This window comes from Aplidium turbinatum, chromosome 10 (genome assembly GCF_918807975.1).
Source record: "Aplidium turbinatum chromosome 10, kaAplTurb1.1, whole genome shotgun sequence".
Classification (NCBI taxonomy): Eukaryota; Metazoa; Chordata; class Ascidiacea; order Aplousobranchia; family Polyclinidae; genus Aplidium; species Aplidium turbinatum.
This window is the reverse complement of record NC_137481.1, coordinates 16,446,889-16,591,067: the sequence shown is the minus strand read 5'-3', so window position 1 is coordinate 16,591,067 and position 144,179 is coordinate 16,446,889. Positions and strand designations below refer to the sequence as shown.

General features: G+C 38.1%; 5 protein-coding genes across 6 annotated transcripts in view; 2 read left to right on the top strand and 3 right to left on the bottom strand.

Annotated features, from left to right (window-relative positions):
• Nucleotides 1-4,414: 4,414 nt before the first annotated feature.
• On the top strand, nt 4,415-5,769 carry LOC145778622 (cyclin-Q-like). Its single transcript, XM_082590151.1, has one exon. The coding sequence runs from the start codon at nt 4,431-4,433 to the stop codon at nt 5,103-5,105; it is 675 nt and encodes a 224-aa protein (XP_082446277.1). The 5' UTR covers nt 4,415-4,430; the 3' UTR covers nt 5,106-5,769.
• A 7,768-nt stretch (nt 5,770-13,537) lies between these two features.
• Nucleotides 13,538-20,548, bottom strand: LOC145778436 (queuosine-tRNA galactosyltransferase-like). The gene is made up of 5 exons (XM_082589914.1): nt 20,259-20,548; nt 17,043-17,194; nt 14,737-16,532; nt 14,309-14,393; nt 13,538-14,224 (listed from the first exon to the last, which is right to left on the bottom strand). Exons 1-3 carry the CDS (start codon nt 20,503-20,505, stop codon nt 15,870-15,872), a joined length of 1,062 nt encoding a protein of 353 aa, XP_082446040.1. The 5' UTR covers nt 20,506-20,548; the 3' UTR covers nt 13,538-14,224; nt 14,309-14,393; nt 14,737-15,869.
• A 58,474-nt stretch (nt 20,549-79,022) lies between these two features.
• On the top strand, nt 79,023-90,579 carry LOC145778128 (E3 ubiquitin-protein ligase NEURL1-like). Of its 2 annotated transcripts, XM_082589542.1 has the most exons (10): nt 79,023-79,224; nt 81,194-81,274; nt 81,677-81,854; nt 82,481-82,643; nt 86,045-86,228; nt 86,965-87,390; nt 87,748-87,882; nt 88,503-88,658; nt 89,378-89,579; nt 89,895-90,579. In XM_082589542.1, exons 1-10 carry the CDS (start codon nt 79,161-79,163, stop codon nt 89,977-89,979), a joined length of 1,674 nt encoding a protein of 557 aa, XP_082445668.1. In that variant the 5' UTR covers nt 79,023-79,160; the 3' UTR covers nt 89,980-90,579. The 2 variants fall into 2 exon arrangements, with proteins under 2 accessions (XP_082445668.1, XP_082445669.1); XM_082589543.1 differs by lacking the exon at nt 88,503-88,658.
• Nucleotides 90,434-135,102, bottom strand: LOC145778127 (uncharacterized). The gene is made up of 18 exons (XM_082589541.1): nt 134,921-135,102; nt 118,177-118,312; nt 112,407-112,478; nt 107,830-107,972; nt 104,134-104,284; nt 103,771-103,867; nt 103,496-103,636; nt 102,099-102,249; nt 101,632-101,749; nt 100,943-101,110; nt 96,824-96,947; nt 95,492-95,673; nt 95,212-95,330; nt 94,729-95,124; nt 94,007-94,162; nt 93,638-93,754; nt 93,023-93,172; nt 90,434-92,638 (listed from the first exon to the last, which is right to left on the bottom strand). Exons 1-18 carry the CDS (start codon nt 135,039-135,041, stop codon nt 91,743-91,745), a joined length of 3,438 nt encoding a protein of 1,145 aa, XP_082445667.1. The 5' UTR covers nt 135,042-135,102; the 3' UTR covers nt 90,434-91,742.
• An 8,810-nt stretch (nt 135,103-143,912) lies between these two features.
• Nucleotides 143,913-144,179, bottom strand: part of LOC145778297 (uncharacterized) — a 3,670-nt gene continuing 3,403 nt past the window's right edge. The window contains exon 5 of the mRNA XM_082589759.1: nt 143,913-144,100. Coding sequence (XP_082445885.1) covers nt 143,913-144,100 — 188 coding nt within the window. The remainder of the gene's footprint in view (nt 144,101-144,179) is intronic.

Here is a 144,179-nt window from a genome sequence, read left to right as displayed (position 1 = left end):
TTTAACTAGTTACTGCCCACCTCTGCGTGTCGTGTTGATTATGGAGTATTGCGTTTGCTGTTAATATCTACAAACATAAAAGTACAGCACAAGCAATCGATATTATTGTTAGGTAAGCCTAATCTTTTGTAAATAATTTCGGATTTCCACTAAAATCTTCACAAGAATGCAAGAAAGCCTTTCTACGTTGTCTTTCTATTGCGTGTCCGTTTTATGTTGTTTTAGTTTGTGAATAAAAAGTGACTTTGTATCAGTCTTTCTAATTGAAGAAGGAAATTCGTTCCATGTTTTCGCACCTGTGAAATCTATTGAATGTTGAGTAAGCGTTTTTGAGAAGTATGGAATGTTTAGAGAATCATTATCATGGTTTCTTGTAGACAGGCTGTGAACCTCTTTGACATATTTAAAAAGGTTGGTGCAGGGGTTGGAGAAGCAATCTGGTAGTAAATTGTTGTAAAATTTAAACACTTGCTACAACTATCATTATTGGGACGGAAAATACGATGAAATTTGTCACAAATTTTTGTGTGTGTTTAGAAAGTAAGGGATATTTTGTGAACGAAACCGGTTTTTCCAAGTTTTGGTTATTTGAAGTGTGTTTAAAATACATATATGCTTTGGCTCCTTGCAAAAAAAATTGGTTTGTTGTTGGGGTTGGTTTGAAGCGTGTTTTTGGCTGGGTAATTTTGTAGAATCTGGCAACTCTGCAAGTCTTGCTTCTAAAAATTGCCTGATCCTTACCTTACCTCAAAACAGCGATGCCACTCTTGATGTAATTACATCAAATTTGATGTTTTTGGGTAACCTTTTGATGTTTGATGTTTTTGCCCAAAAATCTGATGTTAAGCAATTTGCTGTTAACTAGCTCAGACTAAATAAAATATAACCAATTTCGTGAATTCAATAACTTTAAAAGGACAGCTTCTAGCTCGCCAACTTGTATCCCAAAGTAGTGGAGGCTGCACCACCTGGCAACCATCAAATAGGCTACAGTAGTGGAAAATATGAGCAATGGTGGTCCACGTAAGAGATAGGCTACGTGAGCATGATGAGCGGTTGTGAAGAAAACTGATAGGCTGGTAGTAGTATCTAAAATAAAGACATTAATGGCCATACTGTTAAAACCTTACTTGAGCTCAAGTCGGCCTTGACTAAAAATTCGACCTCATATAGTAGGCTAAAGTGTAATAACAAAATGCCACTAACTAGCCAATTGCTGGACTTGATTCATCATAAAAGATTCATTTTGTAAAATCAGTTTGCATTACATTCGAAGTGAGTCAACTTGAAGTCGAGTAGGGTTTTAAAATACAGGCCTAAGTTGTATTGTAGGTAAGCTTATTTGCAAATGTCAGCCGCCAAAATTAAAAAGGTACCGTATTGAAAACGGTACCCGGTCAGTTGGTCGACAGGACAATTGGTCGACAAGACAGTTGGTCGACAGGACGTTAGGTCGACAGAACGATTCATTTTAGGGTTAGGGTTAGTCAACTAACCTTAACTCTAACCCAGTGGTCTTCAACCTTTTTTACAAAATCGCCCCTTTGTTGAAAGTGCGGGTCCAAATCGCCCCCTCAAACGAGGCCTCGAAATTAAGGGCGGCCGTGGCCGCCGAAGGGTTCAGAAACGGCCACCGAAAGTAAGCTCTGCTCGGCCGCAGGTAACTCGAGAAGGATACAAGTAACTATCGAGGGCTTTGTATGCGTATTGCGAAAGCAAAACTCGTTTTCTTCTTATTACCATCGGAGATTCGGCTCGTTAACGCGAAGCGCTGAAGCAGAAAACTTACGTCAATCATAGACGTTTTTGTTTCTCGGCAGCCGATTTGTAGCAAGAATTGACAGCGATAGACACCGTGTTTCGCCCATGAGGCTGGGCTCGTCAGTATCGCACCACTAATTCTGCCACAATGATATAGAACGCCCCTCTCTTCACATAGACGTTTTTGTTGCTGGCCGCCGGAATCGCTTGCCGTTCGGCCATACTGGTTGCCGGGTGGAAAAGTTAAGTTCGAGGACTGCGAAACGATTGCCGTTGTACAAAAGTTCATGTCGCTAAAAATTTACATACAAAACTTCAAATATCCCAACAATATAAATAAGCAAAAGCAAGCACATTTTATTGAAATACAACAGCTCGTGGAAGCTAATTAATGCGACCCTTGCGCCTGGTGCTTATTTGCAAGACTAGTAATAGCTGGGTGCAAGCCAGTCAGCTTAAGTCGAATTGCATTTCCTCCAGTCTTGTTCATGTCAAGTTGGTTTCGGTATTTATTTCTCATGTGCAATACTTCACTAAAACCTTGTTCAACAATGTATGTCGAAGGAAAAGCCAATAAATCCAACTTCACTTTTGCCCATAGTTCCGGAAATCGATCATTGCACTTGATCCAGAAATCTGCCCATCCATGTGCGAAAAAAATTGCTCGAGCTTCTTCGTTACAGTAAAATCGCCCCCCTAAACAGTAAAATCGCCCCCCAATTTCAAAAATTGTACAAATCGCCCCCGCAATAACCAAAATCGCCCCCGTTGAAGAACACTGCTCTAACCTAACTCTAACCCTACGCACTTAACCCTAACCTGTCGACCTAACGTCCTGTCGACCAACTGTCTTGTCGACCAATTGTCCTGTCGACCAAATGTCTGTCGACCAATCGACCGTGCACCTTGAAAACGTACCTACTCACTGGTCTACACGATTTTTGCTCCACGAACTTTGAAAACTGATTTAGAGTAATTTTGGGTTGCTGAATCCGACTCTTACCTCAGATTTATCCTTAAATTCCTATCACGTCAGGTTTGTGAGAATAATAACAGCTAATTGTTACTTTTGTCAAAAGTGAAAGATTTGATGTTGCGTTTATTGCACATACACATTGTGCTATATCCAGAAATCCAGGCCATGTGGTGCATAAGTATCTGAAGTATACCCACCAACTATAATTTTGATACCAATTTGTTGTCTAAGCAACATTATTAACAAGGCAGTAATAACAAGCTAAAAGGGAGGCTAAAAGTATAACTGGCCCCTCCTCCGTCAATGTATTGCATGAAACCACAAAGATTTAAGCAGGCCTGTGACAATGCTTGTCCACTGTCCAGTAACCTTATTTAAGCTGTTTTGGCCCGTCTAACACTAACCTTTCGTTATAGCACTGCATATGTTGGTGGTAAACGCAACGCCAAATATTTCACTTTTGATAAAAGTAACGATTTGTTATCATATCTCACAAACCTGACTTGATAGGATAAATCTGATGCCAGATTCGGATTCAGCACCCCAAAATTACTCTAAATCAGTCTTCAAATTTTGGAGCAAAATAATTTTTTTTGTAGACCAGTGTTACTTTAGTTGCACATAAAATTCTGCTAGCCAAGTAGTTTTTCTTGAAAACTTGTTTTTTAAATAAACTTTTAAGTAAATTTTACGAAGAAAGTCTAGATTTAATGTCATTATTGTCTTTTTTTGTCATTTTATTGACGAAACACACCCGAGCTTTCAATTTGATGTTTTAATCTTGAATTTGATGTTTTTTATGAAAAAATTTGATGTTTTAAAAATTGATGTGAGTGGCAACACTGCCTCAAAAAGCAAAAACTTGGTTGTATCAGATCATCCATTTTGCAGACATCTTTTAGCAAAAAGTATGAATCTATTATTTGGTGAAATACTTTTACAATAAATTTTTAGGTGTAAAATTAATAATGGATCTGGGATATCCAGAAATTGTTGAATCTGATCTCTGAAAGCAAAGATTGGATCAAATCCTAAAAATCTTGGATCCATATGCCTTTGATGCTGAGATGGTCATCTTTTGTATATATATTTTTTCAACTAGCTTACTTGTGATAAGATAAAATTATAAGTTTTGCTTAGAAAGAAACACAAAAGATGGTTGGCTATACCTAAAGTTTTTTATTACAGCATACAAAAAATAAAAAGTAGACATATGCTGTGTTCACTGAGTAACGCATGATATGTTAATTTTGTTGCTCATGATTTTGAAGGATGAAAATTTGTAAATCTAAAAAATCTTTTGCAACTGTTTCAATAAACATACAAAACAAAGTAACTTCAATGGGTTGAACGTATTTCATTTTTATCACACAAAAGAAAATAGGACATAATAAAAATAAACTTTCAAATGTTTTTGACACCTATCTGTGTCCTAATCCATTTTGTGTCAGTTTATTGTAATTATATTGTACTTTCTTATATGAGAAAAACTCATTGTAAGTTACTTTGTTTTGTATGTCTGTGAAATAACATTAGCAGACTCTCTACCAAAGCTTTATTTCAATAAAGTTAATTATATTTTTATGACAGGAACCTTAATTTGTATTTGACAATGGAAGATAAGTTGCATTTCACAGTGACAAAGTATATTACCTATGTTTTCATATGACAGGAACCTAAGTAGTTTTTGACAATGGAAAAGTTACATTTTACAGTGACAAAATACATTACCAAGTGCTGCCTAAAGTTACAACTTAATGACAGCACTCTTGCAAGTGCATGTATTTTTTATCACAAGTTCTACAAGCAATGCAGCACAGATGATTATGATCCCTACACCATTGCAGCTACTGCTATATATTTAGCAACAAAGGTAGAAGAACAGCATACAAGATTAAGAGACATTGTAAATGTTTGCCACCGTACAAGCCAACCGACTAGCCCCCATCTTGAGCTAAGCTCTGAGTTTTGGAAATTGAGAGACACTATTGCATCTTGTGAACTTCTAATGATGCGAATTTTGCAATTTCAAGTTACATATGTTCATCCTCACAAATATTTGCTTCATTACCTGTTGTCTTTGTCGCAGTTATTGCATAAAAGGGATTGGTCACTTAACCCCATATGTGATACAGCATGGGCGATTTTAAAAGACAGTTATTTACATAACTCTTGCCTTGATCATGTACCTCAACTACATGCTATTGCGGTAGTGGATTTAGCACTGAAGTGTTGTAAGATAGATGTACCATTTTCAAAGCATACTGACAAACAATGGTGGAAGGTGTTGTATGAACAGTGTTCGTATGATGATATTACCGCTCTACAGTGTAAAATAATCGATATATACGATCTTGAGTCTAGTTAAAGATGTTTTTAACTTTTTATGTCAAGTACATGTACACGTTTACATTCAATGTCACAGTATGAAGCCATTTTTGGACATAATATTATTGTCTCCAAAACTAAATTTTTATATTATAATTTTTGGCAACATTTGTTTTGATCACATCTTTTTTGCTTACTGAGTGGTAGATTTCAGAAACTTCAAACACTTCTAACAGTGTGTAAGGTTTCAGCAAAACTGCATAGATTTTGCTATACTGGCACAGTACCAACTTTGCAACAATCAATCCCACGATAGTTACAAGAAAAATTTTATTTTGTCACCTTTTAAGCAGTACCAATACAAAATAAAACTGAGGTCATGATATTGAACCACACAATATTATAAACTACGTTTTTACGATCTTATTTCTATGGAACTCATGGTACAGTCGCTTAACTATGATATTGTTGGAGTTTCAGTAACATTATAGTTTTATGTGCAATTGTTCATTTACTCAGCAAAATCTGTCTTTTATGCTGAAGCAATATCTGCGGACATTGAATCAATGCAAAAAGGACGGCTTAAAAAGCGTGTGAATTTTTTATTTGAGATTTAAATCATGTGGTTCAATTACAATAAAAACAAGAGCCCAAAGTGTAGAAGAGTAAACCTGTTTTTTAGAATATTGCAACCAAATATTTTATTTTTCTTTGAAAAAGTTTAGTTTCTATATTTTGGGCTCTTTAGTTTTTGATCAGATTAACCACACATTGGGCCTGCAGCACAACATTGATCAAAATATCCATATATGGTAGCAATAATTGATTCGCGTCAATGCTTGACCATAATTTTGGTCAGGGATTCATAGAATAAAGAGATGACCAACTCGGCTGCGATATCTGACAAGTGGAGGCAAAAATGCTGCCAGATATTTTTTTATATACATTTTTTGGCCATCTTTAAGGTAGTGGTCGCCCAACGCTTGTTTGTTTAAAACAGCGTTTCTCAAAGTGGGTGAAATCGCCCCCCTGGTGGCGATTTCGAGCGCCAAGGGGGCGATAAAATCAAAGGGGGGCGATCGGGGGGCGAAAACACTCAAAGGGGGCGAATTTATTAAACCACCAATAACAGTCCAACGCGCAAACCATTTACTGCAAAAAGATGAATCCAACTTGACCGACAATGTGTCGCTGCTGCTGCTTGGATATGTGCGTTTTGTTCATAATATAAGAACAAGAAGAAATGATTTTTTCGCTCAGTCTTCCTACAGATATTCAGGCATCAAGCATCTTTAATGCAGTGAAAAACTTCTACGAAGAGAAGGGGATTCCACTGAAGAATATTCTACAATGCGCAACTGATGGTACTCCGGCAATGGTTGGAAAGCATCGAGGGTTCATTGCACTGATAACAAGAGCAATTCCTGGACTTATTGCAATACATACATTTTCAGATCTCGTGGACCTCCTTGTTCCAAACTGGGTGGTACAACCATTTTCTACCGAACCTACAGACATACTGTAGAAGTGGAACTTCAAGAGCAGTTCATTGATATGCAAACAGAAGTCAAGAGTGAACTTCAGAAATGATCGATACGATTTGTTTTGGTGGGTTATAGGCAAATTGTTCGAAAGCAATTGTTCGTAAAGCGATTGTTCGTAAACAGTTTTTCGTAAAACAATTGTTCGTAAACTGTTGTTGGTAAAATGAAATCCGTAAAACAACTCTTCGTAAAGCATTTCTTCGTATACATCAAATTTCAACTGCATGCACGAAAAAATGCTTTAGGAAGAGTTGTTTTACGAAGAATTAATTTTACAAACGATTGTTTTACGAACAATTGCTTTACGAAAAAAACGTCGGACACTGTTTTGGTGCCAGGTTGCTGGCAAATATGAGCTTCTCTGGAAAGAAGCTAGAATGCGAATTTTGTCGTTTCTTACTTCATATAGCCTATGGTTGAAAAGGGGTTTCGGCTGTGACATTGATGCTTTCAAAGCAAAGAACTCACTTGCTAGTTCATAAACGGGATGATCTTCGACTCTATCTTACGAAGATGTCGCCAAACATTTCAAAACTGTGTAAAAGTTGCCAAGCTCATCTATCCCATTGAACATTATCATGTTACTGTCAATTTCGTTGATTAAATTCCCAAAACTAAATTTGTCTACCACTCTATTATCAATGTTTATTTTACATGACAGAATTAGGGCGGCGAAATTTTATTTCAATAACGAAAAGGGGGCGATGGACTAAACAAGTTTGAGAAACACTGGTTTAAAACTAACCTGAAGTTTAAAATTGCTCAAAATTGAGTTAGTTGTGTTACTTTGCAATAAGAATGTATATGAGTCATTCCATTATAATTCAACAAATTTTAAAGAAATTTTACACTACCACCTCTTAGATTTTCTTCATTTTTACATATTTAGTACATATTTTAGAATAATATTCATAACTGTTGGAATTTTTTTGATACCTTGTATCGTTTTCAAGTTATCGCGATTTAAAATTTCACATTTTTGCCACTAGTGGCGCCATTGTGCGTGGGAACATTTTGGGAAAATGCTCTAAAGTCACCATTTCTTGTCCAATTATGATGAACAAAGTGTCTATTCCCATGTTCTCATGGGTGAGGAATTCAATGATGCTATTAAAATATCAAAAAAACAATTGCTTGATATGAAAATCTTCATGTTAATTTTAAAAAGTTCCTCAAACTTTAAGGCCCCCCCACTCCCCCATGATTGCAGAATTTTTTTTCTGATTGGCTCCATTTTGTAAAGTGATTGTTTAGTTACCAAGAAACGGAAAATCTTTCACTGAACTTTTCTCTAAGTGCTTTTACCACATTAACTGTTAGCATACCCATTGCAAGCTAATAATTGTATTTAAGCTATTGTGAAGTTAAGGATAACGATTATGACTTCAGAGCAGAGCCATTATGACTTCACAAAGACATAAAAATGGTGTGGTTAACCTCAATTTAAAATAAACAATATCACCCCACATCATAAAAATCAATTTATTAAAATATAGAGCTTTTGCCACACAAGTTTGGCTTCTTCAGTATAATCTTATTCAAATAGAAACTATTGAAAATATTCAAATATAATTCTATTTGAATAAGATTGAAGCGATTGAAAATATTCAAATATAATTCTATTTGAATAAGATTATACTGAAGAAGCCACACATGTGTGGCAAAAGCTCTATATTTTAATAAATTGATTTTTATGATGTTGTGTGATATTGTTTATTTTAAATTGAGGTTAACCACATCATTTTTATGTCTTTGTGAAGTCATAATGGCTCTGAAGTCATAATTGTTATCCTTAACTTCACAATTAGGCGAGTAAGAAGTGACATTGGACCCGGACATTTTTGATAACAACCATTTTTTGGTTGCAGGAGGCTTGTCTGGTAATCAGACCGATGATTCCAAAATTCGGCAAAAATCGGACGTGGGGAACTGCCCCAAAACCGCATTTTAAATTTTCATAGTGCGCCGTCTAGCGGTTGTAAATATTTGCTCTAAGTAAAATGCAACTTAGTAAGCATATACACGTAATTAACACTTACAAAAAAGATTAGTGTAATATTATTTTTTTTAAAAAGGTTGTGATCATGGGTGTCGGCAGGGAAGGGGCACTTACCCCCATCACCCAAGATTATGATTTACGTGTAATTTGCTCGAGAATGCAATTTTCAAAAATTGTATTAGCCTTCCACGCAAACACTTTCTCATCAGGTTTTCAACCAATTCTACTTCCGTTTTTTGATTTCTCTAAATAGTTTTGCGCCGTAGGCGCAACAACCACTTACATCATACGTTAATAGTAATTTTTTTCACAATTTTTGCACCTCACCACTCAAATGTTACTTTAAATTTAGAACGTTTCTTACCTATGTTGCAGCTTAAAAGTTGTGTGCTTTCTTACAAGTATAATTTGGCTTCAAAAATTGTGACCTCCCAACCCCCGCTTCTCCTCCACCCCTGCATTTTTTCTGCCGACGCCCATATTTGCGACGTATTTGGCCATTTATTACAGTTTAATTATTGTCACGCAATTATTATAATTGCCTACGTTAAAGTGTAATTCAATGTAGGCTATAAGACACTTCAACAACATGAGCAACTGAAACATGTGGTGATACAACGTTAGCAGATGTATAATCAACGTATAATAGAAAGATAAACATCAGCAATTTGAGCAATTAATGCTTATCTGGAGACTATTTAATGTCGTTTATTCAGTACTATTGCTTTGCTTCAACAGAAAATGCAGCGTACATTTAATATATGCGTTCACTTTCATTTACAAATCATTCATTGCAAAAATATATTACTTGCAAAAACCACCACAGTAACAATTTGAGGTCCCGTTCTAGGGATGCAACTATTTTTATTAAAGTAAATATACTTCTACACTCACAGCTCTTGGGTATCTAACACTCTAAAAGTGATGAATTTTCACACTGAGCTTCACAAGCACATTGAATACTACATTTAAAGCCTATCTTGGAGCAACCACAAGATGTGCGTAAACGCTTAGCGCTCCTGCAATTGCACCTAATTTCTTTCAGACAGGATTTCGGTGCACACTGCACGTTCATTATCTGTCATTATTGGGACCAGACCAGAAGCTGTTTCCTTGTATCCATAGAAAGTAGGACGCAGCACAGTTTTCAAATGACGCCATGTTGACACTTGATGATGCACACGAAAGCTGTAAAAGTAGCATGCTCTACTTGTTGGAGGCATTCTTTCAACTGATATATATTTTGGGGATACAGCGTAATGGTAGCGCAATAAATTCAAAGTACGGTATTCATGGAAAACACTCTCTTGTACAGAATTTCCGCGTTAGACGTTTTCATTTAGCCTAAATGCTGTTTCCGCGTGGTGCGTGATAAAGCAAAAGGATGAGTACATCAGTATCGTCAGTCATCACAGTTAGCCTATACTTGACCATAGGTTTCATGTTGTTCCAGAACCTTACGAACGATAGCAACATCAGCGTCTCTTTCTCCTTTGGCCTTGTCCACAGTAATGCCACTACTACTAAGATTATTTTGGAGTAAGTTTATAAATTGTTACGTTTATTTGATAAAAACGCGGGTTTATTTACCGGGATGGGTGTGTCTAAGCGAATTGCTACGTCGGGACAAGAATGATGTGGTCAGCTTTATGCGCTTTTGCTTTGCTCCTTTGGTTGTTTCAATACCACAATTGTCAAAAACAACTCTGATATTGGTATTTTCCCCGCGTAGAAGATATTGAATGAACATTTCAAGCAAATTTTTCATATCTCTAACTTTTGGCCAGGAAAGTCAGTGAATGAAAGCACAGCCATCAAATACAATCGAAATACAAGATAATCGAGAATTAGTGCACAAAATATTCTCATTTTGCAAGATTATGTATTTGAACAATGCAGATGTCTTGAGATTTCCGTATACTTCCGTCATCTGAGAAAAGTGATGGTGGAACATTGGCAAGTTCATATGAAAATTTGTCCGGTTCCAGTGACCCTTGCAAACAGGCTATAGACAGTAATCTGTGACAGATTTCGGTGGATGACATGTGTATTGTGTATCTCTTTATCTCCATATTTTAAGGCTTTTCGCATAACGGCAAAGGTACTTGCTTGGTCAGATCTAAATCTCTTTCAGTTTCTTTCTACATATTTTGCAAATAATATCGTTACCAATAATTAAGACGTTATCCACATTTACACGAGTAGGTCAGCAATAATGCACTGCTGAAACGTTGTAGCCTACAAATCTTCTCCATTATTTTTGGCAAAGATTTCGATGCATACACAGTTTTCCATAAATCATCTAAACCACTTTTTTCCATCAGTTTGCACCCTGCTCCGAGAAAGGACATCAGTTGATGAAAACCACCAAGTCGTAAGTGAACATTTTTGAAAATACCAAAATTGTCCAGTTTAATTTTGAATGCTCTGAAGTAGAGGGGTTGGTCAAACGTGAACGGTGCACAAAGCATGCTTATTGCTCATTTGTCTCGCTTGGTCTTGAACGAATATCATTGTATTGTAAACAGCTTCATCTGTTGCGGGATTAAGCGGTATCATAGGAATAAATGATACTGACAAAACCTGAAACTCACCTTTAACTACATTAGCCATGAACCCTTGTCATTGTACTGGCTTAGAATTGAATATGTTTGAATACAGCCATAGAGTGTCAAGCAATTCATGGTGCGTAAATAACACGGAAGATACGTTCAGCTGCTTGATTCGCACGTCTTTCCAAGTACCTGTCTTTGCAGCAGTATACGACTTGACTAAATCGCCAAAATTGCCTGATTCCAGTAGGCTAGTTCATTTGCGCTGACGTGTTGTTTTTCAATAACTAGTGGTCGAGTTGCAATTCTTGGTGTTTGACAATTTATAATGCCCATCACATGCGTTGTATCACGAGTTCATGACCTGTCAGAGTATCTTCGTTAAAATTGAAGTTATCTGCTACTCACTGACAGAAAGAGCCGGGATGACTTGTAGAGTCCACTACCTCATCCGCATTATCACCATTTGCTTGGCTTACAGTAGCTGATCGTTTAAACGCTATTACTTGAGACCTTAACTTGCACAAAGACCAAAGGATGATAGTACATCCAAGAGAATACTCGAACTTGTGACCTGATGTATAAAAATGCCAATTGACAACAAAAGTCTGGCGACATTGCATCGACGTAAGAATGGCTACCTATGTAACGACCTATTTCTTCAGATAGGCTAAGTATTTTTGTGCAGCTTTGGCGATGATGCAATGGATTTAATGACTTGGCTGGTATGACGTTATAGTTGTTATCCAACTCCTTAATTATGCTTTTTCTGAAATCTTTTCTTTGTGAAAGTTTAAGATATAAATCCTTACCAAATTTTATTAGTCCATAATTTTCATGTTCGTCAGATACGTTGTAACAGACGAAATTAGATTTTCCGAAATCCATCTTAGTTAATTAGCATTTTGTAAAATTTTACAACCACTACACTGTGGGATGGCACAACGGGTAAGGCGTTGGCTTTCCAATTATGCAAACCTAGTTCGACTTCCGGCTTGGTTGTTGATAAACACCGCTCACCTCTACCTCGGGTGTAACAAATTGGGTGGGCATAACTGCTGCAGGAAAGACGGCCGAGAGAAAGGAACTGGCCACCCTACTATCTTTAGTGCCGAAGGCTTAGTACAATGAGGACCTTACCTTCTCATACCCAACACTTGAATCAAGTATGGGACCACCTTTTACACTATCATTGGAGCCTAATTTCTGTTACATGAGGCACTCAGCAAACAAAATATGTTATTTTGCTGAAGGGTAATTCTAGACACTATGTTAATCATCCTGTTTCACTTGAAATTCGGGAATTAGCACGACAGAAAATACATAAATGCTTCTTCCGCTAGATGGCGCGCCGATCAATAATTGCCCCAGTGAAAAAGGCCTTTCCCCACGTCCGAATTTTGCCGAATTTTAGATTTGGGATGTCAAACAGGTAACCCATCTTTTTATGAAGAAAAATGGTTGTTATCAAAAATGTCCGGGTCCGGCTATTTTTATGTCAATTCTTACTCGCCTAAATAGCTTAAATACAATCATTAGCTTTCAATGGGTATGCTAACAGTCAATGTGATAAAAGCACTTAGAGAAAAGTTCAGTGAAAGATTTTCAGTTTCTTGGTAACTAAACAATCACTTTACAAAATGGAGCCAATCAGAAAAAAAATTATGCAATCATGGGGGAGTGGGGGGGGCCTTAAAGTTTGAGGAACTTTTTAAAATTAACATGAAGATTTTCATATCAAGCAATTGTTTTTTTGATATTTTAATAGCATAATTGAATTCCTCACCCATGAGAACATGGGAATAGACACTTTGTTCATCATAATTGGACAAGAAATGGTGACTTTAGAGCATTTTCCCAAAATGTTCCCACGCACAATGGCGCCACTAGTGGCAAAAATGTGAAATTTTAAATCGCGATAACTTAAAAACGATACAAGGTATCAAAAAAATTCCAACAGTTATGAATATTATTCTAAAATATGTATTAAATATGTAAAAATGAAGAAAATCTAAGAGGTGGTAGTGTTCACCATTTGTTGAATTATAATGGAATGACTCATATATAAAGTTTCTTTAAGTGTTGAAGCCTATAATTATTTTTTAGGTACCGTAATGTTTTATGCGCTGGGGAGGTTAAAATTGTATTAGTTCGATAAGTGAGTAATAAAATTGCTTTGGATTAGCTTTAGAACAGTTTTGGTCAACTACTAAAAAGTTGTTGGGAAGGAGTGATCTTCCTGGCGTCAGCACTACCTGACTACTCACCATAGAACAGTGAGCATTGTGTTGCGCTAACCATACCAGCGTAGCCTCCACACTAGCTATCAAAACTTTTCCAAAAACATGTGTTTCTCGGCAATCGAGTGTGGCAAGAACTCAGCGATAGACATGTGTTTCGCCCATGAGGCTGGGCTCATCAGTACCGCATCACTAGTTCTTGCCACATAGTTCTCAACCGCTGCCGAGAAATACTTAAAATATGTCAAAAAAATATTTTTTTAATTTAAAAAATATCTGGCCACACTTTTTCTTCACTTGTCAGATCTGCAGCCGATTCTCTACTTTTGCGAATCTGTAATTTTGGTACTTAGCTCAGGCTGTTGAAATATCACACCATTTCCTTGGAGAAGGGATTATCAAAACCGCCGCATGGGTAAGCGGCAAACATCGTTTTTAGCGTCACTGATCTTTAAACTATCCCAAATATAAGTTCTTCGTTTCCACAGAAAATTGCTTGCCTTGGTTTTGCTACCAAGAAAGTTTGTTACCTTAAAGCGCGCAAGAATCTCTCAAGCGCAATGGTCTTGAGATGATTTTGGAAGAATTCAGCTTCACAAGTAAACAAACTTTTGTTTGGGTTATTTGAAAAACTTATGTCATGTCGGCTTTATTATTTTCAAATCAACAATACAAAAACCACATCTCCATTTAGTTTCTGGCAGTTCTTTTATCAAAGTCAAGGCTGCCCACAGTTTACTAAATCCGCTTGCTGACACCAGCAAAGTTCCAGAGGAATTGCGAGTGCAGTAAGATGTTAGTTCATAGTCCTCTGCGACTCCGCCCTGCAAGTTCATTGTGTATAAATGCTTCATCAGATGACAGAAAACCGAAAAAAAGTACATATATATATTATAAAGTTACCATACCAATCCATGCGTAGTAAGAAGTGCCGAATAAATCGCTTTCTCGACCTCGATTTGTCCTGCTGCCGCTCCTTGACTTACCATTATTCTGCAACAATATATTAACACATGCACTTGAATGCGGCAGTAGTTCTTTACCTTTTTGGCACCACCTTGAAACCACCAACCAGTTCTCGCACCCCCTCTTAGAATGGTTACAACTAAATCGATTTAAGTATAGAACAGCAAGAAATATTTTGTGTCACTTTGTGAGACAACATGGCAGAACAAACATATATATATTTCAACAACTTCAGAAATTCCTTTTCAAGTAAAACGAGGGTGATGGGAAATAACATGCTTTTCTTTAAGACAAGCTAACTGTATTTAAAAGGCAGTGGGCTAGTAGCCTATATCGCAAGACACACAATGCACGACATTAATCTACTTACATTTTAAATGCTACTTCACATTTTAATCCATGCAATTTTTTCTTCTGCCACAATTTTTTCAGAACAAACTGTAATCGATCCGTTTCCATAAAAATGATCTTTTTAAGTCACTATTTGAAAATCTAGTACGCTACAATGAGCGTTTATCCATCGCTATACTATTCATTTAACTAGCTTTATTCCTGAAATAAACATTTGTATTACACATCTTGGATACAGTTAGTAACAGTAAGTTTGTCTACTCTTGATGAACACAAACTGTATCCGTATGACTAGTTTTTCCACCAATCCAAGAAAAACCTAATCAAAGTAAAATACATAATTTTACGACGGAAATAAATTGCACAAAACCCGTAAAATTTAAACCATCATCAGCTTTTCAAACCCTTTTCAATTCTAAGGGGACTACGGTAATGTAACATCTGCAACGTACGTACTCAGCGACATGGTGTAATTTAATCATCATCATCATTTTGTTCCTTCCTCGTATGGAGGGTTGGATACAATGCGGCATTGTTCTCGACCAATGGTGTAATTTAAACCAAGCTATAATACATTATTGACATAACTGGCAACAAAAAACTTTGCATTTTCTGGAGATTAATAATTAAACACACGCTTTAATGTCAGTAAACGTCGGATTATTTAATCACGTTGCTTATCATTATATACACTTTATATACTTACACCTTATATACTTTATCATTATATACATTTTATACTTATCATAGTATACTATATAATGTGTAAAGTAGGCTACACATTATCATCTGGAACTGTTTGCCCCGATACCTCAGTTGGTTAGCGCGTGATTTCGTGAACGAAGAAGCTTTAAGATCAAGCGGCGCTGGTTCGCCTCTTGGGGTGTGCGCTAGAACAACGCATTCTAAGGACTACTCTCCATTCAGTGGCACCTAATGGATGGAATAATTCCCCTGGAACAACACTTCAACAATCGGAAAATTTCACTGTTAATCTCGGTAACCGGTCCTGCGTCAAAAGCCTCTACAGGTATGCGAAACTACCAGAATGCTTCACACTATTTTTAAATATAAAAATCTTTCTATAAAATTGGATTGACTATGTACCACACCTACACGGCAATATGGTACATTTGAATCTACGCATCAAGTTTAGCTGAAGTGAATATAATCAATACCTTCTTTTAAATTCAATGAATCAAGATTTTTTTCAAACATCCCACTCGTCAAATCTAATTTTACGCATATAACGAAGGGCTTAGAAGCGTCACGAAAATGCAATATAGGAACTTGGGTCTTAAGTGTAGTTTTTGATAACTCGTACGTGTATAATCCCTTGCTAATTTTCTTTTTATCAACATCACAAAATGCCAAAACTTTTCTTCGGTTAGTTTCACTGATATCTCTGTAAAATTTTCGTCCTTGTTTCCCAGCGTTCCAGATGGTAAACGATGGCCATTTTGACAGTACATGCTTTTCTACTTCTTTTATTCTTATATCCCAAATAGTATTTTCATTAACAGAAAATGTGGCAGCATCGGGATGGTAGCGGTAAACCAATAACGGCTTATCAATTCGATAAAGATTGCCATTTAATTTCAAGAACTTGAGAAAAAATAAATAATCTTCTGGTACGCCTTTTCCACCCTCATGAAAACCTCCAACAGAATCAAACACTGATCTATGACAAAACCATGTCGGCATAACTATTGTGGGACCGTGCGAAGTGTATACTTGAGTATACAGCTGTGATGGCGTTAAGTGATTGATCCAACGTGTGTATCGGAGTGTTGATCCAGGAGGTTCCCGTTTTACCTTAAAAACAGTTGCGCAATCAAAAAACGCAACTCACGTGTGTGTGTTTGAAAGCAAATGACACAATCTGTTTCAAATAAAACGTAGTCTTATATATGTATTTGTATATATACAAGGACAAGAATAGAGCTCAACATGTCTGCAAGTGTGCAATAATTGGTATCAAATAATATAACATTAAACAGTGGTGAAACTAAGGCAATGATAAAATGATTAGATGGCATTTTAAATATTCTTGTAATCTATAGTACACACACAAACTATGTAAACACCACAACACAATTACTTACAATGTTACAAAGTATTTATGCCAACTGCAGCTCCATCAACAAAACAACAATTTTTCTTTTAATGTTAAGTTTGTCTGCCATAGCAAAATGCACGCTGCTTACAACCAAGAGTTAGGGACAGTGGAATACTACTTCCACCATCCCAACCAAGAGTCTAATCTAAAGTTAAATGGGAAGACATTGATGATGTCCTTGTTTAATACCTTGCATCATTATATACCTGAGAACCAATCAAAGTATTTTTTGGCAATGTCAAAGCTGTTTGAAGTTGCACATCAACTCGATCTGTAGCCATTACATCATCAGCATCTAGAAAACATAGGTATTGCCCACTACTCCTTTTTACTGCTTCGTTCTTTGCATATCCACAACCTATATAAATAAGGTCAATTTATATAGGCTTCTGTTGGACTACATGCAACACTATGTTAAACAATAAGGCCAAAGCCAGTTCTTGTTTTTGGTACTGGTGCCAGGAAAATATTCTCTTCTAAGCAATAGGTATTTGTGCCAGGGTTGAGAAAAACCCGTTTTTCTTAAAAAAGCCCAACCCACATGTTTTTTTTGGGTTTTATTTACAAAAGATGCAAAAAAGGTAGATTCATGCTTATTTCACCTCAAATACTACTTTTTACCAATGAAGTGCCTCTCCCTCACAGTACATGCTGGCATAACTCAATAAAATAATGCACTAGGGCAGTGCTCTTCAACCGGGTATATTATATGCCCAAATGTATACCAGATCAAAACTAAGGTATACAGCTGGAGAAGGGTATACGAAGGGTATCCAGCTTAGATCTGTGATAGTGGAAGTCACAACAGAGACAGCAATTGGCATATTTGTAAACTTTTAACCGAACCTACTGGTGTGCGGTTATTACTCGCCAACCGGCTTTGCGCTTTTGAAACAGATACGCTCATTTTGGATGCGTGTGCCGTGTGGTTCGTATTTGACTTTGGGATTGTTGCGTCATTAATGCGCAAGTACGGGCTTGTGATGAAATGACCTCCTCTTCTAAAAAACTTATTCGGCACTCAAAGGTACGGTGGCTATCGCGAGGGAAAGTTCTTTCCCGTGTGTTTGAACTTCGCGAACAATTAGGGGCATTTTACACTGAACACGGAGACCCAAGGGCTTCCAAGTTTCGTGACATAATCTGGATTGCAAAATTGGCATACTTGGCGTCGATTTTTGATTGTTTGAACCAAGTGAATATCAGTCTTCAAGGGAGAGGGGGTGATATATTTCGGTCAACTAGCAAGATCAATGCGCTGAAGATGAAAATTGCACTCTGGAAAGAAAATGCTTTGTCGAGGAACTTCATTGACTTTCCTGTATTAAGTCAATACATGAAAGAGTCTAGCTGGGAGTTTGAGGACGTTTCTACTGAAGATAACTTGTCTGCCCTTATTGTTGGTCATCTGAAATTACTTGCCGACAATTTGACTACGTATTTTCCTGAAGATAACGACCAATGTCTGGAAGCAAACTCGTGGAATATCCAACCATTTAATGAAGAACCAACTGAGGATGAGGAATTATTGGAACTACGGGCTGATTTAAATCAAAAATACTCATTCCGAGAAGTGGATTACACAGAATGTTGGGTATCTCTTCTTCAATTTCCCAAATACAAAAATCTCGCCCAAAAAGCCATTGATGTCTTGGTGCAGATGCCTACCACTTATTTGTGTGAAGAAGGGTTTTCCAGTCTTGTTGAGATCATGTCAAACAAACGAAACTCGATACTTGACATTGATTCTTTAATGCGGGAGGAATACAGAAAGAGCTAACACCACGTTATGTCCAACTTGCCGAAACAATGCAACAACAAGCTAGCCATTATATCTTCAATTTTGACGTTTTTTGCACTTTTGCATGCGTAGTTTCTTGTGCCCGGTTCAAGACTACTATAATCACTTTAACAAACAATTAATTAATTATTAGTTTTTTTTACTTCTTGTGCACAATTAAACATTGCTATTTGTGAGGTATACGAAGTTATTAAAAATTGAAAAAAGGTGTACCACGGACAAAAAGGTTGAAGAGCACTGCACTAAGGTTGTTTAAGTCGGAATGGCCCGTTTCGGTGAGTCCGATTCGGTGAGTTCCCTATTCGGTGAGAGCCCTATTCAGTGATTTTTTTTTAAATTATTGAGTACCGTAGCCTAATTATCACTGCCGTTATAGGGTTAGGGGTTAGGCTTAGGGGCAAGGGTGACAGGTTAGGGTCTTATTTCAACGTTTAGCGATGTTAAAACGATGTAAACGCGGAAATGATAATTAGGCTAGATGGTAACCGATAATTTTCAAAAAACAATTCAAAAAAGTCACCAAATAGGGCTCTCACCGAATAGTAGCAGACCCGGTTTAAGTATGAGGCCTTCTTGCATAAATGAGTTTTAGTGTAGTACAAAGTGGCATTACTTGATGTTTGTGTACAGAAATATCCACTGTGTTTTCAATTTAACCTTGGAAATTTCCTTTACAATCACATCCTTAAGTCCTAATTTGAAGCTTGTTTTAAGTACATTGTAGTACTTTGGTACATTTTTTCAATTTTCTGATAAAAATGGGACAAATATGAAGGTCTGGGTTTTTTATGGGTTTTTTAAGTGGGTTTTTTGAAAAAAAACACCCGGGGTTTTTTTGGGTCGGGTAAAATACCGACAACCCTAATTTGTGCAGTCTGTTGCTTGCTTGTATGTTCACATTAAAATATCGAATTGCCTAAGCAATATATAAATGTACTTTTAAGCAATATTTTACATGGGTACAATGCAAGCACAATATTTTTCATGAGGGTAATACACTAATACAGTACCACTGTTTGCATAAAGCATTAAAAAACAACTGTTTGTTTGTTTATCTTTATCCTGCATTGCGGGAAAGCGGACTTGAGCGCTATGCATCGGTGTACGCCTTCCGACATACACCTGACCCACGCTGCAGCCGACGGCAATGTCTGTTTCCGGTTGTCTACTCTACTTATGACTTAAATTTGGTACTACCCATTACTCGAAATCGATCACTAGGTAGAGGCAATTATCGTTAAGTTTCTTGCCCAGAGAAACAACAGCAAGTGCGGGTGGCTGGAGTCGAACATGCAGGCTCTTGACTGCGAGCCCAACGCGCTAACCACTCGGCCACGGCTGACTACCGGTACCTGTTGACTAAGTCACAAAGGCAGTTTCATTAACTCAGGCAAACATCATAGTTGCCACAAAATATGCATGACTCTACAATGATTATACATTTACAACCTCACTACAAAACCATGTAATTATACACAAAATTTGGAATAACAATAGCCTAGTCACATGCAATGTAAAACTAGATATGGTAAGCAAGCATTGTTAGCAACTTTTTACTTTACAAATTCATTGATTCGGTGTAAAAGTGATAGGCTAGAATTTGTTTGATTTATGTTCGTACCTTTGGGAAGTTTTAATGTTGAGTTATTGTCAGTGCATACAATAACATTCACATTCCGTTTGCTAAGCTGTGGTTTACACAAATCAATCTTTTTCATTGACTCATCAGTAGAAGCATCATCAAATATGCATAATTCCATATTGCCACAATAGGTTTGCTCCTGAACTGAGTGCAAACATTGCTCAATGTACAATTCTTCGTTATGAACAGGTAGTATAATGGATACTAAAGGAACTTGTTGCTGCATTGTAGACAAAATACTGTTCAAGTAAATAGCCTTACTAGACTAGTTTTATTACACCTACTCCCCTTATGGCTATTGCAATAAACAACAGGTTAGGTGATTTGATGTTTACAGAACACAGTTTAACTAAAAACAGAAACTTCACTTCATGCAGCATGGATAGCAACAAAGGTCACTAAGTCAACATTTGAAACCTACTGTGCTAGTACTGGTATGTAGGGTTTCAATTTGAAACCCTACATACCAGTATTAGCACAGTAGGCAAATAAAAAAAAATAGTGGATTGAGATGTTTAATTTTGCATATACCAGTCCCAGGTATACAAGTCCCACCCCACCTCCCTTGGTAACTCATGACAAAGACAGGACTCAATTCAATTTTCTCTTTTGCCTTAGTTGTGTGATGTTCTAGGCGTTACCATGCAAGACAAGGCAGTGCACCAGAGTTGCCAGACCATGAAAAGGTCTTAAAACAAAAATTCAATAGACCGGGAGCCCGCGACGTCCACCCTAGGTGAAAAAGTTACCAATTTCTAATCATACAGCGATGTCCGGTGGTACGTGGGTACTCATAATCTGGAAGTCTGCCGGGCCGCCGGTGGTGGGTGTGGAAATGGGGGGCATTTTTCATGGCCCAAAAAATGCGCTAGGTCAGCTGAAAAAACTACCGCTTGAAACTTAGTTGGTTGTAAAGTAAATTGTTTCTAGATGATTGTCTGGTATGTGACAGACATTTTCGGTGGTGGGGGGGGGCTCTGACAGACAAGTTTTATACCCCCCAAAATTTGCGCTAGGTCAGCTGAAAAAACTACCGGATAAAACCAATTGATTATTAATCTGTGGGTGTTAAGCTTCACAAAAATATATGTGACAGACAAATTTGATGGTGGGTGTCCCCTGACAGACGACCTAAAGTAGGTGACCCCCCTAACTTGAGCTAGGTCAGCTGAAATAGTTACGGGATAAAACCAATTGAAAATTAATGTGTGAGTGTTAAGCTTCACAAAAATATATGTGACAGACAAATTTGATGGTGGGTGTCCCCTGACAGACGACCTAAAGTAGGTGACCCCCCTAACTTGAGCTAGGTTAGCTGAAATAGTTACCGGATAAAACCAATTGAAAATTAATGTGTGAGTGTTAAGCTTCACAAAATTGTATGTGACAGACAAATTTGATGGTGGGTATCCCCTGACAGACGACCTGAAGTCAGCCTAGGTCACCTCCAGGTTTGCACTAGGCTAAGTCAATTGATAAGAGCTATTTGTTAGCTGTGCTTTTGAAGTATGGTATAAAAAACTAAGTAACACAACCTGTTTATCTACTTCATTTGTCCACACAAATAAAAATAGTTTCAATGCAAGGAACTATATCAAGCTTTGTTCTGCTTGGCTCACTACAATCTTAGCCAGTAAATCAACCGTTTTCTACATTTTTTTTCGTTTGAACCTTCTTCGCCACTCCAGGGGTCGAGGGGCTCTGCCTTTTACCACCCTTGAGCAGTGGCGGCGACGCAGTCTAGATGTTTGGGCAGGTGTCGAGCATAGTTTCTGCATTGACTACAAGCATCTGAAGACGTTGAATCAATTTAAAAAAGGGTTGATTTGCTGTCTGAGATATAGAGAAATCCGGTTGTCTTACTTTTAGCGAGTTTGGTGATTGGAATGTTACAGCCCTACTGCAAGCTGTTAGTTTGAAAGGGATCATTTTCTTTTGTGTCACAGCAGGCAACGACACATTACTAAAACAATTCACTCCTTAAAGCGCTTGATCATCTGACTACCCTAACCATTTAGCTATGTGATAGGCCTACTGATTTTCGAAACTCCCTACAATAGGCTACTATATGCATCACAATGATAAATAATCATGTACTTTACATTTTTTATTCCTTCAAACCGTTATTGCATGAACAAGACTTTTCAAAGAGGCAGTCAGTGACAATTCAGTTTAGGCTACGCAACAAATCAGCGAGCTAACGAGTACGGATAATTAATTATTAGTAGGCTAAGTTGAAGACTATGTTACAAAAAAAGTTAGTGAAAAGTATCATTTCGAAAAAATATTGACAGCAAATCAACGTTCTTTTTACATCAATTCAACGTCTGCAGACGCTTAATCAATGTAAAAAACGGTTGATTTGCTGTCTGGGAGTAATTAGTGTGCGTTATTACTTATTAGCCAAAACTATTATTGCAACTTCATTTGTAGTTTTGATTTACGTACTGGTAATGCTATACGTACGTACCCATAACTTTACAAGAGTTAGCAGGTGGCTACTTTATTATTTTCAAGCCAGTAATGTTTGGCCTATCACATCAAGGTTTTATTTACTCAAGTGATTTCTAGAAGTTACTCAAAAAATTGGCGAGTTTTTTTGTAACAAGCATGTGTGAAAAGCAGCAGTAACTTAACTGGGCAGACTTTAAAAGAGTGTCCGAATTTCGGAGTGATATTTTACAAACAAACAACTACCAAATGAAGGAGGGTGTCATTGATCAGTTGCCGACAATCATCGTAACTCCGCCAACCGATGAGGATGCGGCTAAGGTATAGTAACTAATACTATCACGATAAAGGATGATATTTGCTACGCGACATGGAAGCACTGAATTTTGAGATTAACTCGTATACAATTACATCGCGATTGGCAACGCAAAACTATCGATTAGTCACCAACATGTTGCTAATTTAGCTTAACGTTGACATACTTCAAACTCTTTAGGCTTACACATTTTTTTTTCAGGACAACTATGAAAGACCTGGAGAACATCAACTAAGTTATGTTTTATTTGCTGTAGCACGACTTCAGACGATGCAAAATGTAAAGTTGTGAATGAAACAATCTGGACTTCATGGAAAAACATTGCAAGCATTCGACTACAATTATCATCCGCTTGCTTTTCTGTCATCACACATAAAATCATTCAGACAAGTTCCTCTGCGCTACCCATAGGGGTCTATCATCCGTCATGTCACAAAAAGTTTACAGCAGTTAAAAGAACATTTCAACCTAAGGCAATTGCTTCATCTTCTGCTAAAGTCGCTAAAGTTGAAACAAGATGCAGAAGCTCGCTTCCTAAGTCGGACAAAATAGGTTTATTGAAAGGATCCTATATATTTTGCGGTCGTAAACGAAAGAAATACAAAAACAAAGAAGAAAATACCGTTAAGGTGTCAACAATGGATGGATGCGAATCGCTAAAGTCAAGAGCAATGTTTTCTAAAAACGAAAGGATTAAATCACTAATTCGTAGTGGTGTGGACTTAATTGCCAAAGAAGCAGAGTATCACAAGTCTTGCCGGGTTCATTTTGATGGAGAGACTTAAGTTAAACCAATCCCCAAACCACCACAAACTGGAATATTTCATCTCGCCAAACTCATAACCTTGCTTTCCTAACAATATGCGAATTTGTTGAGGAAGAGGTCGTACAAAAGCAAAGACCAATGCTATTTTCAATATTATATAATAATCTATACAAAGATGAGTATTTGACAAATGGAGGAAGTGATGATGAGCTATCATCTTACACCCCACAGAACCTTATGAGGAAAAATTCTCATAAGTTTGGTAACGCACTAATTCTTGATCATCGAAGAGGCAATTTTATTTACAGCTCACTTCTTTCCGCTGAAGAAGCAAAAGATGCTCTGATAGGTGATTATAGTGCCAAGCAAGATGATCAGATTCGAGCAGTGGCACTTCTCTTACGAGCTGAAATATTGAAGCTACCCAAAACTAAAACCCCAAATCCAACAAACATAGAGAGCTTGAAGAATATGGCCCCAAAACTTCCCGAATCATTGCAACTCTTCTATACCACACTATTATGTGGGTTGAAATCCAAATTCATTGATTCTCACACAGACACAATGGAAAGAAAAGCAGAATCAATGTCGTCAGATGCTGTGTATAACGTCAGTCGAGGTCATGTGAAGCCATGGAAGCACACAATACTTGGTTTAGGTTTAGGATCAATGACAGGTTCCAAGTTAACTTTGCAGATACTCAACAGGGAAGGTCACACAATTAACTACAATGATGTGAAAAGTTTAGAGACAGAATTTGCATACCGTACTCTGCTTTATCACCGGAAGAAAGTACTCCCGACGGTATATTGTAAACAGTCCTAGCCTTGCAACAGCCTGTGTATGAGATAACTATGATGCCAATATCAAAACCCTTGATGGCAAAGGCACACTTCATGTTACGGTTTGGCACACTTCATGGCACACTTCATTTTACGTAAATGATCACATGATCAGCTGAAACCTTCCAGATAGTTCTGAATAAGAGGTTTCTGGAAGATAAATGGAAGATTGAAAACATTTTCGTCCCTGACGCGTTAATAACGAGAAATGAAAATGATTGATTGTACAATAGTAAAGTCTTAAAATTTGATCATTGCTGCAATGCTGCGTCATAATGCCTTGTGTTGCGCTAGCGAATGTGACATAAGTTGTTTAACTCGTATTTTCTAGGTTGCAGAGTTTACGTAGCCTAACAGTTAATCTTTCTTGTATTCTACATTCTGGATAATTCTATTGATAAAATCTTGTGAATACAGTTCTCGTGATAAAAGATAGTTGACGTGAGAACAGGCAACGGAATTGTGGACGCGTATTGGTTTAGTTTTGGTGTGGGATATACTTTAAGCTGAATTACAATGAAATTCGCTGAAGCTTACATGTATTTGTCCCATGGACCATTTTTTTAAGAAAAAAATTCCATAGACCATTGCAATTGATGTCCATTATGTGAACCAATAAAATTTTTTTTGGACCACTAAACATTCCAGGTGGACCACCAGCGGCGCAAATTGTTATATTGCAAATTGGGCAGTAGCTTAGCCTACATGACCTTAAAAAGGCATCTGCCCCCCTCGCTTCGGGCGCCCCTGTCGATTCCACTGTAGATGTGCCATTGTTAATGTGAAAATTGTTTGTAGCCTACCGGTATTTTTTTTTTTTTTATAATTGACAATTTGAAGTTTGTTTTGTTTGTTGGTATATATATTATGTAGTTTTGATTGTTTGCTTGTGGACGCGCCAAGAAGAAAGTGTTTTCAAAAGGTCCATGTTTTTTGGATTTGGGAACCCCCCCTTACCCCCCTTGAAAATGTCTGGCTATACGGGCCTGCAAACTATAGGCTACTGCATTCTTTGGATATGGTGCATTTTTCTTGGAAGTGTCTTTATTTGGGGCTGAAAAATCGTTTTGGTACGGGACCTAAATTCTCCTCTAAACGGCCGTGGCCAAAGACACCATGTATGAGGTGTGCATGTGCATATCATAGCTATAACTTTACTGCAATTCTTTCAAGAGAAAATATTGAGCAAGGATGGTAACTTTGCTGCAAGTAGCCGAGTGATTTTTGTTGATTTTCATAATTATTGAAAGAAGTTTTTTCATATAGATATATACAGTACGTTGTTTAAAATCGAAACTTTAAAGGAATTCAATTTCACGATGAGTAAATAGCCAAATTCGGCTTAAGACACATGATGCAACGCACGATAAGCCTACAAAATCGTTAGGCTACTTGTATTTTGCTGAATGTTCTTTTGGGGCCCACTTTTAGTATTGTTTCCCGACCAGTCATGAATTCTCTCGGAGGCCCTGCGAGATACCATCAGTCTTTGTTGAGACTCCAGGTTTCTGTCCAACAATCGCGTTCGGTATTCGTTTTTCAGGTAGCCTACCGTACCTTTTTCAAATACCTGAAACAACACAATAATGTCAACAACGTTTTCTTCAGATGAAATCAGGATGAAATTTAACAAATCAAATCCAAGTAACGTATCATTATAAACTTTGAGCCTCAAACGCAATTAATGAGATTTAAATGCATCTGTCACTCTTCCACTGACATAAAGCAAAGAAATTAATTTCAATTAAATAACAATTTTGGACTGGCAATTAATTCATTCGGGTAGATGAGGCATCGTGCTTTCCAACTATAGTATACGTTGGACTAGCAATCAATTTATTTGGGTAGATTAAGCATCGTGCTTTTCAACGATAGTAAAAAAAAATGTTAAAATTTAAGCAGAAATAAGAAAGCTACAGTACATTTAGTGGAGGCACTATTCACCGATTACACATATATTGAAAAATCCATTCCACTTTCACTTCTATTCCGTGTTTTTGCACCCTTCCCAAAGTAGTTGCGTTTTTTTGCATGACGTCACTGACAAAGGCGGACGATTCAAAACCAAGGATGCCAGAGCTTGGTTTTTCCACCTAGATCTGGGTTTTTTTGACCACATCTGGGTTTTAAGTGTTTTTTTTTCAAATTTAGGTAAATCTAGGTTTTTTGGTTTTTAACTTTGTACAGAGCTTGCACGGTATTAAGGCACTGGGATCCTCGATAAATGGTCCACACTGCAATACAAAAATGATAAGGTAATGTTTTTTTTGCATCAGCTACAGCCACAGGCGTCATTTCAGGGGTGCGAAGGGTGCTTGAGCACCCCAAAATGAAAATCTGAGGTAACAACATAAATGCGAGAGCACCCCTGGGTCCTGGTTTGCATACAAAATACACCGATTCAAATGGAAATTTGCATTGCTAAATAACGTTTTTTTTTTCTTTCTTGAAAGTCGTTTCACCAAAGCGCAATATTTTCAGTGTTTTACATTTGTGTGTGGCACGCAGCGCCACACATATCAAGGGCAGACATGAATGTACTATTGCGTAACAATTAAGCACAAACACGCGCACTGCGTCAAGAAGTGCCGTTCGAGAGAAAACAATTTGTCTGGCTCGAAGAAAATTACTGTTTTCTACTCAAACGTCTACAAAAACATTCTGCAAACGGCGTCAGGTGCAATCGTTAGCCGTTTTCCTTGTTCATCATACCGAATGGCAGACTTGCTACGAGAGCTGCTAGAGAATCCCACAATGAAAGACGACGAAATTGCTGTTTTCTACTCAAACGTCTACAAAAACATTCTGCAAACGGCGTCAGATGCAATCGTTAGCCGTTTCCTTTCTTCATCATACCGAATGGCAGACTTGCTACGAGAGCTGCTAGAGCAGGGGTTCCCAAACTGGGGTACATGTACCCCCAGGGGTACATTTCGACTTTTCAAGGGGTACATTAGATTAAGTATAAGAATATTCTTTCAATAACTTCTAATCAGCCTTAAAATATTGCGAAGTTGCATATCTTAGGAATCCTTTCACCGCGAACGCTCAGACACTGCAGGCTAGGACAGGGATGCAAGAGGAACTGATTGAACTCCAACATGATGGCTTTGCATGCGATGTGTACTCTGAGAGAAACTTAAGTGATTTTTGGTTTACGATGTGCAAGTCGTACAAAAAGATTGCGGAACCTGCTATTCATGCATTGTTGTTGTTTCCATCAACATGGTTGTGTGAGTCAACATTTTCAGTGCTGCTTGGAATCAAATCAAAAAACAGATCACAGCTCAAAATACCTGAACATGATCTTCGTTGTGCTGTTGCTAATGTTTCCCCTCGTATTAATGAGCTTGTTGCTAAAAAGCAGGCTCATCCATCACATTAGCTAGGATTGCTAGGCTTATTCAGCCGACATATGGTTTGTTTGATTGATTGTAGTGTTTGTTTAACCTTGGATTACATTGTTATGAATAACTTTGTGTGCTTTGATTGGTACAAAATATCATGTATGCAGTCTTCTAATGCAGCTCTACTGTTAATTTGTTGCAATATCTAAACTTTCTAAAGCCAAAAATATAAGAAAATTTTGGGGGTACACGAGCAAATCTATAAATTGACCAAAGGGTACCGATGAACAGAAAGTTTGGGAACCCCTGTGCTAGAGAATCCCACAATGAAAGAAGCCGATGTTACGAAAGTAAGCCAATTTTATGATGGTGATTGGGAACGCAAGGATTTGCTGCGTGAACGCAAACAGTGGTTCGCTTGTTGCAAACGTGACGGTGATGTTGTGTTGTGACAGTGAATACGCTACGTCAGAAATTCATTGCACAGCCGTCAATGGTCGATATAATGCCAAATATATATGCAGCTTTGGTAACTTACATTGTTATGCCGACTTCTTCCTGTGAAGCCGAACGTTCCTTTTCGTTATTACGACGCTTGAAGACCTACCTTCGCAGCACTCAAACGCAACAACGACTGAACAATTTGGCCGTTATAGGTAGTTATCGCGAATTGGCGGAGAAATTAAACATGGAAGAACTTGTCACGGAGTTTGTTTCCAAGACAACGACCCGCAGAAACAAATTTGGATGTGATTAATTTATAGCAAGCCGCATTATAAGGTAGACGTGAACAAATTAAAGTCGAATATATTTCAATATTCAATGTAGGATCCCTTTCGCCTCGCATGTAATACTTGTTTTCATTTCTATCTGATCGTTTGACACACCGCTGCAGTCTATTCGATTACACATACGACAAAATTATCTTTTATGTTGATTCGACGTTTCATGACGTAGGCTAAACATGGTTGAATTTACTATTAGATTGAGTCATTTGTATTTTCCATCGGTCAGGTTTTCAATTGATTAGCCTATATTAACAATTTTCATAAGATAACTTAGAGCACCCCTAATTTCGACAAATTTAAAAAAAAAATTACGCCAATGGCTACAGCAGTCAGTGAGGTACAGGATGCTGAAGAAATGATCCAACTTTATGAAAATGTGGATGATTAAAAACTGGAGTAGTAGGCCTACAGCTATTTGTGTTACTGAACATTTTTTTTATTGTAAATTTGAGGTATTCTTTATAACGTTGTTCAAATGAAAAAGGCTAAGCAGGGTTTATTGCTAAGAACCAAGTTAGTTGTACACCAAACTGTAAGCATGCATGATGATTCTCCTCAGCCGCAGTCTACAACTCACACAGCAAAAAGTTTAGTTCAAAAGTCAAAACTAACCTTAATGGCTAGCCTATAGGCCTACACTCATACATCTAGTCAGTTTTACAAGCCTTAAAGCAGCCGGCGGCCATCGCGGCCATGGCCGCTAAGTAGTGTTTGAATGACCGCCGGTGCTACCTCCTCCGTCGGCCAAGTTTGGCCACCGGTTTCTTCTAGCCAATTATTTAATTTCGCAATAGAATGATCGTGGATTAAATGTCGAAAATATGTAGCATCAAAGAGTGACGCAGAATTAGGTCAGCGCATCATAGTCACTACTGTTGTATTCTGGTTTTTTTTTTTCGGTCATTTATCGGTCATTGACCGATTTTTTAGCAAAATGTCCGAAAAAAATATAGTCAATTCGGTCAAAATGTCCGAAAAATATATAGTCAATTCGGGTGTTGCAAGGTTGAGTTTCGCTGATGAACGTTGAAGAAATTTTTCTCAGATAAAACACGACAACGTTTCTCAGCGAAACTTAATGTTGTAGCTCATAGGTGCCTAACTATTTTTTTGGCCGTGGGGGCGAAAGCGTATTTCATCAGCAGCAACGTAAATTCAGCAAAATGTCACGCAGATGGATGACATAATTATGTCGTCACACTAGGATTGCTTTTATTGCCACACTCGGAGTTATCGCTACGTTCGACCTACCGGTACCGTTAATTATTATAAACAAAACTCGACCACTTCGGTTAAGCAAACACATGCCATGCGTCTGCGTAAACTAGCGGTTGATGGACTGCGACTCTTTAAGCTAAGCACAACATAAAGTTTAGCAACGAATTAGATTTATTACCATGAAATAAGAGACGAAAAGGTTTACTAAAAAGTAAAAGGTATAGCCTACTGTAAATGGAATGACAATGTCTTGAAAATGGAATGCAAGTACTAACTTGATTATACGCTTGAAAATGTACCTGTTGTAAGTAAAATCATTCACGTTTACATCAATTCAACAGCACGTCACCTTGAATAAATTTAGAAGTTGCTGACATCCGTAAACAGCTCTTGAAAAATAGTTACGGAGAGACGTTTGATTATAGCTCCCTTTTCACTACAATATCGCAACTTATGACTGACCTGCTTTCAACTTTATGGTTGGCCTGTTTTCGTGTTGCAGATGAAACAAAAGATGCGCATATTTCCGCCTTTGATCAGGTTTCTATGGCAACGGTCGTGTGTGCGCCATGCAGTTTGCGCGAGTCCGTTGTTGCGTTGATCATTCCGCATGTGCGCAATGCGGTTTTTACCAGCCCTTGTTGCGTTGGTTGGTGTTTACGTTGTGCCGAGACTTCAAGTTCATTTTCACAGCGAGCGGTTCACTGCCGCGACAATTCACTGCAGAGGTTTCGACTTTCGAAAGCAACATCGAGTCTGTTTGCAAGCGCGTAAAGCTAAACGCACGCTACGTAGCAAATTATGTTGTTTTTGGGTGCATTCAACATCTGATGACATTAAATCGACACAAAATGGTAGATTTTTGCTATGTTGCAGGCAGCAAAATCAGCCATTTTTACATTGATTCAACGTCTGCAGACGTTAAATCAATGTAAAAATGACAGATTTTGTCTGGTGTGGAATTGTAGCATCCTACTCGTTCTAGTGATTATTTATCGCAAAGCTGTTGCGGTTTGCATTCAAAAAATGTTGTCCTGCTGCCGATCGCTAGTTCATCTATTGTTTTATGTATCAATACAGCATAAAAAGTTGGCGCCTATCAGTGTTGTACGCGTCATTGAAATAATTTGTCAGCGTCAGCGCGAATTGCCTAAAAACTTTGCGGCGTAAAGGACTGCGTAAGCTCTTAAAGAAATTGACGGCGTCAGCGCTAATTTCTAGCGCTATTTTTTGCCAGCGTCTCATAAAACGAAAATATTTCAACCAAGTTCAGGCTAACAATAGCTATAAATAAAGAGCAGGTATTATGTTTTGAGACTGTATTGTAATTAGCTGCTCAGCCTATTAGTTATTTCCTTGCAGAAAAACAAGCATTTCAAAACGTTTGTCTGACAATCTGCTGCGTTTGAGACACATATTCAGGGGCGCCAGAGCAATTTTTGACTGGATGGGCACTGGGCAGGAGTATAAAAAAAGGGCATTTTTGTTGCTTGAAGGCCAATTTTTTTTGTAAGTTTTAAGATAAGATATAGCGATAATGCTCATCTATCAGCTCATTATCGAGTAATGATACAAGTGTCCGCTATACAAAGAACAATGGCACGGAAGGGCATCATGCTATTTTATAATAATAATAATAATAATGTATTCTGGTCCAGTACACATGGTACTACAGAGAAAAACATTAACATACTCGCAGATAACAATTGATAAGAAAACATAAATAAATAAAAATAAGAAAATTTTGAAGAGAAAACAAAAATCACAAGGAACAAAAAAGATAAGACACAATCATAAATAGTTTTCGACACGTCGCTTAAATGTTGCAATAGACATACTATTGACTACAGCATATGGTAAATTATTCCAAGTATCGACTACTCTATTGGCAAAGGAAAATTTACGGCAGTTCAGTTGAGAAAACTGTTTATGCAATTTAAAATTATGGCCTCTGGTTGAATTAGAGTTAAAAAGAAAATATTTGGAACATGGTGATACCGAAACATTGTGTACTAATTTAAAAACTTCTGTCAAATCAAAAATTAATCTCCGTTTTTCCAACGAGAGAAGGTCTAGTTCAAACAGTCTTTGTTCATAGGTTAGGTTTTTCAGTCCATGAATGCATTTTGTTGCTCGTTGTTGCACCCTCTCTAGCAAATCAATGTCCCGAACAGAATGGGGATTCCAAGCCCCCACTGCAAATTCCAAGTGGGGCCTGATCAACTGTTTATATAATCTTAAAAAGACATGCTTGTCCCTGCTGACCAGTGTTCGTTTTAAAACACCCAGGACCATCTCCGCCTTTTTAACTGCATACGAGACATGGGTGGATGTTTTAAGATCAGTCGTTATCATAACGCCCAAGTCTTTTTCACTCTTTTTAGGGGCAATTGGCATGTCACCTAGAACATACTGATGCTCTAAGTTGCCATGACCAAAGTGCAGAGTGGAGCACTTGTTAACATTAAACTGTAGTTGCCAGGATTCAGACCAGTCCATTAACAATTTCAAGTCCGTTTGTAGCAGGGATGAGGCAAGATCGGGATCATCCCTGCTCAATTCTGTGTAGATTTTCATGTCATCCGCGTATTTCAACAAGGTGCTGTGACTAATGTAGTCATCAGCGTCATTGACATAGGCAATAAACAGCAGAGGCCCAAGGCAACTTCCCTGAGGCACACCGGATATCATGGGTTTCGGATCACTTTTCTCTCCATCCACCACAACGACTTCACTCCTACCAGAAAGGAAGGAACGTATCCACGAATAAACATTGCCTTTTATACCCAAAGCCGACAGTTTCCTCATTAGTCTTTCGTGTGGAACAGAATTGAAGGCTTTGGAAAAGTCCAAATAGACAACATCAACGCATTGACCTTTATCAACAATAGATGTGATGTCTTCCAGAAATTCAAGAAGTTGGGTTGTGCATGAGGATTGTGGGATAAATCCAAATTGGGATGATTTAATAAGGTCACGGGGTCACGCTCATCCCAGAAGTGCCAGATGACTTCTCTTAGGCATGACTCCATTAACTTACAGACACAACTTGTGAGGCTCACTGGACGATAGTTTGCAGGAGTTCTTCGGTTTCCCTTTTTAAAGATTGGGGTTACATGGGCAATCTTCCACTGCCCTGGAGTGTCACCATAATCGAGACACAGCTGGTACATAATGATGTAATATAACTTACTGTGATGGAGAATTCTGTGTCGAGAATATTATTTTGAGGCAAAAATAGAATATTATAATTAGGCTAAAAGCGGATAGCATAAATTTTTATATTGCAAAGTGTGCAGTAGCTTACATGACCTTAAAATGGCACCATTGCCCCCTCTTCCCTCCCCATCCACAGAAATTTGAGGGCAGGGGGGCATCCGCTCCCCCACGCTTCCGGCGCCCCTGCGCATATTGTCATTTCCAAGTGAAAACATGCGTTCCACAGCAGCGCTGGTTGGTATTGGTGTGTTGTATTTCAAAAACAAGTTGAAAACGTTTAGTCGGAAAGGTATCACTGTTCCAAGCGTGCTGTGATAGTTTAGCATGTATGATATACATCTTTTAACGAGGTCCACTGCACCAACATCGCTCTTTTCAGGGGCATAGAGCCGTCACCTCCGAGATAACACGGTGGTAACGATAGAGCTCTTGAAATAAAGTATATTCAACGTCCGCGATGCCATTCATGGATTTTTTGCATTCTGTCTCTGATCTCTCGTTCTCAATACATGGGTGATCACCATTTGGCGAACTTCTTCTGCATGTATTCCAGAGAGCCATTCCAACCAACGCAAAAGCCGTTAATTCAGATGAGTCGCGCTGGCCAGAATACATTGTGAAACTCTTATTGTGAAACGAGATTTTCCATGAAAACAAAAAATGACGCTTAGCGCTTGACGCTTAAAATCGGCAAAATAGTTGACGGTGCTATCACTTCCGTCAAATGAAAAATAAACTGACGGCGCTAGCCTCAGCGTCAACAAAAAGTTGACGCCGTCAAATGACGCCGTCAAATTGACGGCGTCAACGTACAACACTGGCGCCTATGTTGTAGTTAGTCAGGAAGTGCAAATTTTGGTTTGTATCAGCTACTTGAAAGGAAATATTTTCCTCAGAAAAAATGACCGAAATAAATAAAAAATGACCGAATTTTTTCAAGTCATTTCGGACAAATGACCGAAAAGTGTCAGCGAAAAAAAAAACCCAGGTTGTATTGAATATATCCAACTGCGATCACCAGCGCTGTAAGTCTTGTTTGCAATTCCCGATGTTTATTTTAACAAATTGTTAATCCGAAGTGCTAATTTACATCGGCTGGCAATATTGTCATTTTTATATCGATTCAATGTTGTCGGACATTGAATCATTGTTAAAAAGGAGAACTAGGTTAGTTGACATCCGTGGGTAAAACACGTGTCTTAATAGTTGAGAACGCTGCAGGTTAGTGACTTCACACTCTCAAAGGTGACATCATAACGGAATAAATGGTCAAGTTTTATGAAAGGCGGTATGCAGTTGAAACAATTTACTGAGCTGCGAGCAGTTAAAACAATTTAGGGTCGTTAGATGGTCCCGCAATACCGGATTACAATCCCGATAAAGCATTTAATGCGTGGTACAACGGTTCTATTGCAGGACGTCGCCCAGACTTCAACAACGCTAAGTGATCATTTTAACATTGTTGCAAGTTTAATGCTATTTACTTGTGCTATCATTATTGTATTTTGGCCTCCAAGCACGCAGATTTGGCCGCCGAGAAGGAGCTCTCGGTAGGCCACGATGGCTGCCGGAAAAAAACACGAGTTTTAAGGCCTGGTTTTAGAAATTTTGGTTAAACACACACTGAACCTTGCTAGCTAGACGCTTTACCATACAGGCGATTTTGAGCCAAAATCTTTGCTGTGAGCCCATATAGGCCTACCAAGCTCTTGTTTTTGTATATAGGCCTAGTTATATTCCATATTATATATACTAGGAAGTGGCTGTTTTTCCACATTTAATGCCATGGTTACAATCAGGTGTTGCCAGAGTTAGGATTAAAGTTAGGAAGGGTTAAGGTAAACGTTAGAGTTAGGAATAAGATTAGGGTCTTGATCTTTGCCCAGGACTAAAAAGAAATTCCAAAATACAAGTTTTTATTTTCAACAGCTTTAAACTTTTCTCAAATTAGGGCAGAATTTCTTATCTGGCAACACTATTGAGGCTATTATTACACTATATAGTGTAAATATAGCCTCAGCCTATATATTAACTACCATATCAGCATAAGTATGTATATTGTATAATTATATATACGTGTTACTATTTGCAGCTTTCTGAGGCTTTTGTGTAATGATTTAAAATGGTGCTAAAAGCACACGCAGGTTTTTTTAACGGAAGTGGCTACGTTTACGGCGCCGTAAATACAGCCGTTCCATGCTTTTTTTTTAATCTTTACGTCGCTTTTACTGCGCATGCGCGCTGGTGTGTATTTTTTCTTTTTTCACCTCCTTTTAAGCAAAAGACAAAAGAAAAAGTGAATATATAACTTCTAAATTCAACCGCCTTTGCCAAGTAAGTCAGTGGCGCGTGCGGTTTTTGTCTGGCTCTTACTCCCAAGGATATGAGTTCAATACCACCCGGAGGTGATTCTTTTTTAAACTAAATTCTAACCCGAAGTGACTCAATCGTTAGGCTACGCATTTTTGTGGCCGTTTCAGTTTTGTTTGTTTTTAGTTCTGACCATCACAACGAAAAAACAGTATATGACAAACACAGCAGAGGTCTAGAAAAAGGTAGAAGCGACAAAAAGCTAGCGTGCATGATACCGAAACAGGACAATCAGTTTAAAATATGGCACGGCCGTAACACCTTAATAAAAATTTTATAAATTTAAAACGAAGAGGAAAAAAGGCTAGTGACTTTTTCTAAATTGTTACGACCGTGCCATATTTTAAACTGATTGTCCTGCTTTGCTATCATGCACGCTATAACCAGTGGCGTAGCCAGAAAAAAATTTGAGGGGGCCAAATATTTAATGAATTGAAGAGAACGACAAAGTGTTTGATTTAAGACATCGCCACCTGATGTGCAATGGCGTATCCTGGTGGATTAAGCAAGGGAAACAATAAAGCTGTTGGGGGGTTAGAGCGTACCGAAGGCACGCGTATTCTAGGGGGGTCCGGGGCTGGCACGGATCTATGGGGGGCCCGGGCCCCCCCCCCGAAATTTTGTGAGAAATTGTTGAATGGTTTGATATACTTCTAAACAGCTGATATTAGTCCCTTAGCGGACTTAACTTATCCCGGGGGGGGGGGGAATTATCTCTTGTTATTATTAAAGTTGAAATTATTAGTTGAAATTTTTAGTTTTTACGTAATTTAACGTCGAAAGTAACCGCACATCATTAGCCAATCTTTAAAACATTGTGTTCTATTTCTCTTGCCTTCAATCGCACTTTTTCTGTTGCTCGTCACCGCTTTGAATTTTTATGTCTATTGTTGGAAGTTTTTATGTAATTTAGCGTGGAAAGTAACTGCTCACACATCATTGGCCATTTTTTAAAAATATTGCGTGTTTTATTTTTTCTTGCCTTCAATCGCACTGCAGTATATAACCTGGTGAAATTTTATTTTGTATGTTATTCGCTCTGAGGATGCGCATTGTCATGGTGCGCGAAACGTCAGTGAAGCAATAAACCAGCTTGTTTGTTGTTAATTTTACTTTCAATTTCATCAGATGAACGTAGCAACTAGTGCTAGAAACGATAATTGTCCTGATGAACACCCAAACTTTTCAGTATTCATCGACATAAATGTTGGGTAATCAATAAAGAAACCTTTTTGAAGAGTAACTGTAGTGCTTTATCTATATATATATACAGAATGTTAGCTTAACCTCATCTGTTACAACCTCGCCGTCATCGTCAACACAATCATGTCGAGCGTTGTTTTTCGTTGCTAAAAAGAATTCTAGGGAATAGCGAACTTCTTTAAAATCAGCCATGGAGATACCATGGAGATACTCGTGCGAGTGTCGTTAGATGGTCCCGCAGTAATTCGTTGTCGTTCTCTTCAATTCATTAAATATTTGGCCCCCTCAAATTTTTTTTCTGGCTACGCCACTGGTTATAGCGTGCATGATAGCAAAGCAGGACAATCAGTTTAAAATATGGCACGGGACTCGTAACACCTAAAAATTTTATGAATTTAGAAAAAGTCACTAGCTTTTTTTTCCTCTTTGTTCTAAATTTATAAAATTTTTATTAAGGTGTTACGGCCGTGCCATATTTAAACTGATTGTCCTGTTTCGGTATCATGCACGCTAGCCTATATCTTATTATTTTATCAGTATATTATTATATATATTATATACGGTATATAATACTGAATACAGGCCTCGAAATATCCGGCGGTCATGGCGGACATGACCTCCGGAATGACCTCGAATGTCTGCCGAAGCCGACTCATTGGTCGGTCATAAATGACCGCCGCAAAATTCTTGACAAAAATAGAGCTAATGCAGCAAAAATATATTGTAAATTTGAATTGTTACAATTGTTTGTTTAACGCGAACAAATACCGAGCTGAAACAATAATAGTACAAGCAATTGCTTTAAAGATCACATTAGAGTGGCGTGGTGAACGAGCTGATGGCAAAAGTAGCCATTTTTACATCATTTCAACGCCTTGCAATGTTGCCTTGAAATAAAGTTGTCTGAACTTTTCCGCAGGATATGTATTCTAATTTTAACGATGGGGATTATTGCGTTACATTGATCGTTTGTTAAAAAGAAACGTCACAGAGAAGCAAGTCTCAGCTGGGTTTCGCATGTGCTTAGGCGAATGTGGCGATCTTATTCACGCTGATACTGATAGAAATAGAGCTGAAAATTTACGACCCCGCGCCGGCAGTGATCGCTTGGCACAACGATTCTATAACGCGAAAACCACGAAATAAGTGATCGTAGTTGCTTTTGTAATAAGGAAATTTGGATTGTTGTTTTCAATTGTGTTTATTGCGTCCTTACACGACTGTCATTAATGCACTGACTTATTTGCAAGCAATCTGCTCCAGTATACTTCAGGGTCGGTTAATTCAGCCATCAACCATTGCAGAGTTATTCTGTTGTAGAAAGTCTTCTTCTACAAACACCACTACACACAATACTGTTGTCAGTCTTCGAAATTAGCCTCGGCAATTGCCGAGGCAGATGCATGAATGGCGCATTAGCGTCGGCAGTAAAAATGCCGAGGCCACACGAGCGGTTGTAAGGTTAGGGTTGGACATTCCTCCCAGTCATTATGCCACAGCCATAGATTTTTTCCTTAGTCAACACTCTGATGGAGCTCTGCGAAAGAGGCGTGTGAATGGGTATCAAAGCACGAAAGCCGCAAAACGTGGACGCTCCATTGCGAACGGCGAAGACTGTAAATTTACAGCCAAGCGATGAGCCTGTTGATGTGTCTGATGACGCGACAACCTCATCCTCCGATACAGCAGCTGATGATTTCAATTCTGACAGCTAGTTCTTTATCAAACTGACTTTGTGTTGCTCACAGTTGTGCCAAAATTATGTTAGTGTACTGTATACGTAAATCGAGGCAATCTTCTCGCAGGGAGCTGTTATTCAATACAATTCAATTTATTTTTTTTCGTCAGAATGCAAAAGAAATGATATTGTGAAGAAAAAAATACAGCTACAAACCCAACAAAAGGAAAAGGTGGCAAAACCTTAATGGTTTAAAAGACGTGCACGAAAAGATTTAATATTGCGGTATATGCATCGATAAATATAGTTAAGCACGGCCACCAATAATTTGTTACCGGTACCTGGTTGCGCAATTAACGTTATTTTATAATAATTCAACGTCACTAGATGTCGAATTAATGTAAAACAAACGTAAATTTCTTATTGGGCATTGTTGTTGTGGTCATTTCATTATAATTCATCCAGAAAATTGAAATTTTGGAACCATAGAATTTAGAATTGTCCCATTTTTTCACAGTTTAAAATGCTTGAAATTCTGAGTTATTTGGCACAAATTTTGTCAAAATTGGTTGAGCAGTTTTTGTTTTATCGCTATTTTAATGTTTGACCACCAGGTGGCGATTTTTTTAGTGAGCCGCATATAAATGCTCATATCTTGGGACTTAGTTGCCCAATCTTCATAAAATTGGTATCTATCCCCCCATTTTCAGGGGTGGGCTTTCCAAAAATGAAGGTTAAAATGAGTTAAGAGTGATACTTTTTGTGATATAAACATTTGTAGTGCTTCGATTGCCTGGCCGATTTCGCCATGCGGCCACATGTTTTTTTCAAAATTTTTATGATCATTATTATTAGCATAGATGATATATTCCAAAAATATCTTTTTAATCACTTACAATTAACAACCTCATAATAAAAATTGTGCACAAAAATGCAGAATTTTTAAAATAGTCAAAAACATTGGATTTTAATTTTTTTTATCAGCCCATACTGGGCGGTCCGCCCCTCCCCCCCTTACTACGCCACTGTATGTCAAGCAAAGCATAGTAGTATAATACATTATTACACAAAGTGAAGGAGTCAAGACATAAAGATGAAGGAGAATACATCGACAGGATGTAATGAGCTTGTCCGATGTGGGAAATAATTCTATCATTTTCCAAACATGTCTCGCTGCTACCGGTACGACAGTGTGCATAGTACAATTGCGTTACTTTGATTTGTCAGAAGTTACATTAAAGAACAGCGACAGTCTTAATAGTAAAGTGAGTTATATGCAACAATCTGAGCAAGTATGTACATTGTACAACACCCCACCGGTACATAACATTGCAAAATAAAGTCACACTATTCTGACGATATAACTACAAGTCTATACACTTCTGCTATCATTTCTGAATTGGAATACAGTATATAGGCTTTGTCTGCACTGATCATTGTAAAATTACATACATACATCATTGTAAGATTATTAGTGCCAAGAAGTGTACGAAACATTAAAGATACTAGTTTTAAGTGACTTTCTGCAATAAAATACAATTAAAAAGGATTCAATAAACCTATAGTTTTGCATGCATAACTAGTGCATCCCATTTTGCATTTAACATCATGTGACACTGGACAAAATATGCTCACTGCAGAGCCATTACAACATGTGAGGGGCAAGAATCGGAATGAATAAAAACGCAAGAACAAGGGCCGCCATGCATGTAAATAAACCGACAAAATATGCTCACTGCAGAGCCATTACAACATGTGAGGGGCAAGAATCGGAATGAATAAAAACGCAAGAACAAGGGCCGCCATGCATGTAAATAAAAATAAACCGATAACCACGGTTTCTACCATGTAGCTAAACATGTGAAAAGCAGCATAAATTTGAACACGGGTTGTCATGCATGCGAATAAACTGCAAACCACGGTTTCTAGCATGTATTGTACAGTAACTATGCTCTGTGAAAGGAAGCAAAAATATAAATACAACATAAATGAACAAAGGTTGTTGTACACTTGGACACATAGAACAACATGCCATTATTGTAACATTAGTCAAGACCTAGACAGCAATTTCAGGCAATCAAACCCAACCTAATAGAAGCCAATCAATGCTCTTCTTGAATGCAAATGAAGCGACGATTCACAGTTTCCATGTTTGGAGCCGAAAATGTGTATATTCTGCCTGTTATAGTGGAAACTGTCCAAAATCATCTGGATTGAAGAAATTCAAGACCAGGCACAGTGCTTCCACGCTGGAATCTATGTTGAGTATTTCTCACTGGCACCAGTTCCTCAGCTTTTATATAGAAGAAAGTTACACTTGTTACAGCTTCAGAGCAGTATTGATAGGCAGCTGCAGCAGTCAAAATTTGGTTAGCAGTTGGTCTGCCTAGACTTTCGTTACCCAGCTTCCTTTTTACCACTCCATCAATCTCGTCACATGGAGATTTACCATGATTTGTGGCAAAAAATGACCACTTTTGAACAAAGGTTCCAGCGTGGAAGCACTGTGCCTAGTACTCATGGATACCATTACTTTAGTTCAAGTTGTATTGGTTCTTTCAGTTTTAAGCGCGTATCAGAGGATTCACAATTCGCTGGCACACATTGTTTCTTCGAGGCAGCCCCAATGATTCCTTCCTTTCCTTGTCGTATCCAGGCTTACACCCGGTGGTTGAAGATTTAGATTAAGTGGACGGGAAGGCAAGGAAGCCAATCTTCGTGTCCACCTTCAGGCATGCCTTTTAGTGTCCTGACACAGCCGCATGCTCTAGAGCGGTGTCGAACCGGCGCCCTTTCGATTGCCGTTCCAGTGTTCTCACCACTAGGCTATGCAGGCTATGCACCCCCAATGATAAACATCCAAGATGCAAGTGTCATGTCTTATGTAGCATGTGTTTATGACGGTCAGTGGTGGGTTGGGCTTGTTGAATTATTGTGGACAAAGAAAAGAGTGATGTTCTGGTCAATTTTATGCATCCTTGTGGCCCCTCTCCATCTTTCGATTAGCCTGGCCGTGAAGATAAGTGTTACATGCACATTTCTTCAATCATGATGATTTTGAACAGTTTCCACTATAACAGGCAGAATATACATATTTTCGGCTCCAAACATGGAAACTGTGAATCGTCGCTTCATTTGCATTCAAGAAGAGCATTGATTGGCTTCTATTAGGTTGGGTTTGATTGCCTGAAATTGCTGTCTAGGTCTTGACTAATGTTACAATAATGGCATGTTGTTGTATGTGTCCAAGTGTGCAACAACCTTTGATCATTTATGTTGTATTGTATTTATATTTTTGCTTCCTCTCACAGAGCTTAGTTACTGTACAATACATGCTAGAAACTGTGGTTTAAAGTTTATTCGCATGCATGACAACCCGTGTTCAATTGTATAGTAATTCATGCTGCCTTTCAGATGTTTAGCTACAATCATGGTAGAAACCGTGGTTGTCGGTTTATTTACATGCATGGCGGCCCTTGTTCATTGTTCAATTGCGTTTTTATTCATTCCGATTGTTGCCCCTCACATGTTGTAATGGCTCTGCAGTGAGCATATTTTGTCCAGTGTCACATAATGTTCGATGCAAAATGGGATGCACTAGTTATGCATGCAAAACTATAGGTTTATTGAATCCTTTTTAATTGTATTTTATTGCAGAAAGTCACTTAAAACTAGTATCTTTAATGTTTCGTACACTTCTTGGCACTAATAATCTTACAATGATGTATGTATGTAATTTTACAATGATCAGTGCAGACAAAGCCTATATACTGTATTCCAATTCAGAAATGATAGCAGAAGTGTATAGACTTGTAGTTATATCGTCAGAATAGTGTGACTTTACTTTGTAATGTACTTTCTTTCTCAGATTGTTATGTATTTTTTAGATTGTTGCATATAACTCACTTTACTATTAAGACTGTCGCTGTTCTTTAATGTAACTTCTGACAAATTAAAGTAACACAATTGTACTGTGCACACTGTCGTACCAGTAGCAGCGAGACATGTTTGGAAAATGATATAATTATTTTCCACATCGGACAAGCTCATTACATCCTTTCGATGTATTAAACTCCTTCATCTTTATGTCTTGACTCCTTCACTTTGTGTAATAGTGTATTATACTACTATGCTTTGCTTGACATACAGTGGTGTAGTAAGGGGGGAGGGGAGGGGCGGACCACCCAGTATGGGCTGATGAATTGTTAGTGATTAAAGTAGAATTATTGGAATAGGAGTCAGTTATCTACATCAATATTAGCATTGAGAAGAAAGCTTGACTACAGTTCTGCTCATAAAATAGTTGTAATACAAGTAGTGGTAATGAAATCTAAAGTCTTATCCCAAAATTCATAAAAAAATAAAATCTAATGTTTTTGACTATTTTAAAAATTCTGCATTTTTGTGCACAATTTTTATTATGAGGTTGTGAATTGTAAGTAATTTAAAAGATATTTTTGGAATATAACAAATATGCTAATAATAATGATCAAAAAAATTTTGAAAAAAATGTGTGGCCGCATGGCGAAATCGGCCAGGCTATCGAAGCACTACAAATGTTTATATCACAAAAAGTATAACTCCTAGCTCATTTTAACTTTCATTTTTGGAAAGCCCATCCCTGAAAATGGGGGGATAGATACCAATTTTATGAAGATTGGGCAACTAAGTCCCAAGATATGAGCATTTTTATGCGGCTCACTAAAAAAATCGCCACCTGGTGGTTAAACATTAAAATAGCGATAAAACAAAAACCGCTCGACCAATTTTGACAAAATTTGTGCCAAATAACTCAGAATTTCAAGCATTTTAAACTGTGAAAAAATGGGACAATTATAAATTTTATGGTTCCATGGCCTGGATGAATTATAATGAAATGACCCTAAAAAAAACACAATATAACCAGCCTGAAAAATTAAATCGATTTGTGCTGACTTGAACGTTGAATCAACCCAAAATTAACTTTCTTCCCCCCCCCCCCCCCCCGTTAGTTGTTTAACGTGAATTACTGTAACAGCGTGCGTATCGCGTTGCTCGCTTTATCGCTACTTTTGGTATTATTACATCACAACAAATTAAACAGTGCTGTCGTGATAGACAACTCTAGTATATTTTTCGCTTCTCGTTTTACATGTTTTGGTACAATTTTTTTTGTAATAAACGTTCACAGCAATTGCCGAGGCAATTTCAACTTTTGCCGTTTGGCCTCGGCAACGTTTTTGCCGAAGTAAATATATGCTAATTTCGAAGACTGTAGTGTGATTTTGCGCAAAATCTACATGCAAAAAATATGTCCGGTTGAGATATTAAATGTCCGCTAAAAGGGCCAGTCTGGTAGGACATGCTTGACCGCCGGAAAAAAGTACAAATTTCGAGGCCTGTGAATATATATAATATGTCGCATTGGTAACTGACACGTACATATATTTATATTCCAAAAGAGCAAACATGGGCAAGAAAATTGAAAATGCTTTATAATGACTCGCTGTATGCCTAGGCCTATATTACAATTTTTACGACATTACCCAAAACGTCTCTGATTTTAAACGTAATGACGTCATATAATCAATCAATTTTCTACAACTAGACATGCATATTAGGGTGGAGTGAAAAAATTTTTTTCTTTCAAATCAAAAAGTCTAGTTTACCAAAATTCGGAGTTGACCCCAAAAACACCTTCAAACACAATTTTGGGTTGGTGCCCCCCAGGGGGTGCAGGCACACCCCCCCTAAAGTTCGAAAAACCCCAATTTTATAAAAAAAATTAATATCTCATTAACCACAGACGATAGAAAATCGGTTGATGGCTCAAAATCATCAGAAGGTACAAGTTTATATTACCTTTAAGAGAAGTGTTTTTACTAAAAGCACTACAAAGTGGTCATTTTTGCAATAATATAATTTTAGTCGTAAATTTACGTCAAATTTGGTTGATTTTGTAAATTAAGTTAATCTTTGTGCTTAGTATGTGTCATAGAAGTGAAAAATCAAGCAGATTCATTGTCATTTAACAATATGAATATCATAAAATGGTAACTGTAATGCAGTGTTCGCTCTAAGGTGCAAAGTTGAGAAATTATTTGAGCAATTTTTTCCTTGACTTGAAAAATGTGAAGATAGATTTGTGTGAAATTTTGGCATATTACTTAAAAAATTCGTGTGTTGAAGCAAAAGTATGGGCAAAATTTTTCTAAAGCAGAAAAACAGACGTTGGGCAAACTTGTACTTTAATCTACTTTGGGCAAATACTTAATTTACAATTTTCTTAGCGAAGAAAACTGCTGTAAAAAATGCTCTTAACTACAGTGAGCTGATGTAAAAATGTTCAATTACGTGTAAGTTATACGACCAAGTTCAAATTTATCATAAATCAAATTTCAGCAAATTGTTCATCAGACATTAAATTGATTTTTGGTATTGAAGCACGGCATTAGCATACGAGACTTAATTTTTTGTCTGATCATGCCATCTCGTCTGTGAAAACCTTCAACGCTTGCAGCAGCTTCAGTTACCAAGTGCACATGCCTTTCCACTGCCTGGTTATGGCAGGGATGGTTTAGCTCAAGTTTATCTGTGATAATTTGTTGCACAGCTTCATTCGTCATGTTCCTGACTGCAGGCGGCTCGTGAAAATCGGAAAGGGCCAAACTTGACATATCGTAATAGGCTTTGGCTCCCGCATCCAACTTCGGAAGAATGAACATTCGTATCTTAGCAGAACCACTTTCTTGATGGATGCTTTGACTTCTGCTTTGAAGAATTTTGTTTATTGCAGTGATACGAACGCTTCGGTCATCATCTCCCAGCATTGCCAAAATTATGTTTTCATGGTGGGCAAAAAAAGCATTGTTTTGCAAAACTTTCAGTCCAATGTTGTTTACCAGTACATTTGGAAAATGAGAAATGGCATTTAGCATAAATAAAAAAAATTTGGACCCGTCTGTAATTCTATGATGATATTTGATGCGGAACCAACAGGAAAAATAGACTCGAACAAGGTATTCAGTCAAAGTGCGCAAATTCTTTGAAGGCCTCTTTTTTGAAACGTAATAACGTAGGATTCGACATCCTAAGGTCAACCAACGGGAATGGCATTATCCACCAACTTCAAGGTATTTGAAATCCTGTGTAACAACGCCTGTCATAACAGCTTGACACATTTGCATAGCATAATAGCCTACTGATCACTGCTGAGACTTTCAATTACTTCATCAGGAAGAACAGGAAATTCGTCATTTACCGTATTTTACGGACCATAAGGCGCACTTTAAATTCTTTTTTTTCCTCATAAATTGATCGTGCGCCTTATGGTCCAATGCGCCTTATGGTCCAATGCGCCTTATGTATGGATCAAGTGCGGTAGTGCTTTATTGCCTACACTCAAAACCAGTGCCGATATACTACTATATATGGTCCGGTGCGCCTTATGGTCCGGTGCGCCTTATAGTCCGGTGCGCCTTATGGTCCGTAAAATACGGTAAGATAGGCAGAAAATTTGCCACAGCCCAAGCTGACACTTTTCCATTCAATTGTTCCAGAAAACGATTCTGGACCACTTGTTGAACCATCTAATTCTTGAAATATATGCCTTAGAGGGAGCTCATTGAGATGCAGCAAGCACACCACCCATTGCAATGGACGCCCAAGCTTTTTTTAAGGGAAGTAATGAAACCAGATTTTTTCCCTGTCATAGTTGCTGTTCCGTCTGTCCCAATGATGTTTAGCTTGCTTTCCATTGCTGTGCCTTCAATTGCCCCATACATGGCTTGAGCAATTTGTTGACCAGTTCCATTTTTTGGTGTGATATGAGTGATGTAAAATTCAAAGGGTTCACCGACAACTACATAGTGCTCTTCAATGATTCTGGTTCGATGATAGTTGCTCCCTTGTTTCACACTGGTAATGGTGGCATCCTTTCGTCCATCAACATAAAGTCCTTCCACAATATCGAACTGCAATTCTTCTTCCTTCTGAATTTCTTCTCTGTACTTTTGTCGTTCTCTCCTTAATTTACTTCGGTCAATAACTTGTGATTTATCAATGTCAGTTACTATACCAAATGCTTTGAGAGTGGCAGTAGCAATAGCAGCACCTGCTCTATCCGAAATTCCAAATCTTTCACAAGTTATTGCTACTTCTTTTTAGAGATGATCGGTTTTGTGTGGTAGATTTGGTTGGCAATATTGACAAGGCTGAAGAACCTCGAGCACGTAATTAATCTGAACAAGTGAACATACATTGAAATAAACTTACAATTATTGAAGCTACATCCGTGCCTACTGCCTAATCATAACAGATTAGGACTAAGGGAGTCATTAACAATGCGGTTTTGTAGCCAAACGCCACTGTACGCATTTACACCGTACTAAGCATAAAATATCAACTAAATATACAAAAATCGACCAAATTTGACGTAAATTTACGACTAAAATTGCATTATTGCAAAAATGACCACTTTGTAGTGCTTTTAGTAAAAATACTTCTCTTAAAGGTAATATAAACTTGTACCTTCTAATGATTTTGAGCCATCAACCTACTTTCTATCGTCTGTGGTTAATGAGATATTAATATTTTTTATAAAATTGGGGTTTTTCGAACTTTAGGGGGGGTGTGCCTGCACCCCCTGGGGGGAACCGACCCAAAATTGTGTTTGAAGGTGTTTTTGGGGTCAACTCCGAATTTTGGTAAACTAGACTTTTTGATTTGAAAGAAAAAAAATTTTTCACTCCACCCTAATGCATATGATTCATTTGAAAGTACTAATTCGAATCATAACGTTTTAAATAAAAAATTACCCCGGTTTCAAACTTATTAAGGTAAAATTTTGAATTTCATACACTTGCGATAGGCCAAAAAGGCCGTTTTGGGCCAAAATGGGCCTGTCCATACACCTGACACTTCTGAAACTGTTACATTCCTATCTTAACTTTTCAAAATGAAACTTTTGAGACTGGTCCCAGTCTTCTATGACAACCGGTTCAAATTTTAGCTATCAAATCCCATGTATTTTGACAATTGCTCATAAAACCCCCCGGTAGCTGGGAGTTCCCGGAGGAACAATCCAAAATTTTTTTCATAATATGTTTTTTTACTCCCAGTGGCATAATTTTGGGGGGTACTCAGAGTTTGTACTCAAAATGCGTCTTTTAACATACCCCCCTATTACTATATAATATGTTTCTCAGCAGCCGATTGTAGCAAGAATTGACAGCGATATACACTGTGTTTTGCTGTCAATTCACTTTTGTTGTCATGGGCGAAACAGATGCTGTCAATTCTTGCTACATCGCCTGACGAGAAATACATAGTTGATTGGATGGTCTAAATGGCTAGCGTGGAAGCTACGCTGTTATGGTTAGTGAGTCGCAACTGCTTGCTGTACTAGTGGGTGCTCACTGCTCAGCCTTGTGGTAATAGCCGGGAAGAACGCTCCTTTCTTCACAAATATGTTTTACATTAATTTTTTTGCAAACAGGGTGGTATCAGTGCAAAAGTCATTAAAATTAAAATAGTTGTTACAATGTTAGTACAGTATTATTAATGTGGAATGCTGCTTGAACCAACTTTTTAATGGCTAAAAAAAGCACAGTGAATAAAATTGATATCAATGGAAAGCAGCCATATTTAAATGCAAAACAATTTAATAATTACGACACGAAAATAGTCAAGAATGCGTTATCATTGTCTTCAGAACACCGTAATGTATTCTCTGCTATGCATTTGTACATAAATAGTGCAGATGTGAAACAAGATAAATTTGCCAATAATTTGTCTTCAAAACCAACGTCACTTTCTACTTTGTTGTCGTCACTGCCAGGCACATCATCTGTACCGAAGACTGTAGAACAACAAGCTATTTCATACAATGAAACAAAAAAGCAAAAGCTAGTTCTTCCTATGAAACGTAAACATCTGTTCATAGACAGTGGTATCGCTCCAAAAAAGAAAAAGTATTGTGATGTGACGCCTGTGGGAACAACACTGCCATGTGATCAAACTAGTACCACCCCTGATATTCAACATTCCAATTCCAGTGTTTTGGATTCAACTGATAAAAGTTCCTTTTCTTCTATAAGGAATTATGCTGATGAAGAACGTAATATTGAGACAAATAACAGCTTTACAACAAACAAATTTGAAAATTTGAGAAAATTCAGTTCTGACAGTGACAGAAAAACAGAGTATGAGACTGGATATGATTCTATGACCGAATGTAGAGAACCATCTAAGCTTGATGTTTTCAATATGTATGACTTATTCACCACTGACAATTCAGGACAATTACATTCACCAGACAACATATCTCTGTCTTCCAGTGACGATTTTCCTACATTCGCAAACGATTACAACAGTAAGCCTTCAGATAATGCCATATCTTCACCATCAAAACCAACCACTTATTGTGATGAAGAGTTTCAATCTTTTGACAACGGAATTTATGTTACCTCCGATGAAGAAGTCCACAATCCGGAACAATACAGTGAAAGCTTGCATGGTTCAAGCTTTTCTGAAGAAGTTGTTAAAGATAAATTCAATCAAGAGGTGATATTGTAGTTTGTATCAGTCTGTTTTTGTGTTATTTCTATTTGCATCACTGTTATTCATGTTCATAGGCGCCGACTTTTCAAAAAGCCTTGGGGGGCGAGAAAAGCGATGACGTCATAACCATAACGCTATTTTACTCAATTAAAATAGCCTTTGATTAAGCTCACTGTCTTGTGTATACTGTGTTGACACCTAGGTCGCAAACAGAATTTATTAGAACCGCTGCTTGAAACGATTAGTTTTACACATGCAGTAGGGCTAGTCGTAAAAATTTTGATATTATTAGCTCATAATTGGAACAATTGGAAAACAAGCCGATTCATTTCCTTTTCGTGCGAGTGAATAACAACGATCAAGACAGTGAAGTTATCGAAATAAAACGCAAAAAATCATAATCTAATGCAGAGTGGAAACCCGCTATCACTTCACCTCGTTTTGCTAATTAGCCTACTTACCTTCAAAGCGGTAACAACGGGTCAACGGCGAAGTGTTTTCTCTTCTGTTTTTTATCGAAAGTCTTTATAGTCTTCTATCGAATACCCTATATACTCGAGCATAGGTCGAGATGTTCGCATTTCGCAAGTGATTTTCACCTCAAGAAGACAGGTTCGACTTATACACGGGATAAGCTGTTGTCTCCAGCTCGGCAGTTTTCAAAATGAACGCATTTTTGCTGCATCAAAATCATTGCCGACATAGATTACGGATTGTGAAATGACGTCGGCCGAAGTAAAAGTTTTGAATACGTTTATTTGCAAAGATTCAAACTAAATTTTCAAATTTAATGATTCCTTGTCAATTCTAAACTTTATTCACTTGTTGAGCAATATACAAAGCTCACGAGACAAAACAGCAAAAAGAGCTGTTTCAAGAGATCAATTTTTTTATTTTGCGTGTAAGATAATAATCGTTCTTATTACGTAACATTCCATGATCGTTGAAGTCGATGTCAAACCTTAGCGGCGCATAAAACAATGATGTCAGGTTGGCTAGGTGATAATAGCGGTAAGAGACGTCGTTAATGCAGGCAATATCTGCGACCAAGACCATTAAACACCTTTTCTTTTATCAGTTTTCGATTTAATTCTCACACATTGCGAACAAAACAATGCGTTCTGTTGAATCATAATTGATCTCACAGCGGGAAGACCTTGTTGAAAATAGGTCGTCTAATTTAGCTGGTTTACTTAATATTGCCATGAATAGTTACGTGACTATTCCAGCAGCGTAAGTTACTCTACGCTCTACTTTAAAACTCCCGTTCCGTATGATTTCCAAGCTGTATTCACCTAATTGTTTGTTGTGTCATAGTTTCAACTCAATAAAGTTTGCTAAAATCGATTTCATGTTTGAAGTCACAAAAAATCTAACGGACGTTTGGATTACTCGTGAAATGAGAATAAACATTCAACCTCGCATTCGCTACCACGCGTTTTGACTTTGAAGTTGCTCCTCACGCGCGGGAAGATAAGCAGTGTGTGACTGTGAGCGTGCCTGCCGTGCGCATCTCAGAAGTACTTCACGTTCCAGAGAAAGCCATGCGATCAGCTGCTGTTTTTCACTTTCGGCATTCTTTAAGTCCGTTTAAATGATCTAAATCTCTCTGGAAGTATTTTATCTTTGAAACTCCACTTGTAATAGCCATTTTCGTTGCCCCTCAATCATAAATTTATGGGGGGCGCCGCCCCCCGGCCCCCCCCCCCCCCCCCCGGAAGTCGGCGCGTATGTTCATGTTACCAGTGGCTATTTGATTTACAGCAATATGTGTGTAGGTAATCCGCCAAGCGGGTCAGATGAAAATTGCAATGTCCGATGTTTACTCCATCTTTTCTAGGGGCTTCCCCATGCGGAGTAGTGGACTGTGGAAAATACTTGATAGGCCAGCCCACATGGGTCTTGCTACATCCGTCACCGATGTATGAAACTAGGCTGGAGGCTTTTAACTCTACCAAGCCTGTCCCCATTACCCAGATATCATCACCATTGGGCTTTGTTTGGTCCTGGTCCAAATTAAGACAAAGGCCATTCGCTTGTATGGTTGTTTAGGGTGGTCATGGCTATGCGAGGGTTATGTACACACTCTTGGCCAGCTCCATGTCCAACAATTTCAAAACGTGCAGCTTCATGGAACTGGTTGCAACAGGCTGCCAGGTGCTCTGTTCATCAAGGTCCGCTTTACAGGATGTCTTTCCGTCAAGCACTGCCCTCTTCCGCCAAAACAAAATTGCCATTGGGGTCTTTTACGTGTGCCTAACTGCCTATTAGTATTAGCCCTGGGAGTTGCTAGAAATGAGCCTAGCTTTCAGCCTGGGTTCACCTCTACACCACGTTGAGGCATCTCCATGGAGATGAGGCTGAACAAAATTAGCTGCCTAGACACTCCGATTTCGTAGAAAGCATAGCAATATAAATTGATTAATTTTAGGTAATAATTACCTCATTGGGTTAAAAGGGAAAGATTATTTGTATGATAGTTTTAACTTTTTGATTGTGTTTGCAATGAATACTTTACTGCGTTGATGATGATGATGGCGTATGAGCGATCTTTCCAGGCTAGATGGCTAGAACTTTCCAGGCTTTACTGCGTTAAACCCTTGTTTATGTTGCAAACACAGCATGTGAGCAGTGAAGACTTTGAAATAACCAGCACACCAAAATCCCAAAATTTAACAGAGGCATGTTCGACTCCTGAAAGTACTTCATTGTTGCTACAGGTTGGTATTCGAATATTTTCAGCTAGCGGAATATGTACAGAAATCTTACCAATAGGGGGCAGGGGCTCATCTACTGTAGCTGCATATCTCCATTTATAATTATAATGCAGCCTGTTTCACTGCTATCAATTTAAAATATGCAAATTACCCATTTCTGCTTTGTGTGGATGGCATTCTATCACAGAGGTGGGCAACCTACGGCCCGCGACAGCCTGAAGCAAATATATATATAATAAAATAATCCTAAAATTGCTTGAAAATTTTAATTTCTACAATGACTTAATTAAACTTTTTCTTTATATATTTCATCTTGATAAAGATAAATTAGTCTTTTTGTCGCGTTGTAGTAGTTTGTTTCCCCAGCCACATTGTGATCTTGCATGAATGCATGGCTATTCTTAGTGTCAAAGCAGTCATTGCTACACAGCCGATTAGGCTACGTCACAATCGAAATTTCTGACTTCGGTCTTTGGCATCATGAGACTTTCTTTTTCGTTTTAGTCTTGAATCAAGACCAAGACTCTTGGTGTTGTTAGAGAGAAAATCGGCGATTGCGACAGTTTTTCTGATTATGTAAATACGCTCACAGATGTATTCTGTTTAATTCGCTCAAAGTGCGTCTGGCATAGTGTTATCTTGATTGTATTCAAATAAATAATTGCGACAAACATTTTTTATATCTTTTATGTAAGCATGTACTGTATATAAAATCTCCGTTTCTTTCGTCACTTTAAAAATAAATAAAGGCTTGTGTTTTGACTATTTTAGATTTGATGTTTTAGCTTATAATCTTAATTATACTATACTGCGGCCCTCGAACAAATTCAGATTCTGAATGCGGCCCTCGAGATAAAAAGTTTTCCCACCCCTGTTCTATCAGGTATTAGTGTAGATTATTTATAGAAACTTTCTGCATGGTCTTACAAGAGCTTAATATTTTGACAGAGATTGAACGAGGCTTGCCACAAAGTTGTTTTGACTCCACGACATGCTAAACAAAAGGCTATTGACCTGCCGCATGATGAAGTTGCTATTTTATCCGAAGTTTCCACTTATAAGGTATAAAATTTTCTTTCGAGTATAAGTCGACTGTTTATTCCCGGCACTACCATTTGGGTCTGCTACTATTCGGTGAGTCCGATTCGGTGAGTTCCTAACTTCTTACCCCTAACCCTAAAACGGCAATGATAATTAGGCTACGGTACTCGATAATTTAAAAAAAAAAATTGAAAAAAATCACTGAATACAGATCGGACTCATCGAAACGGGCCATTCCGCTACCATTTGGTGGTTCACCCAAGTACTGCTGGCATTGACAAATGGTGAGGGAATTTCAAAGCAGAGCAACTTGGAGTTATCAAACGTCTGTTTGTTTCATTTCTGTAACATACGCAGCTGATGAACAACAAGCACAAAACAGGAGCATGGCAGTGGGCTGGTTCTTCTTCTGTTGTGTAGGCTGCTTGTGAATTAAGAGACTCTGACTTTCTAGTACAAGAGGGTAATTTAGGGTGTTTCTGTTTAGGGTGTGGTTGATGTATCGTTCGTTCTCTCTAGGCAGGGTATGATTGCCTGCAATTGAAACTAGTCCGGTATATTCAAGTTAAATGTATTTTACGATAATCAAGGTTACAAGCTCTTACTCGGAAAATTAACAAATGCTCATCTTGTCTACCCTATTTAGTTCATTGCGACCTGTGCCAGAAAAGCGACATTCCCTGTCGTGAGGTTTATCTTTAATGTGGTCACTGAACTCCCGCTTAGTTCTGCTGACCGCAGGTTCGGTGTTTTTAAGTTGATTACAAGTCGATTCTTGGCTACTGTTTTGTCTGTCCTCGTCTGTTTCTTCGAGAGTCGTTTTTAAAAATGGAAATCCTTTCAGTTTATATATGTTATTAGTACTTTTCAATTCCCCGCCTCATTTACTAAGTAGTACTTTTTTAAAGGTAATATTATGGTAGGATTTATGTTTTGCGGAAACGTTACACAGTCATGTCGCTTTCAAAATCAGGATGTGGTGGGCTAAATTCCGTGAGAGCAGAATTTAGGTTTGAAATTTGCATACTTTGCAATGCATTTCATGTGAGAATAGCATTTGTTAACAGGAAGCGTGACCTAAGTTCCATGAGAGCAGAATTTAGAACTTAGCGCAGTTACAATGCGTTTGCAATTCTCATAGATTTCAGCCAAATGTTCTAATAACTGGAATTTGTCAGAAACATGTTACAGGCTATGTGAACAGGAATAATCGCCAACCACTATTTATCACAATAAAAAGTAAACCAGCTGAATAAGACGCGCTATTCACGAATGAGATTTTCGCGCTGCGGGATCAACTATGATTCAACAGAACAGATTGTTTTGTTATCAGATGCATTGCATAGGCTAAGTAACTTGTTAACAGTAACCTGCCTAACCATTTTTTAAACGGTATGACATGTTTTAGTACGAAAATCCAACAACTGCAAATAAATGTTTGACAACGGCAAGATGCACGACTATTTAAACATCTAAGTTTCTTTATTATCAGTTAGGCGAACGATTGCAATTGGCGAACCAAACAGTCACTGACTTATTGTGGTCAGAAATTTCCTCAATTTGTGAATGCATTTGTGCTCATTCCGACATTGAAAAGATGACAGAATGTTTTTGACATTGTGTCTTCAAAAAAACTTCGACTTTGAAAACTTGAAACAGTTTGATCTGTGTCTGTTATATGTAAGGTTTTGAATTATGAGGTAATAACACTTTCTCAATTTAGGACATTACTTTTCAGCTTCAAAACACATGTCGGCGAGCCGCAGTTTGCCCACCGTTAACTCTATAACTTTTTACCATATAATTATTTGGATCAACGCTATTACTCTACTAATTTTAAAACTGAAAAGGATTCATACTGAAAGATTGTTTTCAGAAAGTTGATACGTTAACCAAATAGCGCGTGTTCTCAGTGTTCTCAACCAGAATGATGGTCGAAGCGTGGATGTCGCTATAATCATCTGGACTGGAATCCAAACGCTAGGCCTTCTCTTGCACGGCAAACAGGATTGCCATATTGGCGGTTTTAACGCCAAGGTTTAGAAGTTGGAGCGTTTTTTAATGCGTTTCGCAAGCTACTTGGACTTTGGCATTTTAATATATTTTTAGCACTTTTTTAATTTTTTTCAGCATTGTAAATACTAAGAAATTTCTCTAAAAAAATTTCTCTATGGTTCAACAAACCAAACTCTCTACCAAAGCTGTAAATACTAAATAGTTTTAAAAAAAATCTGTTTTATCAATGCGCAGTTAGCCTATTTACAAAACATCAGATTTGAAAAGGCAACTCTTTCCTAATCTTGATGATGCTTTTCATACTGTTGCATTTTGGGCTGATTTTGTCAACAGCATGATTACTACCATAGCTTAAGGTGTTGCGACCGTGCCATATTTTAATCTGAAAATGTATTAAAAAAAACGTCAAGTTTCTAAAATTTGGCATTAAAACCGCCAATGTAGCAATCCTGTTTACCTGCCTAACTGCAAGATAAGACCTAGCACTTGGATTCCAGTCCAGATGCTATTATAGCGACTTCGACGGTCAAAGCTTGCTCTCTGTTGCCAAAAAATTACTTTGATGTTGCATTGTTGCAACTACCTTTTCCATTGCTCAGAGCTTTTCGACAAAAATTGATTTGCTGATACCTTTTCTGTCTTGTCTCACATTATTTAAAAATTTCTTGACGTTGAACCCCAAATAGATAGCTAAATTTACGCTGCAGGTGCCGGATAGTACTGGTTCTATCTACTTTATTCATATTGTCAGTATGTTTTTGCGTTGTGCCTTTTTGCTGCTGAAAAGGTTAGTCGATAGTGTTTACTTGTTTCATTGATAAAGTCAGTTGTGCTGACTGACGAAACATCGGAAACAAAAGTTGGGCATCACTATTAACATCAGGTGATAACCTAATATAGTCACCAGAAGAACGCAAATCACTTTATTTTTGAAATGTTTGTTGCACAAGCCTATTTTAAGCACCGACTTCTTTTTCAGGGTGACTCAAATGGTCCCAGAAGAAAAATTACGTTTACTCTTAATAGACTTCTTAAAGATAAAAGAGAAAGGTAATGATCAGTTTTTTAATAAATTGTCTTGGCGGAGTCAAGAAGCCGTTTTTGCTTACTGACACAGCTACCACTAATATCTCACCATCATGTATCTCACCATCACCATACATTAAAAGCGAATAATTCAACATATTATATTTGAAGTAGCATTTTTATATCATATCCGTATATGTATTTTTATTGAAATTTTTATTGTATTTTTATATAAAATTTTTTCCTCGATAAAAAGTTGTCAATTTTATGATTAACATATAATTGAACGCTTTGGTGTATACGGAGGTGTAAAAGTTTAACTTTGCTCTTTCCTTTGTGATTGTGACAGTTCGGGTGTGAAACATGTCTGGGGTTGAGCCTGTAGCCAGCTACCCATCCACAGGCCCATGTCAGCTGGCCTGGTATTAAAAGTCAACCTCTTGATTTCTCGTACTTGGCCGTTTGAGGGAATAAAGTGTCTTAGACGTTGACAGGCGTGGAACGATTGTTTTTTAGTGAAGACCTGAAATCGATGGAGCAAAATTTACTTGCGGATGTGAAAAAGGGAGGTTTTTCTCGCTTTCTCAATAAGAGTGGAGATGACGATTCGGATTATGTTAAAGACAAGACTTACCACAACTTGAAAAGGTCTGTGACTATCACTTAATTTTATCAAATATGACTTTCACTTTGTAAAACGTATTAGTTTGATTGATTGCTGTACTTTCATATCTAGCTACGTTCAAATTGCACGGACCCATGTAAAGTTCTTGTGTCGAAGTTTCACTGTTTTCACCAACTTTCTGTTGTTGTTTTTTTCTTCTGATTTTACCTTTTGGGTTTTATCTCGATTTTTTCACGTTAATTGCACAATTTTTAAAAATCAATGCATTGAGCTACAGTTACAACGAGAATTATCGAAGTTGCAAAATAGTCGTCATTTCCAAGATATTTGTGTGTGTCAGAAAGTCGATTGATTACGCATTGTCGCAACATTTGTTCTCTTCATTGAATATCAGTTTGGTCAGCTGCAATATTGTTGGCCGCACAGCCGAGTGGTGAAAGCCCAGGCCCGACACCGCTCAAAAGCATGCAGCGGAATGGCCCGTTTCGGACAGTGCAGCTGTCTAGAGCTGGGTCTTTGGCAAAACACATACAGATAAGCCTGAAGGTGGACATAATCTGATCATGGACATATTCACTTGATCTAAATTTTGAACTCCTGGCATCGATACGACAAAAAAAAACTACAGTATTATGTGTAATTATAACTTGTGGATTAGGGTGGCCAAAAAAAATTGAAATTTTTTATTTTTGTTTGCACACCCTCTCATTTGAGGAGGATTCATGAAAAAATGACTCTGTGAAAATTTGAAGTGAATCCGACAAGAGGAAGTGCTCTCCCACCGACCTCAAAGTTTGCTTTTATTGGCATAATCTGTCAAAATTCCTTGAATATGTGACGTAATTCTTTTTTGACTTATCTACATTGCAGTTGCAGCATTTTTGTTTTAACCATTGTTTTACTCTGAATTTATGATACAATAAGTGTTTCCACATGCAGAAAAACATAAATAATGCACAAAATAGATCACATTAACAAGCGTTTGGTATGAAATTAAATGCACTAAACTTTAGCGAAAACCGCATAAAAGTACGTTCACCAGTCACGATCGCAACGCTTTAGGTGACAACACGTTGCCCAGAAATTGCAAGAGAAATGTTTGTAAAGAGTCAAGCCATTGGTTGACTTTATTGCACTTGTTGGAAGCAGCTTTCTGTGGTGTTCGACCACTTGATAGAGGAGCTGGCGCTGTTGTTCATTTTTTGTAAGGACTTCATTGAAGTGAGTAGCTAATTTGACTGCCCAGTGCCCGCTCTGCACAATCATTGACGGCTTTGAGATGAAGCCAAACTTTGCAGGCTTCTTTATAATCATCACGATCACGCCATGTGTCGACAGAAGCAGTGACTCGAAAAGGTTAAGTGAATGCTGTGTTACAAACTGTGCCAAAGAGAGACGTTGAAACTTGACAATTTTGTTTGGGGCAACACGACGAACATCTTCGGGAAATGGGTCTTTCTTAAGAGCATTAACGATTGCTTCTTTTCATCATCTGTGTTATTATCATTGAATAAAGGTAGTGCAGCAAGATCCTCACCGATGTACCACAAGCGCAACCTCAACTTTTTTCTGCCACTTGAGAAATTGCATTGTCAACCTCTTTATAATCCTCTGTGAGCTATAACATTGCTAGGTCATTTGTAGGGGCAGATATTGATGAAGGTGCTGCAAACCAAAAAGTGGCATAGATAGTAGTAGTTAATATTACTTCATGTGCAACTGTACTGCACGCAAGTGGCAGTGTAATCTTATTGATCTTCATCTCGTAGTAGAGACGGCGAAGAACCACACCCCATACAGGCAGCTGACATGGCCCCTCAAGACAGTCAACAAATGGACACCCACTCTCTAGTGTTGACTCTCTTGAGGGGCCATGTCAGCTGCCTGTATGGGGTGTGGTTCTTCACCACCTCTACTACGAGATGAAAATCAATAAGATTACACTGCCACTTGCTTGCAGTACAGTTCTTGTGGGTGAAAGCTAATATCGCTACCACTGCAAAGACTCACGTTGTTACCAAACTAAAACGCATCCATCAAGAGCATATAGGAGAATCAAAGCACAAAGGGAGGCGAAATTCAGCTTCCTAGCTGACCTCAGAAGCTGACTTCACCCAGAGCTTAAGTGCATTATTTGATATTACACATGCTAACTGGGAATGCCACACAACAATACCAGAAGACTGCCAGTTTTTGATAGACCAATGTGGTGCATGACAGATACTGATGACAACAGAGGACCCAATCATGGACTTCTAAATAGTATCAGGACTGGAAACTCAGTTTACAACAGTAGGCCAAACAGTTGGTACAACAGTTGGCCAACAGTGGGCCAACAGGGTTAGTTACTTGGCTGTTGGTCCACTGTTGGCCAACTGTTGTACCAACTGTTTGGCCTACTGTTGTAAACTAAGTTTCCAGTCCTGATATATTTAGAAGTCCATGACCCAATGCATCGCAAAGCTGCTGCAAAGTATAGAAAGCGCAAAGATGATGAACAAAGACGCAACAGAAATCGCATTGATCCAGTACCATCAAGTGCTGCTGCTTTCTCATCTGAAAATGATCAGCAGATGATGAAGATTCTTCCAGTGACCCACTATTTGCACCACAAATCCAAATAACAGCAAAACAAAACTCAGTAGGAGCAGCCATTACCAAAACGCTGCATTATCGATAATCCACTGTTTAATCCAGCACTGAACAGAACTATAACATCAAGTCGTCAAGCAATGATGATCATCACTCCTGATCTTGCTGCAGCTGGAATTGATATAAATGAATTGACAATGTCACATTCCTCTGTCATGAATGCTCAAAACACCTCACGTGAAAGCCTTGCAGCTGCAGTGCGGAAAAAATTTAAACCAACTGTTCCACTTGTTGCTCATTTTCATGGTACCATTTGACTAATGCCACTGGCACAAAGTGCGACTCTTTGGCCATTGTAGTTTTTGGTATGCATGTTGAAATAATGCTTGGCATTCCGAAGCTGCCTATTGGAACGGGATCACTAATGGGCCAAAAAGTAGTGGAATTCATACACGAGTTGTAGCAGAGCATTTAGCTGCACTTTGTTTTGACACAACATCAAGCAATATGAGAATCCACACTGGAGCTATCACTGTCGTGCAGCAGGCATTTAATCGAAGGCTGCTATTTCTTGCATGCCGTCGTCTCAAAGCCGTCAATGATTGTGCAGAGCGGGCACTGGGCAGTCAAATTAGCTACTCACTTCAATGAAGTCCTTACGGAAAATAAACAGCAGCGCCAGCTCCTCTATCAGGTGGTCGAGCACCACAGAAAGCTGCTTCCAACAAGTGCAAGTAAAAGCCAACATGCCAACAGCTCCATTAAATAAAATCAATGGCTTGACTCTTTACAAACGTTTCGTTTGCTTTTTCTGGGCAATGTGTTTTCACCTAAAGCGTTGCGATCGTGACTGGTGAACGTACTTTTATGCGGTTTTCGCTAAAGTTTAGTGCATTTAATTTCATACCAAACACTTGTTAATGTGAACTATTTTGTGCATTATTTATGTTTTTCTGCATGTGGAAACACTTATTGTATCATAAATTCAGAGTAAAACAATGGTTAAAACAAAAATGCTGCAACTGCAATGTACATAAGTCAAAAAAGAATTACGTCACATATTCAAGGAATTTTGACGAATTATGCCAATAAAAGCAAACTTTGAGGTCGGTGGGAGAGCACTTCCTCTTGTCGGATTCACTTCAAATTTTTACAGTGTTATTTTTTCATGAATCCTCCTCAAATGAGAGGGTGTGCAAACAAAAATAAAAAATTTCAATTTTTTTTGGCCACCCTATTGTGGATTTGTGAATTCAGCTCAGGAAGCTGTTTTGATCAAAGTTGTTTCGAACGGTTGTAATCCAATGTAACTTGTACACTTATGTTGGAAGCGCATATATTGAGCTACTACAGTTCCCATGCACAAAAAATCGAACCCCCTCTATTAATCACCTGATAAGATCGATTGCTTCAAACTGCCCATTGTGAAAAGTGAACACAATACAAAACTTTCTCACAAAGATGTTGTGCTAACAGTCGTGTTTCATCGAGACCAACAACACGGTAATAAACTCTTCTGTATATCCAGGATCATGAGCTCGACTGAAGATTGTCAAGGACTAGAGGAGCAGCACAGATCTGTGAAGCTTTTTTCCGCCAAACGAATTTTCTATTGTTATTGTCCGCACAAGGTCGTAAGCGGTGAAAGCATTCTTCCATATTTTTTCAATGGGTATGACACATGCTTTAAAGGGCATCCAACTTATGAATTTTTTTCGTTTAGCCGTTGAACTATAACGTCCAATTTGCTTCACTAGCCTTCAACTGCATGTCATATAAACATCAACCTGAAATGGCTGCTATTTTACATTGTTTCAACGAATTGCAACAGTATATTCAGCCCTCGAAATTAGCTTCCATCTACGACGGCAAAAACATTGCCGTCGCCAAATCAACAAACCTTGGGTTGCGGCGGCAATTGCCGTATGCTTTAATCAAAAGAAATTTTATGCGCTTCTTCTTCATCATGTGTCACACGGCGGTCGGCTGTAGCCCAGAGCATCACGCACGCTATTTTATACGCTGACAATGCTCTTGTGAACTGTAAAAAGTTTGCAATCTTATAAATACTGGCTTAATTGTTACGCAAAAGTTATTCTTTCATCGAATGCTTATTTTTGACCGGTGTCGTTGCGAATATAAAAAGTGGTACAAAATTGGATAAATGGTTTTTCGGCAGTAAAGAAAAGTAATGCTTCCGATCATATGGCATCGCGCGTTCATGAACGAGCAGTTTTTGTCTTCAAGTATTCCAGTGACGACGCGACAACCTCATCCTCCGATGATTCCGATTCTGACTAGTTTTTTATCCAACAGACTTTGTGTTGCTCGCAGTATCCTAATTGTGCCGAAATCATGTTAGTGTAATGTATACGTAAATCGAGGCAATTTTCTCGCAGAAAGCTATTGATTTGTTATCGGTACCTGATTGAGCAATTAACGTTATTTCATGATAATTTAACGTCGCTAGATGTCGAATTAATGTGAAACAAACGTAAATATCTTATTGGGCATTGTTGTTACGCGACATAAATCGCCGGGAAATTTAAATCGATTTGTACTGACTCGAACGTTGAATCAACCCAAAATTAACTTACTTCCCCCCCCCCCCCCCCAATGAGTTATAACGTGAATCACCGTAACAGCGTGCGTATCGCGTTGATCGCTACTTTTGGTATTATTACATCACAACAAATGTATGTATTTTTAAACAGTGCGGTCGTGATAGACTATTCGATTATTTTTTTCTCTTCTCGTTTTGCATGTTTTGGTACAATTTTTTTGTAATAAACGTTCACAGCAATTGCCGAGGCAATTTCAACTTTTGCCGTTTGGCCTCGTCAATGTTTTTGCGAAGTAAAAATATGCTAATTTTGAAGACTGTGTGAGTGTTCACAGCAAGTAAAATAGTCCGAGGTGAGGTCTTGGTGCGATGTTTCTGCTGATTAAACTCAAGCTGCGAGTAAATCAAATAGGAAGAAATTTTGAACAATTTTTGTCCGAATTAAATGCTCATTTTGCGACGGCATTTTTATTGCCGTAGCAGAATGGCCATTATGACGTTTGCGGCGGCATTTACCACGGCAATTGCCGAGTGCCGCCGCTAATTTCGAGGACTGTATATTTAGTGAAAATTTATGAAATATTTTTGACATCAACACCATTTTTAACGTAACATATCTTACTGGACATGACTGTATTTTTTATTATTTGGTTTAGGGTTTGCTTGACCTGTATTCACTGTTGTCTCATTGCTTTTTGTCGTTTGCAGGCTGAGCTTGCGCTCCCAGTTGGTTTTTATCAAAGAAAATCCGAACATAATTGGAAAACATTTGTGTTGCTACGACAGAAACTTCGATGGGAAAGCAGCTTCGAGTTTGCTGATCACGTGGTTGTTGCAGGTACAGAACGTTTGTGTTGAATTTCAAGAAACTAAAGCAAATCTTTGTTAACAGCACCATTAAACCATTATCCCAGCCAACCAATCACGTTTTACATTGATTTAATGTCTGAAGACGTTAAATCAATATAAAAGCAATTGACTTGCTGGGTGGGATGCCATATTTTGCTATTCTCAACTCAAGAGGAAACCAGCCCAGCGTGTTGCTTTTTGGTTAACAGCTGACTAAGCAAAACTTAATCAATTCCAAAGATAGTAAAATCATTCTTTGCTTGGCTTTCAAAATCATTGCACCAGGCATTGATATGACCTGCCACACAGTGATGTATTTAAATTTTGTAACCTCCCTCCCTTTTTCTCTCTGACACCCGTGGAGTTCCTTTATGACCTTTGGAATCATTTTTTTGTTTTTCATTTTTTGTACATACCACTATCTAACCTGGAGCTTTGAGTACTTTAAAAAGGACTGACTTGCTGACATGTAAATGACTGTTTATCGCATCACTTTGAATCGATGTGTCACTCTCGACGTCCATCCAAAACTGAATTGTATCTTGTCATTGTATGCGCCATGCCAAACTGGCACGTTGCTTTTCTAAAGTGATCGAGTCACGTTACTCACCAACAACCTTGTCGGTTGACATAAGGAAAAAAAATTGGTTGAATTCAAAACTGTGTTTTTCCCGTGAGGCTGGTCTCGTCCGTCACGCACCACTAGTAGTTCACTTGGCGAATCACAACTGCTCGCTGTACTAGTGAGTGCTTAGCCTTGTGCTGAAAGCCAGCAAGAACGCTCCCTTCTTCACAATGGCTCCCCTGGCGCTTGCAAGTTTTGTTGGCTTTTTACTTTCTGCAAAGATAAGAGTCAAACTGACTGGTGAAAACGGTCGTCGAATACCCTTGTGGCAGGAATTAGTGATGCGATACTGACGAGCCCAGCCTCGTGGGCGAAACACGGTGTCTATCGCTGTCAATTTTTGCTACAATCGGCTGCCGAGAAACATATTTATTCCGATGTTTCATCAATCAAACATAACTGATCTCATCAGGGGCTAAATCAGGTAGTGACTACCTGTCTATGAAATTCAATTTCGAAACAAAAATAACGCTCGCGGATTTTGAAAATGCAAAAAGAGTTTGAAAGTTATTGATCAACAGTTAAAAAAAGAAACTTGTCACGTTTGCCGTGGAGTCAATGTCGTGATGTGAAACAAGTTTAATTTGTTTTATTTTTCTGTTTAGATCTTGACCACAAGTGATGACCTGTGTGAGTTGGCTTCATCGGCTTTGTTGGCACTTCTACAGAACTCCTGTTTTCAAGTTGAACGGACAGATGGTTTTCACGAAGCACTAGCGAATTTAGGAATCAAAGCAAAATACCTCAAGCACTTAACGTGAGAAAAATGTCATCTTTGCTATGCTTGCATTTTTGCTGCTATCGTCTTGTGCCAGCCTACGGAATGATTCTCAAGCCTTACTTTGGCTTGGTAGTAAGCTGGGTGCCACCGTAAGGAAATTTGGAACCAGATTTGTCAAAGTTTTCCATGTTATGAGTATGATCACATGCAGTGTTCCCACTCAGGTGCGCAAATGTGCTGTGAAATTAGGTTTTTGTGCACTTGCTACGCTCCAAATATAGAAGTAAAAACATTATTTTTTTCCCAAAAACTGATTAGGCTATGCCTTTGTCTGGAGTCATAGCATAGTTGAGACTTAATTTGTAAGCATTTGTAATTTGCTAACTTTGCTAACGCAATATACTAAAGTCGTAGTAGTAATTTTACAATTTCTTCTTAAAAGCATAAACAGTTTTCAACTTTCCTTCGCCTAAGTTTTATTTTTTGAATGTTCTCCTTTCCAAATCTGACTGTCAAAAAAGCTTTCACTTCATAAAACATTATCAAGACAAGTCCTGAATATATTATCTAGGCTAGAGTCTTATACTAATACTATCTAGTATCATCATGCATTTTTCTTCAAAGAAGCCTGGTCTTTTTCCGGAAACATCAGGGTCGACCAGTAGCTGATCTAGTATACTATCTAGTAGCTGATCCAAATCCACATGCAATGTTTCTCAGTGTTCACAAAATTTTCTTGCTCTTAGTCTCATTCCATTGACCTAGCTGGCGAATCCCAGCTAGCAAGTCAGCCCTTTATACATTAATTTGACGTCTGCAGACGTTGTTATTGTTAAAACGACTGATTTGCTGACTGGGAAAACATACGTGTTTTAAATCAACAACCGACTTACGAGGTGGGAGTTTGTTCTTGTGCTCCTACACACTGAAAAAAAAATATGCAACTTCGTGAACTAAAACATGATTGAGCCCCAGCGTACGCAAATGGCAACCAAACCAAGGTAAATTCTTTCTAAATTTTCTGGCGGCAAATTCCATTGCGATGCTTTGCTTTTTCGGACCTCGATTTGTACAGTTTCCATTCTCATAAAATTTGCTTCGTTTGACTGCAATGCCCCACTTTTTTGTAGATCCGCTACTGACACCCTCTGTGCCAACTGGTGATGGTCAAGTCTATGACTCACTTGCAACTCTGCAAACGCAGCCTTAAAATAATACTGTGATGCAGAACGTAAAAATTATTTTGCTCAGTGAAAAAGTTTCTCTAGGGGAACTTTGATCTCATGTGACGTTGAAGCGACGCAAAAGGCAACTTTTTGTTATAGCTGAACTACTGACGTTCAATGTGAACATGCTCACTTTGCGACATGGGTTTGTGACACTGTTCCTAAAACCACGATGGTAGATTGAAGACATGACCCATCGCTCCCAAGTGACTTTTCATTCTTTACTTAGCTTTTAAAATAAAAAATTGCTTTGTTTTCTCACAGACGTTTCACAGAAACCACTTCAAGATGCGAAAAATGTAAGAAAAGGAAATATCAGCTATCTGCTACATTTAAGAAACTACCGTTTGTTTTAAAGGTAAGCAGCTAATGTGCCATGTCAATGCAGAAGACCCGATTCCACCAGTTGTGTTCAAATAGCTACAGCAAACTAAGCTTTTTTATTTTCTCTCCGTTGATTAATTGATATGTTGATCACGAAAATTGTGAACGCTTCAAGTAGCACGGTGATATTCAACAGAGCACGTCTTGTAGGTGCAGACACTTAGGTGCCTGCCAATTAGGTGCGCACACTATGGTTTCAGGATATTTAGATGCGGCACACTGTGGCGCCCGATCATTTAGGACAAGGTGCTATTCCCAGTAAAGTCTATTTCATCAGGTGGTTGATGATAATACTGCAGACAGTGGCGTACGCAGGATTTTCTCAAGGTCGGGGGCATTTGAAATTTTTTTCGAATCACAAGGAAAGCAAATTCAAAAACGCCCATTTGCTACTTACCAGCAAGTTACATTGTATAAGATTAGCCTACCATAATCAGCTTGCATTGATGATGGTTTGTTAGTTTGCAACAGCTAGGTTTCATTTGGATAGATTTTGTATTTAAAACAAACAATATGATACAACACTCGTGACGTCTCTCATATATAATGTCATACGTAGACGACGTCATTGGCTTACTCAACCCAGTGAACCACTCGTATTGAGGGTACTTTCAGTGGCGTACGCAGGATTTTGTTACTGGGAAGAGGGGGCATTCGATATAATTTGACATAGCACCTAAACCTAAATGATCGGACGCCACCGTGCACCGCACCTAAATGACCGAGCGCCACAGTGCACCGCACCTAAATGACCGGGCTCCACAGTGCACCGTATCTAAATACCCTGACGCCACAGTGTGCGCACCTATTTGGCAGGCACCTAACTGTGTGCACCTAAAGAAGTGGACTCATATTCAAAGCCTTTATATAATCAACAAGATATTGTAGATTGTAGTTCTAATATTTTAACGTCAAAGAGTTAACATTTTAGAACAAATTTCTTCTCCAAGTTCACAAACAAAAGCTTCTTCACCATCGATTTTTTTGGTGAAATCTGTATTCGTTATCGGCATTCACCTACTTACGTTGTTATTTTCTTGTGGCAGGTATTTGTTCAATTGTTATCCAACCGCCCCTGTGTAATTGCTGACGCTGAGCTATGTCGCCTCGTGCTGATTTTGGTACTATTGTTGTCGAAAAAAGACAGGACGTCTCTGTTGAAGCCTCTTCTCAGCAACTCCATTACACACGCTTTGCGCGCTTTACGCCATTGGCAGGAAATGGTAGGCAGTTGTGCTTGGTCTATTGTTAATCAGGTTATTATGTCACATCCTACGCAGAGATTTTACAATGCTAGATACGGGTTTAGTTTTGTATTTTTTCTGTTTTGTTATGTTTGTAAATTAAAAACTCACTGAATTTTAGTCCACACGTCTGGTTCGCTTATAACTGCGGACATTGATTCAATGTGAAAAGGACTATTTTGGCTGTTGGGTTGTGTTTGACAATCAATCCACTGTTCGATATTTCAGCGGTTTTTGATCGTTCAAGACATAATGAACAACGTCACGGATATCCACACTCTTCAGTACATTGTATCTGCCCTGCCCTTAACTTCGCAGCGTACAACAGAACTGCGCCGTTGCCTCGTCTTGGCTGCACTGAAGAGACACGTGCAAGGCAGCGCAACTGAACAACACTATCTTGATGCAGTTGAAAGTGGCAACATTGAGGTGCGTTGTGGCAATCTTTCAATATATCCCAGTGCAATTTCAATGTACCTACTGTACCTAGAAGTGTAAATTAATCCATACAGTTGCACTGTGGTTTGAAGAAGTGGAGTAATTTACGGTTTGTGACAATAGGGTGCGTTTTCACCGATCGTGTCCGTGTCAACTGACCCCATTTTCAAAGAAAATGTATGAGTAGGGAAGGGAGTTAATCAGCTTTTTTTCAAATCTCACTTTAGCCGTAGTTTTAGAATACAGGACATTCTAAGACCTTTGGAAAAAGAATTTTAAAATTTCCGTCCACAAACCACCTAGCCTGAAAATTAGTTTTTACGTTTAATTGCCTAATATTGTATGGACGTCACTTTTTGTTTACGCCACTAAAAGTTTAAATATTATTTGTTACTATACTGAAACACATTAAATATGTTGCAAGACTGCCCTAAACATTTTTGTTGTTTTAATTTCATCGTAAAACATGGAAAAGTGGAAAACATGGAAAAGTTATTCCTAAAATTTGGAAAAGAAGTGCTCTGTACTTTTTTTTTGTATTGCAAATGGGTTTTGGATCCAATCTAATTTGGTTTTGTCTAATTCTGGAAGAAAATACTTCTAAAACTGTTTCAACATATTTGACAAATGGTCGGTAACCCAGTTAACCACAGGCTTAACATTTGGTTCCACATCATTGTTAGTCAAAAACTTTTCAGTAGATGAAAATACTTCAAACGAATCATTTTCAACCTGTTTTTTCAGATGTTTAATTTTTTAACGAACGCTTCAATTTTTGATTTCAAGGTAAAAACACTACTGTTTCTACCTTAGATGAACAAATTAAGTTCTTTCAGTTTTTCAAGCAAAAGCTAGATGTCATTGCAGCGATGATGGGCTAAGAAATGAACAGACCTGGTCTGACTTTTTTCCGTTACAACAATCACGGCTTTATTTTTTTACGTTAATAGCCTTTTTGAAGGTTTGGTTCTGTGAGCCACCTTACTTCACAATGCAGTAAAAGGGATTTAAACTTTAAACTTTCATTACATTTCACGAAGTAAAGTTGCAAAAATACAGGTATTAAGTGCGCGACTCTTAAATATTTATATATTTCACAGCCTTTTGCACAACAGCATTTCGATAAGAAGATTTTTTTAGCTATGAGGGCCTCCCAATGAATCATAGCTTATAATGTGTAAATGCAATATGTGTACCACTCGAAAATCCCACTTATACATGAAACCCAGCTGTATGCCAGTCCTGTGATTGCAGCAGACGGAAATTAAAAAAAAAAACTTTCAGAGGTCTTAAAATGTCCTGTTGTATCCCAAAATCAAGGCTAAAGTTGAAATTAAAATTAACCCCTCCCTCCTTTATATAAGCAACTTTGGAAATCAACTTCATCGTTTTCTTTTACGGGCGGTTTCTTTGCCCAATGTTCTGCATTCCTCGCTTTACGTGAAACTTTACAAAATTGAATTTCAGGAGATTGCGTCGATGGCTGCTGAATTGAGCGTCGACATTATCCGCGCTGTGCTGGAGAGCAACGACAATGACGTCACGAATCTGAAGGTCTTCAACACTCTGTGGTTCTGCGTGTTGCTCCTGCAGTCATACGTTGGTGTTCAATCTGAGCACAAGCGCTATAAGGTGGGAGTGATAGGGTGTTGGATTAGGAATGGTAAACTTTCTTTTTTTTCCCAAAAACTTGGGCAGAGAAGCCTTGTGACCTAGTGACTGGTTAGACCTTAGCAACTGCTCCCTATAGTTTGTGGCTAGAAGTAGACTTCCGTTTTGCAGCTTGAAAAACACACTCTTTAGTTTCACGAAAAGGATTCCGTAAGGTGGACATAATGACTGGCAAGACAATGCTGCAAGTGCTATGCAATGAGTGAATGGAGGCTACAGACCGCATTCGATTGTTTGTTTGCTTTTCGTGAATCCTGCTGGTCATGGAGTGAAAAAAGTGACATTGCTTAGCATCACTTCCTAACGAGTACAAACGAAATGATGAAAGTTATATTGGTTTGATGTTTAGGCTAAGCATTGTTTTTGCCATTATTCCCAGCTGGCAAAAGCAACTTTCACCCGCTGGGCATTTATCAGTCAATTGTGCATCGATCTCGGTAATAGCGGAATCCAATCACCAAAACAATAAACGTCATCGTGAGCGACGTTCTATCCATCAGCGACACGTCACAAATCATGCAATAAAAAATGTGTTCATAGATGAATGCCTGTCATTATGACGATGATCTCTTCTGCCACGAAGAATCCAAACTTTGACTAATAATCTACGAATTGTGGGTGAAGTAAATCGATTGGCTGCTTCAACTTTTTATATTATAAGGGGCCGCCTTATTCAATTTCGCATCGACAAAATGCGTTCTCGGACAGCAACATTAGTCATTTTTACATTGATTCAGCGAAAAACGTTAGAAAATGCCTGCAGAGTTTTTAGTAGATTACTTTCCTAAAGTTTCCATTATTAAATACTGCTTGAATGCTGCAGCTGCACCGTGGCTGCAGCGCAGTGAGCCGTATAGTGACTCCCCATCAAGCGCCAATCCACGGAAATGATCATATCTTGTTTCATGCTTATTTATTATATTTAAAGATATTGTTCGAAGGTTGTTGCTTTTCGATTTTGCGTTCACTCAACGTCGCCAAACTTTAATTATCATCTTAGCATCGTCATGCACAGCGAAGACGCACAGACAGACATGAGGAAAGGAAGAATTGTTGGAAAGATGTGAACGAGATCCTAATCTGAAATTCAGTCTTTTTTGCATTGATTTTACGTTTGCGGGCGACTAAGTGTGACTAGTTTTGCACAAAAAATTTAAAGCCTCGCTCCATGGCTCGATAGGAAATTGTAAATTGGAAAAACTGTCCATCAACGCCTCACTTGTAACTTTGCCGATTTTGTCAGAAATCTAGTCTTGCCTTTTCTATTTTCGTAGGCAGTGTGGTGAGTTAGGATTTGAGATGCTTGACAGCGGCTACATGTATGGCCGAAAACGTCACCACATTTTGTGTCATATATCGTGATCAATTATAGTTAATAACTCAACAAATCTCAACATCTTTTGTTCATGAAACAAGTCATAGCAAGCAAAATGGTTGGAACGCCTGGTTAATTTAATCAAAATATAAAGAGCCCAAAATGTATATAGGCTACTAGTTTACAGTAGTATTTACATTTTGGGCTCTCTATTTTTTGATCAAGTCATACCGATTGTCGGGTTTTTGCTGTGCGGTTCAGAACTATTGTTTGTAGTTAGTGCATAGATACAGTCAAACTGAACTTCTAATTGCCACTTTATTTTTTCATATGCATGTTGCAGATGTAAATTTGGCTTTTTTTGATGAAAACACAATGATGTGTTGGAAACGTGTGAAAGTTTATTTTGTTTATGTTCGTATAACGTATTTCTTCTAGTAAACAAAAGCAAAAGTTAAACCCAATGACGTTACTCAAGTTAATGGTATTTGTGAATAAAATGAGTAAAGATGGTTAAGAAAGAATTTTTTTGTGTTTAGGAAAGTCTGGAGTCAATCACAAAGTCTCTTTGCTCGTTGAATCTTGCCATCAGAGAGAACGGTTGTCTTTACTGCTCGGCGGTAAAGCATCACATTCGCTTGGTAACCGCGGTGGCCGAAATTCAACTGCAGAAAATGTCAAAATCAAGACTCGTAAGTTTTTGTTTCGGGTTCTGCCGAGAATGCCGTATTGCCGTAACTATAACGTGAACAAGTGTAACTGGTGGTTTGTTTCTTAACGAAGGGATTTGTCTCGAACTATCTTTTTAAATTAAAATTTGACTCCGTTTTTTCAAACCGAGTTTGTTTCAAGGTAATCAAAAAATAAAGCGCCTAAAATGGAGTTGCTAAACTCTCATCTAGCAAACGTTTCGAAAACTAAACTGTTTTTTTTCAGTGTTATTGAATGAAAGCAACCCCTTGTGTCGCCAAGTTTAAAACTACATTGCGTCATACGTCACAAAGGTCTAATCAACAAGCTTATTATAAAAACAAGTTACGAAATATAAGATAAGCTTTGCAGTTTTTCAAACAGCAATTTAGCGTTGTCAGCCTAAATGGCAGTGAACCGAAATAGCATGACACTCCGCTGAGTATTTCCTGGAAACCGGGCAACACTAAAAAGCGGAAATGCGGAAACGCGGAAATAAGCCGGGCGTGAAATGGCGTATTGTCCGCAGAAGTAGCGATTTAATGCCGATGTAGAAAACGCGGAAATACGATCTTGGCGTCCACATTGATTAACATAGCGATAACTCAATGATATTTCAACATAAGAAAATGTTCGGTATTGAGTTTTGGCTAAAAATCGCATTTCCGCCTTTTTCCTATTTCAATAAATTCCATTAAATTTTGAAATTTACTCCAATAACTATGGAATTAAAACAGTCAAAGTATTTAATGACTTCACAATTGCTTCTAAACAATATCTTTCAATGATATTTCAACATAAGAAAATGTTCGGTATTGAGTTGATGGTAAAAATCGATTTCCGCCTTTTTCCTGTTTGGGAATCCAAGATCGTATTTCCGCGTTTTCTACATCGGTGTTAAAGCGCTACTTCTGCGGACAATACGCCATTTCAAGCCCGGCTTATTTCCGCATGTCCGCCTTTTAGTGTTGCCCCTGGAAACCATTCGCGTACCGTTGTCTGTATTTAATCGTGGACGCAGCAAGCTAATGGCTTCTTTGCTTTCTTGGTAGTTTAAAGTTACCTATTGGTCACCATAACGTCGTGCACGGTAACTCAATAAGTAAAACAAGGAAAAGATTTACTTTTTGCTGACTATCGCGTGGAATCATGTTTTCAGTTTGAATACTTTGTTTTAAGTTGTCAGTTTTTTCCAACTCGTCAATAAAAGAAGAAAAAAGCTTAATTCTGATTTTGTTTTCCAGTATCAGCAAGGAATATTCAAGTACCTCCGAGCTTCAAAAGTCGACGAAGTTTATGTGGAATCTCGAAATTCTCCTGAAGATAGAGATTCTGCTTTTGATGATAGTCCAGAAGAAAGCTCTTTGAATGAGATTGGAAATACGTCCAGCAATGATAAATTTCCTGATCATAAACTTCAAAAATCTTCGTCAGTCATTGACGTCGCGCCCTCGTCAGATCAACCTTTTCGTTCATCAGTGGATCCAAATGATGTTGTGCTCCCTCAAATTGTTGCGGCACAACATGTTGACATGTTGCGTCCTTGTTTTGTTGATTTGTCACAAGCGGCGATCAGTAAATCTGTAAAGCATGTAAAAACAACGGAACCTATACCCGATTTGCAATCCAACGCTGAAAGGAACATTACGATTGAACATCCAAATTTGAAAAGTAGCGTCGAGTGTATAGAATCAGCTTGGCCTATGGTGACCACCGAAAACAAAGCTGTTAAGCCTGGGCTTCCCACGAGAGCAGATAAAGTGGAGAAAAGATGTGTTGTCGAGTCCGTAACTCCCTTGTTTAAAATTGATGACACCGTTCCCGCAAACGCTTCAAATATTGTTGGCGCAAAAAAACTTATCACCGATTTTTACACCGTCACGACAAAACGATGCTAGGTGAGGCCGATGTAGCGATTTGTGCTGCTCATCATCAGTATGTACCGTCTCCGAATCCCTGTCTTTTTTTGCTCCGCTTTTCTTTTTGTTCTTACTATTCCTTACTCTTGTTATTATCGATACCTGTTGCAATAATTCCGTGTTTTATAATTTGCGTGGTTTAAGTACAAAATTAACAAACAAAAAGCCAGATATGTATTTGGCATTGAAAAACAACTGTACACTGTTTCCATTCTTCAAACGACATACACCAGAATGAGTTGCTGAATCATTGCCACCCGCCTTTTTCTAAAGTTCTCTTTCAGCAGAAAAATACTGAGGTTTTGTCCGTGCAATTATTCCTTGTGTGATGCTGCTACCTCACCATAGCCATTGGACGTTGACTTTAGACTGTACGAGACAAAAGCCTCTACTGATTCTCACTGTTGTGATAAAGCTAACTTGAGCAAGAAAGTCACGTTGGTACTTACAAATTCAGTTGTTATTTTAGCATACGGTGGCATTTCGAAGACATTTGCAGTGGTCGACAAATATGTTGACAAATAATACCTCCATCTCTAATGCTTTATGGAGTAAAATTTGTTTGTAGAAGCCATGGTCTAATTTTTGTGTTTCAGCGATTTTATTTTTTTGAAGTTATTAGTCCTGACCCCTTTCGTATTCCACTTTTGCAGTGTTTTACTATTTAGTTTCTACATTCCTACTTTCTGTAACGTAAATGTGATGTAGTCTATTTTTTAATTAAAGTGCTGCTTCTCATTTAGCTTTTAAGTTACCTTGCATTCCCTGAATGTTAATGAACAACCTCTATCTCAGGGGTCGGCAACCTACGGCCCGCGGGCCGGATCCGGCCCGCCAAGCAAAATTATCCGGCCCGCAGCATTTTTGCAAATTGTAGTTGGCGGGCCAAAACGAACATCCCATTATTTTATGCTGCCATTTGGTTTTACATAACAGAATTAAGATTACTAAATGTTATGTAAAACTTTCGCAATTTTTACTTTTCCATATTTATCCGTAACGCTCACTTGTAATCACGTAGCCTGTGTACTTATGCCGCAACAATGCTTAGTTAGGGCATTGTCGCCATTTTGAATTTCCTTGATATTCTTTCTCTGCTAACTGCATTTTAGAGAGAGCGACGTTGCAGGCCTGACAGATAGTTTGATAGATTTGAAGTTTTAAGAATTAGTTTGTTTGAAGGTTGATAATTTAGAAATATGTGTAGCTTAGGAAGCAGGAATTGGCCTTTTTACTGACAGCCAGTCCAGACTTTTAAATTACTTTATTTTTTAGAGTTATAATTTACTCCCAGTTCCATTTTTCCGTTTTTTTCAACAAGTGATTCTTGTCTTTGAAGAATTTGCTGCTTGTTAGAATCCACCAAGCATAGGAAATTATCACAAAGCGCCTTTGTACCCGCGACCTATCGATCACGGGTCGCTTTGTTATAGTAAACTAGGTTTGGGGCAAAATTTAGCTTAAGCTTGCAGAAGGTAGCATCAAGGTACTTGGCAGTTTCACCTTGAAGTCCGGTTATATTAGCCTATTTACTGCATGCTAGTTGCAGGCTACATGAGTTGCGTTAGTAATAGTCAATTAACCGTATATTTAACGGCAAGTTGAGAACACAACTTACTGATGACCACTTGCAAGATGTTATGATTCTTGCCTCATCCAACCTATCACCTGACCTTCAGAAACTTTCTAGCAGGAAACAACATCAAATATCACATTAATGTTGTGCTGTCAATAAATAAAGTACTTGGTGTTTTTCGTTACCAATTGTTACTAATTTTCTTTATATTAATCTATATAAGCCTATAGTAGCTAAATATTGAGATACTCTGATAAGAACGCCAATTTTAACAATATTATGAAAAGTAAAGAAAACGGAAGTGCAAATGGAAAACTTGTACGGCCCGTTGACATCTGCGCAGTTTTGTTTTGGCCCGCGACTAAAGAAAGGTTGCCGACCCCTGCTCTATCTGTTTACAACTTGCCTTTGTTGAGGTTTTCGATGTAAAAAAAAGGAAATTTTATCTCGACCTGTCAACGCCACTTTATACTTGGCTAACCAACATGTTATTGGTCAAATTTCTTTGGCCGATGCCTGACTTTGTCTGCAATGATATTGTGCTTTGTGTTTTTTTTAAATGAATACTTTTTAAATGTTACCTTTTACACTTGTCACTGCACCGTAGAAAAGTGTTTAACCTTTCACTTGTTTATCCCGATTAAGTGTGTTTGTGCTCACAGCACATTGTTTATTTTGCTTAGCTTCTTCAATAAAACAAGATTTTACTTTCATCCATTCAACCGAAATCAATATCACGGAAATTTCAACTTATGATGCTTTCTTTGCATAGAATATACTTTTTTAATGGTTTTATGGTTGGTCCGTATAGTGGCAGTAATGACATTTTGCCTTTTCTTCACACCATTCTTGCTTTTTATGTTCTTGTTTTGGTTTTTTCGAAAGCGTGTTGTTTTATTTTACATTTTCGAAGCTTAAACACTTGGTACTTTTGAATTTAGTTTTTCTACTTGAGTTGTAAATTTTGTTATTTCTCTTTCGACGTTTTGCAAATACAAGAACTTCACTTTACAATCGCTCAAGTGTGGCACAAGCAGTGTCAGTGCCGAATTCAGGGGAAGGAAGCTATTATGAGACGTGTAACCTATATTCAGCGCCGTTTAAGGGAAGAAACCACCGCATATTCTTTAGATATAGTGCATTTTGTTATGCCCCGATAGCTCAATTGTTTAGCGCGTCACTTCTGGATCAAAGAAGCTTCAAAATCAGGCGGCGCTGGTTCGACTCTCGGGGTGTGCGCTTGAGCAACGCACGTTAAGGACTGCTCTCCATTCAGCGGCATCTAATGGATGGAATAATTCCCCGGCAACAAGACCTTCAACAATTGGAAACTTCAGTCTGTCAATCTCGGTGACCGGGCGTGCGTCAGTAATTCAAAGCCTCTACAAGTATGCGAAACTGCCAGGATAAAGATTCAATCAATTTTTCCTGGAAGTGTTTTGATTTGGGGCTTGAGAATCGCATTTGTACCGGGCTCTACTGATCCTCTCCACGGCCCGGCTTATGTTGTTTTGTAACTTTGTACTTATGATAAAGCGTATCGGTGGGTCGAAAATTGAAAGCGCAATGAATATTTTTCTAAAAATACAAGCCTTGATGTAACAAGTCTTCTCAAATAACAAAAAATAGACAAGGACTCTGCATAGAAAATGAACCCTGTTTGCCGTGCGGTAGGTCAAATAATGTATGTCAAATATTGGCTGCGTTTTACTTTACACTTTGAAATAGTGTAACACTCATACGAAGGCACGCAGCGATTGCCTTATTCTCACGACACTACCAGGGCGGTAGTTTGTAACGCGTTCTAAATGCAATTCTTTTTTAAATTGCAGAAAGTTTTGTAGTTCAGCTGGTACAGTCAGCTAGAGAAGACAGTTAGCAAATGGTACGTATAGCGTATATAAAGAATACTTGTTTGGAAAGACAGTTGAAAAGTTACCAGTAAGCTGTTTTTCTTAAAGCTTTTGCAGTAGACTAGATGTAAAGCAAGTACGGTATATGGGTAGTTGAATGAACGAGTAACCATAAGCATGCAGTGGATATCCAGGCCTGGTGCTAATAAATAGCGCAATGCAAGTTATCATAACAAGATTTATTAAACTACTATCGGTGCCAATTGTCATTTTACGATAAACAAAAGCCCTTCTATTGTCAGACGTAATAAAAGCGTTCGTATCCTCTTCTTTAAATATCCCTAATTTAATAAATTGTTGAGCAACCAGTTTCAAACCATCCAACAAAATTTTAATGTTGTTACACTTAACATAGGCAATCAACTAGTGAAAGTAAATCTTATTTATAAAAACCTTTAAACTTTTACGTTATTTTGCTTCCATCCGACGTTGTTAATAGCTTAATTGGAAGACATAGTAATCAAAGCCACTTGTTCTACCCACGCTTGATGAAAAACTACTTTTTGATTGTTTTGCACTCATCTAAAACGATAACAATAAACAGCTGGTGATATTCAACACTAATAAAGTGTCATTTAATTGGCCCTTTATTTCTTTACGTTATTCCCTTTTCATACCTGTTCCTTTTTACAAAATTAAGAATTCAAATGTTTACAACAATCTAGAGTAGCTTGGAACGGAATGTTCAACTCACAAAGTAGTAGTACCAAGAATATAGTATATGAAAAGCAATGCAGGTTATGCTTCAAAAGTAGCAGAAATGTATCATTGAAGGCGCATAGGCTAAGTAAAAGCTAATTGTTTTCTGGTAACAGCAATAGGTTTATCGGAGTTAATTAAATCATGACTTTTTGCACGCAATGACAATTTGGTCCACAATCCCAGTCTCACAGCTGCGTAATCAAACTTTAAAGTATAATAGATAAGAAAAAAAGTCAATTGAACAGATAACTTTGCTTGATAATATGGCCGAGGACTTATTTTCACGCACAAACACGAGGAACCTAGTCCTAACCATGTTTGATAAATAAAAAATACCTGATAATATTAGCCTAATCATTGTCAGGTGGGCCTACTAGCAGGGGCACAGTCAGGAGGAGCAATCGACTTCCCCAAAATATTTTGAATAGAAATTTCACCCTTTGTTACGTCATCATTTGACAAAGTTTTAAAATTGATTTAGGCTGAACGTAGGCCTCAGAATGCGCAATTTTAAGGTAGGCTAATTTTGTCAATGTTTTCTGAGAGAGGTCCCCCCAGATTTTCTTGTGTGTGCTCCGTTTTGTCGCCGGGCTCACTAACGTATGTAAAAATACATATTTGCACTCACCCCTGAAATTTTGTGCTGCCTACGCCCCTTCCTGCTAGAATAGCTCAATCATATGGTTATTAATATCACACTAAGTTCGATCCCTTTTCTACCAAACTCCATGAACGTGGTAGGATTAGCTACAAATCATAACAGACAATTGCGAAGTGACTGACTTTCATATGCAAATTTCCCACCATAACAAAATGTAGCCTAACACATGAATTTTCATTCCTTTCTATTAGTGTAATTAATTCAAACTTTAGTTTAGGCCCAGCTTTATGAAACAGGCCTTTTTCGGAACAGAAATGCACATTCTGCAAGTTTTGTGTTTTTTTACTTTAATTTAACATTTTCAGATATCAAGTGAAAACGTAAAAAACTTAACTCACAGCGGTAGGCTACATCACTTCACAGAAAACATTCTTTGTCAAAAAGTAGGCAAAAAAGTTTGTTTGTGAAATCATTTCGATGAAAAACGCAGACAGCGTGTTTTATTTTTTATGAAGTGAAACTATGTCGAGAAGGAGCGATCTTCCTGGCGCCAGCACCACCTGACTACTCACTATAGAACAGCGAGCATTGTGTTTCGCCTAACTATACCGGTGTAGCCTCCACACTAGTCATCAAGACTTTTCCAAAAACATGTGTTTCTCGACAGTTGAGTATAGCAAGAATTGACAGCGATAGACACGTGTTTCGCCCATGCTGGGCTCATCAGTGATGGTGCGACACCGATGAGCCCAGTCTAATAGGCGGTAGTCTATCGCTGTCAATTCTTGCTACACTCGACTGTCGAGAAACACAGTTTTTGGAAAAGTCTTGACGGCTACACCGGTATAGTTAGCGAAACACAATGCTCGCTGTTCTATAGTGAGTAGTCAGGTAGTGCTGACGCCAGGAAGACTGCTCCTTCTCAACAGTGTAGGCCTACTGTACATCGTTGGCGACAGTTAGTTTAGTTGTTTTATTTCTACAAAGGAAAGCATTCAATTGACTGACAAAAGCAGCGGTTGAGAACTATGTGGCATGAATTAGTGGTGCGATATTGATGAGCCCAGTCTCATGGGCGAAACATGTGTCGCCCGTGTCAATTCTTGCTACACTCGACTGCTGAGAAACAAGTGAAACTATCACAGCTAGAAAAATCTAATCTATCTTTTTCACATTGATAGCAAAGTCGAGAGACGTTGAATCAATGCAAAAGATTAAATTTTGTTGACCGATACAACATCTTCCAAACCAAAGTTGATGATGACATAATAAATCTTTCTTCACATGATCGTATTTTGCACACCATCAAAAGTAGGCTACTGGAATTGGAGAAATAATTTTTTCCTCGTGACAGATTTTGTGTCATCACATCTAATGGTCGCTTCCCGATGTTGATTTCGAGCAAACAAACAAAAAATATTTTGCCTGCGCTAGAGTCAGAAAGAGTTGATGCTTGAAAGAGGGAGTTGGGCACAGCGAATGACTGGAACAAACTTCTTGTTAACGTAGTTTTGAAAACATGAAACAACTGGAACTTTTTGTTGCAGAAAAACTCAGTGAAAAGCTATTTTAGATTTTGTTTTTGAACAGATGCTTGAAGTGTTGATAGGCTATCTCTTGATTCATAGCTTTTCAGAATTTTTTGCCAACTCAGCATTGTGAAAACAACCTCCACAGATGAAACAATATCATGCTCACGTCTGAAATGCAGAGCAATCGTTTTCACATTGCAGATGATCAAGAAGATATAATAGGTGAGATGATTGATAGAACTAAAGGTTTGTGTCATGTGATGGGATAAGTAGGCTGTAGCTAAACATGTTTTTACCAACGTTTGCCTTGCCGATGGGACAACCTACTTTCAATTAGTGGAAATATGCAAAAAAAATGAGCGCCCAGCTTCATTTTGGTTGGCAAAGGGAATTCGATTTTTAGCCCAAAAATTGACGCAAAAACTTTGTGTGTTGGTTGTAGCCTATTTATATTGTTTTAAAGTAAGTTTCCTTGTGAAAAAAATCGATTTTTATTTTCATAGAGTTCATTTTTTTTTTTCGATCCAAAAATTCATTTGTACAAAATACCATCAACAAAAAATTGAAATGCACTTCATAACTTGAAAGCTTTGTTCTGCAATGCTGATTCATCGGGTTACCATATTCATAAAAAAATTGAAATAGGCTATTCATTTATGCAGTGATACTTTTCTGTCTTTTGGCAGGCTCGCTGTTTTTCTTTCTTTCCACACACACCTCTCTACTTCCTTCTTCATTCCACTGTAATTAATCAATTTATGAAGTAGGTTATGTCCAGCAATACATAGGGCCCAGTGGTTCTTAACCAGGGTTCGATCGAACCCTTGGGGTTCGACAAAGCTGTTTCAGGGGTTCGGCGCGAACATCTTCTGAAACATTAACACACGGCCTACAAATGGTTTATCAGAGAATATTTTTCGAAATATTTTTGAACCACACTGAAGTACGATGGTTATTGAGGGGAAAAGTGATGAATCGCGTTTTTGTTTTGTGCACAGAATTATTAGAGTTCTTGAAAAGTCACAACCATCGGCATTCAAAATACATTGAGGACAAGTTTTATCCTTACTTTGGCTCAGGGGCGGATCTACCGGGTGGGCATGATTGGTACAGGCCCACCCAGATTGACAGTGTGCCCACCCAAAATCAGATTCAAGAAAAAAAAGCAACATCGTTTAACACTGTGGCATTGAATTGTCTGTGGCATCATTATTTTACAACATGATACCACTTCAACAGCCCATAAAAGGCCCACCAAGATATTTCCTGGGCCCACCCATAAATTACGTTCTGAATCCGCCACTGCCTTGGCTTACATCTTTGGTGCCCTCAAACAGCTGAACTACCAAATGCAAGAAGGTAGTAAAAATGTAATAGAAGCTGAACAGTAAATGAGTGCTTTTCAGAGGAAATTGCAGTTGTGGTGGCGGCGATTGAAAAATGACAACTTTGCTAACTTTCCACGTCTGGACAAGATAGCAAGTAGTTCCGATACAGCAATTAATGGCGAAGTTGCAAAAGTTCAGAGGCTTAAGCCAATATTTACTGAGCATTTGCAGAAGTTGCAAAATTCATTTCAAAACTAGTTTCTTGAACAAACGCACTATCCAGCATGGATACGTCAACCATTTGCTTATGATACTACAACAGCAGATATAAACAGTCCATACGTAACGTGGATGACATTATCGAGCTTCCAGAAAGCGAGATGCAAAAAAGAAACTTCAACACAACAAATCTTCAGTCGTTTTGGTGCCAACAAATGGAAAGTTATTCTCTTATTATAAAAGTTGTCATTGAAGTTCTCATGCCATTTGTAACCACTTATTTATGCGAGCATGCGTTTTCTATTCTGGTGGATGTTTAAAGCAAAAAAACGAAGCCGGCTTGCATGCGAAAATGACATGAGAATTGCTGTTTCCGAGACAAAGCCTCGAATCTTACTATTGAGTATTGGTCTCAGAAAAACAACAACGTTAGCCTACTGTAAAATGTGGTAGATTTTTGTTTTTGTGACTCAGCGAAAATTTGGGGTTCAACAAAAGCTTGCAGATTAGCGTAAGGGTTCGGCAGGTTAGTAAAGGTTAAGAACCGCTGAATAAGCTATACTGTGATGCAAACTATAAGTTTACTTTAATGCTAAACGGTTTATCATATGACCATGTGAAAGGTTTCTTTTAATTTTTTGCAGAAGCAGAACTTCAGCTTCGTAAACCCAAGCATAAACGTTTGCAATATGTTGCCGGTTGGAATATACATCAACTGGTGAAAGGTGCTCGTTGAGTGGTGCAGATCTGTTGAAATATTAAGTCTTACAATTTTTGTGCTTCCCAGACAGCAAATCAGTCGTTTTTTTATATTGATTCATTTGCAGAAGTTGAATTGATTTCAATTTCAACATTGATTCAACTTCTGCAAATGAATCAATATAAAAAAACGACTGATTTGCTGTTTGGGAATTGCATCGTAGCTATTTTTGTGATCTATTTGTTTTTAGTTTGTTACGTCATAAAAACTTATACTCTCAAAACTTGTGTGATGGTGAAGAATATGTCAGTGTTTTACACAAGATTTTTTTGTATAAACTGAATCGTCAAACTGGCAAAGAGTATGATAAGTCTTTCATCGTCGTGGCATAACCAGTTACTTCCATTAGTCACAAACAGCTTTGCAGATGCCAGAAAATGTCGGCCAAAGTTGCACACACGAGAAGGATTTTGTTTGAAATCGTCGGTTTCCGACATTGCTTCCGTCTTTTCTTATGGATCCTCGAGACCAAAATCTTCCACAATGTCATCCAAGCATTCATGTATCACCACTGTATCATCACCGTCATTGAGTACAACTTTCAGGTTAGTTTTTTATTACAATTTGTAAAATGCATAAACAATCGCTTTTAAAATAACTAGGTCTATGGTCTGATAAGCATCGTTGAAGGAGCAATTTTTTTTAATTATTCACAATTGTTCACTTTCTACCGTATATTTCATGATTTAAAAATTGCATTGCTGACATATTTACAGTTTGCAATAAGCTACTATTTGTACCGGTTTATATTTGTAGCCTACCGCATACTATTTTTCGCAGCAGACAAAATAAAAGGTTTCTCTCTCTTATAGAATTTATAAACTGTTCTATTCAAACGCAGTTGTCCTCTTGTCTTCCGCTTAACGTAGCTTGACAAGAAATAGACGGGGCAAACCTTTACCTTTTTACCCTCTGGAAAGTAAAATATTGAACACCGCTCTGTTTTCTTGTATTGTGATTTGTGTCACAACTCACAATGCACGGTATTTCCATAAAAAAAGTGACTCTTGGAAGCTAAAATTTCTCTTTTAGCATAAACCTGAATAATTTGAATATTTGCCGCTAGCTACATCGCATAGCCTTGTTGTTAAACGATGGCTGTTTTCATCACGTTTTAATTTTGAGGTTTACGTTACGTTTAAGATTAGCTCACGATTGCATTTCTATGCAGAGTCTACGATATGCTGAGATTTCATCATGTTCACGGATCAAACGTTGTTTTATCAAGTGACCGACACACAGCCACGAGAAAAAACCAAAGCTTTTGCAACGGAATTGTGTTTGGACACCGACCTGTCAAGTTTGGAGAAACAATTCACTTAAGATTTAATAAAGTATTTATGCTTTCGATCGATCTAGGCAAGGATTGCAAAAATTAATTGCAAAAATTAGGCTTACTCAATTTGAAGAGACCATGTTGTGAGTTAGCCTACAACTGTTGCCTACTTAAGGCCAGTGGGATGTTGATGAAGGAGAACTAGAAATTCAGTCACAACTAGCCTAAGATCACCCTTAACCTTGTTGCAATGCTACAAAAATAGTTTTTTTAGTCTTTTTATTACCGTGTGGTCAAGGAAGTCTATGTAGCGTTGTAGCCTGTGTTTGACTGCGATGGTCAGAGTTAAAAACAAACTGAGCTGAAGCTCAACTCAGCCTATTGCTTTATCAAATAAAGTTAAAAATTGCTCAGCACGGCTAAAGCTAGGCCTTACTACTTTTCTAGTCAGCTTTTGTTGTTTTTAGTTTAGCCTACATCTTCGGCAGGCTGCTATTGTTTAAATTAAAGACAAACTATTTAAGCTAACATTTTTGCAACTTTTTTTCATTTGTGGCCTACTTACCCATACACGTACGCCTATAGCCTAACGTCTTACTAGCCTTACGGGGAAGAGCGGGACCTGTGAACAGGGGTGACCTGCGAACCACCCCCGTAACTTTTTTTATACAACTATTTAGTGCCAAGTGTGGATATTGTTGGCTTTGACACGCTTCGTTAGGTTTTTCTAGAAAGTAACGTCATTTTTTGAGCTGATTTGCGGACAGGAGACCTCATTGCTGATTTTGACATAATTTTGTAAATTTTTGAGGTCGTACAACATGTTTTCTACTTTTTTAACTTGAGTGATGTCTTGGCTTTCAGTGATAAGTGGTCAATGTGCGATAAATTAGCATTGTTTTTAGCTATGTTGAGTGAGACTAAAAGTTCAGGTTTTAAGCTGGGAGCAAAAAATTACCGGTAATGTGGTGCGTGACCTGTGATTTGTGAACCTCCCTGCAGTGCCGGTCTTTGGGGTGTGCGAACCGTGCAATCGCACAGGGCCCGCAAATTAGAGGGCCCGCAACTTACTCAGAAAATGCAGTAATTTTTGTCATTTCCAATGGAAAAATTCAACAAGTGAATTCAACGAAGGACTTAGCAACAAGAAAAGATAGAAAAACAACCTATTTCGTCCCATGAACATTTCGTACCCTAAAAAGATCGAGAAAAAAACAACGTTTAGCCGAAAACGCTGATTGGAGTTGCCGCCAACATTTCAAAATTTCTCTCGATCTTTTCAAAGACGAAATTGGATTTTGTTGATAGCGGACAAACGTGTGCAGTCTGAGCAGCTATCTCGGCGGACAAATTAAGTCTCACGGCGGACACCCGAGATTTAACTTCGATCGTCATGCTTATTTAATCACTTTATGTTGATAGCCTAATTCTTCACTCTGAAAGGCCTTCATCAGACCAGACCATTGAAGAGTCAAAGCGCCCTGTAGCTGCTCAATACACAACATAACTGATTAACTTCCACCGAACGAGGTCGTGTGGCTTCTTGCGTCACAATGCTCTTGGCAGGACTCGGAAAACTTCTGCACTAAAGTTACTGTTTTCTGCTGTGCAAAGTTTCACTAGGCTTTTATCCTTAGGTTTATTTTTGCATGTCATGTGAGCGAAAGTGATGGAGAGCAAGTACTGTAGGTTCATCGTATTCATTCTCACTTATAAAATTTTTCCTGGGCCTTTTCTGTCTTACTGTAATACCAAAACTTAGCCTACTCGTATAATTTAATTTTGTAACCAACCTTGCCTTATCAATATTACTCGGAGATCAAACCAGACATTGTGATGTAGGCTAACATTTGCACTAAATTGCGCTGATTAGTGCAAAAGTAGGCTAGGTAGCCTACTCCCATCCATTCTTAGCGAAGACTTCACCGTTATTATGCTGATGAAATGTCATCAAACGTTGAAGCAACCTAAAAATCCAAAGTTTTTCTGCTTAAATGGAAGCTAAAGGATACAGTATTAACATTTTCTAGATGCGCCCTAGAATGTGCTGGAAATTATATTCTCTCAACAATTGTTCGTGCTATGCAATCACGTCAGGGTTAGAAATGTTTAAGGATTCAACCTATTTCGTACCAGGGTTAGGGTACGAAATCGGGGTGCGAATTGTTCAGGGGACGAAATAGGTTGCATCCAGACTCAACATAGCTTTATTTCCGAAAAATGCCAAAGAAAACATGATTTTATCCTTTTGCTATGCCACCAGACAGCACCATTTTACAGTAATATTCATACCCAAATTTTTGTTGAACATGCTCTCAGAATGCCCCAAATTCAAAGTGATTTTTCAAAACTTTCTGGGGGAGACCCCCCAGACCCTCCGCCGCTAGATGTCGCCTTCCTCAAACACACCGCTAGGCTTCGCCTGCCGACCGTCAAACCACCCCCTTTCAAAATACCTAGCTACGCTACTGAATTGGGTCATTGTCATTGGGGCCCGCAAAATGTATTCTGCACAGGGCCCGAAATACCCTACGACCGGCACTGCTCCCTGTTGGAGCGACCTGCAAACCATTTTGTTTTGGGTCAACAACACGATCCAAAGAAATTAATTGATACCTGTTGACTTCTCTGTGTACAATTTTGAATAAACAAGTTTGTGGTGATGAAGTACAGTCATGTTTGTCCAATTTGCTGATTGCGAATTAAACTTTGTGCACGGACTTTGTGCGGATAGTAAAGTCATCTATGTTCTTAACAGAGAGATTTTCCGATGAGCGCATACATTTAGTGTTTCCCATTTGACATTTCTTGTAGTAGCATGACAACAGAACAATATAAAACTGTTCAATAAATGGAAAATACTGCATGTTTTTTTCAAGCGGCTTAGAGGACCCTCCACATATAGTCGTAGGACCCTCACTTGCGGGTTGTATGAACCACTTTGGAGGACGCTACATTTTTTGCTCTAGGGCCTTCTGCTTCCACCGGAACATGCTTAAAATTCATAAAAATATGGAGACTGTAGGTAGGAAGATATACGTAAACTTTGAGACGAATCTTAGACACTAAACAAAAAATATATGAGATTTTGTAAAAATCGGCTCGTAGGTCCCGCCCTTCCCTACTTTTCTAGTCAGCTTTCGTTGTTCCTACATCTATTCTAAGCCTATCTTACATCTAGTCTAGCCTAACGTCTTACTAGCCTTACTACTTTTCTAGTCAGCTTTCGTTGTTTTTAGTTTAGCCTACATCTACGGCAGGCTGCTATTGTTTAAATTAAAGACAAGCTATTTAAGCTAACACTTTTGCAACTTTTTTTTCATTTGGACCTACATACCCATACACTTACGCCTATAGCCTAACGTCTAAATTGCAATTTACAGATTTTTAAAACGTTTCATTTTCTACCGCTTCATTTAGGTTGCCTACCTCAAAGCCTGTTTTTGTTCATGCTTTTAGGTGAGGCCAGACTGGAGAGGTTGCATAAGGTTAGGATTTACTCCGCATAATCCAGACAGGTGCGATGTACGATCTCTGCCAAGCTACGCTGTACCTGATCTAACGCGCCAATCGCGTTTTTGGGCCATTCCGATACCAGAAAAATACGCCACAAAGTTTAATATCTTTTCGTTCATTTTTAAAGGTAGGCTACCGTAAGAAATATTTTGTTTGGTAAGGAGTAAAACTCCCCACGTGTTTTTAGAATATCGCAGCATTTTCAATATCAATAAAATGAAATATCTTCTATCAGACCACTACCACTGAGATAACTCAAATAGATTTTGAATATAGGCTAATTAACAATTAATCGAAATTGAATTAAGATGAATAATGAGATTATAAGATTTTGAATCTATTTGAATAAACTTAGCTGAGGATGATCGAGCTACTAGCTGATCGAAATAGATTTTTAGCTGTTTATGATCGAGCTGACTCGTGTGAAAATAAATTCATTTGCATCTTCAATTATATATCCCATACTTTCATGTAATAATCAACCAATTTAGCCTTGTTTATTCAAATATTAACTAACCTAATTAATATTGCTTTGTAGCCTATGATATAATATATTTGCACCATCGAAAAGGGATTCGATTTTCTGCTTAGTCCACCTGCTCGTCTAGTGGGAAAGCATACCATAACGGTGATTGGATAGCCTACGTGGCGAGGCTACACACAATTTTTTCAAAACTATGTTTAGTCTATAATAAGCTATATGTTATAAATATATAGTATTTTAGTAGTCTTCTTCTTGGCACGATCACAGAATCGCGTGTCGTTTTTCTTGGTTTAGCAATTGAAAACTGAGTAGCCAGTCGTCTACCTCAAAGCTGGGGTTTAAAAAAAATAACAGATTTATCTGTTATCTTATATTTTAGATGACGGCAGTGTCAGTTATATGATCAACAATGAAGGGAAAGGTCAGTTGTTAACGGGACTAAAAACAAAAATCTCTCTTTGGCCTTTATTGGACCTTTACGGAAAAGTGGAAGAAGTTGCAGTTGTAGATACGGAAACAGCGGAACATGGAGCTGCGTTGCTGGGAAACGTTCAAGACAGTGATAGCGATGATGAAAATATGACAGTTAGAGGAAGACGTAGCGGAAGTAAAAACAGAATGAAGCTGTCTGGATACGTGGTCATGTTTCATAAAACACACGGAAAAAACGTGAAAACGGACATTCGTCAAACTACGGCAAAACGTTTTGATTCCTTCTGGAATGCTTTAACTTTCACGGAAAATCCTTTGCAGACAGCAGATATAGCATTTCTTGAAGTGGTTAAAGTAGAGCCAAACTACGCAGGTAAACTGAGTTGTTGTGTTCATGTAGCCTATACTAAATGTGTTTCATCTAAAAAAAAAATGTTAAAAAGAAGTGATAGGTTAATTGTTTTGAAGTTTAGGCTACAATAGAGGTCTATTCAGCGGGATTTTGTAAATGAAAAGGTTTGCAAACAACATCGATTCTGTTCCCACCAGTTACATAACAAAGTTAACACCAGTTGGTGATTGGATAGATCCATGTTTCAACCATTCAATTGTTGAACTGGCACTTTGGTGCGACACTATCAGAACAAAGTTTTCAAAAGTTTTCTGTACAGTAAAATATACCAAGCTTCTGGTGTGAATGGTGCCTAATGAAAGCTCTGTTTTATTCCAGGAGGACTTGGAATTGGCTTAACAAACATTGATCCGACCAAACTAGAAGTCGAGCATCTGCCCGATAACGCCGACCTCTTATCTGTCAGCGCTGGGCAATATTGGCGTATTTCTCGAGATATTGAAACAGAAGAAGGTAAACAAAAAGTGACTACAAGTACAAAGTTGGCTGCGTACAACATCGAACACCCATGTGAACCAATTAGCGTATCTCAAAGAACGCCTGAAACCTCACTTTTGTCATTTTTAGGCACTGTAATTGCATGTTGTCAACAGTTTATTGCATATTACCATCTGCAGCAAATTACAGTGCAAGATTAATGAAAATGAGCTGCGATGTACTTTGATTACTATTTTTTGTTTTTACGCTAAATCTTTTATTCTGAACCCCTGGTTGACGCGAAAGACTACCTAAACTATTCAACTGTTAAGCAGTTAATTGCTTCTTTTCAAACATTTACTCAGAGTTGTAACTTGTCAGCTTTCGGTTGCAATAGCTTATCCTGTAGGCAGTAGGGTAGGCTAAAGCAGACGAATAAATTTCATTCGCATAGCATTCGGGACGAAACTGTTCCCAAAAACAAAACGCATACTCAAAAAAATAAAATAACTTCTGACAGGTGTCAAACCCACAACAATGCTTGATATGAACGACTCGGTTACATGTCTTGTGATACAAACGAATTTATGAATCGTGTAGCAATGCAGCCAGCCAAACCTATTTAGAATGGGCTACTTATGTTATTATAACTTTAGGAGATCAAGTTGGTTTTACATTGGATGAGCAAGGAAAGTTGCATTACAGCAAGAACGGTTCTCCTTTTCAGCTGCTATTTTCCTCTAACTGCATCAACGATCCGATGTGGCTAATATTTGATATTTATGGACGGACAACGATGATCAAACTGATGGGTAAAAATGCAAAATATCTTGTCTGCAAATTTCGTCATATTGTTCAGTAACTATGCAAACAGTCTCCCTAACAAACAATGTTCGGTTGGTGAAGTGCTTGACTTTAGAAACAAAGAAACTGCAAGATTGGGCGGCGCTGGTTCGACTCTCGGGGTATGCACAATTGCACATGATCAATTGAGCAACACATTTTAATGACAGCTCTTCATTCAGCCGTACCAAGAGTACAAGAGAATGGAATAATTCACAGACAGCAACACTTCAACAAGCGAAAACTTTACTTTGTCAAACTCGATGACCGGGGGCGAGTTAGTGGTTCAAAACAGTGGCGGGTCCAACAGCCCTGCCAAGAGGTGATCTCCCCCTCTACAACACAGAAAAGTAACTGTATGTACGATGGTTTTGCTAGGTCGAATTTATGTAGACCTACACATCACTGTTTGTTGAAATTGCTCACTAAAACGACTTGCTGGATCCACCCTTTGTCCAACTCCTTCACAGGTAAGTGAAACTGCCTGGGTTAAGCTAACAAAGAAGCTTTCTTAGTTCGAAGGTAAAGATTCCCTCAATAAAAGTGGTTTGCGATTTTACTGAGAGTAGAATAGCACTTATGCTCTAAAAAAGTCAGGGATACCTAAACTATTCATAGCACTAAACTGTACTAGTTTAGGTATCCCTGAAAAAAGTCTAACCTATTCTTATTGAAATACCCTTTGCAGGAAAGATCAGAAACTACGATTTATCGGACCCAACAGTCAACGAGAGATTTGCGTATGACGACATCCAACACGATGACGTAGAAAAAGAATGTTTAATGTGTTTCAAAAAAGAAAGATCACGTGACTGCACCATTCAGCCTTGCGGTCACACAACGTTATGTAACTGGTGCGCAATAACGTGCATGGTGAAACAGCAGTTGAGGTACGCCGTTTAATTCAGATCTATATGTTTGGTAGTGCAGAAATGAAGTTTACACCAGACTTACAAAATGCTGTTTTTGGAAAAGAGTTGTGGTGTAACTTTAAGTTTGCGTTAGGAGAAAACACAAATAAAAACTTACGTGCCGCGCTTTTGGAGCAAAATCTGTTTTAACGGGAGCACAGTTTCTATAGCTTGCTTTCTAAGCAGTTTGTTTGCCTTTGAAGTAAATATTGTTGTTTTCTTGCAACTATTTCATGTACAGGTTTTATGACAGTTTTCAATGCCTTGAACATTACAATGCATTGTTACTTTTAGGTTCATAGTCTGTCCAGTGTGCGGTGGTCCAGTTCAAGATGTTGTACGAATCCTGCGAAAAAAGCCAAGTAGAGAAGAAAACTGAAGCTTGTGATGTTGGACAACGTGTCACCTCCGATGGAAACAATTGGTTCTTTCGCTGGTGACGAAAAAGACAAAGAAACTAACTTTCTAAGGATAATGTGTAAGGCGACATGCCAAGCCACCGCTCAAGCTTTTCTTGCTACTTCTTTACTGCTGCACTTTTGTAGTAATGTTGACAGAAGTACTTTTACACCCGAGACCAATTCAGCCGGCTCGAAAACGAAAGAAACACCACTTATTTTTGAGCTTTTCTTGTATTCTCAGAGGTTTATCGTTTCGTGTTCATGGCCTCATGACACCGGGCCCAAATTACCATCTCAATAGCGCCGCATTTCTGCAGACCGTTTCACATTAGGAATTTTAAACTCTATAAATTGACTCTTTTTCTCTGCATATGATGAGCGTAATAGTCTGAGTTGCCGAGTCGCCATCGGTATCCTGTAGTGTATAATAGGCTGCTGTATTTTGTATTTCTTGTATTGCCCGCATGAAAAACCATCTCTGTCGTACAAGTCGACGCAGAATTTTCACACGTTTTAAAACATTGCCATGCTATCATTGGCTTTTTTCAACAATTTATTTACATCAATAAAGCAATGGGTGACGGCTAAACTAAGCAGAGTGTTACATTCTCTCGGTGTACGTAGGCTACCCTCCATTCAGGGCATTCTGGAGTACGCAGGCTATGCAGAAGAAATTTTTACAGATAGGAATGGTTCAGCACTGTATAACGTAGTTATCTTTGAGCTTATGGGTCCGAGGAACTTTGCTATGTTACTTTCAGCGCACAAATACTCCAAACATCAATGCTTGGTGACGAGAATGTTGCCAGTTAATTAAAATAAAAGCTTTAATTGTTATTATACGTGGTTGTGTAGCAGTGGCGTACACCTCTGGTAACAAATATTAAAAGGAGCGTTTCACAACCTTGATCTGATAACGAGAGGGCAGCGATATCGTCAGTTTCAATTAGGAGAATAACAAGCAAATATACGTCAAAGCTAGAGACAGTACCATCCCTAGTCAAAGCAATGTAGACTTTTATCATAGTAATAACTGTGAGCGGACGAACGAATTGTGAATGTGTGTAGCAGTAGCTATGTAGCCTACGGTGCTGAAGACCACAGTTTAATGCAAGGAAGGCAATATAACAGCAAGACATATCACACAAGTTTGAAATTTCACTTCCATCGGCGATTACGACTCGGTAATTGAAAGAATTGGCAAGACCAGGCTACTATTGGTACTGGCGTGTGCATTTGAGAAGGGTGCTGAAAGGGCCTTTCAGAGTAAATCTGGTCAAATCAAAGCACTCCCAGCAACCAACACTTCAGCCTCTGTGAGCAACACAGCGTCAATGATTCAAAGCTTTATCAGGGACTAGTTTTTACAACTATAAAAACAATATTGAAAATGGACTACAGCTACAGGTAGGACGAGGAAGGTAAATAATTCCGCATCAAAATTATTAAAACGTGCTTTTCAACAACCGGTTTTCAACAAACAACAATAAAGCAGAACATCACAAATGCGAAAACGTTTTGGTCGAAAAAAGTTGTCGGCAATGTGAGCACTGAAGGGTTTGATTTCGCTTCAGTTTACAAGTTCAACGACTTTGCTTACAGTGAGCTGAACGGTATGTAATCTGTTGAATTTACTTTTGTGCTGCAGCTGTGTCATAAACACTAAACACAAAGAAAGCCAAGAACAATTGCTGCTGTAGCAAAGAAGGAAAAACTCGGCGCGGGGTAATCACAAAAGATATCAGCCACTGTCTGTCAAGTGTGCTAATATATCATCCAAGCTTTCAACAGTAAATTGTCCTTCGTCTATTTCGTTTAAGGTTGCCTTTCGGTTTGGTTCAAGGTCGTGGGATGGCAGTTTGACAGATGATCCCTTTGTGTCTGAGACTAGGGAAGCATCTTTGATAACGACAGAATCATCTATTTTGGTCAAGCAATTTGGGTCAAGTCTTTTTATAATTACTTTGCAATCGCTTTTGGCAATTTTTGCAGCCTCGTCAGCTTTCAATACATCCTTAACCGAGTCCACTGAAGAGTTTTTCATTGCAAGTTCTTTGCTTTCCTCAAGCACATTCGTGGAAAGGGTAGAAACCACCTTATTTTGTTTCTCAGTATGATAGTTCTCGGTTTTGTCAACTTTTCCTTCAACTTCAAGTGCGTTTTTTGTTGTGATTTCTTGATTGCTTTCAAGTGGTGCTGCAATGGCGGTGCTGTTGGGTTCCGACGACAACGTAGTGAGAGTTTCAGCGGCCGGTGTTGGAAGGTTTTCCATGAATTCAAGCAGGCTGTCGGACTTGTTGTCAGAAGACGTCGAACTCGCGGCATCGTCATCGCTCGCAGAAGCAAGCTGCTCCTCTGCCTCCACGACAGTTTCGGATGACGTCGCGGCAAGAGAACTGTCTTTTAGAGTCACTCGATCCTTCTCTTGTGGGAGCTGTGATCCTTCGGTAACATCTTTCAATGCTAGATCAACGGACGGCGTGCTCGAGACATTTTTATCACTTGTTTGGTCGGTTGGAGTCGAAGTGACTGAATATGTCGGTTGTGAAGCTTCTGGAACATCGTCTTCGTCGTCATCTAGGGTGATGACGTCATTCACTTTCACAGGTGTGATTTCTTTCTTTTCTCTCAAATGCACTGAATACAAAAGATCATGATCCAAATACATTTTTTTTAAATTAAATTAATTTTTTTTTTAAGTTTTGTAAAAATCATGGAAGAGTTTTCAAAGCATCGATTTGCAGCTCGGGAGCTGCAAGGCTGTGAACGATCATATTTGGCGAATAGTTGTTGAGCATAGACAGCACGACCTACCGTAGGTTAGTTCATAAACTTGCAAAAACCTTTAACTATAATTGAATTTAAAATGCTAAAACATTGCTTTGTTATTTAGCACGAAATCGCTTAAATTTAACAACAGCAAAATCTGTCATTTTTACATTAAATCAACGTCTGCAGACGTTGAATCAATGTAAAAATGACAGATTTTGCTGTTTGCAAAGAGCCTCTGCTAAACCTTACATGTCCGTTGGGTAGCTGCAATGTATGGGCTATGAAAACTTTTGTGCACTGCGCATAGTCGGACAAGATAATGAGTATTTGACCGCAAGCCAATGAGTCGGACAAACGTCTGCGCTGATGACAATTCCTGGGTGGTCGGAACTCCAGCGCCTTGTAATAAAAACGGATAAAGATTTTCATGAAACAAAAATATCGAAATGACATGCATCAAGAAAGTATTGGAAAGCCATTAGCACCCAGACAGCAAAAGCCGTAAAAATGATAGATTGGCAATTTAAACCAAGCAACACGGCATTACGCATAGGCCTATACAATACATACAAAAAACAAAATTCCAAACGTTTTCGGCTATATGTTTCTAGACCTTGCCCAGCCTTTTTTAAAACTAATTTACATATTTAAGCAAGAAATGCTAAATAATATACAACAGTACGCAAAAAAACGGTTCAATAAATTGACGAAACTGCTTTTTGGTTGACATTTTTGTTTTCTTTTATCATGCTAAATGCCGTGTTTGCTTATGGTTTAAAAATGTAATCTTTCTAGTCTCTACAAAATTGTAATTGAAAAGGCAAAACAAATTTCATTTCAAGTAATTCTGGTTGTAGCAGTTACCTTGAAAGGATAGTTTGTATCTCGATACACTGCAGTCGAGTGGAGGCTCCCAGGAAACGTAAAAGCTGCTCTTTGTCACGTCGCCGAATTTCAAATTTCTTGGTGGCTTTACTACCTCTGCAATGAAAGTTTGAAATGTGTCTTTAACGGCTACACAAGTGCTATATTGCGAAAAATAGTGTATAAAGACTAATTGCAGTAATGGAGTGCTATGCTTAAAGCTACAATAAGCATGAAAGTAATTCCGGTGTTGATAAGCCAGAATAATGATTACATCTTAGACCTTGGACTTTTCATCCGTTTTGAACAAGTTTGTCGCAGGAAAACTAGTTAGTCGCTAGATTCAGATTCAGTGAACATGCATCTCACCGAAAGAATCAGGTGGTCTTTTGATGGAAACATGGTCTTTTGATGGTGGTCTTTTGATGGCCGCCACCACTGCAGTTGTGGCGGCCTGGGCTTGCGATGGTTGCTGCTGCACAACTGCCTTTGTCGGTTTGGCAGGTTTACTTGATGGAGTAGAAGCTGCACAGAAAGTCTTATTACAGAAAGTCATTCTTATACAATCAAATTTCTCAAGTAAAGATTGAAGGAACTGAAATGAGGGCTCATTGCTTGCAGTCAAATCACATGGTAGAGCTAGGGAGTAGATTTGGAAAGCATAAGTTCGAAATTCACTCTTCTTATTCACAGCCTGGAATATTTGAATCACTCTTGAGAGCGAACAAGATAATACAAGCTGCGTTTTCAAATCACCCAAGAATGCAGACTACAAGTGGAAAGACCCAATCTGACGCATGTTTGAAAACATGGGTCTGCTACTATTCGGTGAGATCCTAACCTCTCACCCCTAACCCGTAACCCCTAACCCTAAAACGGCAATGATAATTAGGCTACGGTATCCGATAATTAAAAAAAAAAATTGAAAAAATCACCAAATAGGGATCGGACTCACCGAATCGGACTCTCCGAAACGGGCCATTCCGTGAAAACATAGTGCATTGAAACTAAACCAAATTGGAATGTTGTTGATTGTATTTAATATTATTCATAGATTAATCGTTAATGCAACTAAGAGCTACAACGCGTACTTTTTATTTGTTTTGGAGCTGTCTTTTTCGCTTGGACAGAGTGGTCCATCTCTTTCGGCAATGCCATCGGCACAAACGACTTCTTCGGGCCTCGACGACGTGACGTCACTTTTGGTGACGGGGTATTTCTCTTCGCGTCAAATCCGGATTGGTTGGCAAAATTTTCTATCAGTCTGTTTCGAACTAAAGACGCGTTGTTCCCAGCGCAGTTGCTCCGCAGCGTCACCTTTTCCGACGTCCAACACGTCTTCGCAGTTTTAAGCGTCTTGTTTGAATCGGCGTCCGTTTTCACGTCCGCACAAAGCGTAGGATTGGCCAGGAGGACGGAATCGTCTGCATGAACTTCTTCATTCACAACTTCAGACAGAGGCTTCAAAAGAGGTGATGTTGGCGTGCCTGGAAAGGAAAAGAGACAAACAGTTGAAAAAGAATCCCTTTCAAAGTAAAATTGCAATGAGTAGAAATAGTTGTACTGTACTGTACCAAAAGGAGTGGTGCTGTCTGATTCCATCTCATTTAAAGGTACTTTCTGAGGCTTGAGTTGCTTTCTGCGTTTTTTCGTTGATTTGAGCATGGCAACATCGCTTTTGCTTTCATCTCTTCTAAACATGAATGAATTAAGATCAACTTGACTTCAAACCACTGCTTTGCGACAAAGAACTGTTGTTAAGAGTGTTATCTAAAGATCACAGAAAGATTACATCAAGATCACAACCCAAAACATTTACAAACAAAATAACAATGTGAAAGAACAAAATCTTACTGCTTGTTTTCTTTTTCTACTTTGGCAAAAAGCAGATCATTGATGCTCATAATTTTTCTTTTGCCAAGAATTGATTTTTTCTCTGATGTTTTCGTTTCTTCTTTTCTATCAATTCCACCAGAGCCTGAAGAAATGATCTGTCCGTCCGAGATCTCCTTCGCTGACTTCACCAATGTGAGTCCCTTGAAACAAAATTGTTTGTAAAACACAAAAACTACGTTTAATTTAATTTTTAAAGACTTAGAAAATCGAAACCCGGTAGTGGATAGCAAACGGTTGTTCAGTCCGCAGAATTCAGCCATTTTATACGAGTCTCCTACAACTCAGCAGTTGTGAACTGAGCATGTGGCAGCTGAGCAAATGACAACTGAGCTAGTAACAACTGAGCGAGCCGAAGCTAGGTGATAGGCATGTCACTCAGCAAGTGCTTTAACTCAGAATGTACATTTCAGTTACTGCCAAGTCAGCAAAATCAGTTTAACAGGCAATGACCAAGCAAGTCAAAACTGAGCAAGTAAATCTCATTTGAATTGAAGCACTTGTTGAGTTGTCTCATACTGAGTGGTATGACGACCTTTTTATATTGATTCAACGTCAAAATGTGTTGAACCCATGCAAAGAAGATTAATTGGTTGGCTAGGTAATAGTCAAGAAACGTACTCATAAAAGTTGTTCTTTTTACATCGTTTCAACATGTGGCAACGACAATCACAAGCGTTGCCTCGGGCTGCAAAAACTGTTCGCTGCAGAGCTTCACGTTACGTTGTTCTTCATTTCTGCGTATGTTGATTCAACGACAACTGACTGGTGATGAATGTTGAGAGTGCACGGAATGACATAGCCATCTCAAAAGCTTAAAACCCAGAACGTAGAAACCATGTAAAAATAACAACCTTCGCTAGCTGGGTAGTCCGTTAAATCAAATCAAATATCTTGCAAAATGGGCCAATGGCATTGAGATATTGCTTTCAGCGTTGCAAATTTAGATTATAGCGCACCACGTTTCACCTACGTCTTATATACATAGCACGGTGGGATGGCGCAACGGATAAGGCGTTTGATTTCCAATCATGCAATCCTGTTTGACTCCCAGCTTCATACACCGCTCATCACCTAGTCCTAGGGTGTAATAAATTGGGTGGTAGTTGCTGAAGGAAAGGCGGCCAAGAGAAGGGAACAGGCTTAGTACAATGAGAACCTTCTTTTCTCATCCCCCGATGCTTGGACCAAATATGGGAGTCACCTTTCCTTTACCTTATATACATCTACATTGAAGTCTGAAGTTAGTAGAACGTGCATGTTATGCAATTGTATCCAAAAACGTTCCATTACCCCAAAGTTTCTACTGCTCTGTGCTTCTTTGCCAGTTTCGTTCGTAAAAGAAGCTTGTGCATTGACAGCCGATGGTGGAGCACCGTTCCAAAGGTTTGCTTGTTGAGGGCGGTTTACATGAGTTCTAGAAACACAGTGATCATTTGCGAGCAAGTGCCGACATAGCAAAACGCATCAATTTTTCATTGATTCAACGTCTGCAGACGTTAAATCAATGTAAAACTGACGGACTTTGAACATGGACACAAGCTACAATTTTCTTGTCGCGGAAGATACTGCAAAGAGAGAAAACCAGAAGCGAAAAAAACAACATTAACTACGTGGGACAAGAACAAATTTGAGGTCAGAACACAACGTCTATTTGAATTACTGTTAGGCGTCATACAAAGTGAGTCTCCTACAAGTCAGCAGTGGTGAACTGAGCAAGAGCAGTTGAGCAAGTGGCAACTAAGCTAGCAACATTTCAGCAAGTGGCTGAAGTTGGCAGATGGCAAGTGATGAAACTGAGAAAGTAACAACTGAGCAAGTCGAAACTAGGCATGTCACTGAGTCAGCAAATGGGATTGGCTTGCTCAGTTCGGACTTGTTTAGTCATCGCTTTTTAAACTGAATTTGCTGACTTGAGCAAGCATATCTCATTTGCTGACAACAGTAGCTGAAACGTACTTCCTGAGTTGTCGCATGCCCGAGTGGTTTGACAACCATACAAAGTACACGGTACACGACAACTGGGCGAGACAAACTGGGCGATACCCACTTGGGCGAGACCAGGTGGGCGACGAGCCAAGTGGGCGACGGACCAAGTGGGCGACGAGTCAAGTGGGCGACGAGTTAAGTGGGCGACGAGCCAAGTGGGCGACGGACGAAGTGGGCGACGAGCCAAGTGGGCGACGGCCAAAGTGGGCGACGGTAGCGAAAGTTTAGCCGTTCGAAACGGTGGTGACATATATAGTTTATCTAGTTGCTTTGCGGCGTCACGGTTTATCGTGAAGCTTAAAAGAAACCCCTCAGCAAAGAGACAAACGAATGACCAAAGAGTGGTTGAAGTCATCGAAGCTTGTCAGTCGTTATAAAGTCATATTTTCTGTTTTAGATCATAAAATATGACTTTTCATTGTTACTTTAAAATACAATGATTGATTTGTGGAAGGGAGGCAATGAGAGTTCTCACGCCGAGTTTCACAAAGCATTGGAAGCAACATTTTCATTATTTTTTGTAGTCTAGAAATAGCGCTTGCTGATTGATGTTAATTTGCATTGTGACGTCATTTTGACACACTATTTCGCAACACACAATCCAGTCTCAGAATATTATAAACACTTGCGCTAGGTCACTAGGTCAGCCAGTGCTGAGATCTTAACTACTAAGTAGCTGGATTGGTAGGTACATGCATTAGACATTTGAATTTTTGTAGTGATTTTCAAACGAAACCGAAGTTTTTTGTTAGTTGTTCGAGTGTGTTATTGTTTAAAATACATAAAAACTTACATACAAATCATTAACTACGGAGATTAGCATGAATTTGATGCTGTAAAATAAAGTCATATATTTCAAAAAATAAAGTCATATTTTTCAATTTTTAGGTCATAAACAAAATGGCCCTAGTAATGATTGTCAGTCACAAGTCACAACTCACAATGTGTTCTGTAAACTGCTGATGCGGCTACGCAGCGAGTATCGTTCGAAAGACGCTTTCGATTGTGATGACGACTTGCCTTGCATGTTTTATACCAAGTATTCAGGTCATTTCAATTTGTGAGCACGCTTCTCCAGAATGTCGTGGCCTACATATACATAGGTCACCAATCGAATGATTGTCCGCAATGGGCGAAATGAAGTAAAGGTGGGACAGACACATGCGATCAAAACAAAGACAAGTGTCTGTAATCCCAGACCATAATCTTATGTGATAAACGTTGTACTGCAAAGACATTGAATCTATGTAAAATATTGCAATGATAAATCTAAACAACTTTACAATGTTGTATGTAAGAGTACCAATTAAACTTTAATGGACAGAAATCAGGATCCACCACAGACTCACGAATCAAAGAATAAAGTTGTTTTCAGCACCTAGGGGACTGTTTCTAAGAAGTTTATAGGTCAAAATAAAGTCAAAATTGACCATAAAGTTAAAATTTGTCAAATTATGGCTATTGAAAAACTTTTTGTGTTTTTTTAGTGTAAGTGTTGTCAAAATCCTCGTGGAAGCATTGTAAATCAGGAACTGCGACACAATTAAACCATATTAACCCATAAAAGCAGGAAAAATGTCACAATGCCCACCGATCAGCAATAACTTTTATCGCAAATTGTCCATTGTTTATTCATTGTTACGTATTTGAATAATTTTTATAAAACACTACATCTTTGCAAACGTGGTCTTTTCGAAGATCAACAGTTTGGATTTAGGAATAGCCTACTGACATTCTATAATACTAAAATGCCTAAGCAAGCTAAATCGTCTTCAGCAGAAGTTAGACAGATTTGTGGAAATTTTCCTATCGCCAAAAAACACGACGCACTTTTTATAACCCATAAAACACCTTGACTTTTCAACAAAATATTACGTTTGGGTCTGAAATCGACAAAATTGTTTGAGTAACTGGTATCAATTTAAGGAAGAACTGTGCCCTCTACAAAGAAGCAATTTCGTTAGGTCAAAATAAAGTCAAAATTTGATAAAAATAAACTCAAAACAAATTTTTTTTAGGTCAAAATAAAAATGGCTTTAGTCATAGTTTTAACTTGGGCACTTAAAGTCAACTGATATTTTTTAATCCGAATGCTCTAGTCAAGACGCTGCGTAGCCGCATCAGCAGTTTACAGAACACATTGTGACTGACAGTTATCACTAGGGCCATTTTGTTTATGACCTAAAAATTGAAAAATATGACTTTATTTTTTGAAATATATATTACTTTATTTTTAGAGCATCAAATTTATGCTAATCTCCGTAGTTAATGATTTGTATGTAAGTTTTTACATGTATTTTGAACAATAACACACTCGAACAACTATCAAAAAACTTCGGTTTCGCTTAAAAATCACTACGAAAATTCAAATGCCTAATGCATGTACCTACCAATCCAGCTACTTAGTAGTTAAGATCTCAGCACTGGCTGACCTAGTGACCTAGCGCAAGTGTTTATAATATTCTGAGACTGGATTGTGTGTTGCGAAATAGTGTGTCAAGAATGGTTTTTTTTTTCGCTGAGACTTTTCGGTCATTTGTCCGAAATGACTTGAAAAAAATTTGGTCATTTTTTATTTATTTCGGTCATTTTTTCTAATGAAAATATTTCCTTTCGAGTAGCTGATACAAAGCAAAATTTGCACTTCCTGACTAGCTGCAACATTAAGTTTCGCTGAGAAACGTTGTTTTTTTCGGACATTTTGACCGAATTGACTATACATATTTTCGGACATTTTGACCGAGTTGAATATATTTTTTTCGGACATTTTTCTAAAAAATTGGTCAATGACCGATAAATGACCGAAAAAAAAAAACCAGGGTCAAGATGTTACTAGATAACAAAAAATAATGAAAATGTTGCTTCTAATGTTTCGTGAAACTCAGCGTGAGAACTCTCATTGCCTCCCTTCCACAAATCAATCATTGTATTTTAAAGTAAAAATGAAAAGTCATATTTTATGATCTAAAACAGAAAATATGACTTTATAACGACTGACAAGCTTCGATGACTTCAACCACTCTTTGGCCATTCGTTTGTCTCTTTTCTGAGGGGTTTCTCTTAAGCTTCACGATAAACCGTGACGCCGCAAAGCAACTAGATAAATTATATATGTCACCATCGTTTCGAACGGCTAAACTTTCGCTACCGTCGCCCACTTTGGCCGTCGCCCACTTGGCTCGTCGCCCACTTGGCTCGTCGCCCACCTGGTCTCGCCGAGTTGTCGTGTACCGCAAAGTACACTACGTCGCGATGTTGACACCAGTTTTAGAAAACAACTGCGTGCCAAAATGCAATATTAAAACCACCTGGAAACACTTCGGAAAAAAAGCTAGTGACAAGCATATAAGTAATTGCGTGCAACAAAGGAAAAAACAGTTAAAAAAAGAAACGGGTATAACCCATAACCATACAAAAACACACCTGAGGATATGGCGCTTGACAGCTTTATAGCAATGGCTGCGATACAAGCATTTGCAACAACGATACTCGTTTCGAAAATGTTTGTTGTAGTCCGCAATGTATATGCCGAACTTCTCGCCGCATTCCAAACACTTTATCGCCTTTTTCTTAATACTGCCGTATTCCAAGCTGAAAAAAAAAACCGTAACTACTTTCTTGGGAAGCACTTGTAAAACGTGACCTTGTAGCCTTGAACATGGACTCTGTCAACCCAATAAATCGCGAGGTGTGGAGGGGAAGACTTCGTTCTCGACAGACAGACAGGCCACACCCTCGACATGAGGATTAATTCATGGCCTGTATAATCAAAATTGGTTGATGATGATGATGACTGGACTGTGCAACAACACTACTGCTGTTTCACAGGAACAACATCAGTTTCTGGCCAGATAGCAGAATCGTTGAATCAATGTAAAAATGACGGATTTTGTTGTCTGGGTAGTGTGTTATAATGAAATACTCAGGAAAATTACTAATATTATCTTGAAGCTTTGGTATTAAGTACAGTATAGATAGACATACCGACGGTGTATGAGTGTAACAAAAACGGATTTCGCTACATGGGTGTCGCTTTGCAATTTATTCATAGTACTCAAAAATCCTAAACGGCTCATATCATAGTTGCAATGATTAGTTTAGTTTCAACTCACACAATAAATATGTTCGTAGTGCGCACAAGTGGTTTGTCTTCCATAGGTATGTCCCCATCACAGACAAAATCATGCACCCAGGATTGATTTGTTTTTGATGTACAAACTGCAGATGAACCTAAAGTAAGAAGTGGTGACAAATACCCAAGCAAACACAAGAAAGATGGATGTTAACCTTCGGTAGGCTACACTCTGCCTGCAGTCTATCGCACTCATTGAGTCTATCACCTAGTTTAAGCCACACTACAGAGCTTTACATACTACAAGAGAACTATTTTGAACGCAAAGGTCTTGCCTTATCTCAGCCAGCAAAACTCAAACGTTGAAACAATGTTAAAACAACCGATTTCGCTTGCTGAAGTAGTCGATTCATACAAAATTAATGTGACGGTCAGTCTATGTTAAAACAGTGGGCCGGTAAACTTTTTAAATTCATTTTGAAAGCGAACACAACTTATAAGCCTTACTTGGAGATGTTGCTGAGGACGGGAGGGGAAATGGTAAGGCGGACCGGCGTGGGGGTAGTGATGTGGGTGGGCTTGAAGATGGTGACGAGAAGCTGGAAGACAGACCATTCTTCGGTGAAGGTAACGAATGAGGACGCATTTCCACGTGTATCTATGCCAAGAAAAAAGTATGATATATTTAATTTTTATGGTACTGACGACTGACGAGGTGACTAAAGACGGAAGCATCGGTGTTTATAGCTGCAATGTCTGAGAAAATCGTATTGCCTCTCTACGAGCAGTAAATGTTTGGAATTGAACCTTAATAATTAGGACAGCCTGGCAAGCTACGGGTACACTCGAAGTTAGAGAAGGTATATTACGGGACGCGCAACTCCGTTGTTCCGTCAACATTAGAAGGGTCAATTGCCAATTTGACATATTTTTACGTTTTGCTGCTGGCTTGCTTTCAACTAAAAACCTTAAATTACTTTAAAACCAACTTCACTCTTATATAACCTAAAAAGTACATGACTCAGTATTTTGTAAATCAGTAAAAAAACGTAACCCTTCTAGTGATGCAGATTAGCCAAAAGTGGATGTAGTTTCGCATCCCTATGATCTACATTACAATACTTAACTTAAAGTGTACTGTCGGTATAGCTTGCCGCAATTAATTCCGTATTAAATTTTGCAATAAATTCCGGCTACTTCATGAATAACACAGGGGGCAGTTACACTCTTGCGATAAGTATATACATACAGAAATGCAGTTTTCTCTAGCCAACTCAACAAAAATGTGTGGGCGAATGCATGCCTTGTGGTTCGATTTCATCAAATCCCATTCTAACGTTTCTAAGAGAAACTTCATACAGTTTTGAAATGGAACCTTGAAAATGGAATTGTGCGTTTCTGTTGTGCTTTTGTTTGTTGTATTTTGTATATTGTTCAAGAAATGGTAGGTTTAACGTTGAAAAGACGTGTGATGTAACCAATTCATCACTTCAGTTTATTTCTGACCATCATACAAATGAATCGCGTCATACTGGTTGAAGTCATAAGGACCGCGTCATAATTAGGCTGTGTGAAGACGCCTCCGCCCAGCGCTGGAAAATGCTGGCTTGATCAATATAGAAAAATTTTCAAATTACAGTTGAATTTATAACAGAATTAATAGGCCTATTTCAAAGGTTTTTACTACAATGGTTTTCCACAAATAGTTCGAGCTTAACAGCTGGTCAAAGAATCACATTGAGTGCCACATTTATACCACAAGAAGTGCACACTAACATCGCGTGTAAGAAACTCGGCTGCAGCTGGAGGCTTCAGTTTGTTCACGTTTTTGGCTTCGATGCAACTACGGCATTTACGAAATCGATCAGTGTACTCCACGTAACGAAATTAAAACCAAACCTTACCGTAAAGTCATAAGGGTTCTTCGGAAAGACTTTCTTGCTGGGTACATTGTCAACAGACTGGTGATCCAGTTTAAGATGCAGCAACTTATCCTTTTCTTTCAAAAACTGAAGCCGACATCTGGGGCACCAAATAGACGATTTCTAGACGAAAGGTATAAAAATATAGCATAGTGATTTCCACATTAATAGAAACGTACCGTACAAGATTTGATGTATCGGTTGTTCACACCAAGCTTAACTTTGCCTGGCAGCAAAACGGTCAGAAAATTGCTTACCAAGTGCTGAATGACGTGGTCTACAAACACCTTGGCAGTATTATGAATTGAGAGACAAAAAGGACACATCAAAGAGATGGAGTTTTCGTGCTTTTGCCTGAAAGTTAGAGCATGAACTAATAAAACGTACCGTATTGTAAAAAAGAGTAAAAATATAATATGTACGCTGCTGAAAACTAAACAAAGAATATGACATGCTGGTTGGAAGAAAATCTCATAGAATCTGATTGATGACGCCATCAAGACCATAGCCATTGATCCTTCAAAGAGAAACTGCTTGAAAAAGTTACTAAATTTGTTTCAAAGTCACCATTTGTAAAATAAGACGAGTTTTGCAAGAACAAACTAAAAAATACCACAAACCTGAAATGGTTTGCTAAATCCGAGAAAAATGATGACCTGTACGAACACACTTTACACACATAAGGCATTTCATTGTAGCTATGTCGCTTTTCCATATGAGCCAAGAATAATTTCCCATGAGCGAAATTGATTTCACAAATCCTACAAGTTGCTGAAACAAATTGAGTAGTTTTACTTTACACTATTGTAAAAAAAAGCGAACTATTACAGTTTAAGCAAATGTACCCATGACATAAATAAAGGGAAGATATGTTACACTGTCAATTAGACTGGTTAAATGAACAGTTGGCAACCCAGTGACCAACGCAGACTCCATAGTCCAACTCAAATTTAGTATGTGAAAAGCTGAAGAAAATTGATTTAATTTTTGTTACCGTACAAAATGTAACCTGCACTGAGATGTTGTTCTCCCTCAGCTAGATTTAGCATCATTAAATACCCTAAAGCCTAAACCCTGACTCAATGAATTCTTATTGCAGTGATTAATATTTTTTAAAGTACCAGTATTCAAAGAAATGGATACAATAATATTGTATGTTCTTTTACACGAAAACATTTAATTGTAAAAGTATCAACTTTCAGACATTTGACAAAAGCTCTAGATGAGCAACCAAAATTAGATTTTTTTATTGTGACAAACGGGGTGTTCTTATTGGATTATAAGCGGGAGCAAGTCTTTTAGGCGCAGACAGTTAGGCGCTGGTCTAATAGGCGCGCACACTGTGGCGTCTGGATATTTAGGTGCGGAGCACTGTGGCGCCCGGTCATTTAGGTGCTATTCCTAGTAAGCTTGCCAGAAAATTATATCATGGCTTCCGTGAGTGAAGCTGCTTAAACCGGCAATGCTTTTCACACAAAATGTTTCTCGATCAAAAAGACTGTAGGCTAAATTACGTAAACTTTTTGCTTAAAATTTTCCAAATTTTCTCCATAATCATTCTGCTGTACCTCCTAAAGCATTGCGCGCAGAAACGAAGTAAAATTTTTCTCATGTGCAGGATTGTTTTGGCATTCGATTAAACTACATATATTTTCAAATTATTTTATCATGCTTGGGTAGTAAAGATTATAATGAAGTACACTTTTCTGCCAACTTTTAATTTTTTTAGAAATTAGAAAAAACACCGTATGGAAAGTTGCTAGTTGTACATTGAATGTTTTAAATTTTATTGCAAAGCTTTGCATCTTCGGATAGCTGAAGATGTATGCTTTCATTTGATGTCAAGATTGTGCGTCTACGTCGATCACATGAGATGTTTTTACGGCGTAAATACAACAGATTTGTGTGAAAAATGTCTGGTTATTTAGATTAAACGTCTTGACCTCGGTGGTGCGAAAGAGTTAAGTCAAATAATAACTACACTAAACATCAGTAAAAAAATCATACCTTAGCCTATATTGAAGCGGGTGGTTAAAGTTTTGGTGTGCAGTGCCTGACTTTGGAAGTAGCCTAGGCTACAGCAAAGAACCCATAGCAAGCTCTTTTGTTTGAGAAGGTAGGCTACACGAGGTGGAAGGATGAAGATTTTTATTAAACAATTAATAAATACGAAAAATGCGCAATCAAACACTGCAACGTATACATGAAGCCATCAGCAGCAATTTTTTCAAGCATAATGGTGGGACTTCGCTCGTTATTAAACCTAGTCGGGGTTTTGACGGAAAACTAAGTTAGTCTTCACTTAAGCCTACCGCCCGGTTGAATACAGGCTACGATACATTTTTTACTGATGTTTAGTGTAATTATTATTTGACTTAACTAAAAGTGAACTCATACATGTTCGGAAACTTGAATAATTTATTGATAAAGCTTTCACCAACGCAAACCTGGACTAACAAGAAATAAATGCTGAACACGCGCATTAAACAAACAACATATTTTTCTGTTCAATATAACATTTTATGTGAAAATCATTGCCGGTTTAAGCAGCTTCACTCACTGAAGCCATGACATATTTTTCTGTTCAATATAACATTTTGTGTGAAAATCATTGCCGGTTTAAGCAGCTTCACTCACTGAAGCCATGACATATTTTTCTCTTCAATGTAACAATTTGTGTGAAAATCATTCCCGGTTTAAGCAGCTTCACCCATATATTTTTTCTGTTGAATATAACATTTTGTGTGAAAAAGCATTGGCGGATTAAGCAACTTCACTCACTGAAGCCATGACCAACAACGCACACGCATTAACAAAACAATATATTTTCCTGTTCAATATAATATTTTGTGTGAAAAGCATTGTCCTACGCCTCTACCTGCTAAGCTGATACAATCTACAGACTTTACTAGGAATAGCACCTAAATGAACGGGCGCCACAGTGCTCCGCACCTAAATATCCAGACGCCACAGTGTGCGCGCCTATTAGACCAGCGCCTAACTGTCAGCGCCTAAAAGACGTGGACCCTTATAAGCAGCCTCTTAATTATCAAAAGAATGCCTCTTAAAACTAGGCGAATAACTATAGCAAAATATTGTCCATCAAAGTGGTTATTCAGCTTTGGCAATGGCAGTAAAACAGGTTGAAACATCATTCACTCAGCAAAGTTCACTATATTTGCATTGATTCAACATCTGCAAAGAGATTTGCTCTCAGGGATTAAATAACACTGAAGTTAAAACTTTTAGTTTATTCATACTAAATTTTAAAGATGAGAAAACTGCTCTATTTTCCTATCTCTTTATTTTTACTTCCTACATAGTTTTGAGGTACAACATGTATTTTCAGAGAAAGGGTAGATATCGTTCAGAACTCAGATGTGTGAAAACGGAGAAATTTTCAAAAATAGTATTCACGTATTTACTTCTTTCCAAACTTCAATATGCGTAGTCTTGCGGCTGGCTACATTTTTGTTTTAGAATGAGGGAACTATTTTTTGTAATTCTGTTGTGGTGTCACATCGAATATTATTATTGATTACTGAACTATAGACTATAGTTATCTTTAGTTACGCAATCTTTTATTGTAAAATCACTTCTAGAAAATTTTGTGTTAACTTGTGAGATTCTGGAGTTTTTATGAGTTTTTAATGAATTTTTATGAGTTTCGAAAAATGAGTTTTTATGATGTAATATTACCCTAGTCTCTGGAAGCTTCTGGTCCAAGAAAACCTTTTATAAATAGCCACGTGATTTGATTACAGTTATTAAATTAGAGTTGTGTTGAAAGTTGTGTATTATGGCCGGGGATTAGAAGTTGTGACAACAAGTATATTGGAGACAATTGTAGAGTTCTAACTGATATTGAATAGATTGTGGAAGTGTAAGTTATTGCCAATTGTAAAGTAGCTGATGCAAGTAGTAGTATAATTTTGAAATCGACGAAGAAGTTTGCTGTTCAAAAATTTGATTTCGTTGCGTGTTGGAAGTGATAAACCATTCGTCAGTTCAAGCATTTCATTAATCATCTCACAAGTAGAACTATTCGACCATTTATTTGACTGTTTAATTTAAAGTTTCAGATATATCCATAAACTATGCCATCAATCTTTCCAAAATCTCTTTATGTGTAAGACATAGAAACAGATTGTGACACCAAGCCAGCAAACGTTGTCGTTTTTACATTGCTTTAACATGTATGGATGCTGCAACTGTAGCTAGTATTTAAAAACTAATCGTACACAGCTCAGAAATACTCAAATACAAGCATCAATTTAGTTTCTTTCCCATGTTTTGTGTTGGTGATGTAAACTTACTTGCAGCTGGGACATCACTGTGGACAGTTTCCATGTGGCTTTCAAGATCAAATGATGTTGCATGATGCCGATAACAAATGTTGCAACTATAGTTGTTTTCTTTCCATTTGTTTTCTATCTTGTGTCGAACATGGCTCATCAGTCTATGCAACACAAATATTAGAAGAGCAATAAGACAATTAAAAGTGATTACAAACAAAACACAATAAAGAAGAAAAAATTGTAGCCAGGCTTATGCACATTGCCTAGAAGTTGAGGATTTAGATTAAGTGGTTTTGAAGGCAAGCAGCCAATCTTCATGCCTACTTTCTGCTTCAAGCATGCCTTTTAAACTGCCCTGCCAATGCCAAAACACAGCCAATTGCTCTTTGAGCGGTGTGGAACAGGCAACCTTTCGAATGCCTAGCCAGGGTTCTTACCACGCAGCTATGCAACACGAAGCTCTGTACATACAGTAGGCTGGCGCAAAATCTCGAAAAAAAATTTTTTTTCTTTTAAACTTTTCGTCAGTTTGGAATATTGTTCCTTTTGGTAAATGTATCTCCTACACCAAATTTCACAAAAAATATTAACGTTTGACCCTGGTTCACCTGGTTTGAATTTTTTCAAAATATCGAATTTTTGCTTATCCCCGCAACTGCTCACCAGCTATCTTCTAATGCACTCTAGCATCTTAATGGACACAATAAGAGGCAGTAACACAAACTTGTAGCAAGCAAAGTGGTTTAATTAGCAACTCCATGAACACTGACACCTGTATTACTCTCAAAATATCGAATTCTACCACATTTCAGACATGATTTTCTTTGTGCACCCTTCACCGTAGTAAATATATACTGCTTTCAGTTTCTTGAATCATTTGACGATGTTTATCGATTTTCACAGGCCAACAAAACTTTTTTTTATATAAAGGCAGTCATTTTAAGGTATTTCGAGGCCCCTTATTCTGAAAATGCACTAAGTTTTCTCGAATTGGCTCTAGTTTTTGAGTTACAACAAAAATATTTTTTTCGTAATTTTGAGGCCCTATAGATTTAACGTCGTGTCGTTTATTACATAGACAAAACTGGAAGTAATCCCAGGCACATTTCTGAGTTGTATAAACGCTATTTGGAACCAATCACGTTGATTACAACTCAAACAAACAGCTATTTAACGTTTACTGGCCTAGTAACAATCAAAATATGATGTGAAGTAAGCCTGAGGATACAAGATGTAGAATATATAACTTTCGTTTTGCATTAATATATTTGTTGACTTCAACAGTATCAGACTTACTAAGTATAAGCTACTAAGTACAAACAAAATGCATACATTGTTTTGCTAACAAACTAGACAAATAAGCAAAACAACGCTATCGATGAACAAACGCAACTCTTTATTATGATTGGCCTACTGAGCAACACCCGTCAAGGTATGAAGGCCATTTATATAATTACAGAATACAAAGTTATGTTATTCAGTAAAGTAGCTGCTTAGAATTTTATCCTTGCTGCGGAAGAACGTAATCTTGGCCTTGGAGTCAAGAATGCCATGTTGATCGAGATGAGGAGCCAAGATTCCAGCTACCACTTTTGATAACTAAATCTTTAACTACTACAGTAGGTGGTAGAAATGGTTTTGAGAAAAAAGCTTGACCTTGCTCCAAAACACTACTGAAGGTATTGAGGTTACTCTCAGTCATGCCCGTTTTCCTATTGTTTCAAGCAAATCACCACTTGAAACTAGAGAGGGCAAACAAAAAACAGAAATAGCAACGTCCATGCAATGACTGCCTTGCACACTCCATGTAAACATAATGTTCCAACTTCTTTCGAACATCCTCACCGTGCAGAAGTATCAATTTTCATGGTGATGCCACGGCTTTCTTCTGAACTTCTTAGCCTTGAGCCCAGAAACGGGTTTGCGTGCAATGTTTGCATACTTTATAGGAGGAACCCAGGACTTATCTTGATCACCCAGCTTCATGTCAAAGTAATAATAATGCTTGTTTTTATATAGCGCTGTATCTATCGCAGAATGCGTTGCTCCTCTGCGTTGCCTCATGCAGCAAAATATATCTGGGTTGTTTGTACAGCATCCTACTTGTCAAAGGCATATTTTATTAGCCTATATGCCATTTATTTAGCCTATAGACCAGAAAAAAACTTCTTGCAGCAAAGACTTGGCCTTAGCAAAGGCTTTAGAATAAAATTTCATTTGTACAGTATCCGTTTCAGTAGGCCTACCTATTCAATATAAAGCTGCATTCATAAACACATGACTTTCGGGATATTTTTCTTGTGATGTAGGCCTACTGATTCACAACTGTTTTCATTGAATATTTATGTCTCCCTTACGTTAAACACAGTTCATTTCAACCTTTGCTTGCGTTTTGAACTTTCCTGCAATATGAACCAATTGAACTAGACAAGTGGAACTATGACATCATAATGGTAAACAGGGCTGAAAATAAGTGATTTGCTAATTGAGCGCTTTTGAGAAACGATTTCAAAAATATTTTCATTGTCGAATATCTCGAAAACTAGAGCCAATTCGAAAAAACTAAGTGCATTTTCGGAATCAGGTGCCCTGAAATACTCTATAATGACTCTCATCTTTTGTGCCACATTTTTTTTGTTGGTCTGTGTTATAAATTCACTGACTGCGAAAAGGCTGTAAAATCAACTAAAATGACACTAAAAGCATGCACTATTAGTAACTCTCAGACTTGGAGCAGGGTGAAGATGTTCCATGTGGAAGTTAACAGAGGAAGTGACGTAAAAATCACGTGGTCAAATTTTGAGAAATCCCCCTCTTCAGATATATGTTGCTAAACCACTTTGAAATTTACTAATTTTTCAGAAAAATTCAAAATTTCTCCTTGGGTGAACCAGGGTCAAAGGTCAAAACCCAACAAAATTTTTTGGTTTACAAATATCAGTGAGCAAAATGGAACATTATTCCAAACTGACAAAAAATTTAAAGAACATCAAGGAAAATGAGCCACCCTAACATACAGTCAGTAAAGTAGCAGAAAAAATGCAGAGTATTGATCAAATGTACAGAGTATGATAAGTTAAAACTCGGATCTCAGATAAGCCTCACTGATCAATGAATGAGTCATGCGCCAACAAGCCATGTACAGTACAGCCCGTTCGACCTGTTGGCTCTTGTCTGCTTGGCACAGTGAGCCCATGAGTAAGTGAACTAAGGGAAAAAATGTGATATGCCTTTCTCCTCTGCTTTGCAGTTTCATTCTTGTGCATTTCTTTTTTCAATTCATTGTGTAGAGCAATTATTTTCAATGTAGATGCAATTGTAAAATCAGCTATTTTCGTTACTTGAGAATGGATAACTTGAGTATGGCCGAAAACGTTTGTAGTTTGTAGTTTTATGTTCACTATAATGTGAATAATGTATGATGTTAAATGCCATGTGGTTGCTTGGTTTTATCTGTCTATGGTTAAAGAAAGTCACCTCTCTACCAAAATTGTAAGGGAAAAAACGTTACCAACAAGTCAATCAAATATAATGGAAGATTTTAAGAGTGCTATTAGGTATAGTCTATAGTGGGCTGATTTGTCAAGCATCGGAGAAACAAAAAGAATAGCGGAAGAACGTGAACAATTAACATGAATAAGAACGTAAATAGCGGAAGAACGTGAAAAGATTCGACCAAAGTGTGTAATTGTACCATGCCTCTAACTAACAAATTTAAATTATGAGAACATTTGGCTGAAACCTATGAGCATTGCAATTTGCAAATGCACTTTAACCATGAAAATTCAAATCCTAAACTTTGCTCTCACGGAAATTAGGCCACGTTTCCTGTTAACAAATGCCATTTAGCTCGCCACACCTGGTTTTTTTTCGCTGAGACTTTTCGGTCACATGTCCAAAATGACTTGAAAAAATTCGGTCATTTTTTCTGATGAAAATATTTCCTTTCAAGTAGCTGATACAAACCAAAATTTGCACTTTCTGACTAGCTACAACATTAAGTTTTGCTGAGAAATGTTGTTTTTTTCGGACATTTTGACCGAATTGACTATATTTTTTTCGGACATTTTACTAAAAAATCAGTCCATGATCGATAAATGACCGAAAAAAAAACCCAGTCACCACATCCGTATGTCTAAAACGACATAACTGTGTAACCGTTCCGCATTCATAACTGTCTTCCACCATAGGCTATTAATGATAAAAAGGCACTACATTATGAAATAAGCAGGGAATTGAAAAGTACTTGTAACATATATATATAAACCAAAAAGATTTCCATTTTGAAAAGGGACTTTCAAAAGAGCACAGATCGAACGACTCTGGAACAAGAAGGAAAAATTCATGACGGGAGAATGTTGCTTTTCTGACACCCGTCGCAACAAACAAAATTTAGACAGATCATATGTTAGACAGGGCGATGTGGACACAGGGTGTGAAGGCGATTGCGACCCGATCCGGCCACCCTCGGTAACAGGGATATCACCAGATTAAAACATGGCTAGCCTACTACTACTACATATACCGCAAATTGCAGAAACTTTAATGTGATACTTTCAAGAATACAAATCAGCAATTATCAAAACCTTACTAACCTTAAATTGTTTCTCAGAAACTTTCCACAAAGATAACAAGACAATTTTTGCTTGAAATATCGTATTTCAACCCTGAAAAGATAATAATACATCATGAGCAGGAGACTAAATAGAGCAAAAAACTAAATAGAATAAAAATAAATAAATAGAGTAGACTTATAATAAACCTGAATATGCAGAAGGAATGGTCTACCTTGCAGAAGGCTGAGTAGTGAGTAGTCACTACAAAGCAGTAAGCATTGTCTTTTTCTAACCATTTTGGTGTAGCCTCCGTCCTCCACACTAGCCATCAAGACTCTCCAAGAATTATATCAACAAAATGTTTCTCGGCAGCTGAATGTTGCAAGAGTTAACAATGATAAACACATGTTTTGCCCTTTATATTCGGCTGCCGAAAAACATGAATATATATAATGGGAATAGTTTTTAATCATGCTTTACAACCAGGGCTGTGGGAGGAGTCAAGCAAAAAATTACAACTCCAACTCCTCTGTTTATAACTGGCCGACTCCGACTTCAATCCTGCCAGATTTTTGTCATTTTTAAAGTTTAATTTCACTCAAGTTGTAATCAAAATTGAAACGACAACTTTAACAAGAACTGACAACAACAAACACTTCTATTTTCGAGTGAAGTTTTTAGCACAAAAAGGAAAACAAGAAACATTTAAAAAAAGGATTGCAAACAAAACTTTTCAGTATTCATCGTTTTGTTTCCAGTCAGAGTAGGCCATTTTTTAACAACCCCTGATTTGCCAAAGTCTTTCAGGCTCCACAGCCCTGGTTACAACAGTTCTTTACAGACTCACTTAGTTAGCTGTGTCAATTTACATCTTGCTGAATGGCTTGGTAATCAGGGAAGCAGCACACTTACAAGCAGGGCTGCGATTTTTTCTTTCTTGTCGAACGACCAAAAATTCTACGCTGGTTTGTCGAATAGTAATATGACGTCACAACAGTCAGATTATAAGCGTTTGGCCGCGAGTTACCGCACAAGTTGTGTGGTATCAGAGTCACTTACTTTAAGTTTTTAATCACACGCTGGTTGAGTGATTCCATCTACAACGGTAAAAACATTTCCGTCGCCAAATCAACACACCTTGGATTGCTGCGACAATTTCCGTATGCTTTAATGTTTAATCAAACGAAATTTTATGCGCTTCTTCATCGCGTGTCACACGGCGGTAGCCCAGAGCATCACGCAAGCTATTTTATGCGCTGACAATGCTCTTGTGAACTGTAAAAAGTTTGCAAACTTATAAATACCGGCTTATTGTTACGCAAAAGTTATTCTTTCATCGAATGCTTATTGTTTACCGGTGTCGTTGCAAATATTAATCATCGTGAAAGAAGATAAAGTTAAAAAGTGGAATTTACCTGCTATACATTATCAAACAGAAGGAAAAGTTAGTGTGGTATTTTGCAAAATTTGTAAAGAATTTTATGACGGAAACAAATCGGAATTAGAAAAGCTACGGGGTCAAGTAAAAAAGTAGTACAAAATTGGATAAACGGTTCTTCGGCAGAAAAGAAAAATAATGCTTCTGATCATATGGCATTGCGCGTTCATGAACGGGCAGTTTTGCGTCTTCAAGTATTCCAGTGACGATGCGACAGCTTCATCCTCCCATACAGCGTCTTATGATGCCGATTCTGAGAGCTAGTTCTTTATCAAACAGACTCGTGTTTGCTCGCAGTATCTCAATTGTGCCGAAATTATGTCAGTGTAAACGTAAATCGAGGCAATCATCTCGCAGCAGGGGCGCCGGAAGCGGGGGGGCAGGGGGGCGGATGCCCTCCCTGCCCTCAATTTTTCTGCAGATGGAGGGGCAGGGGGGCAATGGTGCCCTTTTAAAGTCATGTAAGCTACTGCACATTTTGCAGTAAGCCTATAACAATTTCTGCTATTCGCTTTTAGCCTAGGCTATTTATAATCTTTCATTTTTGCCTCAAAATAATATTTAAGGCACAAAATTTTGCAACACAATACAGGCCTTAAAACTCCCTGTTTTTTCGGCAGCCATCGTGGCCTACCGGGAGCTCCTTCTTGGCGGCCAAATCTGCGTGCTTGGAGGCCAAAATAAAAATATCAATAGCACAAGTAAATAGAATTAAACTTGCAGCAATGCTAAAATGATCACTTAGCGTTGTTGAAGTCTGGGACTGGGCGACGTCTTACAATAGAATCGTTGCACCACGCAATAACTGCTTTATCGGGATTGTAATCCAGTACTGCGGGACCATCTAACGACACTCGCACGAGTGTCTCCAATGTGGCTGATTTTAAAGAAGTTCGCCACTCCCCTAGAATTCTTTTCAGCAACGAAAAACAACGTTCGACATGTGTTGACGATGAAGGCAAGGTAGTAAAATGACTATTTCAATGATGTGAAGGACATTACTAAAAGAAGCTAGGGACAGTGGAATAACGGGACGACTCACTTTACTGATTTTTCTTGTGAAATGGACAGCTGGAGGGTCACTAAGAAGTTCAAAAATTAGCAGAACTGCACAACGTTTTCTTTGCTTTTGCGTAAATTCATTCTCATCAAATGAATTGCTATATTTGGTTAAAATTTTGAGTGCTAGAAAATCTGCAGAACCTTACTGCGGCAGTGTGAGGCTACCTATTGTTACCGCTGTTGCGTAAAGTTAACCGCAGCATTACAATGACTTGAATACCTATTAATTAAACATGATATCCCATATCTCCTACATTTATTTTGGCGATACACTCTTTGTACACACGTGGGCAGGTCATATTAACTGCACCTGAGTATGCGACATATGGCAGTAGACCTCAAGTTGCAGTTGCATCAAATTTTGTCATAACATTATGACCCTCCAGTTGTCCACCTTACTTTTGAGTGAGCAATCCCCTACTTCTACCATCCCTAAAAGAAGCATAACATTTGCAAAATATGATCAAAAAATGTTTTCCCCTCGGATGTCAACTAACCCAGTTCTCCTTTTTAACAACGATTCAATGTCCAACAACATCGAATCGACATAAAAACGACAATATTGCCAGCCGATGTAAACTAGCACTTCGGATTAAGACTTTGTTAAAATAAACGTCGGGAATTACAAACAAGACTTACAGCGCTGGTGATCGCAGATGCATATATATTCCATCAATAACAAATATTCCCGCACAATGTAACAGCCGCGATTATGAAGCGCTGACCTAGTTTTGCGTCACTCTTTGATACTACATATTTTCGACAGTAAGTTGATCCACGATCATTCTATTGCGAAATTAAATAATTGGCTAGAAGAGACCGGCGGCCAAACTTGGCCGATTGAAGAGGTAGCACCGGCAGTCATTCAAGCACTACTTAGCGGCCATGGCCGCAGGCTGCTTTAAGGATGGACAGTAGGTTACATCATTATATAACATAGCATGATGCCCTTCTTTGTATAGGCTACCGGACACTTGTAGGCTATCATTACTCAATACATAGTGAGCTGATAGATTAGCATCATCGCTATATCTTATCTTGAAACTTGAAAAAAAAAATTGGCCTTTTAGTAAACAAAAGTGCCCTTTTTTTGTAATTTTGCCCCCCCAGTCAAAAATCGTTCCGGCGCCCCTGTCTCGCAGTGAGATATTAATTTGTTACCGGTACCCGGTTGAACAATTAACGTTATTTTATGATAATTCAAAGTCGCTAGATGTCGAATTAATGTAAAACAAACGTAAATTTCTTCTTGGGCATTGTTACGCAGGCAGCAAAATTCGTTATTTTGCATTGACTTCACGTCTGTAGACGTTGAATCAATGTAAAAATGATGATTTTTGCTGTCTGGGTACGCAATGTAACCCGCCAGGAAAATTAAATAGATTTGTGCTGACTAGAACGTTGAATCAACCCAAAATTAACTTACTTTTCCCCCCTGAGTTATTTAACGTAACAGCGTGCGTATCGCTACTTTTGGTATTATTACATCACTACAAATCAAACAGTGCGGTCGTGACTCGTGATAGACTACCGTACTCTAGTATATTTTTCGCTTCTCGTTTTTTCGATTTCAACGTCTGCAGACGTTGAATCAATGTAAAAACGACGGGTTTTGCCAGCTGGGTTGTGTGCTTTTGTGAATGCAAAATCGCCCATTACGTAATCACAGAAACTCTTTTAGTAGATGGAAGTCAAGTTGCAGCCGTGTTTATCTGTCTACTATTCTTTATTCACATTGCAAAACATTTCTGCAATCTTGGAACAACAAGTGCATAAGTCAGACATAAATCCTAACTTGCAAACACGTTGACAATTAAAGTAGCCTACTTCGGTTATTTTATCTATAAAAGAAACCCGTTGTGTCGAATAACACAAAACGTGTGTGGCAAAATGTTTGATGCCAGGCGTTGGAACTTCGATCAAAGCATTCTCCCGCAGTGTTGAAAATGGCGGCGCTGACACCTTGGGAGTTTCTCGTGTGAAGCGTCGCTTTTAGACCTTGCTTTGAAGTACCTGGCCAGGGATCTCAGGTACTCTGAGGTCCCTGGCGCAAGAAAGTTTACGTAAGTCAGCACTCTTATGATTGCATCACGTGATGCCCCCCCCCCCGATTGTTCCTCGACCTGACGACGTTTAGTCCTCTCTCAGTTTTTTTTTTCCTTTTTTTTTTCGTAAGGCACGGCGTTTGTCGAATAGTGATGGCGCGTGTCGAGTGACCTCGTCACCGAAAAAGACAAAAATCGCAGCCCTGCTTACAAGAAACCTTTTCATTTGGTAAAACTTACTTGAACATAACAATCAAGGAGGCTACTTCAATAGCTGTACAGTACATTCAGAGTTGCCAGTTCTGAGGTTAACCCACTGAATTGGGCTACTTTTGCTTTGGAGTTATGGAAAAATTTTAGCAGTCCGGTTTTTCTTCGTTTAGTTTCGTTTTCACCAAAATATTTTTATTTTGTGCAAATTTGTCACATTTTGGGCTTGCTTCATCGCTTGTGACAATTGGGCAACTTTTCAGTAGCATTTGGGATAAAAAATTTAAAAATATTTGGCAACCTTGAGGACGGTACACTTAAAGTTGTCAACTTTCACAACCTAAACTTGCCAGGGCAAGTAAGCAAAACCAACTTTAACTCTGAAAAAGGTTTTTCTTAATGAAAGATATTGTTTAAGCAGGTTGAAGAGGAAAAGTTGGGTCTTGTAGGTTAAGACTGTAATCTCTCACTCTCGTTTTCAATGGTTTATGCCGACACCGCCCTTCCATTCATTACAATTTCGGCAATGTTTTGTTCTAAAGTTATGTTTGCAAGTCAGTAGAATAGATTTCAAGGCAAGCAACGTCTCTTTTGTATATATTTCTTTCTCATGTGAAATTATATGAGATACGTCCATACAAAAAAAGAAAAAATATTGTGGGCGACTTTAAACCTAAAGGGCCCGAAATGTTTTACTGCTAATTGTTCACAAAATAAAGAGACACACAGAATAAACATCATAATTAATACGGTGTACAGTTTAATGAAAGCTTTTACACATGGGATATATACTGCCAAAATGGCAAAGTATATATGGCTTTGCATCAACCCAAATTTAAAAAAAATAATTTCAACCCTCATCTTCAGCGGTAGAAGTCACATTTTCTCACCACTCCTGACATTACAAAATGTAGTCACTTTTATGTGACAGGAATAGCCTAATGTATTAATAGACATTTGCTACAGCATTGATTTAACAATAAAAATTTAACACGTTTACAAGTTATAATAAAGTTTTTAATTTTTTTTTACTGATGGATATCATGCTTCATACTTGTGAGATCCCTCCACTTCCCCATAAAAATAATCATCAACACACAAAGATAATTTCTTTTGCTGAACACCGAATGTTTTAGTTCCTGTATATATTATGCAGTTTGAATTTTTTTCCAACTCTGTACAGCAAAATTCTGAAAAAGAAATATAGAAAATTGTTACAAAACTTCAATTTTCATGGAACAACAATCTAGTTACAACAACATTTAAAAAAGAATCAAACAGTCATAATACTGCATAGCACTGCTTACCAACACGCTAATAAAATAATATTTTGCCTGTTAAGTTGAGTCTTTTTGCAAACTTGTTTCTATATCTATTATATTATACTTACAAAAAATCTTGGAGCTAGTGTACAAGTCTACGCTCTGGTTAAAAATAGGCAGTTGGCTATTTGACCGGCTCCGGTCTCTTAATTTGAAACACTATTTGATCGGTCATGACGTATTCTTTTTTCCTTTTCTCTTTCAAAGCAAAAGATGAGAGGAGAAGAAAAAAGTGCCTATATATTAGGGTGTGGCTGGTGCGTGGTGCCGTTATGTTATTCAAATCAGCTCTCCGTTTAGCATACTCTGTGGATGGGTGATACAAACTCACTTGCAAAATTTCAGCTGATTTCGATAACATTTAGGTGTAGCACATGGGATTTAAAGATTGCGCAATCACACGGCACCAAAATAGTCAAAAATCGCTTATTTTTTTAGCATTTTTCAATAATACAAGCATATTTTCAACTATAAAATGTATTATTGGCCTATGTCAAATAGGGTGGTCCTTAGTTGTACACTAAAAAAAATTATTTGGGAAAATTGTTGGTCTGACCCTGCCAAAACGTTCCTTTTGGTTAAAAAACACCATGTGTAAAATTTCATTGATATTCATTAATATTTAGAGGTGGCTCAATGGATCCAAAATTCCACCCAGATGAGGTATATATAGAACACATAAGCACTTCCATAGTTGCTCTCTGCCCAACGCTCACATGCATGGGTCCCCCCATGTGTTCCTTAACAGTGGATATTAGCTGCTCAATGCTCATCGGCAGGGGTGTCATGATGGCAAATATCACTTGTTGTTGCCCAGTAAGGTCTGCTTCAGGATATTAGGAAACTTTTTACGGTGGTCAGCAACAATTCTCAATGCAAACTGCAGTTGCTCCTCGTCCTTTGTGAGAGGGCCAGAGAAATCCTTAACTAAGGCAACGCTACGTTCAGCGTGGTCGTTGGTGACAGCCAATGTAGCTAGGCTGATCCTTCCACTGAGCTGCCGAATATTCAAGGAAACCAACCAAAAGACGCAAGTTCTTGAAAAGAAGTGTTGAGTTCCTCATCGTAAAGTCGATGACAGTCTTCTCTTGAATGAGTCTTAAGTCGATAGTTGCACGCTTAAATGGCTCTTTTTCCGCTTCTTTCTCTTTCTTAACCGCAACCATCTTGTCCAAGCCATTGTCCAAAATGTCATCAAACAACGCCAAGCCAACCAACTGCTCAGAAAGCAACCACAGTTGGCTTGCAATCTTTTTCACTGTAGCGCTTGATATGTCAGCATTAATAGTTTGATCATCATCATAATCCATCGTCGGTTTGTTCCCCACTAGTGGGGGTGGCCGATTGTTTCCGCGCAGCAATTGTTTTAATCCCTTTTCTCCATTTCACCCTGTCCCTTGCATCTTCCTCCTTCAGTCCGACTTTTTTAAATTCATCCTTCACTTGTTGTTTTCACGTTCTTCTTGGACGACCACATTTCCTCTTCCCATCCACCTTTAGATCTAGTGCCTTTCTAAGAAAACTTCCTTCCTCCCTCCTTATCACATGTCCATACCATCTTACTCCATTTGCCCTTGCCAGTTGGTTTATGGTCTCTCTCATCTCTAGCATATCCAATAATTCTTCAGTCCTTTTTTCCCTTCTCGTTTTCACCCCACACATTGCTCTCACCATTGACCTTTCCGTTCTTCTCAGGATTGCCAGTTCACTCTCTCTCAATACCCATGTCTCGCTACCATATAGCATTGCAGGCCGCACACAGCTCCGATATACTTTTCCTTTCATCCTTAGTGAAAATTTCTGCAATTGCTTCATCAGCTTTAGGTCCCTTCTTGGGGCCTTTACAGCAATGCTCGCTGTTGCCCATGCTTCAACGTAGATGTCGGAAAAGAATTTGCAAATTGCAGAGTTCCTGCAATCCTCGATGCTGGCGTGCTGTCAATTTAAACTGTGAAAGAATAATCCAGACTTTGAAAGTGTAGATCCCATTTGCCATCCGTTGGTGCATGCTGCATGGCTCCGGGAGCTACAAAGTGGATGCCTTGAGGAGGGACAGCTCAAAGAAAAATAATTGCCAACTTCAGTAGTTCTATGTCATCTCTTGGCTGAGTGACTTTCACAGCCGTCTCCAAGACCTTCACCATCTCATTGTTGATGTCAACCACAGCATTGGCTGTATAATCATCAGTTGACGAGTCTTCAAATGCAGTCTGGTCAATAAACTACCATCTTGTTTTGAAGTGCTTGAACATTTGAACAAGAGAACATCAGGAGCTGATGAAGTCCCCGTGGCTTTAGAAAAGACTAAAGCAGCAATCAGAAGCATCCAGAGGACCAAATTACACTTTATTTAATCGCTTTAGAACAAACTGGGACAGTAGTACAAGTCAGGATTTTGCGGAATTGAATGTTTTCAATCGGAATGTTAATAACGCAGAGTTTTTATACGACTGTAAAGCACAACCAATTGAAACAGCTACCTCTATGATGGCTGCGAATACGAGGTATCGGTGCAGGGATGACTACAGAGAGATGTTGCATCTTTCATTGATATATGCTGGCTCAAACTTAGTGGAACTTGATAATTACATGATGCTAAAGCCTGGTGCACTCCATCAGGCATGGTGGATGGGGCACGAGTTATGTGTGCAATTAAGATTGTTCTTTTTGAAAACAAGATTAAAACTGCATTGAAAAAAAAGTAATTTTGTCATCATCACAATTTTTAAAGTTGAAACGATTTGTAAATTGCATAGTGTTTTTGTATGTGCCATGGTGGTTTACTTGTCAAATTGCAGTTGATGCACCTTACAATGACCTGGAACTAATAAGTAAATTTTTCGCATATAAAGGTGTCGATGAAGAAATTTCCACTATTGCAATCGCGTCATTTGCAAAGCATCACTGGTATCTTACAGAAGATTTGATACCATTTTTCCTGTTTAGTTCAAAGGTTAACTTGTCCTCAAAGGAAAAAATTGCAACAAAACTTTAAGAGCTTTGATAAAGGTACAAAATTCATCAACCGAATTGGTTTCGCTGCTGAAAAAGGTTATGTAAAACCCCAGTTTCTCAAGGAGGGATCATCGTCATCTTCTTTAGATCGATTTGTCGGTGCTGCTTCATGGATGTTTTTGATTTGTTTAAAATTGATATAGCATTCCTTGAACTAACAGTTGAAAGTTGGGAGTCTGATGCTTTGTGTCAACAAAGAGGCTGCATGGCCGAGTGGTGAGAGCCCTAGAACGGCAATCGAATAGGCGCCGGTTCGACACTGCTCAAGAGCATGCAGCTGTGTCTTTGGCAGGACACTTAAAGGCATGCCCGAAGGACTGAAGGTGGACATGAAGATTGGCTTCCTTGCCTTCTCGTCCACTTAATCTAAATCTTCAACCACCAGGTGTAAGCCTGGATACGACAAACAAAGTATAATATATATAAAAAGCTATTATCAACAGTGAATGTTTCAAATGATACTGCTGAAAGAGGAGTGAAGCTTGCTTCTGATTTCCTACATCACTCCAAAACTGAAGAAAAGTATCAGAACATTCTCCAAGTTGTTGAAAACGATCGAAAGGTTCTTCCTAACCAGCGTGAACGTTCCTCTGGGGATAGTTTAAAAACCTGGTTTCTGTATACATCATAAACATTGTTGCTATGCAATGTGTATTATATTTACTGGCCTACTGGTTTTAACTGTGTTTGTGTAGTAGCCTACTGTGTCCGTATGAAATGACAAATTTTCAAAAACCAAAGTGTTTCGTTGCCTCGACAAAAAAAAATACCAAAAATTTATGGAAATTAGGCGAAAAAGCCAATAAATTATCACAATAATACCCAAACATTATAATGCAAACAATACTTACTTTGACATAGGCCAATAATACATTTTATAGTTGAAAATATGCTTGTATTATTGAAAAATGCTAAAAAAATAAGCGATTTTTGACTATTTTCGGTGCCGTATGATTGCGCAATCTTTAAATCCCATGTGCTACACCTAAATTTTGTCGAAATCAGCTGAAATTTTGCAGGTGAGTTTGTATCACCCATCCACAGAGTATATCAAAAGAAGAGCTGATTTAGTAATGTCACAATCAATGTGCAAGGCGTCGAGTCGGGCTGCTTTGCGTCTTGACAGAATGTGCTGTTTTCATTATAAAATTCTTGAGCGGTATGTTATTATCGGTCAATGACCAGTAGTAACCTCTAATTGTGAAGTCGTTGTTATGTAACGTAATTCTAGATCATTCTGTATCTGGAACATTCTGTTGTTTTCACAATTACCAATATCGTTTGTCATGATGTCACAAGGTTGTTTACGAATGGACCTCTGATTACGAAATCTGTATTATGTAACGTGTGTTTTCTAGAATCATTTTCCCTACGTGACAATCTAGAGACTTCTGTTGTTCACATTTAAATGCTGCTTGATAGAACAATGGTTCTTTATGATGTAACCTTACGTAACCTTCTCGAAGTTACTACGCCGAAACAACTTTCTATAAATAGTGGTTTAGTTTGCATTATTATTACAGGGGTCCCACTCAAGATGTTCCTATTTTTTTTATGATTTTATGCCAAAAAAGTCAAAAATTTTATGATTTTTTATGAATTTTTTTGGTTATTTTATGATTTTTTTATGATTTTTCATCAAAATTTTATGATTTTTTTATGATTTTACTTTACATCAGAGCTCGATGTTTTGTTACATTTAATTTTTTTAAAGTAGGCTATTTATTTTCACAGTTTAAGGATAAGAAGCGATTACGGAAAAACAATCAATGCAAGTCATTACGTAAAAGCAAACATAGGCTACGGTACAGCTTTTGAGTGGAAGTAGAAAACATAATATAGCCTACTGTAAGCTTGTTATACTTTACATTATTTAAATGTGGTTAAATTGTTTAGCTCAGTTCAGAGCAAGCTGCACTTTAAAAATCAAATCAACGCAATAACAGACTTGCAAAGACATTGGGAATAACCAGTACTTCTAGGTTCTGCGGAAATCCAATTTATCATAATTCCTTTGGAACAGACCTGTTAATCAGTATTTGTTGTGGCTTGATCTTTCTTGCATGGCTCATATAAACCAACTTTTTAGTAACATTACTCAAATGATGTGAAAGGTAACTTGAAGCAACCACAAAAAAGTTTAGACAGTCTGATTTAAATTTCTTCTTGTCAACTTCAGTGAGGACCGCAACATCACTGAGTAAAACTTTTGCTCATGTTCCAGCATCAATCAAGTTCAACGACTTCTGAAGTTCTTTGTTTGTGACATCAACCAAAAGATGTTCTGACTCTGTGGATGATATGTTCTTTTTTTTTTGATGAATTTACTAAGCAAAGCCGTGATCAGATGGCAACTTTCATGTAAACCAACTTTCTAGTAACATTACTCAAACGGTTAATGGGAAAGTTTACCTCATCATCATACCGCCGATTTAGTTCATCTTTCACCATCCTCAGTGAAACAATTGTGATTCCTTTAAGAGAACTTCTATGTGAATCAATCAAATGTGTATTAATGGAGAAACCTCTTTCAGGACTGGCATTACCGTAACTTAATGTTAGAAAACATTTTGCCAGACTAAATAGTTGCGGATATTTTTTATCCCAGCATCATCAAACAGGCCTCCAATTTTTGTCTAAAAATAGTCAATTCTCTTGTAGGAAGACACTTTTGGTAGGGGTGTTACTGTTAAACCATATTTGATTTGTGCTTGAGTCCAGTAAGAAGATTGGGAATTGGTGTATAGCCTACTGTATTTGTTACTTTCAAGATCAGTCTTTTTGTAAAACTCATCTAGAATATCCTTAGATTGATACCGCAACCACTGCAGTCTTGCCTTATCATAAACTTCTTCTCTTGAAACAGATACATCAATTGCAAAAGCACTTGCACGACACTTTTTAATGCAATTGGAGACTGTCCAATGGATTGACAGTAGAAGTTGTAGTTCCAACATCATTTATTTTTTCTGGGTGCAAAAATTGTGCCTGCTTAAGAACAGATGAATGCAATGGCAAATGATGTAAAAGGTAACTTGTAGCAACCACAAAAAAGTTTAGACAGTCTGATTTAAATTTTTTCTTGTCGGCTTCAGTAAGGACTGCAATATCACTGAGTAAAATTTTTGCTCATGTTCCAGCATCAATCAAGTTCAAGGGCTTCTGAAGTTCTTTGTTTGTGACATCAAGCACAAGATTTTCTGACTCTGTGGATGATATGTTGTTTTTTTTGATAAATTTACTAAGCAAAGCTGTGATCAGATAGCACATTGCTGAGTAAAAAATGTGAATCAGTGGCTCTTCATATTGGAATAGGACTAAAAACCGTTCAAAGTCACCAGAAGCAAATGATACAAATGAAATATAAGCTTCAATCAAAGGATCCTTTAATGCTTCTTAAATCCTTTTGTATCTTTGGGTAGATGCAATGTTTGACTTGAAGTTTTTTGCTAAGGCAAAAACTACAGGAAGTAATGTCAGAGGTCCCACTCAAGGTTTAAGGCCATGAATTTCGCCTGAGTAACACATTGCTTGCAAATGGCCTCAATAGTTTCCTTGCCTAGCCCTACGCTTTTTCCCAAAACATTGCTGTCAAATTATCCTTTCACCATTCTCCCACAATAACTGCAATGTCTTGAAATCTTGTCAGTGTCTACTTGTCTATGTCTAATGACGTTTAAAACATGCACTGAAAGTATCTAGTTACGCTCCTTTTCTCATTCCAGCTCCACAGGCAACACTGGACTTGATTACGCAACCACATGTTATCCTAAATCAATGCATTCAACACAATCGTTACACAAATAATTATGCTGTTATCATGGTTGGAATTGTTACACATTACACTATATCAATTTTTTTGATTTTTACATGCTCAGTTCTCCATTACAACTAAATTTTATGATTTTTTATGATTGTGTCTATATTTTATGCTATTTTATGATTTTTTCCAAATCAAGCAAAATTTTATGATTTTTTATGATTTTATGCCGAGTGGGACCCCTGTTATTATGAGTTGATTATGAGAGTTGTGCTATGAGTTGTGGATTGGTAGTTGATGCAGAAATTATTGGTGATTGAGACTTGAAGTAATTGAATACAAGTAGATGAGAATTGGTGCTGATATAAATTGTGTTCGAAATTAGAGTTATTTGAGAAGCCGTTCGTTAAAGTTCTTCAAGAAGTCAGATTATCATTTCACTAGTAGAATTATTCAACATTTAATTGACTGCTTTTCGGTTTGACCCATTAAACTACGTCATTGAACCTTTCCAAGTCTTTTTCCTGGTAAGAGATAGAAAGAAATCGTGACATTCTGGGGGCTCGTCCGGGATTAAACCGAATAAACCGAAGAATACCGAAAGATTTATTGAGAGAATAATAAATTAACAACAAGCTGTCAAAATGGCGGATGCCGTCAAACATGAGATGATTGAAGACTTACGGAGCATGGCTGAACGAATGGGGCTGAGTGACAATGAAAAGTCTCAGTTTGTGATGGAAAAGTATCACAAGATAATGGCTCAAAAAGCTCAGCGAGAAGCTGACGAAAGAGAAGATAGAAGAGCTGCTCGTGAAATAAGAAAAGTAGAACTTGAAGCCGAAGAGAAGCGGGCACAACGCGAAGCAGAAGAGAAGCGAGCAGAACTTGAAGCTGAAGAGAAGCGGGCACAACGCGAAGCAGAAGCTGAAGAGAAGCGAGCACAACTTGAAGCTGAAGAGAAGCGAGCACAACGCGAAGCAGAAGCTGAAGAGAAGCGAGCACAACGCGAAGCAGAAGCTGAAGAAAAACGTGCACAACGGCAGTACGAAGCAGAAGCTGAAGAGAGAAGAGCGCAATATGAATTGGAAAAGTTAAGGCTTGATTTAGAAAAACAAAAACTGGACATTGGTGAGCGATCTAATTCTACTAATGATAATGTTCGAGATGTTATTGTGGTACAAGTTAGACGTCCAGATTTGCCATCATTTGTTGAAGAAAAAGATGAGTTGGATAGTTATTTGTTAAGATTTGAAAGATATGCTACAATAGCCAAATTGGAGAAGTCAACGTGGGCTACCCAGCTAAGCATGTTATTATCGGGACAAGCTCTTGATGTATATTCAAGACTTTCGCAAGAAGAGGCCATGAATTACGACAGATTGAAGTTAGCTCTGTTAAAGCGATACAATTTTACCGAGCATGGATACCGTCAAAGATTCCGTGAGGCAAAGCCTGAACGACACGAAAGCCCAGGTCAATTTATTGAACGTTTAAGAAACCTTTTGTTAAAATGGTTTGAACTTTCGGGGGCCGATCAATCATTGGACGGATTAGCAAACCTTATAGTTAAGGAACAATTCACAGATTCATGTTCAAAAGATCTGTCTGTTTATTTAATGGAGAGAAGTCCAAAGACTCTAGAAGAAATAGCCAGTGTGGCAGAACAGTATTTAGTTGCTCATGATGAGAAGTTGTCGACTGAAGAGACGTTGTCATGCGATAATGACGAAGGACAAACAAATAATTTTAAAGGAGGTGCGGTTCCAAGAGAAGTACGTTGTTTTAATTGTAATGGCTTAGGTCATAAGGCTGTTAACTGCCGGAGGAAGACTAACAGAAATCATCAGGAATCGAGGAAGTGGTGCAATCGTTGCAATAGGCAAGGACACGAAGCGAAGGAATGCAAGGACAAGTCGTTTTCTCTTTCCAATCAGTCTGGAAAAGACAAAGACACGGACGTTTATCGATGCGGTTGTGCGTTAATGATTCCTGAACCCACGCTTGGGGAGGAGAAACCGGATGAAGATGTTTGCGAAAAAATAATACCTGAAGATTACCTGCCAGTAGTGGATGGAACAGTTGGAAACAAAAAGGTAAAAGTTTTACGTGATTCTGGTTCTACGGGTATAATGGTGAGGAGAGATTTAGTAAAAGACAGTCAGTTAACGGGAAAAACTGGAATTGTGATGTCGATAAATAACACTTCAATCCAAGGACCGTTAGCAAGGATATATATCGAAACCCCGTATTGTAGTGGGACTGTGAAAGCGTTATGTTTACAAAACTCTTTAGTTGATCTTATAATCGGAAATGTTATTGAGAGAAATTCTGAAGTTACTTGTTATTCTTATGGCAAGAATGGTCACTTTGCTCGAGATTGTTCTGCAGATAATCAGCGACGATTTTACGATCGCGGATGCTACGAGCGCGACGAACCGGGAAGAGGCAGGCGACGACCATTTGGAGTTTGCTATAGATGCGGTAGACGCGGACACTTCGCCAGGGAGTGCGTTGCTGACGGCGGACATTCGGAAAACAGACGTTGCCGTGACAACCACTGCTACCGATGTGGGGAGATTGGACACATAGCCAGGAGCTGCCCTTTTGATGAAAAGGCTTGCTACAACTGTCACAGAGAGGGTCATCTCGCCAAGGACTGTCCGGAGAGGAGGTGTTTCCGATGTAGGAAGATGGGTCATCTCGCTCGCCGATGCATTGAAGACATTGAGGACGATGGAAACTTTCACAGTAAACGTGACTATTGTTTTAAGAAAAGCTATCGTTGGTAGATCATGCAACGATAGACTTATGAGAACTGTTTTATTGAGTAATTAATTATTTTGTAATATGTTTTGTATTGATTGTGTTGTTATATTGTTTGCAACAATATTCTAAGGGGGGGCGTATGTCACAATCAATGTGCAAGGCGTCGAGTCGGGCTGCTTTGCGTCTTGACAGAATGTGCTGTTTTCATTATAAAATTCTTGAGCGGTATGTTGTTATCGGTCAATGACCAGTAGTAACCTCTAATTGTGAAGTCGTTGTTATGTAACGTAATTCTAGATCATTCTGTATCTGGAACATTCTGTTGTTTTCACAATTGCCAATATCGTTTGTCATGATGTCACAAGGTTGTTTACGAATGGACCTCTGATTACGAAATCTGTATTATGTAACGTGTGTTCTCTAGAATCATTTTCCCTACGTGACAATCTAGAGACTTCTGTTGTTTACATTTAAATGCTGCTTGATAGAACAATGGTTCTTTATGATGTAACCTTACGTAACCTTCTCGAAGTTACTACACCGAAACAACTTTCTATAAATAGTGGTGTAGTTTGCATTATTATTATGAGTTGATTATGAGAGTTGTGCTATGAGTTGTGGATTGGTAGTTGATGCAGAAATTATTGGTGATTGAGACTTGAAGTAATTAAATACAAGTAGATGAGAATTGGTGCTGATATAAATTGTGTTCGAAATTAGAGTTATTTGAGAAGCCGTTCGTTAAAGTTCTTCAAGAAGTCAGATTATCATTTCACTAGTAGAATTATTCGACATTTAATTGACTGCTTTTCGGTTTGACCCATTAAACTACGTCATTGAACCTTTCCAAGTCTTTTTCCTGGTAAGAGATAGAAAGAAATCGTGACAAGTAAAGTATTTAATTTTTGGTAGGCACCAGCCACACCCTACTATATATATAAGTTCTAAATTCGACAATTTTATTCAACTGAGTCCGTGGCGCTTGCGATCTTTCTCGGGCCGGTGTTTGCGAGTGAACGAGTTTGATACTACCCCAAAGCGCTTTTTTTTTGTTTAATTAAATTTTGATCCAAAGTGAACTCAATCATTAGGCTGCTGCATTTTTGTGGTCAATTTTTAATTCGAGTACCGGTTGCTTTTTTATGTCTTCTCAAATATCATCAAAAGTGAGAAAAACTGACTGGAAAAGGTGATCTGGTACTAATACTATGACACTTCCTCAAATGGGCGATCTACCTAACACAGAAAGCAATCATTAAGAAAACAAATCAATAGTTTTTTTTTCAAGTCTAAACCTTAAACCCAGTGGTTCCCAACCTTTTTGACCTTGCGGGACCCTATCAAGAGATAAATAGTTTGTGCACCCTGGCTAAACTGGATCAATTTTATGAGGTTTCTGTATTTCAAATAACTGTATGAAATAACACAGAATGAGTTGTACAGTATAGCGCACATAAATATATCTATTTATTCAAAAATCATTGTGAAATTTGGGCTTGACTTCTTGCACAAAGTCCCTTAATATCTGGAGGCACATTTGATAAAGCCATCCGCATTTCTTCCTCGACTATAAGCGTCGTTCTCGTTTTTTTTTTGTTTTTAGTTTTTATGTTTGTTAATACGGTAAATCCACTCTCACATAGGTATGACGTGGAAAACTGCAGCAAACGCACAATAGCTTCCTTTCCAACGCAAGGACCTATTCATTTTGAATTTTTATCCAGAACTTGTCGAGAGGCATCTGCTTGTGCATAAGCTTAAAATTTCCATCGTGTGAATAGATTGGTTTACAATGGTTTGCAAACAATCGAGCAATTTTATAATCGTGCTGGGTCACATCACTGCAATTTGACTTTGTGCGCCGTGAAACGCAACATAAAATAATGAAACCTGGCAATAATGGGTTTGTTTGTTTTGTTTATGTTTTTCATATATTTACCCTGCATTGCGGGAAAGCGGACTTGAGCGCTATGCATCGGTGTACGCCTCCCGACGTACACCTGACCCACGCTGCAGCCGACGGCAATGTCTGTTTCCAGTTGTCTACTCTACTTATGACTTAAATTTGGTACTACCCATTACTCAAAATCGATCACTGGGTAGAGGCAAGTATCGTAAAGTTTCTTGCCAAACAACAGCAAGTACGGGTGGCTGGAGTCGAACATGCAGGCTCTCGACTGCGAGCCCAACGCGCTAACCACTCGGCCACTGCTGCCAATAAATGGTGCGTTTCAAATTTTATGGAAAGAACAGCAAGAGTCAAAATCTCTTCCACGCTGTTTTTTCTGGGCGAGAAAACAAAGGCTTACCGCCAGCGACTCTCCAGAAAGGAGCCGGGAATAACTGCGAGACGCGAATCTTAATACGCACTAAAACTCGGTTAGAAATAGGTTTAAATAAATTCCGCACTTAACGGGTTAAAGTTAAAATAAAGAATGGGCCGCAGTATTGCAATATCTCGCGGCACCCTTGAGCATTGCAATTGGCACCCCAGTTGGGAACCACTGCTTAAACCATTTGACCAGGTTAACACTCACAATAGTATTTCAAAAAAACATTTAATTAAAAAAATTTTTTTTTGAAATACTATTGTGAGTGTTAACTTGATCAAATGGTTTAAGTAAGGATGTGCCGATTAATCGGCATCGGAATCGGCAGGTATCGGCAATTTTTGGAGAATCGGCATCGGAATCGGCATCGGAAAAAATTGCCGATTCTTTCCGATTCTTTATCAAAGTTTCCTAATCAAAAGTAGCGCGAGCGCGTGGAAATACCGATCAAAGAACGGCTTCTTTGAACAACTGCATTAGCGTCAACTAGCATTCGGAGAGCGGTAGTCTAAAACTCTAAATTATGACGATTGTCCGCCATTTTGTAAACTCTTGTTTAGTAGGGACGAGATCAAAATACTTTCTTTCTTTGAAATGACGAAAAACGTTCAAAGAGAAAATCAGACCAGATAAAATATAAAAGTTGAATGATTACACAACGGTTAGAAGTTAAAGGAGAAATGGATTATTACGTAATAGTTATTAGCTTGCAGTATGCGATGCACTAAAAGCAAGTTAAGAGAAAAAGCGAGGGAGTATAAACTGCAAAGAAAATGAGAACAACTGTCTGAAAGATTCAAAACGCTTTTGAAAAAAAAACAAAGGGCGTCAATGGAAAACAATGTGTGAAGTTGCAAGTTATATCTTTTCAGATGCTGAATTGCAGTGAATTAATCTTGTCACTTAGTAAACACGTGAAAAAAGATTACCTCGTTTGCGCAATAATCACTCGATTGTTTGTTCAACGCATGAAACGGACTATGTTACAGCCAAATGCTGTCCCGGCTCTAGTCGGCATTCGGCAAAATTAGGGAGTTTTCTTTGATCTGTAGAATATACCTTAATGCAGACATTTTAGCGCAGCAAGAAAAGAAATGATTTGGTGGAAAGCAAACAATACTACGGTATGTTTCCTGAGCTGAGCAAAATTGCAAATAAATTGCTTTCGTCACCACCATCGTCGATCGAAAGCGCACAAATTTTTAGCACAGGTGGCAATATTTTTACGCCTCAACGGAACAGACTTACTACAGCAACTGGAGAAAAGTTGATGTTATTGCATTTTAATTCACGTGCCTTTAATTTTGAATATTAAAAAGCGAAAATGGTCTTTGAAATTATTGTTTAATCGTTGTAAAATTCGTAGTCACTGAAAGTTGCTTAATGTTAATTTACTAAGCAGAGAGAAGTGAACTCCAAGTATATTATATAGGCCTATTACGCTTAATGCGTTCAACAAACAATCATGTGATTGCGCAAACGTAATCAAACCAGCTACCCGGTTTTCTTCACGTGTTTGCTAAGCAACAAGATTGGCTGCAACTCTGCATTCGAAAACAATACTAATTTCTTCACAAGATGTTTTTCTTTTTTCGCCTATTGATGCACTTTGAATGCAACGCTGGTGTGTTACTTTTTTAAAGGTTTTTGTATATTCAATACCGCTGCGTTCATTTTCTTTTACACTCTAGTCTTTTTCTCTTCTTGTTTCTGGCACCTTCTTGAATTCTGCGAGAAAAATACTGCAAACCGCACAAGATAATATTTTGCACACTGCATTAAGCTACGTTTATTTTGCACTCTGTGAGCAATGGCGATTTTTCTCTTTTCACTGATTTCCGCAACAAATAAAACGCGTGCCTATCACCACTTTGTAGCGCGCAAGAAGCGAAGAACTACCATAAAAAATCACGTTGTCTAGAGCAGGCGACAAAGTGAACACTTTTAGACATTTCAAAGGCAGCAACTTGTAACAAAATCGCGACCACTTGTAGAGCGCCAACTAAAAGCAGCTTTAATCATTTAACCAAAGAATCGGCATCGAAATCGGTATCGGCATCGGCAGATATTTAAGAATCGGCATCGGCAAAAATTCTGTAATTGGCACATCCCTAGGTTTAAGGTTTAGACTTGAAAAAAAACTATTGATTTGTTTTCTCAAATATAAGTAATAAAGTTAGAGTATTTTTAATTTGCTGGAATTTGAGAATTTCTCTGGGTAATTTTCCGTTCGTCATAAGAGGATGTGACCGTGTTTGCCGATCGACACATTACATTTCTGCTCTCAACAAATTAGTTTGGTGGCTGTGAAAAGTTATATACAATACTTCTTTAAAAAAATGGTTTCATCAATGTCAAGTTTGTCAATGTCAGCGGCGCGTGCGATGTTTCTCGGGCTGGTAATCCCCAAGGGTATGAGTTCGATACTGCCCAGAAGCGTTTTATTTTAAACTAAAATTGTCTGCTAAAAAACACTGCCTTGATGAAACCATTTTTTTTAAAGAGGTATTGTCACTTTTTACAGCCACCAAATTAACTTGTTGAGAGCAGAAATGTAATGCGTCGTTCGGCATACACGGTCACATCCTCTTATGATGAACGGAAAAAATTACTTTGCCGTTCTGTACATGTTTGCGCCAGCAGCAAAAAATAAAATTGAATTGAAAATTACCCAGAGAAATTCTCAAATTCCAGCAAATTAAAAATACTTTAACTTTATTACTTATATATATTTGAAAAGACATAAAAAAGCTACTCGAATTAAAAATTGACCACAAAAATGCAGCAGCCTAACGATTGAGTCACTTCGAGAGAAAATTTAGTTTAAAAAAAGCACTTCTGGGTAGTATCGAACTCATTCCATCAGGAACACCAGCCGAGAAAGGTCACATGTGCCACAGGCTCAGTTGAATAAAACTGTTGAATTTAGAACTTATAGAGGCACTTTTTTCTTCTCCTCTCGTCTTTCGCTTTGAAAGAGAAAGAGAAAAAAGAATACGTCATGACTCATGACCAGTCAAATAGTGTTTCAGATTAAAAGACCGGAGCCGGTCAAATAGCCACTGCCTTAAAAATACCATGACGTCATACATTGGAATTGAACAAGCATATCGGGTGAAAGTACTTTTGCTTTGTTGTTCACACACTTTAGCCCATAATTTGTCTTGGTCGATTCTAATCTTTGACGTATATTAAAAGTCATAGCATTTATGACCACTGACCAGTGTGTAGACTTGTATACCAGCTCCAAATCTCTATCTACAGACGAAATCAGTTAATAGTATACTGCTTAAATGTATCAATCGTTTATTTGAATCAAAACCTGAAATCCCAAACCAAATCCAATCTGATGTTAAGTAAAAACATCGGTTAAGCGCATACCGCTTAAAAGAATAAGTCGGATAAAAGCATCAGGATTTGCTTGTAGTTTGCATACTTCATTCATTTAATCATACAATTGTACCCGTTAGCGAAAAGAGAATGTCTCTTTTTTGCTTCGCATTATTGTCTGCAATGTTCAAAGGCAAAATGAAGCAAAGGTGAGACAGACGCATGCGCTCAAAACAAAGACAAGTGTCTGTAATCCCAGGCCATAATCTTATGTGCTAGACATCGCACCACAACATGGCACCACAAAGAACCAATATTCGCAGAGCTGGGCTTCATTATAACAGAAGAGCACACAAAAGGAATAATCCCACTAAAGAAGTTTAAATGCTTTTGATGTCATCCGTGTCAGCGACTGGCCTTCCAAGGAATGGACAATGGACATGGACAAATTATTTCGGCTTAAAAGGGAAGTGTTGGAAAGCATGTCCAAACGTTTTTACCAGAAAACTTTGGAGAATTTTTTTTAAATTGCTGAAAAAAAGTAGCCTACTGTTGTGAAATGCAGTGCATAATTTCATTTGTGCAGTTTCGTTCAGTTGAAGAACATTGCAAATTAGTTATTTTACCAGACAGCGCAAAAGACTTGAAAAAAAACTTTGCGATTTCAAAACAATGAGTGTGAGCGGTGTTTTTCTACCATACCACTATTTTCGTAGCCCACGTTCCATACTCAAAACTACACAGCTGGTACAAGCTAAAAATAGCACGCTTGAATCAAAAACGTCAACGTCAAAGTTTGCGTTGTGACGTCACAGAGATCAGTGAGATTAAAAGAAGTCCGATTGCTGCAGTTTGCAGAAAAATGCTTTAATCATACATGCTCAGCCAAGTCAGCAAAGCTGGTCTTTTTTACATTGTTTCAACGTCTGCAGATGATAAATCAATGTAAAAAGGACCAGTTTTGCCGGCTGGAACATACAGCATAGTGTTATGTAACACAGAACTAGTAAACTCTTTAAAGTTTAACCAGAATTGTAACCAGTTGTAGGAAGCATCAGTTGTGTAGGAAGCATCAGTAATATGCGTTGCAGCCTAGTCAGCACAGACATCTTCCCAACAATTAGGCCCATTCACAATAAACCTTTTTTTTAGTAAATTGGTTAAACGAATCAACCGTATAATCGTATCAAAACGTCTGGCAAATAGGTGATTCGATTAACCGATTTCGTCTGTATATGATAAAATCAAAATCACATGTTTGACTATTCTCACCTTTGTTATGAAGACTTAATTCAAGAGATCCATTAAACGTAGAATTGCATTTTGGACAAATGTATGGAACATCTTCATTGTGACATGCTAATTGCATTAATGAAGGACTTGACACTTCCATTCCCAAACTTTCTAATGGCCTACATGCAATAAAAACGAATATCCCTGCTTTTGAAAATTAAATTAACTACAATATTAAACAAAAACAAAGTTTATGGAGAGATTTTAAGAGTTTGAACAATTTGCAGTTACAATATTACAGCTAATCTACTAACGAAAGCATTAGCTTCATTAATTTGCATTTAGCGGAACTGTGCCCTCTACTGTGTAAGTGTGTACAGCCTACATAACATGAACCTTGCATGTTGTGTAAAATAGGATGCAACCTAGTTCGCACCATGAACAGTTCGGACTGTCAGTTCGTACCTTGAAAAGATCGAGAAAAATTTTTTAAAAAAGGCGAAGTCGCTGATTGCAGTTTCCGCAATCATTTAAAAATTTTCCCCTGAAAAGATCGAGAGAAAAAATAGCTCAAAACCGAAGTGCGCTGATCGCAGTTTCCGCAAACATTTTTCCGCAGTTTCCGCTAACTCTAACCATACAGTAATCTATGCTCTAACCCCAACCCTCGCTGATTGCAGTTTCCAATTTTTTCCGCAGTTTCCGTTAACTCTTATCCTAATTCTAATCATAAAGTAATCTATGCTCTAACCCTAACCCTCGCTGATTGCAGTTTCCGCAAAGATTTTTCCGCGGTTTCCCCAAACATTTTTCCGCAGTTTCTGCTATCCTTTACCCTAACCATTGAGTAATCTATGCTCTAACCCTTGCTGATCGCAGTTTCCGCAAACATTTTTCCGCAGTTTCCGCTTACCTTAACTCTAACCATAGCATAGAGTAATCGGTGCTGGTTTAGCATCGGCCGCCTTGGTGAGTGACGTCATTAAAATGTGTGACGTCATGCAAAAAAACGCAACTACTTTTAAAAAGGGTGCAAAAACGCGGAACAGAAGTAAAAGCGGAAAGGCTATTGATTTTTTAATATTTGTAGTGAATAGTGCCTTCTAGCTTTCTCATTTCTGCTCGGACTTTAACAATTTTCCTATCGTTGGAAAGCATAATGCCTCATCTACCCGAATGGATTAATTGTCAGTCTAAAGTAGGCATTAAACTTAAACTTTACTATTTTGTACCAATTCTCCGCAATTCATTTTTTACAATAAAAATACCAAACCAACACAAATTAAAAGATTATGTCTTGGTTTATTCATATGTTAACTTTCACATTTATATCTAATCCACAAAACGAGCAATCGTTGTTCAAACGTAACCGCTCGACGAAGCTTTTTTCCAATGCATTTTTCAAGGCGATTCGATCGTGGTTCAGTAGCCTATAAGCCGCCCACAGTTTGCAGTGATCGATGAATACTGCCTCCACCAAATGTGTTGTAGCTTTCTCATTTCTGCTCGGACTTTAACAGTTTTACCATCGTTGGAAAGCACGATACTGCATCTATCCGATTAAATTGGTTGCAAGTTTAAAGTATGCATTACATTGACCTAGCGCTAACTTAAACTTTACTATTTTGTACCAATTCTTAGCAATTCATTTTTTACAATAAAAGTACCAAACCAACACAAATTAAAAGAGTATGTCTTGGTTTATTCATATGTTAACTTTCACATTTATATCTAATCAACAAAACGAGCAATCGTTGTTCAAACGTAACCGCTCGACGAAGCTTTTTTCCAATGCATTTTTCAAATCGATTCGATCGTGGTTCAGTATGAGCCGCCCACAGTTTGCTGTGATCGATGAATACTGCCTCCACCAAATATGCTGTAGCTTTCTCATTTCTGCTCGGATTCTAACAATTTTACTATCGTTGGATGGTATTATGCTTCATCTACCCGAATGGATTAATTGCCAATCCAAAGTAGGCATTATATGTATGTAGCGTTAACTTAAACTTTACTATTTTGTACCAACTCTCCGCAATTCATTTTTTACAATAAAAATACCAAACCAACACAAATTAAAAGAGTATGTCTTGGTTTATTCATATGTTAACTTTCACATTTATATCTAATCCACAAAACGAGCAATCGTTCAAACGTAACCGCTCGACGAAGCTTTTTTCCAATGCATTTTTCAAATCGATTCGATCGTGGTTCAGTATGAGCCGCCCACAGTTTGCTGTGATCGATGAATACTGCCTCCACCAAATATGCTGTAGCTTTCTCATTTCTGCTCGGACTTTAACAGTTTTACCATCGTTGGAAAGCACGATACTGCATCTATCCGAATTAATTGGTTGCAAGTTTAAAGTAGGCATTATATTGATCTAGCGCTAACTTAAACTTTACTATTTTGTACCAATTCTAAGCAATTCAATTTTTTACAATAAAAATACCAAACCAACACAAATTAAAAGAGTATGTCTTGGTTTATTCATATGTTAACTTTCACATTTATACCTAATCCACAAAACGAGCAATCGTTTTTCAAACGTAACCGCTCGACGAAGCTTTTTTCCAATGCATTTTTCAAATCGATTCGATCGTGGTTCAGTATGAGCCGCCCACAGTTTGCTGTGATCGATGAATACTGCCTCCACCAAATATGCTGTAGCTTTCTTATTTCTGGTCGGATTTTAATAATTTTACTATCGTTGGATGGCATTATGCTTCATCTACCCGAATGGATTAATTGTAAGTCTAAAGTAGGCATTACATTTATGTAGCGTTAACTTAAACTTTACTATTTTGTACCAATTCTTAGCAATTCATTTTTTACAATAAAAGTACCAAACCAACACAAATTAAAAGAGTATGTCTTGGTTTATTCATATGTTAACTTTCACATTTATACCTAATCCACAAAACGAGCAATCGTTTTTCAAACGTAACCGCTCGACGAAGCTTTTTTCCAATGCATTTTTCAAATCGATTCGATCGTGGTTCAGTATGAGCCGCCCACAGTTTGCTGTGATCGATGAATACTGCCTCCACCAAATATGCTGTAGCTTTCTCATTTCTGCTCGGATTCTAACAATTTTACTATCGTTGGATGGTATTATGCTTCATCTACCCGAATGGATTAATTGCCAATCCAAAGTATGCATTATATTTATGTAGCGTTAACTTAAAGTTTACTATTTTGTACCAACTCTCCGCAATTCATTTTTTACAATAAAAATACCAAACCAACACAAATTAAAAGAGTATGTCTTGGTTTATTCATATGTTAACTTTCACATTTATATCTAATCCACAAAACGAGCAATCGTTTTTCAAACGTAACCGCTCGACGAAGCTTTTTTCCAATGCATTTTTCAAATCGATTCGATCGTGGTTCAGTATGAGCCGCCCACGGTTTGCTGTGATCGATGAATACTGCCTCCACCAAATATGCTGTAGCTTTCTCATTTCTTCTCGGACTTTAACAGTTTTACCATCGTTGGAAAGCACGATACTGCATCTATCCGAATTAATTAATTGCAAGTTTAAAGTAGGCATTATATTGATCTAGCGCTAACTTAAACTTTACTATTTTGTACCAATTCTAAGCAATTCAATTTTTTACAATAAAAATACCAAACCAACACAAATTAAAAGAGTATGTCTTGGTTTATTCATATGTTAACTTTCACATTTATATCTAATCAACAAAACGAGCAATCGTTGTTCAAACGTAACCGCTCGACGAAGCTTCTTTCCAATTCATTTTTCAAGGCGATTCGATTGTGGTTCAATATAAGCCGCCCACAGTTTGCTGTGATCGATGAATACTGCCTCCACCAAATATGCTGTAGCTTTCTCATTTCTGCTCGGATTTTAATAATTTTACTATCGTTGGATGGCATTATGCTTCATCTACCCGAATGGATTAATTGCCAGTCTAAAGTAGGCATTACATTTATGTAGCGTTAACTTAAACTTTACTATTTTGTACCAATTCTCCGCAATTCATTTTTTACAATAAAAGTACCAAACAAACACAAATTAAAAGAGTATGTCTTGGTTTATTCATATGTTAACTTTCACATTTATACCTAATCCACAAAACGAGCAATCGTTTTTCAAACGTAACCGCTCGACGAAGCTTTTTTCCAATGCATTTTTCAAATCGATTCGATCGTGGTTCAGTATGAGCCGCCCACAGTTTGCTGTGATCGATGAATACTGCCTCCACCAAATATGCTGTAGCTTTCTTATTTCTGGTCGGATTTTAATAATTTTACTATCGTTGGATGGCATTATGCTTCATCTACCCGAATGGATTAATTGCCAGTCTAAAGTAGGCATTACATTTATGTAGCGTTAACTTAAACTTTACTATTTTGTACCAATTCTTAGCAATTCATTTTTTACAATAAAAGTACCAAACCAACACAAATTAAAAGAGTATGTCTTGGTTTATTCATATGTTAACTTTCACATTTATACCTAATCCACAAAACGAGCAATCGTTGTTCAAACGTAATCGCTCGACGAAGCTTTTTTCCAATGCATTTTTCAAGGTGATTCGATCGTGGTTCAGTATAAGCCGCCCACAGTTTCACGTGATCGATGAATACTGCCTCCACCAAATATGCTGTAGCTTTCTCATTTCTGCTCGGATTTTAACAATATTCCTGTCGTTGGAAAGCATAATGCCTCATCTACCCGAATGGATTAATTGCCAGTCTAAAGTATGCATAACATTTATGTAGCGCTAACTTAAACTTTACTATTTTGTACCAATTCTCAGCAATTCATTTTTTACAATAAAAACACCAAATTAACACAAATTAAAAGAGTATGTCTTGCTTTATTCACCTAACAACTTTCACGTTTATATGTTATCCACAAAACGAGAAATCGTTGTTCAAACGTAACCGCTCGACGAAGCTTTTTACCAAAACAATGCAAACACTAAGCGATCAGTTTCGAGTGTTCATTACAAGCCGCCCACAGTTTGATACGATCGGTGAATAGTGCCTCCACCAAATATGCTGTAGCTTTCTCATTTCTGCTCGGATTCTAACAATTTTACTATCGTTGGATGGCATTATGCTTCATCTACTCGAATGGATTAATTGCCAATCTAAAGTAGGCATTATATTTATGTAGCGCTAACTTAAACTTTACTATTTTGTACCAATTCTCAGCAATTCATTTTTTACAATAAAAATACCAAACCAACACAAATTAAAAGAGTATGTCTTGCTTTATTCACCTAACAACTTTCACATTTATATCTAATCCACAAAACGAGAAATCGTTGTTCAAACATAGCCGCTCGATGAAGCTTTTTTGACAATTTTACTGACGTTGGAAAGCACGATACTGCATCTACCCGAATCAATTGGTTGCATGTCCATTGTCTAAGGCAGTAGCGTATTTAGGGGGGAGGATAAAGGACGATGGCCTCCCCCTAATGATCAGGTAAAAAAATAAAATACAAATTTTGCAAAAAAAAAAGTTGTAGCGCACTAATTGCTTGGATGACTCATCCTAGCGCGGGGGGCGGGGTATACTTTTTGCAATGTAATTTATCAACAGTTTTTCTTCCTTTTCTTGACAATTGCATGGCACAAATTCACGATAGATTCAATGAGCACTGCTCAGCTTTTAAAGTCAGCACATTTCTGCCTTCATTGATTCATAAAGATGAGGACTGCACGATCGACGAGATTTTCGATTTCTACCATGGAATGCTGGATGTTGAACCAAGCAATTGCTTTGCAGCTACTATTGAATTGCGAAGATGGAGAGCGAATTGGCTTGCAGTTTCTGTGGATAAACGACCTGCGACTCTTGTGGATGCGTATCAAGCGGCTGAACAACTCGGCACTTATCCGATTATCCATAAATTATTACTTCGAATCTTTGCTACGCTTCCAGTTACAACTGCCTCCAATGAGCGATGTTTCAGTTCACTAAAGTACCTGAAAAATTATTACCGCACGACCATGACCGAGCCACGTTTGGATGGTCTAGCTCAGATGTATTTAAATAAGGATATTGTACTCGAGTATGATGCAGTCATTGATATATTTGCCAAGCACAGCCATCGTATTAAACTGTAAATTGTCATTGCGAATCGCAGAGAATGTTCAAAAGGTATTCGAGGTCGGGAGGACTAACCTATTGTTTATGTTCTAAAGTGTTTCATATCTTTTGTTGGTTCATTGATCGGAACAGTAACTTACTTCTGCGGATTCGCTCTTGATTTTGGACCCTCTCTCCCCTTATCTGACAGTTTCAGCTAACCCCCTCCCCCCGTTCTGACGCATCATATGACATTTTGATATACCCCACCCCTATTTAAAGGCTCAAACAAGTCTAATTTCAACCCAAGTAGAATAAATTTAAACCAATTAACTGCCATTTTCATCAAGTTTGAGCTTTCTGTGTACTACCGTTGACTACCCCGTGTGTACTACCCCCAGACCCCCATTGGACTCCAGCCGCCGATTCAGCCGCTGCGCGGCTGACTGACACAATGTCTTGGCCTCCCCCTAACAAAATTTCTAAATACGCCACTGGTCCAAGGTATACAGTACATTTATCTAACGCTAATTTAAACTTTACTATTATAACATCAATTAGGGAACGTTCAAATATTACGTAACGCCTTCGAGGGGGAGGGGGGGGGGGGGTTTATGCAAAGCGTTACGTTAGCGTCACATCGGGGGGGAGGGGGTTCAAGCAAAACGTTACGTAACGCTTTCGAGTACGGAATGGTAGTTTTTTGTGCTGAATTCGTAGTGAAAAAGCGTTACATGGGGGAGGGGGGGATTTAAAAAAGCGTTACGTTGGCGTTACATGGGGGAGGGGGGGGGTCAAAAATTCGGAAACGTAATATTTGAACGTTCCCTTACTCCAAAAGTGATATGACATTTGGACAACACCATGAACTCCAAACAGACTTAAGCAATGATATCCATATGCAGACAATAGGCAAAAAGTGTTTACTAATTCCTTTTAATTGAATCTTGCTTGAACATTTTTAATTATTTCAGACATGTTGGATCAATGTGCTTGGCCTACGCAGTTTTTGAAGTCAAGATTCAGTTGGTCAAGCAAAAATAGTCGGCTACACATTTAGCCAAACGCAGCAGCACCACTTTTCAAGATTAAACAATAGAAACCCGTTAATGATGCAGAAATCAGTAGTCTTAACAGCATCAAATTTTACGTCTTGAAGCAGTTTAACATCGCCTGTCTTAATACGAGAAGTAGAATGGGGTGACTTTGGTCCAGTTATGAGACACCGCTTACTTTAATTTTACAATGGTTCTGGGAGAAAACTTTAATTAACCCATATTGAGGGCTATCAAGAGCCCTTACATGTTACCAAGTTTGAAGTCATTTGGTCCATGCGTAGAGTTAGAAAAAAAAAAAAACTATAAGTGGTTTTCACTCCAGTGTTTTAAAAAAACTATAAGCAGTAATCTTTTTTCAAGACATGCTCATTGCCAACCCCAAAAAGGGGTGTCACTGGCCCCTTTCAGAGTTTTTAAAATACTTTCAACAATCAGCACTCGTGATTACGTATAAAATATCAAGTTAATCGAACGAAAATGTACCACTAATATATGGCCTGGCACCTGGTTTCCGTTTGTATTTCCTATAGGCATGTCAATTTTTGAAATATTAATCTGCACTCCATCAAGCCAAAATTGATGAAAATGGATCACTAACACAACTAAAATCCTGTAATAAACGACAAAAAGTGGATTAACATCATACAAAAGTGGCCAAAGTCACCCCATATTTTCTACATGTCAAGGGGTGACTATAGCCACCTAGGTGAAAGAAGCAAATGCTCAGCAGCCAAATTACATAATTAATACTGAACCTAGAGCTAAGACCTACTTTCTGTCAATGCTTGGCATACCCAGTATGGTCAGACACTGGCGTGCCAGGTAAAAGTTTGCAAAGTTATTTTTTGGTGTTATTTGGCGGCCATATTGGATCCTCCAGAGTGAACAACTGAATTCACATTTTTCTTAAAAAATTCTGAAAACACACAAAAGAGGATATTTACAAACCTATGCAAATTACCAAAATATTGCAGAAATATTTTAAGTTGCTCAAGTTAACCAGTAACCTTTTTTTTGTTTGGTATAAAGTCACCCTTGATGGCCAATGTCAACCCATTTTACGGAATGATTTGTTCTTGATGAGAAACATCTGAAGTAGCATCTATCCATGATCGAAAAATGTTTGGAACTGCCTATTTCATCCAAAAATTTGTTAATTTTTTAAATTGGTACACTATTGTTTTTGTGGCAAAAATGGGACCCCCTCAAACTTAAATAAACGAAAAACTACTCGTTTTTCCTTTACAGTACTTTGCTAGAGGAGAAAGTTGCCCGACTTCCCTCCCCCTCTCGGAGCACCTGCTCGGTGCCCATGAGATTAGCGGGCCCCTAATCAAGGCACTTCTAACAAAAACGCACTTTGTATAAATATACGACTTAGTTTCTTAAATTTCCAGGACCTCTCGGAAGGGTTGCGGGACCCTCAAATCATCTCGAGTCCGAGTCCAAAAAATATACCTCCTTGTCAATGTACTGATTATATGTCTCGGCTTTTGTTGTATTGCATCTGTGATGTGTCATTGTCTGTACAGTGGGCTATGTTGTCGCAACGCGTTCAAGACAAAAGTGTTACAGTATAAATGTCATAATGGGACAAACTGATGTTTCTCACAGCTAGAGCAAGAGCAAGACGCTAGCCGTTTTGGTAACTTCTTCACTTCAAAGTACACGCAACACAATTCAAGTTTAAACTCTCTCTCCTCAGAATTGTTTAGAGAGTAGCCTATAGCATACCTACCCAAACAAACGAAACAATTTCTCTGTTATGGCTGTGAAAGCTTTGTCGTTTTTAAGTGTAAAATTCGCACAACATGGACTACTCTTTGTATTGTTGAGTAGCCCTAAAAAGGGCTGTTTTGGTAGCCCTAAAAAGAGCTTTTGAATAGGCGTTGGGGATACTACAGCAGCGGATATGATTCGGCAATGGCTCGAACAGCTTCTGGAAAGTACTGTTCCCGTGCGAATTGGTGCCTCCACATAAATTCATCCAAATAGCCAGGAATCATATCTCTGCTGGTACCCCCCATTCTTTTTAGCTTCCTTTTGCTGTTGAGCCACATGTTTTCTACGTGATTGGTATGAGCTCCTGTGGCAGACACGTATCGATAACTGTGATTAACTGTTTGGTGTACATATCCAAGATCTAAAAAATGCAATATGAAGTG

Excerpts from the sequence above, each read along its gene's own strand:
- LOC145778622 (XM_082590151.1), top strand. The coding sequence starts at position 4,431 with ATGGAAAAGTTACATTTTACAGTGACAAAATACATTACCAAGTGCTGC.
- LOC145778436 (XM_082589914.1), bottom strand. The coding sequence starts at position 20,505 with ATGCAGCAACAAGTTCCTTTAGTATCCATTATACTACCTGTTCATAAC. Across the intron at positions 17,195-20,258 it reads AACATTAAAACTTCCCAAAG|GTTGTGGATATGCAAAGAAC; the intron begins GTACGAACATAA and ends TTATTTATATAG. Across the intron at positions 16,533-17,042 it reads ATACTTTGATTGGTTCTCAG|GTAAAACGGGAACCTCCTGG; the intron begins GTATATAATGAT and ends ACTGTTTTTAAG.
- LOC145778128 (XM_082589542.1), top strand. The coding sequence starts at position 79,161 with ATGCTCACGTCTGAAATGCAGAGCAATCGTTTTCACATTGCAGATGAT. Across the intron at positions 88,659-89,377 it reads AACGATGATCAAACTGATGG|GAAAGATCAGAAACTACGAT; the intron begins GTAAAAATGCAA and ends TACCCTTTGCAG. Across the intron at positions 89,580-89,894 it reads ATGGTGAAACAGCAGTTGAG|GTTCATAGTCTGTCCAGTGT; the intron begins GTACGCCGTTTA and ends TGTTACTTTTAG.
- LOC145778127 (XM_082589541.1), bottom strand. The coding sequence starts at position 135,041 with ATGGAAGTGTCAAGTCCTTCATTAATGCAATTAGCATGTCACAATGAA. Across the intron at positions 118,313-134,920 it reads ATTAAGTCTTCATAACAAAG|AATTTTGCTGTACAGAGTTG; the intron begins GTGAGAATAGTC and ends TTTCTTTTTCAG. Across the intron at positions 95,331-95,491 it reads GTAGAAAAAGAAAACAAGCA|AAGAGATGAAAGCAAAAGCG; the intron begins GTAAGATTTTGT and ends ATTCATGTTTAG.